General features: G+C 53.6%; 3 protein-coding genes across 4 annotated transcripts; 2 read left to right on the top strand and 1 right to left on the bottom strand.

Annotated features, from left to right (window-relative positions):
- The first annotated feature begins 39,874 nt into the window (after positions 1 to 39,874).
- IL1RN (interleukin 1 receptor antagonist) lies at positions 39,875 to 46,031 on the top strand. Of its 2 annotated transcripts, XM_062208740.1 has the most exons (5): positions 39,877 to 40,096; positions 40,238 to 40,289; positions 42,355 to 42,443; positions 43,508 to 43,620; positions 44,778 to 46,031. In XM_062208740.1, the coding sequence occupies exons 2-5, from the start codon at positions 40,276 to 40,278 to the stop codon at positions 44,991 to 44,993; spliced, it is 432 nt and encodes a 143-aa protein (XP_062064724.1). In that variant the 5' UTR covers positions 39,877 to 40,096; positions 40,238 to 40,275; the 3' UTR covers positions 44,994 to 46,031. The 2 variants fall into 2 exon arrangements, with proteins under 2 accessions (XP_062064723.1, XP_062064724.1); XM_062208739.1 differs by having other exon boundaries at positions 39,875 to 40,289.
- Positions 46,032 to 61,192: 15,161 nt separating this feature from the next.
- PSD4 (pleckstrin and Sec7 domain containing 4) lies at positions 61,193 to 96,274 on the top strand. Its single transcript, XM_062209831.1, has 17 exons — positions 61,193 to 61,261; positions 80,189 to 81,216; positions 82,245 to 82,370; positions 82,631 to 82,706; positions 83,039 to 83,417; positions 86,310 to 86,486; positions 86,952 to 87,032; positions 87,143 to 87,255; positions 87,482 to 87,540; positions 87,750 to 87,839; positions 88,921 to 88,964; positions 89,295 to 89,455; positions 90,550 to 90,620; positions 90,692 to 90,855; positions 91,266 to 91,410; positions 91,716 to 91,859; positions 93,798 to 96,274. The coding sequence occupies exons 2-17, from the start codon at positions 80,302 to 80,304 to the stop codon at positions 94,053 to 94,055; spliced, it is 3,003 nt and encodes a 1,000-aa protein (XP_062065815.1). The 5' UTR covers positions 61,193 to 61,261; positions 80,189 to 80,301; the 3' UTR covers positions 94,056 to 96,274.
- Positions 96,275 to 108,184: 11,910 nt separating this feature from the next.
- PAX8 (paired box 8) lies at positions 108,185 to 135,722 on the bottom strand. The gene is made up of 11 exons (XM_062208869.1): positions 135,713 to 135,722; positions 133,733 to 133,898; positions 131,142 to 131,339; positions 129,563 to 129,651; positions 129,107 to 129,232; positions 128,671 to 128,846; positions 124,384 to 124,504; positions 123,761 to 123,967; positions 116,978 to 117,079; positions 110,722 to 110,808; positions 108,185 to 109,319 (listed from the first exon to the last, which is right to left on the bottom strand). The coding sequence occupies exons 1-11, from the start codon at positions 135,720 to 135,722 to the stop codon at positions 109,243 to 109,245; spliced, it is 1,359 nt and encodes a 452-aa protein (XP_062064853.1). The 3' UTR covers positions 108,185 to 109,242.
- Between the last annotated feature and the right edge of the window lie 4,039 nt (positions 135,723 to 139,761).

Raw genomic sequence — 139,761 nt, 5'->3', positions numbered from 1 at the left:
GCCTTGGATTAGAGCCAGGCTGCTGCTGGGGCTGTGAAGACATGCTGTGGTCTTCCTGTCAGGTTGCAACCGTGGCTCAGAATCAAAGTCATTGATGAAGCCCTCCCTGTGTGTCCAACAGTGAGTTCAGGGCTGGGGCGAGCAGGATGGGCCGAGGGGCTGTGTTTGAACTTGAGAAGCCAGGGAAATCAAACCTTCGTCACCAGCCTGAAGATGTGCTTGTCACATAGTTTAAAACTTGAGCTACCTGTTACTAATCATGAGTTGGCCCTCAGCAGTTCAATCCCAACCAGGGTACATGACACTTGGTATGTGTGTGTGTGCCCATGACAGAAAAAGGAATACCTCAAACAGGAAGTTGAAAATCAAAACGTAACTCTCCCATATAGAACCATCGCCACATGTGACCCGACATGTCACTCTCCACTCACAGTCATTAGTCACAGATCATGGAAAATCATTCTCACAGTGAGAGGCTGCCACTTCCTTGCATCCCCTGGGGGAAAGGCAAAGTGGTGATCAGGTACGGAAAGCCAGGGAAGCCTGGTTCTGAGAATTCACATCTCCTCCCAACACAAGAATCTGGAGGACCAAGGGTCCAGGCTCCACCAAGGCAGGAGGTGTTTTCTAGGGCTGGCTAGAGTGGACCAGGAGCATGGTGAGAGCTTAGGGTCCATGCTGCCTTCCTCCATGCTTGGGAGATTGGGTCTCTCTCCTTACTCTCTAGTTCCTTGCTACAGTTTTGTTGTGCCTTACAGATGGCACCTTCTAGATCTGGCCATTCACTTGACCAAAGTAACGAGAGCTCTCATTCTGAAGAGATCCTGATAGCAGAATACGGGAGCAGCAGAGCGCAGTCCACTCACCCCACACACTGGCAGTAAGTGGTTCCTTATCCCCTTGTCGACATTCTGATTGTGCAAGCATGGCCCCAGACTGTGGGCTCCTAAGGGTCTACTTCTACATACTCATAAATGTACATGAAGCCATTGGGCCACTTTGTATGGCTCTGTCTCTTTGTATAATTGAAGGGGCACTTGCTCACCTTCCGATATTATAGACTTGAATATTTATCACGACACTGTCACCACAGTTGACTACTAAAAAAAGAGCCAATATTTCTCTTGACTTTCTTGCTGATAGAAATGAAACCACTCCAAGGAGCCACAGGTAATTAGAGCAAAGAGTACCATCAGATCTTGGAATTCATTAAGGCTTGCCAAACCTGGTCTTGATCAGGAGAGCAATGAGTGGGGTCCTCGTAGGTGTCGTCCGTCAGGGGAATGAGATGACCAGATTTGCCTCCTAAAACGGCTGCTTCTGGCTGTTGGCTGGGGAAGCGGTTACTGGCACAGCTTCTCACATGGTCATCTCCAATCCGCTTGAGAGTTGATGTGTACCTGACACCCACTTCAGGGGATTTGAGAGAGGGGAAGGGACTTAAGGCATACCCAGAAGTAGACTTGAACCACTCGGGCAACTTGTACATGGAGTGAGGGAGTCGTTCGCAGGGTTTCCAGCTCTGGTGTCGGTTGACAGGTGCTTCTCCTGGTGAGTGGGGCTTCTGCTGGTGGCTGGGCTTCTACGCACTGAAATAAGGATGACAAAGGGCAAAGTAGCCTTGACTCCAGCTTCCTGCTCACGCAGACCCTGGGAGGTAGCCAGGACGCCTCAAGTGACTGGGTTCCGCCTCCCACATGGGAAGCCTGAATTGAGTTCCTGGCTCCCAGCCTCACCTATTGCAGGCATTTGGAGCATGAACCAGAAGATGGTTTTCTGTCTCCCAAATCAATCAATCAATCAATGCCACCACCACAACAATACATTGCTAATGGAGACAACAAATTAAAATGACACGTTCCTTTTTCCAGATTATTTCTGTAAGATATAACAATAAGTTCTGAAACCTTATACGTCTTACAACACCCATGTTAAAATACTCACAAGGGTATATTTTAGCTAAAACAAGAAAAGTTGGAAATAATAATGAGCATTTTGTATGGGTCTTTATAGGAAAAAGGGATATTCTTGTGGTTGGTCTCAACTGAAAGCCACTCAAATGGACTCTTTCAACACATTTATGTTGCAGAAGCAAATCTCCCCTGCCGAAGCTGGGAGACAGGAGACACTTCCTGTATTGCCAAGGCTTTTTCTTCCCCCCAGAAGCCTTTTATTTAAGGAACACAAACTTCATGCATTTCATAATTATAACTTTAAGAACATAGTGATTCTCCCTACCGTAAGCGCCCTCACACCCACTCTCCCACCCCTCTTCCTCTTCCCTCTCCTAGTCTCATTCTTATTTTTTTTATTTGACAGGCAGAGTTAGACAGTGAGAGAGAGAGAGAGAGACAGAGAGAAAGGTCTTCCTTCCGTTGGTTCATCCCCCAAATGGCTGCTACGGCTGGAGCTATGCCAATCTGAAGCCAGGAGCCAGGTGCTTCCTCCTGGTTTCTCATGCGAGTGCAGGGGCCCAATGACTTGGGCCATCCTCCACTGCTATCCCAGACCACAGCAGAGAGCTGGACTGGAAGAGGAGCAGCCGGGACTAGAACCTGGAGCCAATATGAGATGCTGGCGCCGCAGGCGGAGGATTAATCAAGTAAGCCACGGTGCCGGCCCCACATTCTTATTTTTTACTAAGATCTATTTTCAATTACCTTTATACACATAAGATTAACTCTATACTAAGAAATGAGTCCAACAAATAGTATGGAAAAAAAAAAAAACGTTCTTCAACAGTTGAGACAAGAGCTATTCAAAGTCATTGAATCTCAAAGCATCAATTTCACTTTTAGAGATTGCCTTTTAGGTACTCTCTTAGTTATCACAGGTCAGGGAGAATATATAGTATTTCTCCCTTTGGGACTGGCTTATTTCACTAAGTATGATATTTTCCAGTTTCATCCATTTTGTTGCACATGACAGGATTTCATTTTTTAATGCTGTGTACTATTCCATGGTGTAGATATCCCACAATTTCTTTAGCCAGTCTTTAGTTGATGGACATTTGGGTTGATTCCATACCTTAGCTATTGTGAACTGAGCTGCAATAAATAAATAAATAAATAAATAAATAAATCTGCTGTTTCCCTCCCCAAATGGCTGCAATGGTCAGAGCTGAGCTGATCTGAAGCCAGAAGCCAAGAGCTTCTTCCAGGTCTCCCACATGGATACAGGCATTCAAGCACCTGGGCCATCCTTCACTGCCTTCCCAGGCATGTTAGCAGGGAGCTGGATTGGAAGTGGAGGAGATGTGACTCGAACTGGTGCCCATATGAGATACCGGTGCTGCGGTCCAGGGCTTTAACCCACTGTGCCACTGCACCAGCCCCTAAAATATATATTTTTAAAAATTATGAAAACTAACACCAAAATATTATTTGGTTTTTTAATATAAAACCATTTATTGACCACTGTTCACCAGTATTTACAATAAAGTAAACCATATACAGTTGGATACTATCCTGATTACAACAAAATTATTATTTTTCCTGGCATCTGCTGAACCAGTAACCCAAATACTGCCAAGATTGAACCTTCATGGCCAGGAATGAGACGGGACAAAGAAAAAACTTGCAGATCAATAATTTAGATTACAGTAGCTTGTTCACCAACCTGTGCCAGGAGGTCCTAAACTGCTAACATCTCTGCCCGCCTGATCAGGTTTTCACCAGCCCAGTGGTGGACGTCCAGTGAATCATGACATTTTGGTCAATACAGCAGAGGGATTTTGAGTCTGGAAAGTAATGGCTCACTAGAAGGAATCTGCAGATGTCCATTTATCTTGCTCAGCTGATAACAGCACACCAGGATGTCTGTTTTTCCCTTCTGGGTGGGGAGCTTGTTAGTAACAATTAAGTTTTTACAAGCCGTTACAGTCATCACTATAGATTTAGATACAGATTCTGATATGGCTTCTTTTTAGGTTATCTAACTGAAGTTGTCCAAGTGACTTACAATCATTGTTGAATTTAAAAGGTTATGACTTCAGGAAAATTTTCAGTTTAACTTGAAGAGGCTTATTTCTTAGGGTGCTTAGAACCATGACACCTCAGAAACATGAATTTTCCCACAGTTTTTATTTCGGTGAATGTTTAAAAAAAAAAAAAAGAAAGAAAATCACTTATATGTATATGTTATGTACACACACACACACACAAAACAAACAAACAAAAAAAAACCCAGACTGGTCCTTAGGCACATTAGTTAAAAAAATCAAGTTCTGATAGGATGATAGCTATGGGAAATTTCAGAAAAGCTGGTCTGTACCACAGCTCGTGTTCTGCACTGGCAAATGACGCAGCTATGGACAGCTTCACCTGTAAGAAGCAACCAGGAGCTATTGGTGCAGGAAAGAAACGTACAGCCGCCTATAGGACTTTCAAAACCCATGTATCAAATTTGATTTTCATTAGAATGTGATTCTTTCTTTGCACCAGTAAATCAAAAACCAACACTCACATTTTCTACATATATAAAACATTGCAAACAGCTGCTGAGCTTCATCCGTCTCTCTTCATAAAAAGCACTTACAGTCTGAGGACCTTTCGTATTTGCCTTTTTTGCCAGCACCAAGTCCGTCTCGTCTGAGTGTTTCCGTGAGAAACCTCAGTTCTCTGTCCAGGACCAAGACCTCCGACGAAGCCTCTTGGCTGGTAAGCGGCTTCTCTTCTCTTCTCTTTGACTCGCTATCATCACACTCACTGCCACATGCAGATTCTCCTTCTGTACCATCTCTGTTCCTTAACAGCTTTTTGAGAACTCAGAAATGTTTCCATTAACTCCGGCCAATCTACGTTTTCTTCAGTTCCGCAGTATTGCGGGCAGCTGTGAACCCTGCACTGGAGGCCCCGCCTTCCCGTCCCAACACTTTGTCCACTGCAAAGTCTTCAGGCTCGGCTTCTTCCAGCTTTTTACCCTTTCCAGTCTCTTTCTGTCCCATTTGTTGCAATGTAGTGTTTTATTGGAGAGCATTTTTTTTTTTTACTATGTGTTATTATTCACCACTCCAAGCTATTGTCTACAGCATCTCCTGCCCTGTGCGCCCAACAATATTATTTGTATAAGCAAAAAGGCAAGACTTTGAGCTTATTTTTTTCCAGAAGGAAAGCAATAAGGACTAAATGGAACTTTATTTACTAATAGAGAGATAACGACATAGAGCAATTTTCTTCCATGTTGTAAAACCTTGAGCAAGTAAATTGGGTGTGTGTAATAGTGACTACCATGCATTGGGTTTTGGGGGGAAGGTTGAATAAACACACGCACGTCAAGCCCTTAGCATGGAGCCAGGCACATGCAGAGATTCTTGAGGAGGCTGAATGGGATGCAAAGCAACAGTGAAGGGGGGAGTGGGGGTGGGGTGGGGGCGGTGCTGTGGCGCAGTAGGTTAAGCCTCTGCTTGTGGCTCCAGCATCCCATATGGGCACCGGTTCGAGTTCTGGCGGCTCCTCTTCCGATCCAGCTCTCTGCTATGGCCTAGGATAGCAGTAGAAGATGGCCCAAGTCCTTGGGCCCCTGCACCTGCATGGGAGACCTGGAAGAAGCTCCTGGCTCCTGGACTTCGGATTGGCACAGCTTCGGCCATTGTGGCCTTTTGGGGAGTGAACCAGCGGATGGAAGACCTTTCTCTCTGTCTCTCCCTCTCACTGTCTGTAACTCTACCTCTCAAATAAATAAATAAATAAAATCTTTAAGCAAGCAAGCAAGAAAAGCACAGGGACCAGCCTTGGTAAGAATGGGTTCCTGCTCCTAATGGCTGAGTGAGAAGAAGGAGAGAGAGAGAGAGAGAGAGAGAGAGAGGAAGAGGAAGAGGAGAGGAGAGGAGAGGAGAGGAGAGGAGAGGAGAAGATGTCAAAACACCAAACACTTGGGCCATCTTCCACTGCTTTTCCAGGCCATTAGCAGAGAGCTAGATCAGAAGTGAAGCAGCCGGGACCTGAACCAGTGCCCAAATGGGATACCGGCATCACAAGCGGCGGTTTTATCAGCTATACCACAGCACTGGCCCCCATACTTGAACTTTCTACAGTTAAAGAGGTTGGGAGTGATGCTAAAGCACAGAACGTGATCCTGGGGGCAGATAAAAAGAGGAGAGAAGTGCAGTTCCCTGGAGGTGAGAAAGTCAAGGGGCTTTCTGTTCAAGATATTGCTCATCTGAATGGACACCAAGGTCACTCAGGGTCAGAACGAAGAAGAATCGCTACCAGGCGACAAATATTTAATAGAGAGGGGAAACCAGGAGGTCAGCAGCTGGGAGCTACAAAGTCAGGTATAGGATGGTATATATTTAAAAAAAAAAAAACAGCGCTTTCGTTTGGTTAGGTTGGTTTTGCCTTTTACAGTGGTTGGAGAAGTCGCAATCTGGAAATGTTAGTAGAGAGATGATCCCATGCTGTCCCCAGGCCTTTGGTCCTCAGCTATCTGGGTGGTAGGGAGCGTGGACTCTCTCCTCCTTGAGAAAAGCTATAAGGGGATGCATGGTCACACAGTTCAGCCAGATTTTGACGAAGGCAAGAATTGGTGAAATAGTTAGAAAAGGAAGATGGAAACAGTCACTCATTTAAAAAAATAGTTGTATAGGCTGCTGCTTAAGAGGCATCTGTGAAAAAGACATAGTAAAGATTCTACATCCAGAGAGAGGAGATAGATACTGGGCAAATGCAGTATGGAGAAAAAATACTGGCCTGAGAAATGCAGACCGGAGAATGTGCGGAGGAAGTGGAATTTGTCGCCAATCGTGTCCTCCAAGAGGAGCGCAGGGTGCTGTGAGAGCTGTGTGGACGCTAAGCCTCCACAGATCTTACTGGATTAAGGCTCCAAGCCCGTGGTGCTTGGCGGAACAGCAGATGGAGGAAAGCACCTCAGGTGCACAAATTGCCGCTGTGGGGTGTGGGGTTCTGCAGAATCACTGTCAGGGTTCTCACAGCAGCTCCTTCCCATCCTGGGGGAAGTTGTGCTCAGTGCAAGCTCGTTCTACCTGCGGGACCCAAAGATCAACGACAAACAGTTGCCTCCCTGCCCACAAAGCTCCATAGGTCACAGAACCACCGGGAAGCAGAGCGGTCGCTAGCTGAGCAGGGGCTGGAGGCAGCCGCCACGCTTCTCTCAGGCAGCCTGGCTGCCGCTGGGGAGCACCGGCGTTCATGGAGCTAAGCAAAGGGAAGTGGCTAGACTTCAGACATGACTCTCATCCAGTCTCCAACGAGACGTTTTTAGGACAAAGAAAGGGAAGTTCGACTTCACCAGGGTTAGTAAACATAGGAAATTTACTTTCCTAGTTGATCGCTAAATAAAGTTAAAGGATGATCAGCAGCAATACCTGGGGATAGAATGAAACTGGTGATAAGAACTGGGCCGTTGGGAGGATGCCCTCCTCCAGGTGATCCCACGAGCAGCAGCCTTAGGCCCCCGGGGCCCTCTCTGGTGCCCCGATTGGATGCTGGAAATGCCACTCAGGCTCATGTCATTGTCCCCCTCGTCTGGTTTTCCTTTACCATGAATCCTACATCCTATGCCGAGTCTCTTCTAACCTGTGCCTCTTCTTGGGATCACAAGGAAAATATGTTTTTCTAGCTGCAGCTAAAGCCCTTCCTTTAAATATGACCGGGTAGCTTTGTTAGTAGTTCATTTCCTCCCACTTTTTTTTAAAAATTTTTTGACAGGCAGAGTGGACAGTGAGAGAGAGAGAGACAGAGAGAAAGGTCTTCCTTTTGACAGTGGCCGCTGCGGCTGGCGCGCTGTGGCTGGCGCACCACGCTGATCCGATGGCAGGAGCCAGGTGCCTATCCTGGTCTCCCATGGGGTGCAGGGCCCAAGCACTTGAGCCATCCTCCACTGCACTCCCTGGCCACAGCAGAGAGCTGGCCTGGAAGAGGGGCAACTGGGACAGAATCCGGCGCCCCGACCGGGACTAGAACCCGGTCTGCCGGTGCCGCAAGGTGGAGGATTAGCCTAGTGAGCCGCGGCGCCGGCCCATTTCTTCCCACTTTTTGAGCTCTTACTCTACTCTTACTGCAGAAAACTGGGACTTAGAGATAAAAGTGCTGCGAGTCATTATCCGGCAAGAACAGACACTTTTTTTCTGAATGACAGTACACACAAGGGCAGGTGCTGGTTTACCTTTCAGACCTCCACAAGGCTCACCCAGCATCTGTGGATCTTCACCTTCAGAGTCTTCTCTTCCAGCTTGCAGGCGGACAAGCCCAGCTGCTGACTCTGCTGCCTCCACTTGGTCTCCTCGTCTTCATCTCAAACTCAGCACAGCTCAGAATGAATGAACCAGCTCCCCTGGTGACCCTCGGAAACAGTCTGTTCTTTCCCGTCTCGTATCTTCTTTCTCAGTGAACAATACTACTGCTCCATGCCCAGATCTCTAAGCTAAAATAAATAATAATAAAAAATAAAAATAATAAATGTCAGGTTCCTACTCTCCCTCCATATCCAACAGTCACCTCCCGCATTCAGTAGTCACCAAATCCCATGAAATCTGCCTCCTACACATTTCTAGGGCCTTCTTTCTATCCTGATGGCCGGCACCACTGTCTACTCCTCTGTGAGTTACTGGATCAGTCACCCAATAAGTCTTGCTGCTGTCCAGCCTTGCCTTATTCTACACCTTGGTCCACACTTCTGTATCTGGCTGATCTCGGGTCTTGTCTTTGGTTGTCGCCCCTGTGGTTTTAGCACAGACAATGTCTCTCGTGCTCTGTGCCCTACCAATGCTCAGGTCATCTCTCAGCTGCCCTCACAGTTCCCTGCACATGCAGCATATTTAATAACGGTCACTACGAACCACTCCCCGCTCCCCCCGCACCTGATGGTGTCTCATGAGTTCCATTTTTGCACATGCTACACTTTCTGTTTCTAAAATAGCTCTACTTCCATTTTGTGGCTGATTTTTCTCATACCGCAGCGCTCAGCTGAGGACTCAATCCTTCTGGAAGCCATGTGTAACTCTGCAGCTGGATTAAATGTCTCTTCTCCATGCAGCTGTGAGACTCTCCCTCACCTGCACAGAGCACTTGCCCAGCAACCTGTCATTTGGGAGCCTCTTTCATTCATCTATAAGGAATATAAGGGCAGGGGCTGTGCCCTATGCGTGTAGCTCAGTGACTGTCTCAAGGTGGACAATCAGTAAGTATGTGATCAATAAATAAACAGCAAAAGGAAGAAAGAGTGGAAGGAAGGATGGGTGGGAAGGAGAGAGAGGGGAGAGAGAGAGAGAGAGAGAGAGAGATGTAAGGTGCATGAGATGAGGAGGAACAACTAACTCATACTGAAAATAGATAATAAATAGTTCAAGGCAGAGGTGATATTCGAGCCAAGTGTTGAGGTAAAAGGAGTCATGCAGGGCGACAGGATTTTTAGACAGAAGCGAGCACACATGCCTATGCACAGAAGTAAGGGAAACAGTGAAATGTTGGTGTGTTTGTCAGGATTCAGTATCAGCGTTTTAAGAGGTAGGGACCTAGTTATGCTAATTAGGTCATGGGGTCTCCACCTGCATGGACGGATTAATACTCTCTCTCAGGAGTGCACTAGGTCTCTTGGGCCTGCATCTGTTCCAGCAAGAAGGGGTTGTTAGGAGTAGTACGGCGCCTCCCCTGCATCTCTGTTCCGCATGTATTGTTTGCTACTCTGTGCTCAGGTTCCCACCATCATGATGCATTCACCATGATACCCTCACCAGAGCCAAGCAGATGCTGGCACCATGCTCTAGAACCTCCAGGACTCTGGGCTAAATAAACCTCTCTTCTTTATATTTTATAATAGCAACAGAAAATATACTAAGACAGTGGCCTTCAGCTTTTCAGACCTGGAGGTACAAACTGGAAGGATACCGTCTACACCAGCTCGCCCAATATCTGTTGACTTTCAGTAACCAGAGAAGGCCTGGGTATGGCAATAGGGATAACCCGAAGCTTTGTGCAGTGTTGTTCCTCTTCCCCATTCCTCGCCACCTGTGGAACTATGTGGAACATGCTGGGTTTTATGCTTGTGGTAGAAAATTGAGCCAACATCTTTGCATTCCCTTCTAGTAAAGACCAGGACTCTTTTTCTGCATTTGCACCTTGCATTTTAGAGCCCAACTTAGCATCAGCACATCTGGGGACAGTGCTCATGTGGCAGCTGACTCACAGTGACAAATCGGATGTTCTCCGTAGGAGGAAGTGTGCTGGGTAGAGCACTGGGCTGGGAGGAGGTCTTCTCTCGCTATGAACCCTACTCCTCCATAGCTGTGTGACCCGGGACAAACTAGTTCCACGTTATGGACCTCATTTAGCTCTTTCCATTGTTGTAATGCTCACCCATAAGACGAGGGATTATTAGGATCATGGCTTCCACCCCACTGCCACAGATAACTTTGTCCTTTGTGTTTTTTGCGTCACTTCCTCAAATGCAGAGTCTCAGTAGGAGCCTCCACGTGGCCTATCTTTGCCCCTGTGTCCCAGGTATATTTGAATCTTTTCCTCCAGGTATATTTGAATCTTTGGTAATAGCATGGAAGGCAGAGCCCCACTTCCTACCAAGACATCACCAGTGAGGGATTTAACCACAAGTGGGAAGCACACTAGTTAATGGACAGAAATTAAAAAGCCACTACACTACGAACACTTGCATAATTCTATATGTTTTTAAATGGGAATTACCCACTTTTGCTTCATCCTCAGCACGGATTTTCATGAAATCCTATATTTAGTGTGCTGACTATATTTGTTTCTATTACCTCTTAAAGCAAACACACAATTCAGCTATTGAAGTATAAAAATATATTCTGAGATCTGAAATTGTCTCATGTGTCGCCAGTGACAGCCATTCCACCCTTAGGGAACACAAATGTGGAAAGGGCTGTGTGCTGTGTTGGCAATATTACTGTGACAGGTCAACCACTGTGAGCAGATCCATGGGTACCCATCAGTTAAGATTCTGCAGGATAGGAAATGGAGATTTAAGACTAACTGAACTTAAAATGTGTTGAAAACATTGGGAAAAATTTACTAGAAATTATCAGGCAATTCCCAGAATCATTGGGAAGGGGAGAACAGGTTCAGAAAATGGACAGGAACAAGGGCGGTTTCTTTGTAGAAGGTGAGAGAGAGGCCAAGGAAGACTGGCGAGAGAGAGGCTGTCCAAGAGGGGAGGCAGCACTCAGCTGTAGCTTTCTGTTCTTGCTTAAGCTGGAGGAACACTGGAGATTACTTTGAGATCTGATACATACACGGTCACACCAACAGGTACTAGTTGAGGCCTGCGCTAGTCACAGGAGAAGCAGCTGATCACTGAGGGAGACACGGAAGGAGGAGCCACCATCCTCACGTCTCTGACGCCAGCCTAGTGCTTACCCTTGGGAGTGCTGTGCTGGGGGCAGTGCCTGTGGGAGCCTCAGATAAGAGGCGCTTACCATTACCTCGTCATGCAGATGGAGAGATTAGGCTCAGAGAGGTTAAGCAATTTTTCTCAGTTAGAAAGTGGTGTGCACAAGATTTACTTTTAAAAATGTATTTACTTAATTTATTTGAAAGAAGGTGGGGACGGGGGACAAAGAGACGGATCTCATTTGTAATTCACTCCCCAAATGCCCTCAACAGCCAAGGGTGGGCCACACCAAAGCCAGGAGCCCAGAACTCCATCCAGGTCTCCCACATAAGAGGCAAGGACCCAACTACTTGAGCCATCACCTGCTGCCTTCCAGGGCATACATGTGCAGGAAGTCACGTTGGAGCTAGGTCTTGAACCCAGACACTCTGATGTGGGACGCAGGCGTCCCAAGAGGTGTTCTAGCTGCTGCACCAAATGCTTGCCCCTACAGACATGATTTAAATTGAGGCCTTTTTAACACAGAGCCAGGTTGCAATCACAACGCACTGTCATTGCTTCTTGGGAGAGGATGGGTACCAAGCTCAAATAAGTCAAGATGTAGACATCACAGAGAAGATCCAAGCAACCTAGGATGACGAAGAGATTTCAAATGGCTGAGGGATACAGAAGTCTTCACCAATTCTTAGTTAGAACAGACCCTTGTAGTAAAACACAGATGAGTAGGAGAAAAACAGACAGGTTTGCTAACGGGGCTATGTCATATGTACCTGGGACACACTCGGGAATGAGTCATTCTCAAAGAGGTGGTTTCGAACTCCAGTTTGTGTAGCATCTTCAACAAAGAATTGTGACTGTTGTGTGATGTGCTGCGACCAAAGAAAAGAGCTCCCAGGCTCTAAGGACTGCCGCTTGTGGGAAGGTGAATAACTGGCAGACACAGGCTGCCCAGTGATGCGTGGGGATGGAGATCCCTCTGGGAGCAGCTCTAGGCCTGGGAGGGTCTAATGCAGTCTCCAGTGGAGGACCTTTGTTCTCGCTGGTGGAGGTGGGGGCCGGATATCTTTTGTTTGTGTCTGGCTGTTAGGAAAACAGAGAGCCTTCCTGCATTGGCTTTTTAAGTGCCTTCAACTCAGCAATTCCTATGCAAAAGAGGCAAATTCTGGGGTGGCATAGGCTGGCTCCTTCCAGCGTTGTGAAGGGGGCAGGGTTGCATGTGGCTTTTGAGGGTTCCCCAGGATATCCACAGACAAACATGTGCACGAAAGAGGGTGTGGTGCCGGAGGGAACCAAGCAAGCTGAAGGAACAGGGAGGGGAGGGGGAAGTTTGGAAGTGGTGAACGGTCTGTGTGACAGACACACAGGGTGGCACAGCCCAGCAGTGGTGAGCCTGTGGGGAAGGACCCGGATTGGCTAAGGAGCAAGGGGTTCCCTTCTGCCCATGGAGGGAGGCATTCACATTTTCAGTTGGGGGCAGGAGGTCTGGTAGGATCAGAGTTATGATTTTAGAAACCTGTTTGCAGACATTTTAACGTCTCATGCAATCTCTATTAACATGCAGGTAAGTAACTTTTATTTTGACAAGCACATTAATAAAAAATAACAAGTGTCACCTGCTCTCAGCAGTATTTCATACAAGACAGGTAGTTTTTCCACCTCGCCTCCTCTTGAGACATGAGCTCAGAGGAAAGAAAGGAGTGTTGCCAACAGCACTCAATCTATTGCAATAGCAAGCACAGGGCTTTCGGTTTTTTCAGTGTGCTTGGCCCATTATTAAACTGGCACTGATCTAGGGATGAACACATAGAGGCCACCGCTCTGGAGGATCTGCAACAGGACGAAGGCAGTGAGGAGCTGGGGATGGCTCCTGGCGGAGCAGATGCATCAGGCTTTAGGAGCATCTTGCCACGGGCAGGTTGGCTTTCACAGCAGAAATATATTTTCTCACAGTTTCAGGAATCCCAGGTCCAGGTCCAGCAAGGGCCGGCTCTTGGTCAAGGACTCACTTCCTGGCTGGCGTCACCTTCTCACTGTGGCCTTTGCTTGGTGCAAGCTCTGCAGTGTCTCTCCTTCTATCACCACAAATCCTACCTGATCCCGGAAGGCCCCGCCCATATGACCTCATTTAACCCTCCTCATAGACATCTCTCTGAGTATAGGTACGCTGGGGTTAGAACTTCAACACACGAGGGGCAGGCATTTGGCCTGGCAAGCAAGATGCTGCTTGGAATGGTTACAAACATATAGGGGTGCCTGGGTTCAAATCCCTGCTCTTCTTCCCAGTCCAGCTTCCTGCTGATGTAAATGATGCACCAGGTGAGGACTCAAGTAGTTGAGCCCCTGCCACCCACGTAGGAAACTTGGATTGAGTTCCCAGTTTCTGGCTCCAGCCTCAGCCCAGCCCTGATCATTGAGGGCATTTGGGGAGTGAATCAGTCGGCAGAAGAGCTCTCTCTCTCTGTCTCTTTCTTCCTGTCTTTAAAAAATAAATAAACAAATAAATAAATAAAATGCTAAAATGTAAGGAAAGAACTTTAGCACATGAATCTTGGAGGGATGCAATTTAACCAACCACAGCACTACTGCAAAGTTTGAACCAAGAGTTTTAGCTGTGGGTAAAGGAGAAGGAGGAGGCCTGTGGGCACAGGAAGGAAAGAGCAGATGCAGTAGGAGCTGAGCTGGACATACATCATGTTCATGCTGTTTTCTAGCATCCCATGACCATGTCAGGCATGACTAATCCATCAGAGCACTCTCTGTTGAAATCCAAGATGCAATCTCACCACTATTTTCTGCACTATACTCCAGGGAGGTTGCACCAGCAGATCAGAGTAGACATGTGACTTGAACTCTCTTTGCTATCACTAAACCCCTGTAGGAATAAAAGTGCAGGAGTCACACACCATTCTGATGGTTCAGATCTGGGAGTCTGGGAGAGATGTGGGGGGCAGAATCATGGTTCCCCAAAGCCATCCGTGTCCTAATGCCTGCAACCTGTCCACATGTTACCTTACACGGAAAAAGGGATTTTGTAGATAGGATTAAGCTAAGGATTTCAAGAAGAGGAGATTATTCTGGATTGTCTTGGTGGGACCAGTGTAATCACAAGGATACCCATAATACGGAGGTAGGAGAGTGAGCCCAAGAAAGAGAGACAATAGGAGAGGTCCGGGTGTGCAGCCCTGAGCTCGGAAGAATGGGTGGCCTCTGGAAGCCTGTGCAGGTGTAGAAAGAGGCTTATTCCCTTTCCTGCCCAGCAGCTCCACACCAAAGCACAAGTTGACAAGAGAAAAGCAAAACGAATATATTTGGTCATAGTTTCACACGGCATGGAAGTCTTTCATATTGAAAATCCAAAAACCCAGGATGACCTAGTCATTTTTCATTCTTTGAGTCAAAGAAGCATGCACAGCCTGGGAGACATAAGACTGGACAGAAAGGGTGTGATCTGCTGCTAACAGGCTGAGGGCTGGAGCCCAGCAGAGTCCCTTCAGAATCTTCTTCCGTGCTGCATCCTCCCCTCCCGGGTACGGGGCAGGACGCCGAGGATGGGAGTCTTGGGATCTACTTACAGAACAATTCCACATCACAGAACTTCTTTGTGGCCACTTGCAAGGCAGAAAGTAGGGGGAGATTAATTTTATTTTTTTTAAGCCTTATGGCTTGTTTTGGGGAAATGGAGTTCAAGTTTCTATGACCCTCCTCCAGGAAGAGAAATTGTAGTTTCTATGGCTTATCTTGGGGTGTGGGCAGAGACAATTAGGAAACAGGAAGATAGGAGGCTGGAGAGAAGCTGCTTCTGAGGCCTTCACTTTGGGGTACCCTTTTCTGAACCCCAACACTAGAAAGGCAAGGGAATTAATTCTCTCGTAGAATTCATGGGGCTGGCATTGTGCCGCAGGGGGGTAAACTGCTTCCTGCCATGCTGGCAGCCCATATAAGCACTGGTTGTGGTCATTTGGGGAGTGAATCAACAGATGGAAGACCTCTGTGTGTGTCTTTCCCACTCTCTTTTCTTTATTTCTTTCTTTCTAAGATTTATTTATTTATTTAGAAAACCAGCGTGAGAGAGAGAGAGAGAGAGAAAGAGTCATCTTCCATCTGCTGGTTCACTCCCCAGATGGCTTCAATGGCCAGCACTGGGCAGGGCTGAAGTCAGGAACCAGGAGTCTCATCTGGGTCTTCCATGTGGGTGACAGGTGCCCAAATACTTGGACCATCATCTGCTGCCTATCCCAAACCATTAGCAGGGCACTGGACTGGAGGTGGAGCAGCTGGGACACTGAGACACAAAATAGCTGGCATATGGGAAGCTGGTAACACAGGCAGCAGCTTTACCTGCTGCTCCACAATGTCACCATCCCTCTCCCCCTTCTGCAACTCTTTCAAGTAAGCAAGTAAATCAATCTCAAAAAAAAAAAAAAAAAGGAATTCAGAAGCAACACCATGTTGTTGACTTCCTGATTGATCCTAGTGCCACCTGTGTCACACATCTAACTACCGTGCACAATTAGAAGGTGATTCATTTGGGTTCTAAAACACTAAGTTACTGTAATCTGTCACAGTAACAATAAGAAATTCATACAAGAAGGATTATGCCGTGGACAGAATCGGAGCCATCAGTTGTCTGGGGAGATCGGTGGGTGGCAGGGGCTGCTGGTGGATTCTGTCCTGGACATTCTGGAATCATCTATGTGTTATTGGGAAAATGTCCATCCCACGGCTGGAACTTCCAAGATGTAAAGAAAGGAGCAATAACATTTTTGAAAGAAAGAGAAGGAGGCAACACTACTTGCTGAATGTCTGCAAGATTTTTGGCACTTTTTCTTTCATAGGTGCTTTGTTTCATTTAGTCCTCAAGATATCCAGGAGTGGGCTTTTGCTTTGTTATTTTCTTTTTAAGATTTATTTATTTATTTTAAAGGCAGAGTTACAGAGAGGCAGAGGCAGAGCAAAAGAGAAAGAGAGAGAGGGAGGTCTTCCATCTGCTGGTTCAATCCCTAAATGGCCACAACGGCCAGAGCCGAAGCCAGGAGCCAGGAGCTTCTTCCGGGTCTCCCACATGGGTGCTGGGGCCCAAGCACTTGGGCCATAAGCAGAGAGCTAGATTGGAAGAGGAGCATCCAGGACTTGAACCAACGCCCATACGGGCTGCTAGCACTGCAGGTGGCAGCTTTACCGGATAGGAGGTGGGTTTTTAAAAACAGATTTCCGGCCGGCACCGTGGCTTAACAGGCTAATCCTCCGCCTTGCGGCGCCGGCACACCAGGTTCTAGTCCCGGTTGGGGTGCCGGATTCTATCCCGGTTGCCCCTCTTCCAGGCCAGCTCTCTGCTATGGCCCGGGAGTGCAGTGGAGGATGGCCCAAATCCCTGGGCCCTGCACCTGCATGGGAGACCGGGAGAAGCGCCTGGCTCCTGGCTTTGGATCAGCGAGATGCGCCGGCCGCAGCAGCCATTGGAGGGTGAACCAACGGCAAAAAGGAAGACCTTTCTCTCTGTCTCTCTCCCTCACTATCCACTCTGCCTGTCAAAAAAACAAACAAACAAACAAACAAAAACAACAGATTTCCCCAGGTAGGTGGTCATGGGCTAAGTGATGTTGCCAAGATTACTCCACTGGAGACAGAGAGAATCTGACTCTGGACTGAGTGAGTGTGCTCTGACATGGTGCTCCATCCTCCTGCAGCGCCGAGAAAGGAAGCTCAGGGGGTTCCCGACAGATGCCCTAAAGCTCAGCGACACAGAAGGTGAGCTGCCAAGGCAACGCCAGGGTTAAGGGGTCATTCTGAGGGCTTAGAAGCAAAGCTCAGAGGAGTGGTAGTGGGAGAGGAGATGAATCTTTGTCAAACTTCTCAGAAGGAAAATTTCTTCACACCATGAGGTCACCAGCTCCCAAACCAGCGGGCGTGATGGGTGGTGTTAGCAGTGACTCACTGTCTGTTGGCCCAGTGGAGGGAGGAAAGGGAGACTGGGCAGAAGTTAGGGGGTCTGACTCCCACACTCCCACAGTGCCCTTACGGGGCCTCCCCACTGTGGGGGCAGGAGGTGTGGAAAGGGATTTCCCCAACTGCTGGTTTCCAGACATAGAGTGGGGATCCTGGCCTAGGAAGCTGGGCTGTTCTGGGTTTCTCTCTCTCTCTCTCTCTTTTTTTTAATAAAAATTTTATTTATTTATTTGAGAGGCAGAGTTACACACACAGAGAGAGAGAGATAGAGAGAAATATCTTCCATCCGCTGGTTCACTCCCCAGATGGATGCAATGGCCAGAGCTGAGCCGATCTGAAGCCAGGAGCAAGGAGCATCTTCCGGGTCTCCCACATGGGTGCAGGGGCCCAAGCACTTGGGCCATCTTCCACTGCTTTCCCAGGCCACAGCAGAGAGCTGGATGGGAAGTGGAGCAGCTGGAACTCAAACCAGTGCCCATATGGGATGCTGGTGCTGCAGGCGGAGGCTTAGCTCACTGCATACCATAAACAAGAACACACAGCACCGGCCTCTCTGGATTGTTCTTGCCTCCTCTCTGGCCTATACATTGTGGCACTGAGCTGGGAGCCAAAAGACTCTTGCCTTAGTCTGTTCCAGTGGTTAGGAGGCCTGGTGCAGAGGTGAGATTTGTTGGGCACTTACTGTGTGCCAGTGGTTTGGGGAAGCAGATTCTCCTCGACCCCCATTATACAGCTAGAGAGGCAGAAGTTCAGAAAAGCTCAGTACCATGGTTAGCATATGGTGGGGCAGAACTTGAAAACCAGGCGTAGCCAACTCTAATCCCATACTCAATCCATTTGCTCATGAATCATTCATGCTTCTGACATCAAGAACCCCCTAGTCCCAGCAGGGAAACAGAATCACAAGCTATGATAATGCAGTGTAGCATGCATGGGGACCCTGGGAGGGAAGTGCCGGTGCTGCTGTAGGAATAGATGAAGGAGGCTTCTTGGAGGAGGTGGCATTAGAGATGGGCTCAGGGGTGATGAGCTTCTGGGCAGAAGGCTGTTTTGGGTAGCAGGAGGACTTATTATGCAAAGACATGGAAGTGGTGGGTGTGTTGGGAAGAGTGAGTAGACAGACGACCACGACAATGAGTCAAGAGTTTATGACATCAGGGGCTGCTATTAGCACAGATGATGACCAAAAATCCTGGAAAAGAAAACCCTGACACTCCCAGCCGAGCCCAGAGCCATGCTGCTGGCACGTTGTGTCTGGTGAGAACCACAAACACTGCTGCTTACCTATCCCCCTCGCCATACTGCTCTTGCCTATGTAGCAGGGTAACTCTCACCATGAGGATTGTTTAATCAGAAACACAAGCAGTGTACGGCAGTCACAGCCTGCAGGGTCCGCACGCAGGTTTACTGTCGTCGGCTCAGGAGGCACAGCCGTCTGCTTGAAGCTTTTTTAGAAAGGGGGAGGTTTGCAGCCCTCTTCCATCTCCCCTGAGAAGCGTGCACCTCATTATTGTCTTTCCCTTCCTGGCTCCTCGCGTGGATGAGACGGCACCAACAGCATGCTGGGAGTATTTTTCATGTTGCCTACCCGGTCTTCAAAACTAAATCTTTCCAATAGCTGCACATCTTCCACAGTGCAGCATCACTGACTTTCCTTGGTGCGCATTGAGGTTCCTTCTACTCTTCAGATATTTTCATCTCTGATGAAATAATGATGTGATAGTTATCCTTCGGATTATCTTCTATTGAGACATGTTGGGAAATGGGATTGATGGATCAAAGATAAGTAATATGACTTAGGATACGTGTCACATAATCACTTTCCGAAAGAGTTGGAACAATAACTGTCGCAGCGTCGCTTCTGACTGCGACCTCATCCGTGCCGGGAAGCGTACTTTTCCTTGTTCATGCTTAGTCCCTGACGCGCCGCCTTCTTGTAACCATGCTTCCCTTGTGCATGGCGGCAGTTAGGACGTCTCTATGTCCCTGCTTCCTATCCGGATTCTACTTTTTGCACATTTTCCTTTGCTCACTGGCATTTCAATGTCTTTTCTTTCCAATTTGTGGCTCCAAGGTCCCATGTGAGTGAATAAGCAAAGGGACCTTCTTTGCAGCTACATAAATGAGGGGATGGACTCGAACCAAGAATGGCAAAGAGACAGTGAAGAGAGGTGCAGAATAAAAAGTTGGAGTTTATTTTCAGTTTTGAAGCTCCTCCAGGGTAGCTCATGAATATGGTTAAAGGAAACTAATACAGTGGATGAAGCAAAAGAATGATACAGAGTTGAGAAAAATGAATTAAGGCAATTCAATATAAGACAGACATGTTCAGACTCTATCAGTACAGTGAAAAGGACTAACACACATCTAATTGTAGCCTTGCTGGGTGAAAATTGAAAGCAAGAAGAAAAAAAATGATATTGAAAAGTTCATGTCTGAGAGCATTCCAGAACTGAAAAATAAATCCACAGATTCTAGAAACATAGCTTACACAAAAGAGACCGCAATTCACACACAGATCTCTGCATTGAATCTGCAAACTCCAATGGGAAAGAGATTATTTAACCAGTAGATGGACTGCTGAATTCAAAACAATGATGGCGGCCAGCGCCGTGGCTCACTTGGCTAATCCTCCTCCTGTGGCAGCGGCACCCCAGGTTCTAGTCCCGGTCGGGGTGCCAGATTCTGTCCCGGTTGCTCCTCTTCCAGTCCAGCTCTCTGCTGTGGCCCGGGAAGGCAGTGGAGGATGGCCCAAGTGCTTGGGCCCTGCACCCACATGGGAGACCAGGAGGAAGCACCTGGCTCCTGGCTTCGGATTGGTGCAGCACGCGGGCCATAGTGGCCATTTGGTGGGTGAACCAACGGAAGGAAGATCTTTGTCTCTCTCTCTCTCACCGTCTAACTCTGCCTGTCAAAAAACAGACAAACAAACAAACAAACAAAACAATGGTGGCAGCAAGGAGACAGCTGAATGACATCTTCAAAATGCCGAGAGAAAAATGAACCATTAATAAGAATTTCATGTCCATCCAAAGTATCTTTGAAGAAATAGATAATAAAGACATTTCCGGATAACCATGAGCAACTTTATCTCCTAAAAAGAAAATTTCTAAGTGAAGGAAAATGATACCAAAAAAGACAAAGAGAGGAATCCTAGAGCATTTCCTCTTGCTCTAACAGAACACTTGAGGCTGGTTAATTTATGAAAGAAAGACGTTAATGGAGCTCACGGTGCCGAAGGCTGGCAGTTCAAGATTGGGAGGCCTCCTCTAGCAGGGGTCTCGGGGTGGGGAAGCAGAGGGCAAGCAGGTGTGCGCAGGAGAGAACAGACGGCTGTAGAAAAGCTTACTCTGGTGGTAACTAATTTGATCTCAGTGACGTCTGAAAGGCCCACCGCCTCTCCGTGCCATTGCATGGGGAGTGCAGGTTCCAATACAGGAGCTTCTGGGGGAGACGTTCAAATCCTAACAGCAGGTGTGTTAGCTTCCCGTTAGCTGCCATAACACATGACCATAGACCAGGTGACTACAAGCCACACGACGTTGTTATCTCCTAGTTCTGTGGCAGAAATCTGATACACGACCTGCTGGGCTAGAGTCCAGGTGTCAGCAGAGTCGCTGGAGGGCTTTCTAGATCACCTGTCTCCCTGCTTTTTCTACCTGCTGGAGGCCACCTGCGTCCCAGGGCTCACGCCCCCTTCCTCTGTCTCCAAAGCCAACGGCGGTGGTTGAGTCCTCGCATCTCATCACCCTGACTGCTCCTGCCTCCCGCTTTCCCAGGGAAGGAGTCTTGTGATTAGAGTGGGCCCACCAGCATAAAACAGGGAAACCCCCCTATGTTAAAGTCAGCCTATTAACAACCTTAATTCCACCTGTAACCTCAATCTCTCCTTTGCTTTGTGACACACACAGGCCTCAGGGAGGAGGATGTGGACATTTTTAGGAGAGGGGACATTATTCTGCTTACCACACAAGATCTGGGAAGTGAGAATGGTGAGCCAGAAAATCCACAAGCATATAGAAAAACCTCCACAACCGTGTCTTGTCTGTAAAACAGAAAAACTCTGAATGTGAGGTTGGCAGAAGGATGGAGCTATAATGTCAGGGGAGGTCTGACGCTGCCGTCTCTTAGACCATATAAAGAGGGCCGGCACCATGGCTCACTTGGTTAATCCTCTGCCTGCGGTGCCAGTATCCCATATGGGTGCCGGGTTCTAGTCCCGGCTGCCCCTCTTCCAGTCTAGCTCTCTGCTGTGGCCTGGGAGTGCAGTGGAGGATGGCCCAAGTGCTTGGGCCCCTGTACCCATGTGGAAGACCAGGAGGAAGCAGCTGGCTCCTGGCTTCGGATCGGCATAGCTCTGGCCATAGTGGCCATTTGGGGTGTGAACCAACAGACGGAAGACCTTTCTCTCTGTCCCTCTCTCTCACTGTCTATAACTCTACCTGTCAAATTAAAAAAAAAAAAAAAGTATTCTGTCCTAAAACTGTAGGAGGCTTAGCAAGCCACAAAGCACATCCACATATCCAGGCCTGTTTCTGATTGACCTTGGCTGTGATCCTATAAGAGAAATAGAAGGTAGGTCAAGCACTAGGACATCCCTTTCAGAGCTAGAAAAAACTGAATGTCAGAGGTGGAAAGAGCCATCTGGCAGACAGTGTGCGGGTGAATGAGAAGTTAAGGTTTTCCTTAGGAAGGAGTCAGGGGATCCAGGGCCTGAGTGGCTCAGAGTCAGACAGCCCGTGCCTCAGTTTCCCCATCTGTAAATCGAGGGTCATAATAAGAGGTGGTGAGGACAGTTGTAGAAATGCGATGGTAGCCCGTGTGATGGCCTGACCGCATCGTTGTCACTGCGGTGTGTGTGCTGCCCACACTCCCACCAGGCGGAGTGCCCGCACCCGAGGAGGCCACCTCCTCCCGCTAAGGGAAGCCGCCTGCACCCAGATCTCACTGCTGCGGGCCTGTGAAGACCACTTCAGCTCCAGAGCTCTGAAGAGTGGATGGGGCCGAGCCGCGACGGCAGCTCGGCCCTCCTTCCTTCAAGGTCACAGGCGTGGGTCCTGCCATTGCTTTCCAGTAAACGTGCGGCATGCTAATCACCATTGCACAAGGCTCTCCACACACCCACAGATCAGCCTCTCAGGCAGGCCTGGAAGCAACCACACAAAGCCCCCTTTCCAGAGAGGCCAGTCTGGGCTACGTGTGCAACAGAACGAGATAGATGGGCCCTCCTGAGGTTTACTCCGTGACCTTGGCCTCCAACCCCGAGACCCAGTCTGAGGCAACTCCAGACCTTAGGTTGTTCTGTTCCTGAGAACAGCCTCCTTCCCCCAGTGATGCAATCTTTTATAACACCCCAGATTGATTGCATGTTCCTGTTATTGTAGCTTGGTCTCTCCAGGAATTCGGATGCACCACAAGATGCTATGGTCTGAATGCTACTTTCTTTGTAAAAGCCCCTGACTTCAGAAAAGGAAGCTGGCTCAGATAAGCAGCATTTGGAGCAGGGCTTCCAAGGGTTCGGTCACGGTGTGACAGGAGCCGGCCAACAGGGACACCCTTTGACTCAAGTGGTCTCTTGGGGGTAGGACTGTACAGTTGCCCTCAGCTCCCCAACACTCCTCCTCCCAAAGGGGGAAATGCAAACGGAAAAGCTGCTAACCGCTCTTCCACTTCTAACCTGATTGCCACCCAAGTCTCTTGTGTTGGAAGCTCCGAGCTCCTGTCCCTGTTCTACACCCTGAGGTCCTTGATAAGGCAAAAGATATGGACCTAAGGTCCAAGAGTCCCTCTCACCCCATAGGCTCCTCTTATAGCTCTTTCCCTTGAATGTTTCACCTCAGTTCTGATGATTTACTTTTTTTAAAGATTTATTTACTTATTTGAAAGTCACAGTTACACAGAGAGAAGGAGAGGCAGAGAGAGAGAGAGAGAGAGAGAGAGGTCTTCCATCCACTGGTTCACTCCCCAATTGGCCGCAATGGCCAGAGCTGTGGCTGTGCTGATCTGAAGCCAGGAACCAGGAGCTTCCTCTGGTCTCCAGCATGGGTGCAGGGGCCCAAGCACTTGGGCCATCTTCTACTGCCTTCCCAGTCCTCAGCAGAGAGCTGGATCGAAAGTGGAGCAGCCGGGACTTGAACTGGCGCCCATATGGGATTCCGACACTGCAGGCTGCAGCTTTACCCACTATGCCACAGTGCCAGCCCCTGATGATTTACTTATAGTTGCTTTCCTGTACCTATGGGCCTCTCTTCCTTCCTTCTTCCCTATCTTCCTCCCTCGACCTCACCTCCAAGACTGAGTGGGAGACCCTCCTCTACACTTGCACAAAACTGTGCTTCCTGCATCGCCTTGTACATTACCTGTGATGTAGCTTCCTGGGGGTGCAGAAAGGATGAGTCCCAAAAGGACAAGGACATGTCCACCTTGTTCCCTTCTGTCTCTCCAGGATCTACCGCTGCACCTGGCACAGCATGGGAGGGGAGTCAGTTTTAATGAAACAAATGCATGTCCTTTTTCATAGTCATTGGCTGCCTTGCGAATGACACAATGCCACCTTGAACCAACTGACAGCTCTACCATCTCAAGCTTTGCTACTTTGTCACTTAGCAGAAAAGAGGAACCGCTCCCTTTCTTTCTGTTTCAGCTCGAACAATATCAGCAGGATTTGAACCTGTCTCACCAGGTCATATGCCCGATGTACTGTGGCTCAAAGTGAGATGGTTGGAGTTTTCGTAGCATTGTTCATAATAGCTAAGGTATGAAAGCGACCTCCATGTTCATCAAAGGACAATGGAAGGAACTGTGGTATGTACCCACAGTGGAATAGTACTTAAAAAATGAGGATACTGCCATTTGAAACAACACGGAAGAACCCGGAGGATGTTGTGCTAAGTGACATAAAACAGACACAGAAACATACACACTGTGCGATCTCACTTGTATGCGGGGTCTACAATAGTCAGACTCAGGGTGGGCACTGGAGTGCAGCAGGTTGAGTCACCACTTGGGATGCCCGTATCCCATACTGTGGTGACTGCCGTTGAGTCCTGCCTCTACTTCCCATCCAGCTTCCTGCGAATGCACCCGGGAAGCAGCAGACGGTGGTCCAAGTCCTTGAGTGTCTGCCACCTGTAAGACCCAGATGGAGTTCCTGGCTCCTGGTTTCAGCCTGCACCAGCCCTGGCTCTTAAGAGCATTTAGGGAGTGAACCAGAATATGGAGGCATGCTTTCTCTCTCCCTCCTTCCCTTCCTCTCTGGCTCTCCCTCTCTCTTTGTTACTCTGCCTTTCAAATAAATAAGCCCTAAAGAAGAGGGAGGAAGAGGAAGAAGATGAAGAGCAGCAGCAGTTGTGGCAGTGGCGGCAGAGGTGGGGGGTGGGGAAGGAGGAGGGTAGCTGTCAGGTGCTGGAGGGAGGAGGAATGGAGAGGAGATGCCTGAGGGCACAGCTCTTCAGTTATGCAAGAGGAGTACGTTGTGGGGACCTGTTGCATGGCACAGTGCCTGCTAGGTTTAGATACGTTTGAGTGTGTCCCACAAAGGGCCTTGTGCTGGAAACTTGAGCCCCGGGGCGGGGGCAGGGTTGGAGTGGGGTGGGGTCTTTAAGAGCGGAAAGTGGCTGGCTCCTGGGGGCACTGCTCTTCGAAGGGGCTAACACTGGTCTCACAGAGTGAGTGAGTGCTTGCGAGAGCAAGGCTTGGTCTCTTCTTCGCTTTGCCAGCCCTCTTTCTGCCTCTCCACCAAAACAGCTAGAATTGTGAGCTAAAGGAATCTTTTCTTTATAAAGTAGCCAGTGTCAGCTATTTTGTTATAGCAACAGGTTATGGATTGATACAGTGCCTATAGCCATCAATACTGTACTGTACAACTACAATCGCTAAGACGGTAGGTCTTATATTGTGTTCTTGCAAAAGGATAGATAATAAAATAGCTAAATGATAATAGATAAAAATAAACAGGAGAAGGAAATGTTGGGAGGTCCTGCATATGCTTATAGCTCCAATGGTGGTGATGTTTTAATGGGTGTATTCTTGTCCTCAAACTCATTGAGATGAATACATTAAATATATAGAGCTTTTATATTTTAATTATACCTCAATAAAGTATTTTTTTTAAAAAAACATGGTTGGAAGAAGAAAAGGAGGAGCAGCTCACCAAAAAAGGCAGGGTTCTGGGCAGACTAAATCTCACACATGCGCTACTGAAGCGAGGAGCCTTGTCGGTGAGCTTGCTGAACCGGAACGTGCTAGGCCAGAGTAGCAAGCGGCCCTTCCCAGCTGTCAATCTCTGCCTCGCTGAGTTTTCATTTTCCCTGACTCCTCTGTTGCTTGCTGGCTTCTGCAGGACTCTCTAAGTTAGGCCTTGATTGCAGGACACGAACACGCTTGAGCTAGCTGCAGCTGAAATGAGGCGTGGCTGGAGGTGTAGCCAGGCCTCATGGGAGATGCTAACTGGGAACAGGAAGCTCGTGAGAAATTAAGGCAGCCACAGTGGTCTCTTGGTCCAAGGCCGCAGCCTTCCCCTTCCTGCATCCGTCTGCCTGCTTCATTCTCTCTTGTAGAATGGCTTTCTCTGTATCTCCACGCACCTGCAGAAGAGGGCCACCCTACAGTTATGGATTTAGGAAGCCTCAGTCTGAGAGCAGGGACACACTGGCCTCTCTGAGTTCCAGTTCCTTATTCTGAGAAGTGGGTTAGTTTCAAGCATCTGTCTATCACAGGCCCAGTCAGCTATAATCTGGGGACAAGGTCATGTCCATCTATACCTGACAGCTCCTGTGAATTACAATGGCAGCCATGGGGTCTTCCTAGAAGAGTGATGGTGAGTTCAGCAGAGTCTGCACTGTCTTACCCCAGTTGCTTTGCACCAACGTGGTTCAGCATGTGGCCACTTGTGAATGCTACACTCAGAGCTCTCATTCATCCACACGGATGAATGGGAGTGTGTGTGAGTGTGAAGAGTGCTTATGTCTGGTGGTTTCCACTCATTCCTTCCCTCCTCTCACTATGGGCCAGGCCCCATGTTCTGAGCTGGGAATACAATGGTGAGCAAAACAGACATGGTCCTTCCTACCACTTGCCCAGGAGGCAGATGCTATGAGGGTCACACAAGGCAGTGTCCGAGCTGTGGTCTTCAGCTGAGGCTAGCTGACTAGTCAGTAGAACCAGGCAGGCAGAGCACCAGCCTATGTCAAAGTCTCTAGGTAGGCGGAAGAGGCAGATTATTAAAGAAAAATTTATTTCGTTTATTTGGAAGGCAGAGTGACAGAGAGAGGGAGAGACAGAGAAAGAGATCTTCCGTCTGACACTTCATTCCCCAAATGCCTGCATAGCCAGTGCTGTGTCAAGCCAAAACCAGGAGCCTGGAAACCCCATCAGGGTCCCCCACATGGATGCAGGGGTCCAAGCCCTTGGGCCATCTTCCGCTGCTTTCCCAGGTGCATTAGCCGGGAGCTGAATCAGAAGTGGAGCAGCTGGGACTCGAACCCTCACAAAGCGTGGCTTAACCCGCGGTGCCACCACTCCGGGCCCAGGAAGAGGAGCATTTGTGGAGGCAAGCAGAGGCTTGTGGGTGGCTTGAGCCAGAGAACAAAGGGAGCAGTTTCCGGGGAGCTGGGCTGGCTGACGCTCACAGACCTGTGAGGGCTTTGGGCTTCCTCCTGAGCACGGGAACAATTCAGAGCGTACAGTCCTCAGAGCTGTAAAACCGATCCCATTTCTTCTCAGCCCTCGGATTCTTTGCCCTGGCTCCATGGGCCTGACTCAGAGCAAGCAGCCGGCCCTTTGCACCTCTCTCCACAGGCTGCATTCAGCCAAGCTCTTCACAACACCTGCCCACAGCAGGCTCATCCCAGGCCCACAGATAGCAGCTCATGAGGTCAGGGGTTGAACCTCCTGGCGCCAGAGCCTGCCTCCCTGTGCCACCTGCCCCCTCCCTGCCCTGCCGTTGTCCTAACAGATGTGGACACTGTGGGGGCAAGGCAGCTCCCCTGGCAGTGGTCCAGGCTGCCCCGAGCTCAGGTTGACAAAGTTTCCAGGTTTACAAAATGAGTTCCCGGTTCTCTACTAAATAGGCATTTCTCTACATGATCTGCTACAAAAATCCCCAGGCAGGGCTCCGAGACCTTGGCACCTGGCTGGGCACGCCAAGGCTGCACAGAGCAGGAAGTAAGGGCCCCAGGGGAAGTCCCAGCCGTCAGAGCTCCTGGGCGGGGAGCCTGTCCCAGCTCTGGCTCCCTGCTCCTCCCAGTCCTGTTTCATTTGTTTCAAAGATTTTATTTATTCATTTTTATTTTTGTGTTTATTTATTTGAAAGGCAGAGAGAAAGAGAGAGAGAGAGAGAGAGAGAGAGAGAGAGAGAAAATCTTCTATTTGCTTGTTCATTCCCTGAATAGAACAGCAGCCAAGGCTGGGCCAGGCTGAAGCCAGGAGCAAAGGAGCTCCCATGTGGGTGCAGGAAAGCAAGTACTTGGGCCATCTTCCGCTACCTCCCAGGATGCAATGGTAGGAAGCTGGATCAGAAGTGGAGTCGATGGGACTTGAACTAGGCACTCTGCTATGGGATGCAGGTGTCCCAAGCTGTGGCTTAATCTGCTGCCTCATAATACCCACCCCCTCCCACCCCCATCTCAGGGCTGGTGCACTAAATGAAGAGACTCTGGGAATGAGCCCAGGCCTACAGGACTCGGGGGATGGGGAAAGCGCCCATCAGATCCCTGTTAGGAACTAGGAAGTATAGGAATTACGAACTCCTCTGCAAGAGGAGGTGGACTGTGCTTCCCCAAGAGGAGGGACAGGTAGCAGGACCAGAGGCAGCCAGCAGGCTGGTCCAGCCCTTACCCTCTTCTTCACCTGAGTATTATCAAAGCATTGCCTGGAGCACAGCTTTGTTCAAAGGCACAATTTTTTTTTTTTTTTTTTTTGACAGGCAGAGTGGACAGTGAGAGAGACAGAGAGAGAGAAAGATCTTCCTTTACCATTGGTTCACCCTCCAATGGCTGCTGCGGCCAGTGCGCTGCGGCCGGCGCACCGCGCTGATCCAAAGCCAGGAGCCAGGTGCTTCTCCTGGTCTCCCATGCGGGTGCAGGGCCCAAGCACTTGGGCCATCCTCCACTGCACTCCCTGGCCACAGCAGAGAGCTGGCCTGGAAGAGGGGTAACCGGGACAGAATCCGGCGCCCCAACCGGGACTAGAACCTGGTGTGCCGGCGCCACAGGCAGAGAATTAACCTATTGAGCCGTGATGCCGGCCACAATTTTTTTTTTTTTTTTTAAGTCAGAGTTACACAGAGGGAGAATGGGAGAGAGAGGGAGAGGGAGAGATCTTCCATCCACTGGTTCACTTGCCAAATGACTGCAACAGCCAAGGCTGGGCCAGATAGAGGCCAGGAGTCAAGAGCTTCTTCTGGATCTCCCGTGTGGGTATAGGGGCCCCTGCACTTGGGCCATCTTCTACTGCTTTCCTAGGCGCATTAGCAGGGAGCTGGATCAGAAGTGGAGCAGCCGGGACTCGAGCCAGTGCCCATATGGGATGCCAGCATCACAGGTGGCAGCTTTACCCGCTACGCCACAGCGCTGTCCCCAGCACTCAATTTTTAAAGCATGTTACCATCTGTGTGTCACTCATCCTTCTGGGCAGGGAGTGGCAGGCCCATGTCGCAGTTATCAAAGGGAAGCCTGGAGCACAGAAGATCCATTCCAGATGCACACAGCTGTTCAGCCACGGCACTGTGTTTGGTGTTTGTGAGTCACCTGTTCCCAGATGCTCGGCGCAGAGTAGGAGCTAGAGCAAGTTGGTTCTGAGTGGCCAGGGAGAGGAAAGGTGTCCAGAATATTCCCCAGAGAAAGTGGGGAGAGTATCTGTCCTCCTGGACAATGCTGTGGTAGTGGCTGGGGTGTGGCCCAAAGGGTGACTCAGTTGCTCCCAAGCCATGGTCCCACCCCACCGACCTCCGCATAGTAGGCAGATCAGCCTCAAAGATTCCCACCCAGGGGCTTTGCCCTGGCTGCTTCCTCCACATGGAATATTCTTCCCCTTCCTTCACGTCACTCAAGTCTTGGCTCAAATGTCACCTCCTTAGAGAGGCCTACGCTAGCCACTTTTCCTAAATGATACACCCATTGCTAGCTCTCTCAAAAGCATATCCCTGGGGCCTGCACAGTGGCATAGCAAGTAAAGCCTCTGTCTGCAGTGCCAGATGGGCCTATATGGGCCTGGGTTCGAGTCCTGACTGCTCCACTTCCAATCCAGCTCTCTGGTATGGCCAGGGAAAGTGGTAGAAGATGGCCCAAGTGCTTGGACCCCTGCACCTGTGTGAGAGACCCAGAAGAAGCTCCTGGCTCCTGGCTTTGGATCATTGCAGCGCCAGCCATTGTGGCCATCTGGGGAGTGAATGAGTGGATGGAAGACCTCTCTCTCTGCCTCTGCTTAACTCTGCCTTTCAAATAAATAAATCCATCTTTTAAAAAAGCAGCATATCCCCAATAGAACACACTGCCACATGAACTCATTGTCTTGTCTGTTTTCCATCAACAAGTTTGGGGCCTTATCCCTTACCTTGGCTTGTCCCCATGGCCTGGAAGAGTGCCCAGCACACAAGATTAAGCCAATGGCTGGGTTTTGGATGAATGTGTGTGTGCATGCATGAACTAGTGGTGGCCAGGATTTGGGGAGCCCAGCCCCATACACCGAGCTCCGTTCCCCACACATGACCTTACGCAGATAAGAACCAGTTTTGCTTCTGCTAATCTGAGTCACCCTTCTGGCAGCTGGGCCTGGCCTGGCATCAGTCACCACGTTCTCATCCCTGGGGCTGACCAGCCATGTGTGGGCATGTGGGAGGGGAAGCCAGACTCCGCCTCTTCCCCTCCTCAGGTGGTCAGGGAGAAAGATCAGCTCCACCCTGGGCGGTGCTGGGGCACAGGTGCTGTCTGGATGCTCCCTTTAAATGCAGCAGCTCAGTCTGCAGCCAGAGGCCGGAAGAGCTCAGGACTCCACACAGCCCACAAGGCCCTCCCTATGGCTTCAGGTAAGCCCCTGCCACACTCACGCTTCCAACGGAAAGAGAACGGGAGGGAAAAAGATCTACCTCAAATGCTTCCAGACTGATGAGGAAGTTTCCAGGGAAATGCCAAGAGCATGGAACTGGAGGTCTAACTGGGCGCTTGGAGATCTGGAAGCCCAGTGCAGGTGCTCAGAGGCAGGGGCAGGGAACAGGTGAGCAGGGGGCCGTGTCTGCCGAGAAGAAAGCCGTGGAACCCTTGGAGTCTTTTGGGGCTTCTCCACTGCTCAGAGAAATGGGGAACTTGGAGCCATACCTCTGTCAAAGGAGGGAGAGAACAGAGTGAACTCGAGGAGAACAGCTCGTAGAACCTGGCCCTCAGCCACCACTCTGAGGGTGCCAGAAGTGGGAGCTGTCACTTCCAGCAGACGGTTGTCTCAGTGTCCAGAACTTCTATTTTTGCAACAAGATCTAGATATTCTGATTTTGTTATGTGTGGTATTCTGATGAAATAACACAATAAAGCAAGTAATCCCAGATATTCAATCTATGCACCACCAGTTTGCAAACTCTGATAAGGAGATGTGTGGGGCAAAGAAAAACAACTCTGGGAATGGTTGGCCTGGAGACCTAGCTTTTCTTTCGAAGTCGGCCCCTGGGGGAGCAGGCAGTCTGTCCTTTCTGTGTCTCTTTCCTGGTATCTGGCAAATCTTGGGGATTCTCGGGCGCATTAATAGATAACACTTCCGGAGTGCTTACGACAAGCTAGGTGTGTCCAGCTCTCTAAGCAGCTTATCGCCTTTAATCCTCACAATAGCCCTACAAGGAATGACTCCTATGGCTCACATGTTCAGAAGAGGAAATGTAGCTGGAGAGATGAAGTCACTTACGTGAGGCCAGGCAGACCGAGGGGATGACCTGGGGTTGACGAAGACAGTCCACCTCCATACCACCCAGCTATGCTGCGGAGACACAGAGACTCGATGGGATCGGGTCATGGTGATGGGCAGAGGGAAACTGCTTTGTAAACCACAAGCAGTTATTCCAGGGCCAGCAGACCCTTCCTCTCCCCTTGTGGGTGTCGCAGTCTCTAGTGGGATGTGTTCAGTTGTTAGCCTTCTCACCACGTGAGCCACCCTTCCCAAGGTCTTACACATTTTCCTTTTCTTAGGCTTATTCATTTATTTTGAAAGTCAGAGTTACAGAGAGGCAGGGAGAGACAGAGAAGATCTTCCATCCACTGTTTGACTCGCTAGATGGCCACAACAGCCAGTGAGGGATCAGGCTGAAGCCAGGAGCCAGGAGCCTCATCTGGTTCTCCCACGTGGGTGGCAGGAGCCCAAGCACTTGGACCATCTTCAGCTGCTTTTCCCAGGCCATTAGCAAGGAGCTGGATCAGAAGTGGAGCAGCTGGGACACAAACCTTTGACTATACAGGATGCCGGGGTCCCAGGGCGGTGACTTTACCCCGTGTGCCACAGTGCTGGCCCCCTACATACCCTACATATTTTTCAAACATGAAAAGTGGGATGCCAGAACCACTCCCAGAACCAGACAGTGATATATTATAAAGAAATGACTGTGCTTAAAAACGGACGGCTCATTACAAAATATTTTGAACTGCTACACAGTAGGTGCTAAATGACTGTGTGTGGACTTGAATTCAGGAAACAAGTGCAAGTAAGTGCAAGTGCCTGCTGAGAAACCATGCTCCCTGGTGGGAGGGCCCACATTCTCCATCTAAGGCCTGGTGCATGGGAGTGCCAGCTATTGCAAAACAATACTTGAGAACAGGGCTCTGGGGAGAGAGAACTTAGAGAGATGTGGTTTGACCAAAGACCCTAGAGAGTGAGGATAGAACAGCAAGGCAGGAGATGAATGACTGCACACACTCTGCACTGGCTTGGAGACTCTGCCTCCTCTCTCCACAGTGGGGCCCACCACTTCCCTTACAGCACACAAGGAGGGAGAAAGAGGGGGAGGAGGAGGAGAAAGGAGAGACAATGATGACGGAAAGAGTAGATCCTTTTTAGAACACCCTTCGAAGGTAATTTTAAGCTACTAGATGTTGACCATCTCTCAATTATGAAGTCAGAGGAAATTAAATATGAGTGAATTGAGTAAGAATAAATTTGAGGGGCTGGCGCTGTGGCATAGCGGGTAAAGCCGCCACCTGCAGTGCTGGCATCCCATATGGGCGCCGGTTTGAGTCCCGGCTGCTCCACTTCCGATCCAGCTCTTGGCTATGGCCTGGGAAAGCAGTGGAAGATGGTCCAAGTCTTTGGGCCCCTGCACCCGCATGGGAGACCCAGAAGAAGCTCCTGGCTTCAGATTGGCGCAGCTCCAGCCATTGCAGCCATCTGGGGAGTGAACCAGTGGATGGAAGACCTCTCTCTCTCTCTCTCTCTTTCTCTCTGCCTCTCCTCTCTGTGTAACTCTGCCTTTCAAATAAATCTTTTTAAAAATGAATTTGATTAGAATGAGAGTGCTTAATTTCTACTGTATCTGGTATAAGGGAATCTTCAAAAAGTTCATGGAAAATGCATATTATGAAGAAACTATGCATGGATTTCAAAATATTTTAACAAAATAAATTTATTTTTAAATTCTGTTTTCTATGAGCTTTTTGAAGTATGGTTTCCTTCTGAGTGAAAGACTCACAAAAGTTTTTAATACTCTTGTGTTTATCTATCATCTATCTCATAAAATGGATCTCATCACTGCCAATAAAAACAGGCTAAAGAGGCAACGTATGGTGACAGTCAGTTGTGCCTGTAATTTATGACACCAACCTCTAGAGCTACTAGTGCCTTTTAAGGATGCGTAATTTAAGTTTTTTACTTTTCAATTTTATTTATTTGACAGGCAGAGAGACAGACAGAGCAAGCTCTCCTATATTCATTCACTACCCAAATGGGTGTAGTAACCAGTACCGGGTCCAGAACTCAATCCAGGTCTCCCATGTGAGTGGCAGAGCCCCAACCATGATGTGCATTAGCGGAGAGCAGGAATTAGGAGTGGAGCCAGGACTCGAACCCAGGCACTCTGATAGGGGATGTGGAAGTCTCAACCAGTGGCTTAACCACTAAGCAGATGCCTGCCCCAAGTATGCACAATTTAGAGTGACCAATTGTCCCAGGTTGGGGGACTAAGGGGATTACCTAGATATGGAATTTGCAACCATAGAACCTAACACGTACCAAGCAAACTGGGGCAATCGTTCTCCAAGTCCACAGTTAGATAAAGTGCTTTGCTGTAGCATTTGTAAGGTCTTGGAATGATTCTTTCCTTACTACCATAATTCCTCCCTGAAGTTTCAAGCAACTGTGAACCAAATAGTTGTTCTATGAGATGCGAGTCCAAACTAAAAGGAGGACCACAGGGAAGAATACAATTCTTCCGTTAGCCATACCAGGAAGCAGAAGGAAGCCAGACAGTAGTGTGGGAAGGAATAACAAATCTGGGTTCAAATCCTGCCTTGGCCAGTCTGGGACAGGGGAGTTCATCCCTCAGAGCCTGGAGTTCTTCTCCTACAAAGTGACCATCCGTGCAAACCTGGGGGGTTTGAATAGGATATGACTCCTGAACACATTCAGATGGTGACATCCCAAAGTCTAAAGTGGATGGCATCTTAGAGGGTGACAAATGAAGTCAAAGATGATGTCCAGGAGGTGGGCCTAGTAGCAGGTGCTTAGGTCATCGTGGGTGTACCCTCAGAAGGTCATTCTTACAGCAAGGTTGGTTACAGAAGCCTGGCTGCTCTCCCTGCTTCCTGGCTTGTCGTGGGAACCTACCTTCACACACATAGCTCCACCATTGACGTCTCTGGCCCTACCAAGTACCCCAACTAATGGTGCCTGCTTGATCTTGCACTGTGAACCTCCAAAACCACGAGACAAAGTAAACCTCTTTCCTTTCTAAGTAGCCTCTCTCAGGGGTTTGTGATAGTGATAGAAAGCTGACGAATGCAATGCTCACCCTGCAAGTGGGTGGCCACGAGTCCGCTTTGCACTGCAGGGTTGAGGACCAGAGAGTGCGACACAGAGCCTCTGTCACAGCTGGCAGCAACACAGCTGCTCCTGCTCCCCAAGCTCCTGCTCCTTTCCTCCTCCTGCCTGCAAAGACTCTGCTTTACCAAGCTCATGGTCAAAGCCAAGAGGGCAAGAGCAAGCACGGACCTCTGAAAACACAAGAAAACTAGACACATGGTGACTTTCTGTGCAGTTTTGTACCAAGCCCATGAGCTGCTGGTGCTATCTCAGGAGATTCTGACCTCGGAAAGGATTCACAGGGAGGTTGCCATTTTGGTGTGGGGAGAGAGGAGGGTGAGCTCCTTGAGATGCCGTGATGGGTGACAGTTGCCTTCTGCATGATCCCCTGTCTGTCCTTCACAGGTTGAGAGGGTGAATGTGGTCTCCTTGATGGCAGTAAGCCAAGGGCCACAGCCTGGTGGGCAGGGAGACCCAGGAGACTGGTTGCTGACTCCAAGCCTCCCCCGCTACCATACAGAGTTTCCAATAAGCTTCTGGATTTTGTCAAAATTAACTTGGGTACTTAGCAGGGCAAGTTAGGTGGGGACTGACAAAAAGAGAACATTAGATTATACTCAGGAGCTGGCATTGTGACACAGTGGGTTAAGTTGCCACACGTGAGACCGGCATCCCACATGAGTGCTGGTTTGAGTCCCAGCTGCTCTGCTTTCCATCCAGCTCCCAGCTAATGCACCTGGAAAAGCAGCAAAGGATGGTGTTGGGTCCCAGACACCTGCGTGGGAGACCCAGATGGAGTTCCTGGTGCCTGGCTTCAGCCTGGCCCAGCCCCAGCCATTGTGGCTATCAAAGGAGTGAACCAGCAGATTAACACCTCCCCCCCCCTTTCTGTAACTCTGCCTCTCAAATAAATTGCTTAAAAAGTATAAATACGAGATAAAGCCATTACAACTTGGGTGCACTCCTATCTCATCAAAGTGGGATGCTGAGTCTGAAGCATGGGGTGTGCAAACACTGGTGCAGGAGGCGCAGCTGCAAATGTTTGCACTAAGATTCGCTGAGGCTCCCTGCTCAGCTGGGTTTATCAATCACGATGGTTTTCTGCAAGGGGGACGGGACCTGCGGGGTGCGCCATTTGGGTTGAGGAGGAGGGAAGTTGGAGTTGAAAAACGTATAGATGATTTCTCTCTCTGCAAAGACTCAAGAACAGTCAGATCCCCCCCGGCCCCCGAAATCAGGAGCCAGAAAGGTCAGACAGCGCTCGTCTCTCCAGCTCCCCGCTGAGTGACGTCCCGTCGGTGGCTTGCAATCGTCAGTGTTGTGTGGGAGTATTTACACCACAGACCTCGTCAAGCGCTGCAAATCGAAACTGACTCTGCAGTTCCAGTTTAAACACTGACCACTGCCCTTGCCCCCAGCCTCCGTCACTCCTATCCAAGTCTGATGCATCAGTCCATGGTCCCTGGCATGATTCGGATCAATTAAGTCTAACAACATCACTCTGTGGCTCTAGTTCTTTCAGAAAAATCCCCAGCTCCTTAGGGTGGCATGGAAGGCAGTTGCTCCTCTGGCTCTTGCCCAACTTCTCATTTTATCTTCTGCCCCCTAAAGGCCATTGAAGCTCCAGCCATCCTGAATAGCAAGACTTGAATGACATAATAGTTGTACATATTTAAGGGGTGCAGAATGATAATCGAAGACATATGTACAGTGTGTAGCAATCACATCAGAGCAGTTAGCATTTCCATCTCCTTAAACATGTATCTTCACTTTGTGCTGGAAATCTCCAAACTTTTCTAGTCCCTTATAAAATGTTTAATATATTGTCGGAAACCGCAGTCACCCTTGGGTACTGGAGTCCTGGACCCCTGAAGGCATTTGCTGGCTTCAAAAGGCAGCAACTGAGCTTTTGAGGCCTCTAGGTGGGAGGTGGCATCACATCTGCACCCAACGTGCTTCTTAGGAGGAGGGGCCCTAATACGTCCCTCCTAGTCTGGGTTGGGACCCCAGAGGGTTAGAAGGGAGGAGGGACCCTAATACGTCCCTCCTAGTCTGGGTTGGGACCCCAGAGGGCTAGAAGGGAGCCAGAAGTGGAGCAGTCCTCAGAGACACTGAAGCCAACCCCTGAGTCATCTCCTGTCCCATCTGGGTCAAGGTTACCTGCAGCCACAGTGTCGGCCCAACTGACTGGCAACAACAGAGTGAATTGCCTTAGGAGAAAGCCATCACCACCCAGAGCCTTGATCCCTAGTTTTAGTCTAGAGTCCAGCAGCAGTAAAAAGTCAGGTAACTGTAAGACAACCTGTGCACTAGGGAAGACCAGACTGTAACAGGGGGAGACCCAGTTGGGATGCGGGTGACGGGGTTTTCAGATTCAGCCTGTAAAAGACCTGTGGATAATATGCTTCAAGATTTAAACAATAAGATGGAAAATTTTCATAGAGAACCAAAAAAAGGAAACGCATGACAATCTTAGAACCGAAAGATGCAATTAACTGACATTGAGTAATAGTTAGCGTTTATTGAACACTTCCTATGTGGCCGGGGCTGCGCTTAACACGTCACAGTCCTCAACCCAAGACACGCGTGAGGGCGGCTGCCCCCTCCAGGCCCACAGTCTGTGCGTGGAAGGGCTTTTCTTTCTAGCCCGCCCCTTTGAGGGAGTCCCTGGCCCTTCTGCTGTCACCCATGTCTGGTAGGAGGGGCTCAGTGTGCAGGGGGCAGCGGTGGTGACGTGGGAAGACTGAGCGCACTGTGCGCTCTGCTCCTACAGCCCTGCCTGGGAAGCCGGTGCAGCACTGAGCGGCCACAGCCAGGAATGAGCTGACTCAGAGAGGCCCTGTGGGCAGAAATCACAGGGATACCAACTCTTGGTGAGCTTTAACGGAACCAAGAGTGGAATTGTGGCCAGAAGCGTGAGGAGGAGAGAGCTTCCCCTTTCTCATTCTTCCTCCTCCCAACCCAGAATGAGCGGGGCTCCCTTCCTTTGGAGTCACTACAGGGTTGGGACTGGAGGGGGAAAGGGATGTGGGTCAGTACACAGGGAGAGGAGCCTGGCTCAGTACACATGGAAAGGAGTGTGGATCAGTATGTTAGAGGAGGAATGTGGGTCAGTATACAGGGAGAGGAGCCTGGCTTAGTACATAGGGAAAGGAATGTGGGTCAGTATACAAGGAGGAGGAATGTGGAAACAGGGAAAGGAGAGTGGGCTGGTATGCAGAGCAGGGAACCCAGGAGTGCATTAGGGTTGAAGGGGTTGGAGCAGTGTGACTGTTCTATCCCACCTTACCAGGGGTAAGGAGGCATATGCCATCGCTACTGTTTGAATATTTCTCACGTGCCAGGATCAGGGCTCAGTGGTCACATGCCGTCTCTCTTTAATACTTGTTGCAACTCATGGCACGACTTCTGCAATTAGCCCCATCGCACAGACAACGAAACCGCCACCAAGACAGGCTCCACACATTGTCTGAGGTAGTCCAGCTCCTAATGGGAGGGTTCAGACCCAGGTGGGCCTGAGTTCACAGGCCACGCCCCCGGGACCCCTTCCCCACATACCCCACAAACCTCCCCATGCTGGGCCACTTCTTGGGGACACAGAGGGAAAAGGGCACAGACCCAGCACAGTCTGAGAGCCTGGAACTTCTGCTCTGGAGAAATCTTTCCTTTGGAATGTGGGCCAGAGAGGAGCCTCGATACAAGGTGTGACCTTTGGCGGGACCCCATCTGCAGACGAGGGCCAGGAACAGCCCTTCCATCCCGGCCTGGCAAACCACTCCTCCTCATTTTGGGAGCAGGGCTGGTTTTAAAACTCCAGCTGGTTTCAGAAGAAGCTTAAGCACAAGGGGGAGAAGACCCGGCACAGCTGCGTGCTAGCTGCCTGTCCTCTCAGCAGGTGCGATGCCAGCATGATGTGCCTGATGATTCATGACAGTTCCAGAAACGTCAAACCCTAAGTCAACAAATTCTGGAAGTGGCAAATAACTCGGTGGGTTCCCACGCATTGCCTCCTGCAGCCAGCCCTCACACAAACAAACAGAAGCGGCTAAATGGACAAACACAACTCCCCCAAGGCCTTCTAGGAGAGATACTGCTTCCCAAATGCGTTTCAAAGCAGGCGACTCACTCAGCTTGTGAGCGCAGCGTAAGCGTGCGTACCTGCCTTTGTGCCTGTCACAACAGTCACCCAGGGAACTGACACAACTTTGCAGGAATGCCCCATCGGCCTCGAAAGAGGAGCTCCTTAAAGATTTAGGAAATGTCTGTGTAGCCTTCCTCTTTTGAGACATTTCACTCTTATTTGCATACAGCCTATGGTTTTTAAAGATTTTTATTAATATAAAAAAGAGAACAGATTTCATGTATTTCATAGGTATCGTTCTAAGAAAATAACCATACTTTCTTCCCTCCCTCAACCCCCTCCTTCCTTCCCTTCTTTTTTGTTTTTCTTTAATTTTTGCAGAAACATGATTTCAATCTACTTTATAATCACAGGCGTAATAGACCACTAATCATAACATTCAGCAAGTAAAAAGTAGGAAGACCACTGTCCCAGAGAAGTACAGACAAGGGCTAAAAGCAGTAATCCAGCCGTAAGGTGTCCGTGTGCTTCGTATGCGTGTGTTTGCATTCTGTGTTAACTGCTGCACACCCGAGCAGCTTCTGGCTCATTAGCTGAAAATGGAGTTAGACGCTGAGATCAGCTGCCACGCTGGGAGGACACACGCCTGGGCATGCCTTGGCCGATAGCCGGCCGGGTGACCTTGAGTGGGTCTTGTCCCCTTCCTGAGTCTCTCTGGGTCCTCTTTAAAGCAATGCCGGGTAGGCAATGGTGACCGCTCAGCTGCCATCAGCTCCCAGACAATGCAATCAGCACCACGTCACACAGCGATCAAGGCTTTTCTATCCATAACAGAGGAACCCGCTTGCCTTGCTCATGTCCAGAACATGACGAGGCCGGAAGTTGTTGTTTACGGAGTGCCCGCTCTGGGCCGGGAGTGCCTCCTCTCTCCCTCCTTCCCTTCCTTCCTTCCACCTGTTGGGGCGACACGACCACCGCCATTCAGAGAAGCAGCTTGTTCAGGGTCACATGGTGGCAATCAAGTGACCAAGGTGGACTCATGTCTGTCCCAGGGGTGAGTTCACACTGTGTTCCCAAGTTCGTGACTTTATGAACACGTGCCTTAGTGGGAAGGGAGTCGTTTTCAAAGCACTACCCAGGAAGGACACTCTTGAGAGCAGGGACAGATTTCAGGCCAAGTCCGGTTGCCTTCCTGTTTTTGTAAATAAAGTTGTATTGGCACAAACACAGGCTGGCTCCGTCGGTTTACAGACCGTCCCTAGCTACTTTCGTGCAATGACAACTGCATTGGGTAATCATGACCGAGACCCCGTAGCTCATAAAGCCCAACATATTTACTATCTGGTCTGTAACAGAATGTTTGCCAGTGCTTGGCACACAGTCCAGCAGGCTGTCCCCTGTTCGAAGTACACAGAGTGACCTGACACTGTCCTATGTGCTGGGAGCCCTATCACCGGGCCCTATTACGACAGGGGGACCTGTCTGCTCAGACCGGGTGCACACAGTCCCCCGGCACCTGCCAGGCAGATGAGGGAGTTGGGTTTCCATGGTGCTCTTCTTCCCAGGGACTCGAGGAAGGAGAAACAGAAATCTTGATTTTGGGGAAATTGCACAGAGGAAAAAGGGGAGGAGACCGATTACGACACTCCGTTGCGACACTCAGTGGGGTTGAAGGTGACACCAGCCAGGGTTTCTCTTTTTGGAAATGTGAGGGTATTTCCGTTTGACAGGCTGGGACAGGACGGCAGCAGCTTGGTTTGGGTGAGTGCTCACCTTCTTTATAAGCGGCGACTCTGGGTCCACAATGGCAATGCCCACTGCCTTGCCGTGGCCACAGGATGAGACTCTCCAGGAGCACCCGCAGGCACCTAATCTCCCTCCTCCTCTTCCTGTTCCATTCAGAGGCAGCCTGCCGCCCTTCTGGGAAAAGACCTTGCAGGATGCAAGCCTTCAGGTAAGGCTGGGCCGGGCCGTGGCGGACGGTGGCTGAGCCGGTCAAGGGGGAGCATCCCGCTGCAGCATCTCAGAACTGGATTTGATTCATGGAGGGATGTGCGTGATTCAGGAAGGGGCTGCCACACCCATGGCCCTTAAGGCTTGTTTTTTTTTTGTTTGTTTGTTTGTTTGTTTTGTTTTTGACAGGCAGAGTGGACAAGTGAGAGAGACAGAGAGAAAGGTCTTCCTTTTTGCCGTTGGTTCACCCTCCAATGGCCGCTGTGGCCAGCACATCACGCTGATCTGAAGGCAGGAGCCAGGTGCTTCTCCTGGTCTCCCATGAGGTGCAGGGCCCAAGCACTTGGGCCATCCTCCACTGCCTTCCCGGGCCACAGCAGAGAGCTGGCCTGGAAGAGGGGCAACCGGGACAGAATCCGGCGCCCCAACCGGGACTAGAACCCGGTGTGCCGGCACCGCAAGGTGGAGGATTAGCCTGTTGAGCCACGTTGCCAGCCAATGGCTTGTTTTTCCAAATACCCCAGACATGGCGAGCTGGGTAGCAGGCCTGGCTCACTGTCCCAGAGGCTCTGGAAGCTCCAGAAGCGATGGGCACATGCCAGGGAGTGGTGCTGGCAGAGTGGGCTGGACAGAGAAGGAGAGAGGGCAGAGCCCACAAGCCCAGACTGAGTGCATTGTCACGTCAGAGGAGCTCACGCTCCTGGCCCCAGTTTCCCCTCTGGTTCAGGAGCACTCACGGCCGGCCTGCCCTGGTTGATGGAAAACTACACAGAGAATAACATGGCAGGTGTCTGTAAGCCGTGAAGTGCCTGAAACGACCGTGATCTTAAAATCAGGTCAGCGGTCCCAGGAGCTGCCCCCATCCCTCTTGTTAACTGACAGGCGGTGATGCTGAGTGCTGTGTGCGCATGCCCTCTGCCTGTGCATCCCAGCATTGCAGTCACCTGGGGCTACTGCAGGTTTTTGGTCTGAGGCTCCAGGTCGGGACTTCATGAGCCTATGAGTGTGTGTGTGTGTGTGTGCATTCTAAGACAAGGTCCCTCTCTCCCCAGACGTAGAGCTGTCTGCTTCACACGGTTTGCCCCTTGGCTGCTGGGGACTCCTGGATATGCCCTGAAGGCCTCTGGCAGGGACCCTGAATCCCTTCAGACTGAGGCTCATCCGGGGACTAAGGATACTTAAAAAGGCCCAATGCTCATTCATGCACAGCACTTTCCTGTCTGCCCAAAAGCCCCTGTGGAGCCCCTGCACTGCTCAGAGCCGCCTGATGGGGCCAACGCTCTCAGCCACACCTCGTGGGCGAAGAGGGGGAGGCCCAGGTCAGGATCATACTGGAAAGGGCTCTGTTGGCTATGGCCCACAGCTGCCAGCCCCACTGGCAATCAGGCCTTCCCCAAAGAAGAAAGGATTGGGAGCCACAAGCAGGTTAGCGGGTGAGCCAAGAGGAAGTTGACTTGTTCCCAGGCTTGGCTGCCCTTGTTGGACCCAACAGGGCCCAGGCTGATGGAGGAAAGGCCCTCCCCTTAATCCAAGGCTTAGAGAGTCAGCTGCCATGTGCTATGTCCGTTGAATTTGTTAAGGCTGTGCCATGGTGGCCACTAGTCTCAGGTGCCGCGTTATATTTAATTTAAATGAATGTAAATAGAAGAAAAGTGAACTTCCAGATGCTTGGTCTCACTACTTACATTTCAAGAGCTCAGGAGCCGCACGTGCCCCTTGGCTACCACATCAGATAGGAGAGATGGGGGGGTGTTTCTGTGGCTCAGGAACTCCTATGGGATTTTGTGCTCCAGGGCATGCTTTGTTGAAACAGAATGCCCACCCTGGGAATCTGAGGTGAGGACCAAGGTAAAGAGAGGGGTAGAGATGGGACTGCCCACCACCAGCTGTGGGGGTTAAGCCTGTGTCTTAGGCAGCACCGGCCACAGTCTTCTCATCCATGCTATGGGCGTGCTAACGTGCATGCAAATTTCGGAAGCTCTGGGGGACACTGAAAGAAAGGTGCTGGGCCCAGGGCTTGGCAGGCAGCAGGCTGTCCACTACCGCCGGGTCCTCTTGCCTTTCAGAATCTGGGATGTTAACCAGAAGACCTTCTACTTGAGAAACAACCAACTAGTCGCTGGTTACTTGCAAGGCCCAAATGCCAAATTAGAAGGTGAGTGGTTGCCAGGAGAGCCTATGTCATGTGGGCACTGAGCTCCTCCACCCCCGGGGTGTGCAGCATTGTGGCTTCTCCCCCAAACCTTACCTGCAACGGCCTTATCCCTATGGAGAGTCTGAGCCTGAGTCTGAGGCTGGGAAGACCTGGGAAGACCTCTACCTGGAGGGCAGAGCCCAGGGCAGCCTCAAGAGGGCAGCAGTGAGGGGAGGTAGAGTCCAGTTCAAGAGCCACCACCCATAGGCACCGAGATCCTGGGGCCCATTCTGGGAGTGGCAGGAACAAAAAGTCGAGATGGACCCTGCCCCTCCTCCTGTGATGTTCAAACCCTAGCCCCACCCCAGATTAATACACAAGGCTGGACTGTGTCCCTTCCTGTGGCCATCACACTCGGCCATGTTCTGGTCCACGCTCTAAGCAAGCTGGATGAAGCTGGACGAGCTTCAACTGCTCCGTTGCCCAGTTTTCCCTATGGTCAGACAAGGGCAGTTGGATGGTGGATGTGAGGTTCTTTCAGCACCGGTACTATCCATGTCTTCCGCTCTCCGGTGCTGGGGAGTGGCGTCATCTCCATCTCCCTCCCTGCCCCATCCTGTTGTTTGCCCCTCACCTCACTCTGAAAGAGCCCCAGGCCTACCTTGCCTGTCTCCCTGGTAATCCTAGTGAACACACTGGGGCACAGAGGTTGAGGTTTTTATTGCTACGTGAGGGCACAGAGACCGCCAAGGGGGAGAGATGAGAGCGGAAGCCCCACGCTTCTGTAGAGTGCACTCCTGACTTTGTGAGCTGGGTTCCCTGTGCTGACCTGGACCACGGGCATCCTGGGGGGCAGTGAGGCAAGGGCAGAGACCACACAGAGCAGACTCTAGGCAGCTCGAATTGGGTGGTGTGCTCTGCTTGATCCTCTGTCTGGATGCAGACACAGGAAGACGGCACTACACTGTGCTTCTGGCGCTGGGCTTTTAGTGGAGATGGGGAGACGGAAGAATACCCAGGGTTTCTCCACAGTCTCTGCCTACCTTCTCTGCAGTAACCTGACCCTCCCCTCTGCTCTTCCCCAGAAAGGATAGATGTGGTGCCCCTGGAGCCTCAGCTCCTGTTCCTGGGCATCCAGAGGGGGAAGTTGTGCCTGTCTTGTGTGAAGTCTGGGGATAAGATCAAGCTCGATTTGGAGGTAAGGACCTGATGTAGATATCAAACCACCCCCGAACCCAGTGGCCTATAGCAGCATCATTCATTCTTTCTCTTGCTTCTGTGGGCTGGTGAGGATTAGCCGGGCAGTTCTGCTATGCCTGCTGGAACATGCTGGGCTCACATCTGCAGTTGCCTTCAGCAAGGGGTGTGGCTCTCCCTGGGTGTCCAACATGGTTCCTCGACCTCCAGGCTGTCTGTCCCCATCATCTGCCAGCATTCAGTGGTCAGCTTGAGCTTCCTCACAGCATGACTGCTGGCTCCCAAGAAAGACTCCCAAGAAGCCAAACTTCAATGTGCAGGTGCTTATTAAACTTCTGCTTGCCTCATCCTATTGGCAGAAGCCAGCCACGTGGCCGTCTGGTCTCAGTGTGGGAGGAGACTACATAGGGATGCGAACACTAGGAGGCACAATTCACTCGAGCCTGCCCACAGGGTCCTAGTATGCCACTCTCTTGTTCACAGGGTCCCCACCCCACTTATACCTTCCTTCTTTGAGCAAAGCCACCCATTGGGAACTTTCTCTTGCAATCCTGATCTACCCACCCTGATTAGTTGGCATCCCAACCAGACTCTTGCATTCCTGGGCCCTGTGCAATAGTAACAGGGGTACCCAGCCCTAGAAAAGATGGCTTTGTATCAGGCACTTGATAGACAAGATTTATCCCAGCTGTGTGTGGCCATAGTTGTGGTAGCACCACTTCCCTCTACATTCTTGGAGGGCAACTGCCTATTGTATGTGGAGTAGGGCTGGTTGGTGTACCCCGTGTAGCACATAGGAGCAGCCAGGACTTTCTCTGCCCCGTTCTCCATTGCCCTCTCTCCTGAGTGACCCCAATCCTGCCTGAGCACCAGCCCCCACAGACCTTGGTGTCTGCTCATGGCGCCATGCATTTACCAAAGTTACTGGCCCATGACCAGAAGGGCCAGATTCCCCAAGTCCAAGTGCGACAATAGGCTACACTCTCTCCGTGCTGTCCTCTATCAGCGTAGTCCCACGGCCACCAGTCTCCAAGCCAGTGTTTCTGCAGCACTTGCTTTGGGCAGGCTAGAGTGCTATGGCATAGTGGGAGGGGAGAAGATGGCAGCCTGGGTCTTCCCAGGCTGTCCGCTCTCACCTGCCCATCTCTTGACTTGCAGGCCGTTAACATCACTGACCTGGGCAAGAACAAGGAGCAGGACAAGCGCTTTACCTTCATCCGCTCCGACAGCGGCCCTACCACCACCTTCGAGTCTGCCTCCTGCCCGGGCTGGTTCCTCTGCACGGCCCTGGAGGCTGACCAGCCCGTCAGCCTCACCAACACGCCTGACGACTCCATCGTGGTCACCAAGTTCTACTTCCAGGAGGACCAGTAGGGCCGCCCAGACCTGCTCTCTCCACTCCCAGCTCGTCAACGACTCCAGGGGCTACCTCTCCACTCCTGCCAGAGGCAGCCTTTGCAGGGCAGACCTGTGGCTGGAGGCCCAAGAGCCCTGCAAACAGGACTCTGCCTCTCGCCCCCTCAGCCAGCCCTGCCTCCAGGCTGTCCGCAGAATTGTCTTTCTAAAGTGCAAGTTGAATTGTGATGATGCCTTCCGGATAAAACGCAGACCACCTGCCGAGCCTGACACCTCTGCTGTCCTCCTGCACCCCTGCCCCAGCTGTCCGTGCCTCAGATCCCCCAGGCCACTCACCGTCTTCCCACCGAGCGGCTCCCACACCCTGTGTTAAAGCAGATGCTGGCTCATGGGGAGGTTAAGGGTCCGTGAAAAAATGGACTTCTTGGATTTGTGTTGTGTTCGCCAACTGTATTCAGTGTGAAGGAGAGTCAGTTAGGTCCCTTCTGGGAGGGGCTGGGGGACTGCCGAGCCCCTGCATTGTGAAATAATTTGCACCCCAAGTGCAAAACAGAAAGGAACCTCCTATTCCCCTTTTTTCTCCTCTTAGTAACGTTCAAGACGGTAACGATGAACAGAAGCCTACTACGTTGGCTCCCTCACTTGCTGCCCCTTTTTGAACATCCCTGAGCCCCCCCACCCAGGCCCTGACACCATGTGCACTCCAGATCATCACAGCTGCAGGCAGCACTTCCCCTCCAGATGCCCTCACTGAGCAAGTCTGGCCCCTGGGAGCCCTTTCCTGCCCGGCTGAGGCAGGGGTCCCCGAATTGCCCCTTGACCGCCTTAGCGATGCCGACACCCTGAGGCTTGCAGGAGAGATGGCCCTGCCTCTGTCTGGTGAGCCCCGGGGGAGCATGCCGTAGGACCTGAGTGTGTCTCAGGTACCTGCAGGGCCGAGCACCCGGCCTGGCCCTAAGCAAGTACTCTGTGGATATGCGTTGTGTGGTTTGGGTGAAACGTTCTCTGCTCCTGTGACTTCAGCTCTATTTTACCATAAAATCTTCCACATACCTGCTCTCTTGGCTGTGTCCTTGGCCTTGCCAAGTGTGGCTCACGGAGTGTAGGGGAAATGGGGAGGCCAAGGAGTCTCTCGAACTCCGGGGGTCAGGGTCTGATTGCCTCCTCTGAGAATCCTTTCCTTTCGGGCCTGGATAAGAGCAGAGAAAACCACCCTGCTGGGAAGGTGTGGAGAAGCTTTGTCCACAACAGCCTCCAACAGGAAACAACACAACCATTCCATGTGTGGAATTTGCACACGATACACACAACACCCCACACGACAGCCAAGAAACTGAACGTAGCGGCACACAGCACAATCGGATGAATCTGGCCGATGTGATGTGGGGGCACAAGAATCACACGGCATGCAGAGTGGGTGATCTCATTTAGAGAAAGTTTGAATTGTCCAGCATTGAACTATAGTGTGGTGGACGCCCGGACAGATGGGCCCCAGAGGTAGACGCAGGGACATGCCTGCCGTGAATGCTGTGAATCGGCCGGCCGCCAGGAGGCAGGGGGGCAGGTGTGAGTATTTGGCTGGTCAGTAAATTGATCACTGAGACAGCCATAGGGATTAATGTATTAGATTGGATAGGAAATTTGAGAGGACTTGAGAGTTTTGAAGGAGGACCAGAGGAAGGGGAAGACCAGGAGAGGAAGGGCTTCGAGGGATTTGTGAGCCGATCACCAAGTGGTAGTAGTGCAGGAAGCTACGTTGAGTGACACCTTGACAATTTGAATTAGAGGGAGGTAGTCAGAAGTCACTGGGGGAGGTGGGGTCCAACTCAGAAGAGGAGGAGGGCAAGGGGGGGGCGCTCTCAGGGGACAGGGGATTGCAATGGGGGCCGAGGTGTCTGGGAGATATCACCCAGTTGCACAGCAGGGATCTCTGGGTCAGAGAGCTCCAGGGGGCAGTAGGCTTGGGGTTTTATGACCTGGGTTAATCCAAGGCTAGCAGGTACTGAGTACAGATTCATGGGCTTTGCAAAGCAGAAAGGATCTAAATGGCTTCAAGCCTGCTCATTTGGGCAATGTTTAAAACAATCGGATTTATAAGCGGTTGAGCTTGGCGCTGAGTGGAGTTTCGAGCTACCGGTCTGGCCTAGGGCTGCAGTAAAGAAATTAGCCACCTGGGGGCAGTGCACAGAGGCCATCTCCAGTCAGTTGTGCAACACAAGGCAGGGACGTGGCCTGGGAAAGATGGGCTTGGGCACCACGGCTCAGTGAGGCTTTAGTACAGTTAAGGGGCATGCGAGGGTGACTGGGAGGCAGGAGGGGCTCCAGGGAGAGCAGGTGCACAAGCACACGTGGGGACCGTCACGTGTATGCCTGACCAGCCAGAACACCACCCAATCACAGAACAACTCACTGAAAATTTAAAACAATTCAAGGCTTTAAGGTCTTCACAGTCTAGTCAGGTTCCCAGCCAAGTAACTAGGTGACCATTGTCAAGAACCTTCCCACACTGCCCCTCGATGTTCTCACCGCAGCAGGATGGGACTGGACGAGATCAGACAAGATCTGTGTTCTCAACAGGCTCACCTATGGGAGCTCCCAAACTAAATGATGCAGTGCCACCCTCCCCTGCTCACAGAGGCATGGATTCACTTGTCTGGGAGCTGCCTGGAGGTGGAACAAGGACCTCTGCGTGCCGGGGCCAAGTCTCTCTGCACCCCACTGCTGACTCAGGGAGGCTGAGCTCAAGTTCTCCCAGCAGCTTCTTTTTGAAAAATAAAATGTATTTATTTGGAGTCAGAGTTACAGAGAGAGAAGGAGAGACACAGAGAGAGAAATTTTCTATCTGCTGGTTCACTCTCCAAATGGCCACAATGACAGGGCTGGCCCAGGCCGAAGCAAGGAGCCAAGAGCTTCTGCCAGCTCCCCATGTGAGTTCGGAGCCCAAGGCCTGGGCCATCTTCTGCTGCTTTCGCAGGCGCATTAGCAGGGAGCTGGATTGGAAGTGGAGCAGCCGGGACTTGAACTGGTGGCCATATGGGATGCTGGTGCTGCAAGCAGTGGCTTGATCTGCTGTGCCATAACGCTGGCCCTTCTCCCAGCAGCTTCTACTTGGAGCACCTCTCAGTGTAAAGGTGGCAGATGCTGCCTCGCTTTGGAGAAAGACCCCTCACACAGCCTGAGCACGTGGTAAATTGGCTTGCAGGTAGGAGGTTCCTACTTTCTCAGTCATAGTCTGCTTAAGACAGCCTGTGAGCCTCACTACTTTTTTTTTTTTAAGATTTATTTATTTATTTGAAAGAGTTACACAGAGAGAGAAGGAGAGGCAGAGAGTGAGAGAGAGGTCTTCTATCCACTGGTTCACTCCCCAATTGGCCGCAACGGCTGGAGCTGCGCCGATCCGAAGCCAGGAGCCAGGAGCTTCTTCCGGGTCTCCCACACCGGTGCAGGGGCCCAAGGACTTGGGCCATCTTCTGCTGCTTTCCCAGGCCACAGCAGAGAGCTGGATGGGAAGAGGAGCAGCCAGGACTCGAACTGGCACCCATTTGGATGCTGGCACTGCAGGCGGCAGTTTTACCCGCTATGCCATAGCCTTACTCCTTTAAAAAAAATTGTATAAATTGTGCTGTAATAGGTGTTACATTGGGATTTTGTTTGCAAATTTGGGGGAAACAAGTAACTTTTATTTTCTCTTTATGTAATTGTGAGATCCTAAGCCACAGCAGCAGCTCTCAGCTTGCTTGATATTAAATCCACCTCCCTCAGAAAAGCTTAGGGAGATAGTGATGTACATGTTGGGGTTCTTAGCCTCAAGCCCTAGAAGTCTTAAAGAGAGGGAGAATGGCCTTTCCTGGCGTGCTGTTTCAAGCACCTGGGCAGGGGATGAGGGAATAAAAGTAACCCAAGAAAATGTGGAGCAGGGGGCAGAATTTCAGATTCCTCACTGCTGTGTTCTGGAAAGAACCTTCAGGCAAGTGCAGTAACTGGTTCAGTCCAGGCTCTCACGCTGGGAAAGGTCTAGTCTCTTCAAGATGCTCTTTGGAAAACAGGATTTTCACTCTAAGGAAAGTTCATTGTCAACCACCTAGCCATCAGGCTGCGGTCTGTTCCACTTCCGGGGTGTTTACTTCAACACGTGGGATCTGACCTCTGACGAGTACCCAGTGACTGCTGTCTATTAGCAACGTCTAGTCTCCAGAGAGGGAGGCCCAAGACGCTGTAAGGGTCTTCTGTGCTTCCATTAAAGCCCACCTCCTGGGGTCCTGTTTCCGGCGGAGGCCCTTTTACCTGGGTGTTGATTGACGTGTGGAATTAACCCACCTCCCTCCTCCCAGGGAACGCTCACCCACCATGTATGAACTCTGCACAGGAACCCAGCAGCATGCCTGCAAGGGAAGTGTATACTGGCTCGAGCTGTTAAGTGGTGGACAGAGCTCACAAAAGACAGGCTGATGGCCCTCACTCATGCCTCTCAACAAGCTTCCACCATTATCCTCTTCTTGTCCAAGGGCGGCCCCTCCAGAGAAGCCCAGCGCCTCCGATTCTCCAGTGGGTTCTGAGACGGGGAATGAGCACCACTTCCAGGCTCTTGTACCACCAGGTGGCACTCGTGTCCCCACATAGCACCCAGAATTGCCCTTCGTGTCCCTGGGTGGGGCGCTTGGCCTGTCACCATTTGTTTCAATAAAACCTACATTCCCAAGAAGCAGCAACATTTGCAGACACAATGAGCCTGATACCAGTTGAGCAAGGAAACCCAAGGCAGCCGTGTGCAGCCAAGCGGCCCCCCGGCGCCTGCTCACAACGGATGCCAAACATTTTTAGTGCCGTGTTTTTGGAGAACGGTTTTTGCTTTGTAGATGCATCATTGAACGGCCTCAGTCTTTATCTAGAACCAACTATCCACCTGACCTAAATGTGTTCCCGGAGCGTTCATCTTTCTTAAGATAAAATTGCTGGCTCTGTCGAAATAACCATTTTCCAGTTCAATCATCCACACGACGGTTTGAAAGCTATTAAGACCAAGGGTTGGCCGGCGCCGCGGCTCACTAGGCTAATCCTCTGCCTTGCGGCGCCGGCACACCGGGTTCTAGTCCCGGTCGGGGCACCGATCCTGTCCCGGTTGCCCCTCTTCCAGGCCAGCTCTCTGCTGTGGCCAGGGAGTGCAGTGGAAGATGGCTCAAGTGCTTGGGCCCTGCACCCCATGGGAGACCAAGAGAAGCACCTGGCTCCTGCCATCGGATCAGCGCAGTGCGCCGGCCGCAGCGCGCCTACCGCGGCGGCCACTGGAGGGTGAACCAACGGCAAAAGGAAGACCTTTCTCTCTGTCTCTCTCTCACTGTCCACTCTGCCTGTCAAAAAAAAAAAAAAAAGAGAGAGAGAGAGAGACCAAGGGTTGGTCCAAGATCTGACTCCTACCTCCCGCCCAGAGCCCGCTCCCAGTCTCTTGAGGAAGCACGTTTCCCGAGAACTTAGCAAAGCAAGTCCAAGGGGTAGTTTCACCTGCCAACCACATCCCCGTACATTTTTCAACCCTGTTCCCTAGCTAATCAGGAGGAATAGAATAAAACGATATCTGTGACTGCCCTTATTATCACTGTGTTAGAAAGAAACGGTGAGGTTAAAATCAGGAGGGTTTCCTTTTTTCCCATCTCTAAAGATGAATTCACTCAGTGGTCACGATCAAGCGCAGTTCTAGCACAGATCACGTAGGGCCTCATGAGGTAGGGGAGGTAGTTTAGGCTGTGAGCAATCCTGAACAATGAAAGGGTTTTAAGCTAAAGTTAAAGGAGCTGATTTGTACTGTTTAGCAAAGTATGAGGGTATTTCAAAAAGTTCATACGTAATGGAATTAAAAGACAAGTTTATTGTGGTACCAAAAATGTTGAAATCTGAGCCTATTTTCATAATACACATTATCCATGGACTTTTTTGTGAAGAAACCTGGTATGCATGCATTTCTATTTTTTTTTTTACCAAAATTAACTTATCTTTCAATCCCATTTACTACAACTTGTTGAAGTCTCTACTAGATACAATATTATATACAGATTTTTAAAAATATATTTATTTGTTTGAAAATGAAGTTACAGAGAGAGAGAGAAAAAGAGAAGGGATCTTTCATCTGTTGCTTCACTTCCCAGATGACTGCAATGGCCCAAGCTAGCCGAGGCTGAAGCCAAGAGCCACGAGTTTCATCCAGGTCTCCAACATGGGTACAAGGATGCAAACACTTAGGCCATTTTTTTTGCTGCCGTTAGCAGAGAGTTGGATTGGAAATGGAGCAAATGGGACATGAACCAGCACCCATAAGGGATGCAGGATTTGCAGGTTGAGGCTTTACCTGCTATGCCACAATGCCAGTCCCTACGTACAGATTGTTAAATGAGTAGTTCTGTGAGCTTTGGCAAATGTATCAATTCATTTAACCATCACCCCCATAAAAAGGCAGGGCATTTTATAAGTCCTGAAAATTCTTTATGTCTGTTTCTAATCAAGTCACCCACCCCATCCCACCCAAGGGATGTCCTGATTTCTAGCCCCAGATATTCAGGGTGCCTCGTTATTGGCGTGGCATCAGTAGAATCTCACAGTACCCTCTCTTTTTATTTGGCTTGCCCCTCTCTGCATAATGTCTGAGATTCAGCCGCATCGTGGGAAATCAGCAGAATGTTTCCTTCTATTGCTGAGTAGTACTCCAACTGATGACGTAGCCCCAGCACTTTGTCTGGGGACTTGCGGCTTGTTTCTAGTTTTTGTCTGCGGCAGATAAAGCAGCTATTCTTCCACACAGCGCTTTTTGTGGACACTTGTTTTCAGTGCGCTTGAATAAATGCCAAAGAGGAGAATGTCTGGGTCAGAAAGTAGATGCACGTGTCATTTTACAAGAAACTGCCAAGTTGTTTTCCAAAGAAGCCGCATCGCTTCACATTCCCATCCGCCAAGTATGAGGCTCCGCGTGTCCCCTGTCCTTGTCAGGCTTCCGGATGATCCGAGTTTGCAGTTTTGGTTGCTCTTGTGGGGATGGTTCAAACAGCAAATTATAACAAATTAGGCTTGCAGATCTTAATTGGATGGCTTTGCCATCCTGGAAGTGAGCAGAAGTCTAGACCAGAAATAATTCAGAAAGCGCCCCTTTACCACATGGGCAGGCTATATTAATAACCAGGGAAAAGGAAGTGCCCTACAGAGACAGCCTGGTTGCTTATTACTCTGTTACATCTTAGTTGAATATGGCTTGACCAGTTGTGATTGGCTGCTACTCAGCGGCTTGTTATGAGTGTAGGTTACAGTCTGTTTACGCATCAAGTTAGGTTGCAGTTCACTATGCCTGGAGAAACTTTTAGATCAAGCTTAAAATTTTTTATGTACAAAGGCAACTTTAGGCCAAACCAGAGGAAGAAGCAGTATTTCATTGAATTTGCAATAACAATATATTGAGCCTATTTTGGGTGTTTATTGATCATTGTTCATCTTTTATTGAAAACTATCTGTTAAGTATATTTTGGCCACTAAAGATTTACTTATTTATTTAGAAGACAGTGTGACAGAGAGAGAAGGAGAGACAGAGACAGAGAAGGGGAGAGGAAGAGAGGAGACAGCTTCCATCCACCGGTTCACTCCCCAAGTGCCCACAGCCAGGTCTAGGCCAAGCGGAATCCAGGAGCCAGGAACTCCATACTGGTCTCCCACCTTGGTGGTAGGGGCCCAAGCACTTGGGTGGTTTGCCACTGCTTTCCCAGGTGCATTAGCAGGGAGCTGCATAGGAAGTGGAGTAGCTGGGTGTGAACCAGCACTCTGCTGTGGGATGCCAGCATCGAAAGCAGTGGCTTCACCCTCTGCATCACAATGCCAGCGCCTTGGCTATTTTAATCAAGTGGTTTGTCTTTTCTTTTTTGATTTATGGCAATTGGATATACTCCAGATTCTTTTGTCATGTGTGTTTTTTACTATATCCCAATCTGTGATTCAAATATTTATTTCTTAATAGGTAATTTTGATGAGAAGAATTCTAAAAATTTTAATGAAATCCAATTCATCAATCCCTGTTTTTCTTCTGAGAAATCTGTGTCTTCTACACAGTTTTTTATTTTTTTCCATGTTCTTGTCTAGATGTTATTTATAGTTCTAGTTTTTATATTTAGGTCTGTTGATTTTCAAAAAATATATATTCTATTTATTATTTTTTTAAAGGGAGAGTGACAGAGAAAGAAAGAGAGAAAGAGTCTTTTGTCTGCTGATGTACCCCCAAATGAGAAAAATGGTTGGAGCTGAGCCAGGCTAAAGCCAGGAGCCTGGAACTCCATTTGGGTCTCCCATGTCATGACAGGAACCCAAACACTTGGGCCCTCTTCTGCTGCTTTCCCAAGCAGGGAAGTGGATGGGAAGTGGAGCAGCTGGGACTCGAACCAGTGTTCATATGGGATGCTGGCATTTCAGGTAGCAGTTTAACCCACTGTGCCACAATGCCAGCCCCCATTTTTAGTTGATCTTTATATATTGATGAGGAAAGGGTCAAGGTTCATTTGTTGGGTAACAGATCTACTAACATATAATCCCCATGCCATACAATTTACCCACTTGATGCATATACTATGATTTTGTTTTTACTATATTTACAGAGCCATGCAACAATAACCATAATCAATTTTATAACATTGGAGGGCCGGCACTGTGGCATAGCGGGTAAAGCCGCTGCCTGCAGTGCCGGCAACCCATATGGGTGCTAGTTCGTGTCCTGGCTGCTCCACTTCCAATCCAGCTCTCTGCTATGGCCTGGGAAAGAAGTGGAAGATGGCCCAAGTCCTTGGGCCCCTGCATCCATGTGGGAGACCCAGAGGAAGCTCCTGGCTCCTGGCTTTGGATTGGTGCATCTCCAGCCGTTGCGGCCTTCTGGGGGAGTGAACCAACGGATGAAAGACCTCTCTCTTTCTCTCTCTCTCTCTCTCTGCCTCTCCTTCTCTCTCTGTGTAACTCTGACTTTCAAGTAAATAAATGAATCATTAAAAAAAAATTCCCAGAAACAGTACCGGCCCCTCTGGGAATTATGAATAATAAGATGGACACCTGCATATACGCATGTGTAAGTTTTTGTGGGGCCACCTGTTTTCATTTCTGTTGAGTATAATCCCAGGAGTGGAATTGCTGGCTCATATAGAAACTCTATGTTTTATTTTAAAGGGCATTTTATTTAGTTTTATTTTGTAAATGTACTCGAAAGGCAGAGACAGAGAGCGATCTTCCAACTTCTGGTTCACTTCCCAAAGGCCCACAGCAGCCGGGGCTGGGCCGGGCGGAAGCCAGGAGCCCAGAGCTTCCCAAATGGGCATTAAAAGAAGCTGGATTCTTGGAAGCAGAGCCAGGTTCAAACTGCAGCACTCTGATGTGGGATGTGGGCGTTCCAAGCAGGGTCTGAACACTGCTCCAAACGCCCACCCCAGAAACTCTCTTTAATATTTGAGGAACTGCCAGACTGCTTTCCCAAGCGGCAGCCTCACCGCCTTCCGGTTCCAGGGTGGTGAATCAGAGTTCCAGCTTCCCACATCCTTACCCATCCTGGCCAGTCAGGCAGCCTGTCACTGTGGGTTTGATTTGCATTGCCCTGATGGCCTTGATGCTGAACAACTTCATATGTTTATTACCCATTTGTGTGTCTTCCTAAGAGAAATGTTTGTTCAGACCCTTTGCTGTTTTCTTTTTTAAAAATTTATTTGAAAGGCAGAATTACAGAGAGGCAGAGGCGGAGGGAGGGGGAGAGAGAGAGAAAGAGAGAGAGAGAGAGAGAGAGAGAGTCTTCCATCCACTGGTTCACTCCCCAGACGGCTGCATTGTCTGGAGCTGGGCCGATCTGAAGCCAGCAGCCAGGAGCTTCTTCTGAGTCTCCCACATGGGTGCAGAGGCCAAGGACTTGAGCCATCTTCCAGTGCTTTCCTAGGCCATAGCAGAGAGCTGGATTGGAAGTGGAGCAGCCGGTTCTCAAATCGGCGCCCATATGGGACGTCGGCACTGCAGGCAGCGGCTTTACCCGCTACGCCACAGGTCAGCCCCTTTGCTGTTTTCAAAAGTGGATTACCCTTTTTATTACTGGGCTATATAAGATGTGTATTTATATATTAGATACAAGTAGATATTTATACGTTAGATACAAGTCTCAGGGTTCATTTTTTTTAACCATACAGATATCTCGGTGTTCCAACTCCATTTGTTGAAAGGGCTTTTATTCTACCTTGAACACTTCGTCAGAAGATAAGTGAACCTATTTGAATACTACGTCTGTTAAACTGATCTGTTTTTCTAATTTATAATATCTAATCTTGAAGCGTTACTTCAGACTTCCTGAGATTTCTCCTTTGACCCATGGGCTTTTTAGAAGTGTATTTCTTGGGGTTGGCACTTGGTGTAGCAGGTAAAGCCTCTGCCTGCAGTGCCGGCATCCCACATGAGCACCGGTTTGAGTCCTGGCTGCTTCACTTACGAGCCAGCTCTCTGCTATGACCTGGAAAAGCAGTGGGCGATGGCCAAAGTCCTAGGGCCCTTGCACCTGCATGGGAGACCCAGAAGAAGCTCCTGGCTCCTAGCTTCAGATTGGCCCAGCTCCGGCCGTTGCAGTCATTTGAGGAGTGAATCGGCGGATGGAAGACCTCTCCCTTCCTCTCTCTGCCTCTACCTCTCTATAACTCTGCCTTTCAAATACATAAATAAATCTAAAAAAAGAAAAAGAAGTATATTTCTTGATTTCAAGATATTTGACTATTTTTCTAGATAGGATATTATTATTGATTACTCTTTTAATTCCACTGTGGCCTGAAAACATGATCTGATGCTTTCATCATTGAAATTTAGAGATTTTTTTTACAACCCAGTGAATGGTCCATCTTGGTGAATGCTCCATGTGCACTTGAAAATAATACTGAATGGGGGTGGGAGTTGGGTGAAGTGGCTAAGTCATGATTTGGAAAACTCATATCCCATAGCCAAGAAGGCCTGATTGGAGTCAAGTCTCCTGGCTTCTATCTGGCCCAGCCCTGGATGCTGGGGGCATTTGAGGAATGATCCAGCAGGTGGAAGATCTCTCTTTGTGTGTCTGCCTTTCTGTCTCTCTGTTTCTCTTTCAAACAAAATGAAAATAAATTTTAAAAACTCTAAGAAATAAAAGAATACTGTGTGTATTTTGCTGTTGGTGGTGTAGTACTCTGTAATGTCAGGCTGGCCAAGTTGGATGATCATGTTGTCCCAATCTTCTGTATCCTTACTGATGTTTTGTGTTCTTGTCTCATTGGCTACTGAGAAAGAGATTTTAAGGTTTACAATTATGTGGATTTTCTGTTTCCCTCTTGGTTCTCTCAAGTTTGGCTTGACGTATTTGGAACACCTGCTGTTTGGCTCACACATTTTTAGAATTATGTCTTCTGGATAAACTGATCCTATTATCATTTTAAAGTGACCCCTTTATTTCTGGTAATACTTCTGTAAAAATTATTTGTTTAAAATTAATATTAGTCTATGTTCTCATCCTTTTATTTTGAACTGTTGGCCTTCATCTTTATATTTAAAGTGTGTTTCTTGCAAACATAATATTGTTGGGCCTGGTTTTCTTAGCCTGTCTGACAGCTCTCCTTTTTATATGGAATATTTACTGTAATTGCTGATAAACTTTGTGTCTTACTATATTTTTATGTTTCTCCTCTGCCCTCTAATTTTTTTTTTTTGCCTTTCCAGGATTAGTTTTTTTAGTGATTATTTTTATATCCTCTGGATTGTACTCTTAGTATTATAAAACTTCACATATAACATAACAATCTTGCAACAAATATACTTCCATTTATATTCCCCATATGTGATTTGTGCTTTGCTTGTGACATCGGGGTATTTCAAAACTTCTTGAGAATGAAATTTAAAAATAATGAGCATTGTCTATGAATGTTTTTATAGATCTCTCCTGTATTTTGCTTCTACCTATGTTATAAATCTCCCAATATTTTACTATTTTTGCTTTATATAATCAATCAACTTTTAAATAATTTAATACAAACAAGAAACAGTGTTTTACATTTATACATATTTATTATGCCTAGCTCTCTTCATTTTTGCACTGTTAATTCTCATTTTTATTTGGTATTATTCCCTTCGTTTTGAAGAATTTACTTACATTTCTTCTAAGACTCTCAGATTTTGTTTATTTAAAAATGACTTGCTTCCTATTTTTAAAAAATTAGTGGATCCAGAACTCTAAGTTGAAAGCTTATTTTTTGTCTTTCAGCACTTTAAAAAAGATTTATTTTACATATTTAAAAGGCAGACTGACAGAGATAGAGGGAGAGACAAAGAGAGAGAGAGATCTTCCATCCATTGGTTTACTTCCCAAATGGCTGGCCTAAGTCAGGAGCCAGGAACTCCATCCGGGTCTCCTACATGGGTGGCAGGAGCCCAAGTACGTGGGCCACCTTCCACTGCTTTCCCAGGTGCATCAGCAGTGTCCGATCTGAAACAGAACAGCAGGGGCTCCAACCAGCACTCTGCTCCTGTAAGGGATGCCAGCCTTGCACCAAGAGGCAGCTTAACCTCCTGCTGTGCGTGCAGGGCAGGGTGGCGGGACAGCTGTCCTTAGGCAATTTGAGGATGGTATTCCATTGTCTTAAGGAGTTAGCCGTTATCCCATGTCTGCTTGCATAGTTTTTCTCTGGTTGCTTTTAAAAGTTTTCCTTGCATTTCTATTAAGTCAGTAACTGTGAAAGTGTAAACCAGTTAGCCTGTCACAGTGGTCAAGGTTTGGCAGGATATCCGGAAGACAGTTTATTACAGCAGCAGCAGACAAATATTGAGCCCCAATTTCCATGGGGGTATGTATGTTATAAAGAGATCTTGTCTTGGCAAACCAGCCAAGAATGTAGGATTTAGGGAGAGTGGGGGTCACAGGAACAGGGGCAGAGAATCTGACAGTGTATTCGGAGCTTGCTTTTCAGAGGATGTCCCAGGAAAGCTCACCTTGCAATGCTGTCCTCAGAGAGGGCCAGACCACCACAAGCACGGAGAGCTGCTGGGGCAGGCCTCTTGGCACAGCGAGTTCATCGACTGTCTGGGACGCCTGTGTCCCAGATCAGAGCGCCGGTTCAAGTCCGGGGCACTCTGCTTCCAATCCAGCTCCCTGCTAACGTGCCTGGGAAGCAGCTCAAGTGCTGGAGTTCCTGCCACCCACTTGGGAGACTCAATCCTGACTCCTGGCTTTAGCATGGCCCAGCCCTGGTGGTGAAACCATCTGGGGAATAGAACAGTAGTTGAAAGACCTTTCTCTCTTTCTCTCTCTGTCATCCTGCCTTTGAAATAAAAAATCTTAAAAAAAAAAAAAAAAAAAGGAAACCTGCAAGAAATGAGTCAGAGTCTTGAACATCGAGTACATAAAGGTGTGAGACACAAGCAGGAAGGGCTCTCCCCTTCGTCCTCATCTATATCCTGGGCACGCCCCTAATCCTTGCTATAAAAGCCCTAGCAAATTGCTTTATAGGGAGGCACTTTCGTTTTGGGAGCTCTATCTTCCCACTATTTCCTTATTTGTCACCAATAAAGCTTTCCTCTGAGCAACTCTCACTTGAGGCTGATTTCTTGGTGACACCCCAAGCAATCGGAGCTCTTGTGTTCTGCTAAAACAGCCTGCCTGGGCTTCACACTGGACAGCCACGATTGAGGTATTCCTTCACTCCATGGTAATAAACATAGAGCTGTCACTCCCACTGGAACAGGTTCATTATATTTCACTTGGTGCCTTAGTAAGATGATTATATTTCTGCTGAAATTCCTGATCTCTTAATTCATTGTGCCCCCTTTCCCCTATAGGTTCTTTAAAAAAAAAAAAAAAGATTTATTTATTTATTTGAAAGTCAGAGTTACACAGGGAGAGGAGAGGCAGAGAGAGAGAGAGGTCTTCCATCCAATGGCTCACTTCCCAGATGGCCACAACGGCCGGAGCTGTGCCAATCCGAAGCAAGGAGCCAGGCGCTTCTTCCAGGTCTCCCACATGGGTGCAGGGGCCCAAGGACTTGGGCCATCTTCTACTGCTTTCCCAGGCCACAGCAGAGAGCTGGATTGGAAGTGGAGCAGCTGGGTCTCAAACTGGAGCTCATATGGGATGCCGGTGCTTCAGGCTAGGGCGTTAACCTGCTGAGCCACAGCACTGGGGGGGTGGGGGGGGCTCCTTCCCATAGGTTCTTTATCATATTTATCATAGTTTTTGTTTATTATTCCATAGCCTTTAATTCCAACATCTTGGTTACCTGTGCTCCAACTCACTGATTTTCTTCCTCTAGACTATGATTTACATTATTCTCTGTCTTTGAATCTCTAATTTTTTGTTGTCTGGTGGACACTGCGAATGATTCATTGTCAATGATTCACTGCTCTGAATCCTGTTATCTTCCTCTGGAGAGTGTCAAGTGTTGTTCCAACAGGAAGTTGAATTATTGGAAGCCCACGTTGGTTTTGCGGAGACTTGGTTTTGCACTTTGGATGGATTTCTTTCAGTTTTGTCTCTGATTCTAGGGTCCATCCCTTAATCATGGGTTGCCATTTTCCTCCTTAGGTGCAGCCATTCTGGGATTTCAGTAGAAAGACCAAGGTCTTTGCCAAGCTCCTGTAAGATGGGCAGGAGTTGAACTCCAAGCCCCGGCAGCAGGCAACGAACTGCTCAGCTCTCTTCTCACTACCGTTTCCCTTTGCGGTCTCTGAAGTGTGGCGCACGCGTGCTCATCCAGGAGCCGGTTCACAGGATTTCAAGGGAGGTTGGATGCAGTTGTTGGGCCCTGCTCATCTTCGGCTCCTTCCTTTTCAGGATTTTGCTACTTCCGTGTCTCCTCTGCCCTAGCACGAATTTGTATCACACACTACTACTCGCTCCCCTGCGAGGCTGCATGCTTTTGGGCTGTTTGGTTCATTTTTCTCTCTTCTAACCCGTGGCCTGGCATACAAACAGTGGACACATAATAAATATTTATAGAGTGAATTAATAAATTATAGGAGTACCGACCTAGTAACAGGGCTCCATGGTAAAAAAGGCAAAGCAGGGGCCAGCGTTGTGGTGCAGTGGGTTAAGCTGCCACTCATGACGCCAGCGTCCCCTATGAGAGCTGGAATCCCAGCTGCTCCATTTCCAATCCAGCTCCCTGTTTGTGTGCCTGGGAAAGCAGCGGAAGATGGCCCAAGTACTTGGGACCCTGCCACCTGGCTCCTGGCTTTGGCCTGGCCCAGCCCCGGCTGCTGTGGACAGTTGGGGAGAGAACCGGTGGATGGAAGATCTCTCTCTCTCTCAAACTCTGCCTTTCAAATAAATAAATATTTTTTAAAAAAAATGACAAATCCTACTAAAAGACAAACCAGCAATGTTGCACCGTGATTTATTTAAGCAAAGGCCTTTGGATGCTGGCTGGCCGTGGAACGCTGGGCAGGTTACATAAATCCTCTGAACTTAATTTTCCTTATAGGAAAGTCTTCCTGCCTCGCAGGGTCGTTCTTATGGGGAGTAATGCGTTGAGGCTGATGGCTACGGAGCTCACACTCAAGGGAAAGTCATTATGCTGATGGCGGCTGACGTTCTTAGGAGAGAACCGGCTCAGCTCCGATCCGAGGCAGCATCAGATCCAGAGGTGGCTTCTCCAGGTTGTGAGTGCCCAGGGGGGCTAAAAGACCACTGGGTATCCCAGAAACGCGCACGTATCTGCATACAAACCGCATAGCGCCAGCGAGTGGGAAACGGACAACCTGCCAATGGCAGCCTCTGTCGGAGGACACTTTTGCAAAGTTCAAGTTCTAAGGCACAGCTATTTGCCACCAATGCGCACGGCAGCCGCCAAAACTGTGAACGCCGACGATGCAACTTTTTCTCTCGTGCTCAACTAAGTAAGTAGTGAACAAATAATGGACTTGCAGGGACTCCAAATTACCGCCCTGCTCCAGACATGCACGTTTCTGGGTCTGGCCTCAGTTTCCGGTTTACGTGCTAGAAAAACAAACCAGAGGGCTCCGGAGCTGCGGAGCGCGCAGGTCGGGCCGCGCCGTGCGGGACGCCAGGCCCTGCCCCGCGGCCCGCCCGGCGCCGCCGCCGTCAGACCAGTCGGACGGCTTCGCCCCCCGCCCCTCCCCGCCCGGAAACCGAGTCCCTCCTGGGAGCGCCCGAGCTGGACCGGCCCGGCCCCGCGCAGTCGCCGCCCCGCAGCCTCGCTGCCCCCGGCCGGCGCCCGGGCGCGGGGCCATGGGGCGCCCGGGCCGGCGAGAGGCCCGAGCAGGAGCCCGGCGGGAAGTGGGTAAGGGCACGTGGGGCGGGCCGGGCCGGGGAGCACCTGCGGGGCGGCTGTCGCCTGCGACGGTGGAGGCAATGGGCCTGGAGCCCAGGAGAGGCTGCAGGAGGGGTCGACAGCGAGCGGGGGACCCTAAGAACCCAGCCTACCCGGGGAGGGGGGGGGGAGCGGGTGACGGGGGGCGGGGAGCAGCCGGGGCCGCTGGGCTGCGCCTCCCTGGGAGGGTCTCCGCGGGCTCCTTCTGCGGGGCTGCTGGATCTGGGCTCCTCGCCCCGCTGGAGAACAGGGCGCCCTTACAGCCCTCCAGCGGCGCAGCCAGGCGACCCTGACAGCTTTGCTCCCGAGCTCCTGCTGCCCTGTGCCTCAGTGGCCCCTGGTGCCCGGGACCGGCCCGGCTCTTCTCCTTGTCTGTCTGCCCCCAGGAATGCGCTGGCACGGATGGGAGCCCACCTGTTCCCTGCCACTTTGGCCCCTGGCTGCTCTCGGCCTGCGTGGTGGAGGGAAATAGACTCCCAGCTGACAAACTCTCCTCCCCTCCAGGGCTCCCGGCTTATCTTTCCAGTAGGAAGAGCCAGCCTGGGATGTGAGTGCCTTGCTGGTTTTTTTTTTTTTTTTTTTTCCAGCCTGCCTGCGGGGTTGTGCTCCCTTCCGTCCGTGGGCCCACCGGTTCCCCTAACCCTGCAGGCCTGGGTTAGGGGAACAGCATCCAAGTGCAGGCCTGAGCAGGGAGGGCCTCCCCCTGCGGTGCACCCCATTAGCCTAGCCGCTCTCCAGGCCCGGAGCTGATTGGATGTAATTAACAACTAATTGGATGTGAAACTCAGCAAGGTCAAGTTTAGATGGCAGGTGGTGCTGAGTGATTCATTCAGCCCAGGTGGTATTTTGTCTCCGTGGAGGGTATGAAGAAGAGTGGTTCCTTCACTCTGAGAATATTTCCTGAGAGCCAACTACGGACCAGGCGTCATCAGGACACGGTCACGTGCCTGCAGGTTGTAGGAGAGAGAACATGCTTGGCCCCAGAGGAAGTGCCTTATTTCAGAGAGGGATCGATGCTGAGGAAGCAAAAGGCAGAAAATCGCAGATGGGGGTGGCGAGAAGCATGGTGGAGAAACTGTGAGAAAAACTAGCCCTGGCGGGGAAGGGTAGCAAGGGGACTTTGTCACTGCATTTTCACGCCCTGACAGTCCGGGGCTCCGGATGGGGTGGCCTCTGCTCCTGTGAGCAGGAAGTCGTAAGCAATGGTCAGTGCGTGATGGACAAGTGTGGATTAGCTCCACCCTGAGGTCCAGCGAGTGCATTTCTTCCTGGAGGCTTAAAACTGCCTTAGACTTAAGCTTCCCCAGAACGTATCGTATGCTCTGTTGGATCGCTCACTCTCTCAGTGGTTCGTTTGTTCAGCAAATATGAAGAGACTTCACAGAGATCATAGAAGATGGCATTAAAACTTAAGGTTAGGGGCCGGTGCTGTGGCGTAGTAAGCTAAGCCTCTGCCTGCTGTGCTGGCGCTCATATGGGTGCCGGTTTGTGTCCTTGCTGCTCCACTTGCAACCCAACTTCCTGCTATGGCCTGGGAAAGCAGGGGAAGATGGCCCGAGTGCTTGGACCCCTGGACCCAGGTGGGAGACCTAGAAGAAGCTCCTGTCCTGGCTTCAGCTCCAGCTGTTGTGGCCATTTGGGGAGTGAACCAGCAGATGGAAGACCTCTTGCTCTGTTTCTCCCTCTCTCTATCTGTAACTCTGCCTCTCAAATAAATAAATAAAACTTAAAAAAAAAGTTTATTTCACTGCAAAAATTTTGAACCCATTACACAGATCTTCTAGAAGTTCATAGAAAATGCATATTATAGAAAAAACTATGCATGGCTTTCAAAACTTTTTTGCACCAAAACATCCTTTAAAAAAAGATCTATTTATTTATTTATTTGAAAGCCAGAGCAACAGAGAAAGAAGGGAAGATAAAGAGATCTTCCATCTGCTGCTTCACTCCCCAAGAGGTCTCAATACCTAAGGCCGGGCCAGACCAAAGCCAGGAGCCAGGAACTCCATCCTGGGCTCCCATGTGGATGGCAGGGGCCCAAGCACTTGGGCTGTCATCATTTGCCATGCCAGGTGTATTGGCAGGAAGCCAGATCAGAAGCAGAGTAGCTGGGACTGAAACCTGTGCTCTGATTTGGGATGTCCCTGTCACCACAGCATGGGCCCCAACAGACATCTCTTAACTCTGCTTTCTCCACGAACATTTTGCAGTACACTTGCTTTTATCGAGAGCCTGTATGAGCTAGGGATGGGCCAGGTTTTAAGGATGTGTCAGAGAATGGACAGTCCTTCCTCTCACAGAGCTTGTTTTCTGGTGGAGAGAACAGACAATGTATTTGACATTAATGGTGTATTGGATCAATGCTGTGGAGAAAAAGCGGTTAAAAGGGTACAGGGCTGCAGTGTTCAATGGAGTGCTCAGGACAGGCCATGCTGCAGACAGGTGACCATCTGGGGAAAGAACATTCTAGCCAAAGGGAACAGTGAGTGCTAGGGTCCTGAGGCATGAGCGTGCGGAACATTCTGGAGGAACTGGAAGGAATCTAGTGTGGTTCTGGGAGGTAAACAGGTATCTCAGAGACCCTCTGTAAAGGAGGCGGGAGATGGGAGATGGGGAGGGCTCAGCGTGGTGACCAGAGGCATCCAGGAAAGCATGTGGTGCCACAGGTGCTGTGCAGGAAGATTTCCACGCTCCCAGAGGAACCTGGGGTCAGCCCCATGGTTTACGTGAAGCAGGGCAAGAGGTGACCTCCAGAGGTGAAGAGCTTGTCTCCTGCTAAGAGACATATCACCTGCTTTTCTTTAAAAAAAGTATTCTTAAAATTTTTATTTTATTTTTTTAAAGATTTATTTATTTGCAAGGCAGAGTTACAGAGAGGCAGAAGCAGAGAGAGAGAGAGAGAGAGAGAGAGAGAGGTCTTCCATCCTCTGTTTTCTTGTTTACTCCCCAAATGGCCGTAAAGGCTGGAGCTGGGCCAGTCGGAAGCCAGGAGCTAGGAGCTTCTTCCAGGTCTCCCACGCAGGTGCAGGGGCCCAAGGACTTGGGGCATCTTCTACTGCTTTCCCAGGCCACAGCTGAGAGCTGGATCGGAAGTAGAGCAGCTGGGACTCAAACCGGCAGCCATATAGGATGTTGGCACTGCAGGTGGCGACCTTACCCGCTATGCCACAGCGCCGGCCCTTCTCAGTGTTTTCATGTAAGTGAAGACCTTGGAGCTGGACATAGGGAGAGAAACTGCTACCTTCTGGGAAAAATTCCAATATTCAACTCTTTCATCCTTAAACTCATTAGATGGGCTCATTGGCAGGTGTCTTGAAAATGCTGGCATGGGTGTTTGGCACAGCAGTTAAGCTACTGCACGGGATGCCTGCATCCCATATCACAGTGCTTGAGTTCGAGTCTCTGTTCCACTCTCGATTCCAGCTCCCTGTTAACGTGCACCCTAGGAGGCAGCAGATGATGGCTGAAGTACTTGAGCCCTTGCCACCCATGTAGGAGACCTGGATGGAGTTGTGGGCTCCTGGCTTCAGCCTGTGCCAGCTTTGGCTATTGAAGGTTTTGGGGGAGTGAACCAGCAGATGGAAGATATCCTACTGTCTGTCTATCTGCCTTTCAAAATAAATAAGTAAATAATAAAATGCCAACAGGAGAGCATATAATAATTGGTACTTATTGAATGTGCCATGCCCTCTTTTGTGTAATAATAGTTATATAAATAGTCTTCATAGCAATTCTGTGAGATATATACTTTTACTATTCCATTTCCCAGATGAAAAAACTGAAAGTTGCCCAAGCTTACAAGTAAGTGAAGAATTAGAACTTGCTATCGGATGGTGCAATTTTTGAGCCAATATTCTTAACTGCTATACCATAGTAATGGTCCAACCTTGGGCCCACACTGCTAAGGCCTTCTGTCTACCAAGATGGAGTTCTGTGTGCTGCCCCAGCTTTGGGGAAGCACAGAGTTGGCAAATGAAGTTGGCCCCTTTATAAAATGGCTGTGGCCCTGTGGCAGGTGCTGGTCCCGGGCCAAGGTGAGGACACGGGTACAGAGTGAAGACCGTGTCGGGTGCTGTGGGTCAGGCTCCAGTCCGTTCACCTCCGGTGCTAGGGCCCAGCTTCACAGCCAGGGCCTGGCAGCCCTGCAGGTATTGCAGCCCCTCAGCTGTCCCCTGGGCCTGCTTAGATGTCAGCTGTGTTCCTGCCCCTCTCCCTCTCCCAGTCCAAGCTGGATGCCTGCATCATGGAGGCCATTGAGGTTTGGCCAATGGTGGGGTCTGGAGGAAGTTGGTGTCTTGGTCCATTTCCTGTTGTTGTAGCAAACTAGCTGAGACTGGGCCGTTGGTAAAGCAGGGAGGTTTACTGAGCTCACAGCTCTGGAGGCTGAACTGAAGTTGAGGCTGAAGTGCAAGACTGGTGCTGGCATGTGGTGAGGGCCGTCTTGCTGCTTCAGAGCGTGGGGGCGGGGGTGGCACGTGGTGACACAGAGCAAGCTAGCCAGAGAGCTGCTTCCATACATAGCAAGGCCACTCTGCTTTGGCTCCTTAATGCAGTAATCCATTCATTCAGAAATGAATGACTCCATTCACAAGGACAGATTCCACCCCCTCTCCCCCATCACCTCTCCAGTGCCACCAACATGTGGCTGAGGCTTAAGTCTCCAGCACAGGAAGCTTGGGGGACACATTCAGACCGTGATAATTGGCATTCCATTTGGTTCCCCTGACCAAAGACTGTAGTGATGGGGAAGGTACCCAGGCATAAGCTTAGAGTGCTGTCAGAAGGGGCAAAAGCAAGAGGTGTCTGCTTGATGTGGGGTCACAGGAGGCGTGTTTGTTGAGTTGGCTGAAGGGATGTTTGTTCTCAAGGCTCTGTAGTACATGGAAGCAGGGGGCGGTTAGAGGCCAGCATTGCTGTACAACGAGTTAAGCTGTTACTTACGTCCCCAACATCCCACATCAGAGAGCCAATTCGAGTCCCTGCTGCTCCGCTTCTGATCCAGCTCCCTGCTAATGCTCCTGGGGAGGCAACAGAAGATGGTCCAGGTGCTTGGACTGCTGTCATCCGTGTGGGAGATCCAGCCAAGACCTGGCTGTTGTGGCCATTCAGGGAGTGAACCAGCACATGGAAGATCTCTCTCTCTCTCTCTCGCCTTTCAAACAAATAAATAAATCTTCTTAAAGAAAGAGAGAAGAGAGTGGGATTGTGAGCAGATGCCACTTCTCTCCAGTATTTGCACAGGTTAAAAATTCTTTAAAGAAATATTTTGAAAGGTAATCTTGCACATGTTAAAAATATCTTTTCTTTTCTTTGAATGGCAGAGAGAAAGAGCTCCTGTTTGCTGGCGTGCTCTGCAAATTCCCACAGCGGCTGGAACTGGGCCAGACGACAGTGGGAAGCTGGGAACTCAGTCCAGGTCTTTCACACGGGTGGCAGGGACCCAAGGACTTGAGCCCTCACCTGCTGCCTCCCAGGGTCTGCACTGGGGAGAAGCTGGTTGGGAGCCAGAGCCAGGAGTGGAACACAGGCATTCTGACCTGGCTGTGGGCTTCTTAGCCACTAGGCAGAATGACCACCCCTGAAAGTCTCTTTTTTTTTAACTTTTTTTTTTTTTTTTTTTTAATTTGAGAGGCAGAGAGAGACTTCCCATCCTCTGGTTCACTCCTCAAATACCTGGGAGCTGGAAATTCAGTTCAGGTCTCCCATGTGGGTGTCAGGGATCCAACAACTTGAGCCATCAGCAGGTGCCTCCCAGGGTTAATTGGGACCCCAACACCTCCCTGGAGACTGTGTGGCCTTGTGGGTAGCCAGGAAATGGCCTGAGTCTTGTTTGCCTGCTCGGCCTGGTCAGAGCACACCCATTCCCTGTTCTGTGACACCCACCGAGGCCATCGCATACACCCAGATTCCTAAGCAGTGATTCCAGGCCAAGTGGGGCTCATGAGCAATCTAAAGAAGACTTGCGGCTTCCTCCCAAGGGATAAGGCTCAAAGGTCGGCTCCACGGCACACCTTGCCTGCTCATTTATATAACCCTGTCGTGACCTCTGACAGCGCTTCCACTCAGAATTTAATATTTTCTGTGAATACACACATGACAAACAACGACGACGCAGGTCTGCTGTATCATGTTCCTGAGCAGTAACATCTGTGAAGTCACAGGTATACTGAACCTGTCGCTTTTTCCTAATGGCTATTCAAATAAATGCCCAGCGACTTAAAATATCTACTATTTTCAAACCAGTACCCACCTAGGTAAACAGGGCCCTGGATTTGGGGATTCCTGGTGCTGACTCCCAACCCTTTGCAAAGAAGGAGATAAAAGCCTTTCCCTTCACCTTCTTTTGTTCAGTGGCTGGGACCTGCAAATTAAGCTGACAAAGGATAGATTAACAAGAGAAAAAGATGCATAGCAGTGCACAGGGGAATCAAAGAGTGGCTGCCTTGTTAGATGCTGAAGTCAATGGCTCCGATGCCTAACTCAGTAGGGGAAAGGGAGGGGGCGGGGCAGCAAAGGCTCCTAGGGGAAGAACAAACAGGTTTCTTTAGGGAAGGCAGATAGATGGGTTTGCTGGAGAACACGGGAGAGATAAAGCGGGTGATAATGTTTGCTTCTATGGCTTTGAGAGGCTTTTCTGTCTCCTAGGGGCCATGCAAGTGCTGCTGGGAAAGGGATTTGGGGCAGGTTTTACTCTTTGCTCCTTTCTCTAGTTGGAATTTATGGTAGCCTCATTTCCCAGAAGTCCCTGCTTTGTGTCACAGAAGGCAGGCTCCTCATCTGTCTGCACTTTCAAACAGCCCTTATGCCAGCTCTGAGTTGGGTGTGGGTGCTTGTGCCTACATCCAGGAGGCCACACAGGCAGCCACTTGGGAGGTGGTGACGGCACAGAGTCCAGGACGGTGAACACCTGTGCAGACTGCCCCATGGCCATGGTCAGCCTGCACTGGCAGTGGGGACAGAGACTGTCCAAGGCTCTCCTAGTCTTCAAAGTGAGCACAGACATTCAATCATTATTTAGTCCATTGAGTTCAATTTGCTGATACTTTTATTGTGTTTGCTGATAATAGCTATAATATCAATTTTTAAAATTAAGTACATACCAAACAAGCATAAAGAAATTAAAATCACATATATTATGGGTACCATGCACAAATAGGTTTTTTTTTTAAGATTTATTTATTTGAGAGAGTTACAGAGAGAGGAAGAGACAGAGAGAAAGGTCTTCTATCTGCTGGTTCACCCCCCAAATGGCCACAACAGCCAGGGTTGGGCTAGGCAGAAGCCAGGTGCCAGGAGCTTCTTCCGGGTCTCACGTGGGTTCAAGGGCCCAAGCGCTTGGGCCATCTTCCGCTGCTTTCCTAGGCCATCATCAGGGAGCTGGATGGAAGAGGCCTCACAGATAGCTTTCAGTGTTTTGATGTTTTATTGCTGAAATACACAAAACAAGGTTTTTTCTTTTCTTTTTTTTTTTTAAGTATTTATTTGAAAAGCTGAGTTAGAGAAAGAAAGAGAGATGGAGAGAGACCTTCCAACCACTTATTCACTTCCAAAGTGGCCGCAATGGCCAGGTCAGGGCCGGGCCAAAGCCAGGAGCTTGAAACTCCATCCAGGTCTTCCATGTGGGTGACAGGAGCTCAAGTGCTTGGGCCATCTGCTGCTGCTTTCCTAGGCTCCTTAGCAGGGAGCTGAATCTGAAGTGGAGCAGCCAGGTCTCAAACCAGCACTCTGATAGGGATGCAGGCATCACAGGCCTTGGCCTGACCCCCTGTGCCACAATTCCTGGCCCCACAAAACAAGATTTTTTTAAAAAAAATGAGTATTTAAGGTTTTCTAATTTAACAGTATGCTTTCAGCATCCTTCCCCTTCATTAAATATTCTTTAAAAACAAGATAGCTGCAGGCTGCCTGGGTCCACCAGGTGACCACATGGCTGCACTGTCATCTGTTTATCCAGTTGCTATGTGGGCATGGAGGTGATGAGCATTTTTGCTGTCATAGTAATAGGGTGTACATGTGTTCCAGCAGATGTGCAGCAGGTACCTTCTGGGGCAAGGAGGCCAGTGGACAGGATGAATGACTATGAGCCCAGCTCACTGCTCGCGAGAGGGACAGACCCCTGGCACGAGGCCGCAGCGAAAGTGCTCATTTGGAGAGGGCCAAAGAGGGGAGCCCTGGCAGACAATACCTGGGGTGAATATCCATGCTGTGGCCTGGGTGCTCCGTTCCTGGACATCTAACCGCAGACACGAGATGTTGCATTTGGCTGGCCACAGGTGGGGTGGGGACAGACTTTTACTGGACAGCCTGGTGCAGAGATAGAAGTTGTTGCTTGTGGAATCACAAGTGAAAGTTCACATGCTGGAGGTTGGTGGCGACCTCAGGGACCTGTTCACGACCCCTAGTCTTGCCTCCAAGAGCCTTCTCTGTCCGGTTCTAGGACCACAGGCCTTGAGGAGGGACTAGGTCAGGGGATGCCCCCTCAAGCCCCCCGCAGCTGGGGCATAATGTATGGAGAGACTCTGGTGTCAGCACACAAGAGTCCCTGAGTAACTCAGATGCCCGTGCCCCTGCCTCCTCCCTCCCAGAGGACCCTGCGCTCTGCTCCCTGCCCCGTGTGCAGTGTGTGAAGCCACCCCACCACCTGTGCTGAGCAGCTTCCTCTGGGACAAACAGGAAGTAGCTCACCCTGAGGAAGCTAGCAGGGGCTGTTCTGCGGGGCTGGGTGCCACCTTCCTGAAGTGAGGGCAGCAGGCTGGGTGTTCTCTGAGCCTTGGGGCAGGAACCCCAAGAGTGGAGGAGAGGACGCAGTGGATGAAGCTGACTGCTGGCCAGCGGGGGCTCTGGGTACCCTCCTTGCCTGTACCAGGGGAGTCTTCCACCCAGAGTTTTGCTTCTTGTAGTCTTGGGAGGAGGAAAGTGCTAGGAGCCAGGGCAGAGCTGGCTGCTCCAGTGGTCTGGGAGGTTCTTCTTTAATTTTGGGGCAAGCAGGAACCATCCCCTAGCAATACCCCATGTACCTCTCCACACACATATCCCATGCATGTACCCAGCTTCTACTTGGAAGGAAAGGGAGATGCGGACTCTGTCGCCTGTAGCGTCACCTTGAAGTGACTCGGAAAGAGAGTGAGCAGCCGCCACTCCAATTGCCTTCATCCAGAGGCCCAGTTAGCTATGAAGCAGGTGGCCCTGTCCTTAACCGTGAGAAATGCAGAAGGGCCGCGGTGCAGGCCTGCGAATGAGCTGAGGGGGCGGATCCCTGGGGCCTCCTTCCAGCTGGAGGAGCGGGGGCCCTCACTCACACCTGGCTCTGCCTCCTTCCTCTGTACCCTCTACGTGACCACTGTCAGTGATCGGCCACTTCTGCTCTCTCGTCTTCTGCGACTTCCCGGTAGACTTCTGCAAAGCCCACCACATCCTCCGCCCTTGTCTTCTCTGACCACACCCTCCCCCCTGTGTCTCTCACCTTCTCAGCAGCCCCTCTGAAGTCCCCTGGCTGACTGCTCTCCTCGCATCCTCCTGGGCGCCCCCCATGGCCGGCTCTGACCTCCCCCCTGTTGGTCACCCACGCGCATAACTCCAGGCCCGAACTTCGGTTGCCTACTTGAGTGTCTCACAGGTAGCTCAAGCCCGGGGTTTAAACAGTCAAGTGCTTGCTCTTCTCCACTAAGCCTTACCTCCCCAGTTCTCTCCTCTTTCAGCCAAAGCCTGTATTAGAGCCCATCCAGTTGCTCAAGCCAGAAATCTGGAAGTTTCACTTGCCCTCTCCCTCATCTTTGCCTCCCATTGGGAGAAGCTTCAGGGTCTACCAGCCCACCTGAATGTATCCCATGATGTATGCCTCCCCATCTCTGCTGTTGCCACCTCCCCACCCCAACTGTCATGCCCCTGCCCCTGAACTTCATAGAGCCTCCTGATCTCTCTCTCTCTCTCTCTCTCTCTCTCTCTCTCTCTAGTTTATTTGAAAGGCAGAGTTAGAAAGAGAGACAGAGAGAAAGATCTTCCATCTGCTGGTTCACTCCCCAAATGACTGCCCTGGCTGAAGCCAGGAGCTTCCTCTGGGTCTCCCATGTGGTTGCAGGACCCAAGCACTTGGGCCATCTGCTGCTGCTTTCCCAGGTGCGTTAGCATGGAGCTGGATCGGAAGGGAGCAGCTGAGACTTGAACAGGCACCCGTATGAAATGCCAATGTCGCAAGCGGCAGCAGCGGTGCACCAAATACCCCTTGCTCTTAGGTGGCCCTCAGCCATCCTTCTCAGTTCGGTGGGCAGGTGATCTTCAACGTAAATGCGTCAGCACTCCCTGACCTGCATGTCCCCCACTTAAAATGCACAGTAGCTTACGACTGTGGGCCCTGTGGATTCTGGCCTTGTCCCTCCCGGTCCCTCCTTCCACAATCTCCAGGGCCCCTTGGCTGGGTGCCCCACCTCAGTGTGTGCTCTCTGCTGCCTGACCGTGTGGAGGCCTTTCTCAGGCCAGGCCTAAAGTGCTGTACTGCCCCTTCCCCATGTACTCACCTCTGCCGCGCTCTCACTTCTCTCCACTCCCAGCGGCCCAGGTCAGAGCACACCCAGTCTCCCTGTTTCTTCTCTGTCTGTGCCACTAGATGGGATGCTCCCTGAGAGCAGGGGCCATGTGTTCTGGTCCTGATGACAGATCAGCACCGTATGGAGCCCATGCTGGCCAAGCTGTGGCCACGTTCCTGAGGCTCCCGAGAGGCTGGGGCAGGGTTTGCACCCAAGGCTCCGTGTCTTCCCTGGCTGGGAAGAGAGTTGTGAAAGCCCACGCCTAGGAGGAACTGCAGCTTGGAGGAGAGGAGGAGCCAGATTTGCATGACCCTGAGCATAGAGGGCTTGGAGAGGAGCCTGCCCCAAGCACCCCAGCCCCAGGAAGTAGAGGCCCATCTCATAGGTTGGAATATGCAGACGTTGTAACCAAAGCTGACACGTTGTGTCATCTCCTACCTCCGGCCTCAACTGTGGCCCGGCCAGTGGCAGGCCAGGTTTGCAACAGGGGTCTCGCCCTCCTCTGACTGTGGCTGTGCAGCAGCACAGCTGACCCCTGGCCTTTGGCTCCTGCTGTGGCCCCACCTCTGTTCCTGTTTCCCAGCCTGGCTCAGTATCCCAGGTGCATGAGAGTGGGTGACCAGCAGGTCCATGCAGCCCCTGCCATCAGCGCTGCCTCCACCTTCAGTCTAGGGCAGCAAGGCAGTGCTACACCGAGGAGGCAGCCATGCGGGTCCAGGAGCAAAGAAGTGCAGGAAACCAGGCGCCCCGAGTGTGGTGGAGAAAGGTGGTGCTTGGCTCCTTGTGCTTCGTTCGGGGGGCATGTGGCTGCAGGGGGTGACTGGCTGGGGTGGTCTGGTCTGAAGGTGCACCTGTCACCACCATGCACATGGAAGAAGGGAGCAGTTGGATTTCAGGACGAGCACTCAGGCTAGGGCGGGGTCTCAACAGAGTGGTTGTGGTAGTTGAAGCTGGAGAGTAGGCGGTGCCCAGGGAGAAGCCTCAGGCTGGTGCTCCTGGACCCTGTGACCTGTGTGCTGGGAATTCTGCGGTGGGGAATGGACGACGGTCGCCTCATGTTCTCTGGGGTCCTGGGTTCTAATCCCAGCCTTGTGGCCTCCCAGCTGTGCTACCCGAGGGGGGGGGCAGTGCCCCCCTGAGCCTGTCCCCAGCCCTGCATCATGTGTTATGGTCACGGGTCAGGAGCTCAATGGGAGGAGTGGTGCGCCGCCCTGGGAGCCTGATGCATAACCACAAGCAGCTGTTACTGGTGACAGGAGACAGGCCACATAAAAATTGAAATATCAAAAACAGAAAGTTGCCCGGCCTGAGGCCCTCCTGTCTCCCACAGGTGAGCTGCGGGGAGTGGTGGTGGCTAGGACAGAACCCCAGGGAGGAGGGCGCTGGGGCCAGCTCACCAGCCAGGCCACCACCTTCCCCTTTCTGCGTTCCTGGCCCCAGGCAGCTTCTCCACGGGCTCCGGGAGCTGGGCCTGGCAGCAGAGGCCCTGTGAGCAGGAAGTGTGGGGTGCTGGGGAGGCGGCGGGGAGCAGGAGGGGTGTGGGTCGCCGTGGTTTGGGTTAGCGGAAGTAGGAGGCTCCAGCCGCCACATTGTCAGCGCCGACCGGCTGTGCAGCAGGAAGTGCTCCCGGGGGGCCCGGGCCCAACGCATCCCTTGTGGGCCCTTTGGAGGTGAGCGAGGTGGACCAGCGTGGAGCGGGGCTCGGGGTGGGGCCCTGGGCCAAGCATGGAGTTTGTAGGGTCGGGAGCGGGCCCTGCGGCAGAAGCTGCGCCAGGTGGGCCGCACGGAGGCCGGGGCCAGGCGTGCCCTGGGCGCCTACTGCGCATGCACCTGCTGTGGACCGGTCTCGCCTTCCCCTTGCGTCCGTCTGTGCCCTGCTTCCCTCAGCCTGGCCTCTCCCCATCTGGCCCTGGTCTGCTTTCCTTCCCTGTCCCCTTCTCCCACTGTCCAAGCCCCGCATGTGTGCAGAAGCAAAGGGGGGAGGCCTGCGGAGGAGGCGCTTGCTAAACCTTGTGGGCGTGTTGGAGACCGGTGACCGCCTGCGCTGGGCCCCCGGTGGGGGTGGTGGTGTGGGGCTTGAGGCCCCACGTGATTGCCCTGAGACCCTGAAGGGAGGGGGAGAGTCCCGAGGGTCCGTTAGGTGGGGGTCGTGCGCACTCGGCCACTAGGGGGCCCCACCTTCCCCTTCGGGAGAAGCTCTGGTTAGGGGTTGGGGACCTGCCCACGTAACTCTGGTTCAGCCCTGTGGTCCTGGAACAGAACTCCAGAAGTGTCTCTTTGGGACGCTTACCAGGCCCACTAGGTATAGTGTCGGCCGCAGCGGGAAGCCCCCAGCCTCCGCCCCGGTATTTTAGGACCTGGAATCCCACAGATGGGAGTCAGGGCTGCCGGAAGGCGGGGAAGGGTGCCCCATGGTCAGCTGATGTGAATGCTCCGCGGTTGTGCGGGATCTCGGCTGGGATTGTCAAGTGGGCCCAGGTGGGCCTGGGGAGCAGCTAGGGCACCGGCACAGGGAGGGGACCCGGCTGCCGAGCTTCGTGGGGGAGGGGAGAGGTGGGGCAGAGGACAGAGGGTGGCAAGGCCCAGTCCGGCCTGGGCTTTGAAGCAGCTGCTCTCTGGGGTCCCTTTGTCACCCCCGATCCTCCCACCCTGCCTGCCCACCGCAGCCCTCGTCCCCTCTGCCGCCCCAGCTGGCCCCACCACAGGGCCCTCAGCCTCTTTCTCTTTCTGCTCTTTTGCCTGCCGCCTCCTCCTTGTGGGCAGGATGTGGGGCTGCGATCGATCGCCAGCTCCCTCACTGTGCGCCGGCTCCCGTTAAGGCAGGGGCGCCTGGCCTCGGGGACCTGACTCAGCAGCCGAGCAGGCTGTGCGGGAACAGGACAGGTCATCCCGCAAAGTCCCAGCCAGGCCAGGAGCCTTTGGGCGATTTTCCCCAAGAGAGAAACTGTTTCCAGGGAGAAGGGAAGGACCCTTGGCTTGCTGAGTCTGGAAACTTGAAGGGGGAAGACAGACCAGGGAAACACATGCCCTCGGCCTGGGAGGCTGGGGCTGACTCCCCCAGCAGCCGGAGCTGGAGCTGAGGGGTGGGGCGTCCTGACAAGGATAGCTATTGGTTTTTGTTCATTTTCACTTCTCTGGGTGGGCCTGCAAAGCAGCCCCGTTAAACATGTGTCTGGAGCTCCTCCCCGGGGCTCAGACCTCTGCCCGTTTTGTAACAAAGCCACAGAGGAGCTTCACCCACCTGACCTACTGGGGGACCAGGTGAGGTTGTCCATGCAGGGTCAGTAGTTAGGATGTGTAGGATGTGTGTCTCTGTGGGCCTGCATGTTTCACCATGAACCTGCAGTGGCAAAGGACGGTGGTCGGTGCAGGTGCCCAGGGCTATCACTCTTCTGCCCCTGGCAGGCTTGTCCTCTCGCCTCTGTGTGTGTGTCCACCCCGCCCCCTCCAGCCAGAGACCAGGGCCTTATCCCCAGGCCGAGGGTTAGAAACAAACCCACGGTTAAAAAAGTTCCATCTGGGTGGCAGCTGGGCTCCCTCTTGTCTCCTAACATCAGAAATTACTTGTCTTGAAGCCCGAGGGTTGAGCTGTCTGGGGTGATCCTTGGGCCCTCCCCAGCCATCACTTCTTTACTCCCCAACCAGCTGGACACGAAGCCTTTGTTCCCAGAGACATGTGATTTCAAAGGAGATATTACTGAACACCAAGGGTGGGGGAAAGAAAGAGATCGAGACAATTCAGGATGCGTTAGAGCTGGGCTCTGCTCCCCAAGTGCTGCCCACCTCTTCTTGATGGGTGTCTCCCTGCTTCCGGGGAACAAGGCTGTGTCCACCCGTGGCCCTTCCTGGGTAATACTGCCCTCAGCCAGGGGTCTGGTGGGACTGCCGTGATGGGTGAGAGCAGTGACCCCACCTTCAGGTCATCCCACTCCTTTGTCCAGGAAGGAGCAATAAAGAAGGGAGAGTGAACGGACGGAAGGAAGGGTGGACAGACGTACACATGCAATTACAGGGGTCCCTAAGTGACCACTGGGGCTGGGGGGCACCTTTTCCCCAGAGCGCTGGGCATCCTGGGAGGAGGAGGTGATTGGCTCACAGGCAGACCGGCCCCCAGGGAGAATGCTAATGTTACAGCACTGTGATTGTTCTTCTCCAAGCCTCAGTCTCTCTCCCTGGTCCTCCGGCCAGTTAAGCAGGAAGCATTTTGAAGGTCGTCTCCTCTCGCCGTTTGCTCCCCCCACTTCCCTCTTCTTTTCACAGAGCTCTCTGGGGTGCTGCCTCTGACAGAGCTGCACAGGCCTGCTCTGGACAGTGCCTGTGTTTCTCCAGGGAATGACAAATGCCCCAGAGAAGTGATCTGTGCGTGGGAGGGGCGTGATGCCTAAGAGCGCCCTCGCCCTGGGTTTAGACCCCAGCTCCCCACTTATGAACGAGCTTGCACGTTCCTGAACTTCTCTGAGCTCTGGTCTCTTCATAATAAGCAGGGGATGCTGCCCCTTGTGTCGTGTGTGGCGTGGCTGGTGGGACGGGGGAGCGCTGTGAAGCCGGATTACTGGCACAGTGCAGGCACCCCATGGCCCCATGGGCTGGCTTGCTGAGGAACGTACAGGAGCCCCAGTTAAACTTGAGTTTTGGGTAAACAGAGACTAAACTGCGAGTCTAAGTGTGCCCTAGGTATCCAGCCTTCTGTATGATTATTTGCTAAATTTGGCAACAGCCTTCTTGGAACTAGGACCACCTCCCACCGGGCTTCAGAACCCCAGGTGTCTCAGGGGTGGACCTGAACTGCTCAATGCTGACCTCTAACTTCCTAATGCACTTGAACTGACGGATGACCGTGAATGCCCCACTCCCAGAACTTCGTCAGTGGGATAAAAATACCCGTCACCAAATCGTGCCATCATTTAGCTCCTGAGACCCGCCCACAGACAGGAAGCACGTGGGACCTGCCCACTTGGCACTCACATTCAGGCGAGCTAGAACCCTGGGCGTAAACACAGCAGAAATTACATGGGGCTCAATGCTGCGAAGTCAAAGAGCCCTCGAGGGACGGAGGACGGGCTGAGTTGAACGGGTTAACAGAATTATGGCACGGGCTGCACCCCTAGTGCAAAACCCAGCACAGCCTTGCATTGCTTAACCATGGGGCTGCCTTCCGAGAAATGCAGCCCTCTCACTGTGGGGCGAACATCCTGGAGTATGCTCAGGCCTCACCGTCACCTCCTGCACCCTCAGCTGCATAGCGTGGCCACCATTGTGTGCGTGGTCTGTCGCTGTTGGAAATACCACTTTGCAGCCCCTACCTGCCCTTAGCACCCATCTCCTCCCATCGCCTGCGGTTCCCAAGATCTGCTCTCTTCTCTCTGTGCTCTGAGAAGTCTTGTGTGTCTAGCCTAGTCAGTAACGTGGGCCTCGATGGCTGCTTTATGCACGTAAATACATATTGGTTCCTAAAATGTAAGTGTGCAAAGAGAGACCCGTGGGAACTCCTTGTCATCACGGAAAACAATGCAGGACACCCTTGCTGCTGGCCCTGCCCCCGTTCCTATTATTAGCATGTGAACTTTGCCCATCAGGTGGCTTTACTCTGAGTGGATGTCATCCTGGCAAAGCGCTCTGATGCCCACAGGGACCAGAGGCTGGTACATATTCAGTTACCATGTGTGGGGGTTGTGGGAACGAAGACAGGAGGAGCACTCATGACCAGGAAGGGAGCCAGCTGTGGGTGAAGAACAGAGCTTAGTAGAGAACGGGGTAGCAAGGGCGGGCAGCCTTGGGACTGGGAGGAGACGGTTGGTGGAGCTGCAGGTGCACCAGGAGCATCTCCCCACCTCCCCCTTCTGTCTCCTGAATGGAGACATCTTCCCAGTCATGTGCGGCACCCTGTGGTCCTCTCCACCAGGCAGGCCTGAGGACAGAGGCTTGGGATCCAGGGGAGCTGCCGGAGCATGGACAGTGGGTCTTGAGTACCCCGTCCCCTCCTCACTGGAGGCAGGGCTGTTGTGGGCCTCTTCCCCAAGAGCACTGAGGGTATGAAATGGGGAGCAAGGTGGCATCTCTGGACCTGCAGACTTAGGGTGCAGACCATGGGAATCCTCAGCCAGGGCCCTGGGGTGGGGTGGAGAGGTGGCTCCCAGGACGCATGTGAAGATGGAGCTAAAATGGTTGGAGACAGCTAGGAGGAGACTGGAAGGAGGACCAGTTCAAGTCCAGCGGACGAGAGCATCGGGTGTAAGACCAACCGTGCAACTGCCCTGCCTTGTAGGAAGGCAACCCTTCTGGGGAAGCTGAGTTGTCACGAGTGACAGAAGAGCCCTGAGGCTGGCCAGGGGCTCTTCCCAGGGACCTGAAACTTCAGAACCATGAAGTTGTCATCCTGCAGGTTCAAGTTCTTGTTAGGCTAAACGTGAGAAAGGCGAGATTGGGACAGACGAGGGTGCAAACCCAGGCAGGGATTTTATGAGGATTCCGTGACCATGCGTAGGGTACTGACTGTGTTAGTCCTAGCTCGTTTCTCTCCAGGGCCGTGTTTTCCAGGTGAAGAGGTGGGTCCTGCCTGACTTTGGTTTGAAAGCTCCGGGGGTTACCTCTTACTGAGTATCTCCTGGTAACCATGCTGGTCTGGAGGCTGGACACGAATCGCCACCATTAGCCCCCCGGCTCAGCACCTCGCTGATTCATTTGGCTGTAAGTGGCAGAGTGGACTTTGAGCCCAGGGTCCTGTGGTCCTGCCTTGAACCCAAGCTCTCTACTGCCAGGAGTTGTCCCCCGCAGGTCTGTGGTGCGTGCTGGCCAGGGCCCTGCACACCAGGCCAGGCCCCATCTCCGTTGCCTGCCTGTGGAGGTTGAGGTGAGGAGGCCTCCACGAGGACCAGGCGTGGCACTGGGGAAGGCTGCCCAGGCAGCACCCGCTCTGTGTCAGAGGAGGAGGTGCCCACTGTCGGGAGAGAGTCACACACAGGAAGCTGAGTGGTCTGCGCACTGAGTAGGGCCTCCCTTCCCAGTGGTGGATCCGTCGGCCAGTTCCTCATCTGTGAGTCAGGGGCACAGCGCACCTGCTCGCCCGCAGGCCAGGAGGTTGGGTGAGCAGAGGGTGAGGATGGCTGTGCTAACCGTGCGTGTCGTTCTGGGCATGCGGGAGTTACGTATGATATGCCTTGAGAGCATGGGCATGTGTGTGTTTATTAACACTCTTATTCGCCCAGATGTCTCAGTACAGCTACCAAGCATACCCTGTCTTCAAGATAGACACGAGTATGTGACAAGAGCCGGGCAAAGGCAACATAAGGGAAGAGGTGATGCAGCCAGGGGCACGCCGAACAATGGGAACACGTGCCATGGGCCAGCCTGTGTTAAACTTGTTTTAGTTATTGGAGTGGCAGAGCAACAGAGAGGGAAAGACAGAGAGCTCTTGCATCCACTGGTTCTCTCCCTAAATGTCTGCAATGGGCAGGACTGGGCCTGGCTGGAATCCAGGAGCCAGGAACTCCATCCAGGTCTTCCTCCTGGGAGGCTGAACCCAAGCACTTGAGCCATCTTCCTCTGCCTTCCTAGGTGCGTTAGCAGGGAGCTAGATCAAGCCGGTTTTCCTGAGGAGGCAGGGTGGCTCTGCGAGGCGTGTATGCTGCGGTCCGTGTGTGGGGGATGGGGACTTGTGCTGTGCAGTAAAACACCCGGGGAGGGCCGACCCACGGTGCTCATGTGGCTGCTGTGCAGGGCAGCTCTGAGCAGATGTGGGGCAGCCCCAGGCAGACAGCGCCACCACAGCCCCAGCGGGTGGGCAGCAGGGCGGAAGCATCCTCCCTCCTTGAGGCCTGGCCTGAGCGTAGTGGACAGTCCCTTCCTGCTTCCACCTGGGCCAACCTGCACTGCTGTCAGCAGCTTGCAAAGAACCAAGATCCAGCCCTGTGAGCTGGCCTCGTGGACGGGGCAGGCCCAGGCACGGGACCCTGGGCTGGTGGGGACAAGGCAGGCCGGGGCCTTTCTCACCCGGGTGCCCACTTCTCCCAGGAGTCTGCGCCACTCTCTGGCCTCTGATGTGAGCACATGTGCAGTTAGGTGCGAGCATTTCTGGCCGTCCCCAAGGCTCCGAGGGGGTCTCTGCTGCCGACAGTGGGGGATCTGGTTTGAGCTGCTCATCCTTCTTAGTTAAGCTGCAGGGACACCTTCAGCTGACAGAAGGCGTCTTGGGGGCCGGCGCTGCCTGGTGCAGGCAGGGTCGAGACGGCTCACGTGGCATCCACAGTGTCTTGAGTCCCTGCAGGGCCGGGGAGGATGGTGTCTCTTGAGCAGTGGACTCTGCAGAGCCGTCCACCACTCCAGACGAGAGCGTGGATGCTGTTCCCTCACCCGCATTTGCTTTGGGCATTTCCAGGGTAGATGTGGATTCCCAGTTCCCGCCCCGGCCGGCGCTCGCACTAGTCCGCACGATGGGATTGTGAGAACAGACCCTCCTGGGGGCTCCGGTGCAGCTTCACTCCGTGGACCATGGGTGACCACAGACTCCCGGACCACGCCCAACCCGTGGAACTTCTCGACATCTATTTGGGAGGTGACCTGCAGCCCCCTCCAGGAGACTGCCCTCTGGGCCCTCCCAAACTGCCCGAGGACCAGACCTGGGCTGTGGACCCCGCCGGAGCCACCCGGCAAGATGCTCCTCCCTGGAGCTCCGATGTGGAGCCCTCACACCTGGGGAGCTGCTCCTCCCAGGGGGAGCCCAGGCAGAGCGCCGCAGCATCCCCGGGGCCGTCTGGGGACAGCCGTGGTCTGGGGAGCCCTCAGCAGAACCGGAGCTCGTCCACCCAAGTGGTGTTCTGGGCGGGCATCCTGCAGGCCCAGATGTGTGTCCTGGACCTGGAGGAGGAGCTGGAGAAGACGGAAGGGCTCCGGGCCGGGCTGAAGTGCTGCCTGCCCCCTGCCCCTGCAGAGCTGCCCGGCCACATGGACTTGCACCCCAGCCCCCCTGTGGGGGAGGACTCTGGGGAAGACAGCAGTGGGCCGGAGGAGGAGAAGCAGGCATGGCCGAGGGAGGGGACCCCAGGCCTTTCGCCCGAGTGGGGTGCAGAGGAGGAGAGCGTGTTCTTCGACAACCCCCTGTTCCTGGAAAGCCCTGGCTCTGAAGCCAGTGCTTCAGGAGAGCGCTTCTCCTGGGGGTTCCCAGACCCCACCGCGGATGTGAACTTGGGGCCCGACGGCCCACAGGCCCTTGAGCCGCCACTGCTAGGGGGCACCGTGGCTTGGGAGCTGGGGAGTGAGCCAGAGTGGGGGGATCACGGTGCTGAACACGGTGGGCGCAACACCCCTCCGTTCCCGGTGCCCACCTACAAGCTGCACCCCTGCTGCACCTTCGAGGCCACCACCGAGGGGGCCGTCGCAGCGCCTTCTGGCCAGGAGGAGAGCCAGGTAAGCGCAGTAGTCCTGGGAACCAGCCCAGGGCTCCATGGGGATGAGGAAGGGACATGGCCTTCCTCAGGAGTTCCCAGGCCCCAGCCATGCTCTTCTGTGGATAGGGCCTTTTGGAGTGGAGGGGTGGGTGGTGATGGAGGAGAAGATCAGGACCAGGGTCGACTTCAGGACGACCGGACGTCATCTGCAGGTGGTGGCGTCGGCCAAACCTGCTGGCAACTAGGGCCAGAAATTCCGCTCCTCCCGGGCGCCGAGAGGCTGCGTCTCCACGTCTCTGGAGAACAGGCAGCTCTTCCCACCACGGGGCATTCTGGCCGACCCCTGGCTGTCCTCCCACCTCCGAGACCTTGCAGCGGCCGAGGGCAGGGTCAGCGTGCAGGGGTGACCTCTGGCCCTCACGCAGGGAGGGCTGTCCGGGAGTGCCGTCCTGTCCTCTCTCTCTCTCAAGAGATGTGAGGACTTTGTTACTTCTAGCTCACCCCTTGTTCTCCCCTGGCCAGCCTCAACAGATTGTACCCATATGACAGCGGGGAGGGGGCCGGGTCACGGAGACCATCGGGAGCACAGGCTGCCTGGGGAGATAAGGGGACTGAAGATGGCAGGGCGAGGCGTAACTTTCTAATCTCTCAGTTCCCACAGAACAGTGGACAAGGGCTCTTAAGCAGGGAAGCTCCCAGTACTGGAGGGGGACCCCGGACGGGGTGGTCGGGGCTCTGTCCTGGGCAGGTGCATTCTCCCTGGACCTTGCTCTAGTGCACCAGGCGCTCAGAGGGAAGCCTGGGAGCTCCACCCCAGAAGCTGGGAGCTGGCTGCATTCTGGAGCAGCAGAGCCAACCCAGCCCAGGACCCAGGGCCCACTGCCGTCCCTGTGACAACACAGCCCCTCCTTAAGCTGACCCATTGGAAACAGGGCCATCTGGGCAGACTGCGAGGGAGTACGTCTCGGGGTGTGGGAAAGGGCCTGGGAGCAGTTTCCCTCTGGCCAATCCCCCTCTTCTCTTTCTGTCCATCTCTGTGTGTCTCAGACTTCCCTGGACGACGGGCTGGGCCCTGCCTCCCCCACAGCACCCAAAGTAGACGAGATGGTGACCTGGGAACCAGGATGCCTCAGCTCCAACCTCGTCCCTGCCTCACATCCTGTGCGACCTTGGGCAAGTCACTTCCCTCCTCTGGGCTTCACCCTCTCCACCTGGGAAGGAGGACTGTGAAGCCACTGATTTCTAGGGCTGAGCCCCTGCACACTGGGTTGCGGGTCCTCTACCCGGGATTGGTCTCATGGACAGAAGGCCCAGGCTGCAACCCACATTGTCGGGCCAGGGGGAGGAGAGGGCGATTCCCTGTGTACTCCCAGCATCTCCCTTCTTCTCAGCGTCTCCAAGGCTCATGGAAATGCCCGTGTCTCTCTCAACAGGCCCCACCCAGCCCCGAGGGCTGTCGGATGGAAGAGGGTCCCTCCTGGCAGCAGGTGCCTGTCTCCCAGGAGAGAGGTGAGACTCAGTAAGAGCATCTGGGAATCTGGGAGGCTTTGGGATTTGGAGTAGGATTTGGTGCCTGTTCTGGGCTGTGCAGTCAGTGAAGCAGTGTGTAGAAGCCGGGGAAGTTTTGGTGCCTGGGTCCGACTGCTCTCAGCAGAAGTCCCGAGCCCGCGGGCTCCAGTCCTGGGAGTCCCTGCCTCTGTGTGGGAGAGGTCACTGGCTGAGCGAGGGGCAGGACGTGCTGCCCAGCTCCAGGGGAGGAGCCCCAGGGAGGTAGCCTCTGGAGGTGGCAGCCCAGGCCCTCCTCCTGCCCTGTGCCCGCCTCACTCTCTGCTCTTCTTCAGGTGAGAGGGAGGTTGGGCGGCCCCAGCCTCCTGCTCCCTGCACCGTGTTCCCCGGCGCCTGGGAGAGCCCAGCCTGTTTGCCAGAGCCCAGCTGCCCCGAGTCTGAGAGCACAGGCCCCGGGCCCATGCCCAGCCTGGCGGCCTCCCAGGAGGCTGGCCCACAGCTCCAGTGCCAGGGCTCAGGCGCTTTGCCCAACTGCACACCGGATGCCTCAGACTCTTTGCTCTTGGACACGGACGTGACAGAGCCGAGCTCCCTGAGGGAAGTGGAGGCAGGGGAGGCCGCTGACCCGGAGGAGGCATCGAGGAGCAAAGACACGGTTAGCACTGCAGAGGCTGGAGGCGGCCCGCCCAGTGTGCCCTTGACTTCTGCCGAAAGGTGAGTCTCCCACCACCTGGCTCTCTGGCTCCTAATTGCGGCTGTGGTTAAGAATCCCCTGGTCTGGATGGAGCATGAGAAGTGCCCACTGGGGTTTAACACACTGACACTTGACTAAGTGTAGGCTCCAGGACCGGAGGGTTTAAAGACACAGGGACTCAAGAGCAGACAGAGCCGAGAGAACCGCGCCCCAGGGAATCTGACCTTGGCCCTGTGCCCAGAACAATGGGATCGGAGCTAAGCAGGCTGACGGGGGCAAGAGCGGAGCTGGTGGCGTGGGGATTATAGACTGCTCTAAATTTGAAGAGGTATCTGGGAGAGACCACAAGAGTGTGGACCCAGGATGTTGGCTCAGATCTCCCCAAGGGGAGGTTTGGTTGGGACCGAGGGACTGGATCATGGGACCCATAGGAGGATGGTGTGATCTTGGTTTTTGGCCCCAGGTAGGAGTAGGCCAGCTGGTCTACCTGCGCCTGCCAGCCCTATAATCTGCATGTGGTAAGGGGTTTGGTTTCTGGTTGGTTGAATAGGGGTCATATGGAAGAGGCTTGGAGGATCCAGCACTTCCCCAGGTCATGGACCTAATGTGTAGTAACTGGACTGGTGACCCCACTCCCACCCTAATCCTTGGTTCACGGTGACAGAGAAACTCAGTGCCAGAAACCAAAGAACCGTCTTTCTGTGGTTTAGAGGCCTGGTAGCCAGAGGAGTCTCAGTATCCACAGAGGGAGGGTTCGGGTTAACAGAAGTTAGTTTATCCGACCCAAAACAGAAGTGCAGAAGTCCAGCTGAGGTGAGAACCATACTATCGTAGTAAAAAAGATTTAACTGTGGCTTTGTCTTGGTAAGTGACACTACATATTATGTAAGTAGGTTTACTTTCTCTGATATTTAACACAGTGGGGGAAGTTTAATTTTCCCAGTGTGAGTTTGCTGGTCTGATGAGACTTCATTCATGCCTGCCTGATTTTCTGTGAGATCATAAAGATCGTTTAAATGGCCTATATATATATATATATATATATATATATATATAGCCATGTTGAGGTTTAATTAGCATACCACGCAATTCACATGTTTAAAACATACAATCCCATGACAATTTGTATTTGCATAGTGCTTTTTTTCTTCTAAAGTGTTCCCTTATCTAGATATTATTTTAGTAACAATTTCAATCACTTGAGTTTTCTTTTTATCATTTCATTTTTCTTTTTTGAGAGATAAAGAGAGGTAAATAAAGAGAGACAGAGCTACAGTGGCTGGGGCTGGGCTGAGGCCAGAGCTGGGAGTTGGGAACACAATCCAGGCCTCCTACATGGGTAGCAGAACCCAACTGCTTGAGCCATCGCTGCTGCCTCCTGGGCTTGCACTAGCAGGAAGCTGGAGTGCAGAGCTGGAGGCAGGCATTGGACCCAGGCGCCCTGACTCGGAGTCCTGACTGGTAGGCCAGATGTCTATGCCAGTTACTTCATCGTTTTTTAGGGTGCATTTTAGGACTTTACCAGTTGATTTTCCAAATGATACTCTTCACATTTCATTTATTTATTTTATGTGAAAGGCAGAGACAGAGACCTCCCATCTGCTGGTTTATTCCCCCAAGTGCCCATATAACCAGGGCTGGGCCAGGCTGAAGCTAGGAGCCAGGATCTCAGCCTGAGTCTCCCATGCGGCTGGCAGCGACCCAAGTCCTTGAGCCATTTCCCAGGGGGCACGTTAGCAGGAGGTCGGAGTGGGAGCGGAGCTGGGCCTCCGGCCCAGGCACTGCAGCATGGGACGCAGATGTCCCAGGTGGCGGCTGAACTGCCACGCCAAACGCCTGTCCCTTTCCACGTGACAGTTGTGTCCTTTTTCTTCCTTCCTCTTCCATCGTGCACTGAACCCTCACCATTCCTTCCTCGCCAGGGGCTTTCTGTGTGATTGCTAGAGTCTTCCAGCAGCCCCTTGCGGCTCCTCCATGAAATCCTGCTCCCCGGCAGATTCGCAGTTGCACTTCTCAGTCAGTGTCTGTGGGGTTTCTCCCCAATGAGCCTCGAGAGCAGTGAGCAGTCAGCCATTCGCGTTGAGTGAAGAGGGTGCTGCTGTCTTCCTATGAAGGCGACTTTTGCTTACCTGTACAGCTCCCCAGCTGTGCTGGCACTGACCACGAAGATTCATGATAGGTAGCCAGGTAACACTGCGCCTGCTTGTAGTGTTGCAGCGTGGACAGAGTCAGGTAGAGAATGATCGAGAGTCCTGACATCCGACCCCGAGTGATCTCTGATTCTGTTGGGGGTGCCTGGGGCCTGTTCCCGTTCCTCATAGGTCACCACGCAGGCTCCCTGTGGTAAGGGCTGCTGGGCAGGGAAGGGAGAGGTTGGAAGCCACCTCTTGGACTTCCAGCTCTCATCGGTCCTGGAATCAACCAAGCTTCCTGGTTTTGGCCCCTTCCTTGCACTGTCCCTGGCTTCATGGTTATCAGTAGAGGCTGGAGCTGGGGGGTTGGGGGGAGGGGCGGATGGAGGCCTGTGAAGATAGCCTCAGGGAAGGGAGACAATCTCACCTTGCCTTGGGTTGGACAGAATACCCCCAGGTCCTCAAAGGGCTGGACCTGCCACCTGAAGCAAACCTAGTGTGGAGTGTGCCTGTGCTTTATCCGAGGAACCTCAGTGCACCCAGCTCAGCTCCAGCCCTCCTGGCCTTGAACGTGAACCTCCTGCCAGGGTCTGGTTCCATCTCAGCCTTTCCCTGGGGGAGACCAGGGTTCAGCTCTTTGCGTGGCTAGGCCATCATTCAAGGCGCTAAGGCTTTGAGCTCTGGTCCCCGCCTTCCGCGACAGGCCTGCAAGGACACTTGACCAGAGCCCTTGCTGGCCCATCCCGAGTGGGAGGCTGAGGACCCCAATGACTCTTCCAGGCTTCCCGAGAGCCCTATGCCCCAAGCAGAGACCCCAGAGGAAGGCCAGAGGCCACTGGCTGGAGACAAACTGGCTAATGGTGTCAGGACGGACAAAGTGGCCTGGAACTTGGCCTCTCGCCTCTACCGCCTGGAGGGCTTCCGGAAGTCTGACGTGGCTGCCTACCTGCAGAAGAAGTAAGGGGCTTCGAGCCTGGGCAAGGCTTGAGGCTGAGGCAGGATGGGGAGGAGCTGCCAGTGGGGTTCTTCTACCCGTGGCCTCTCCCTCTCCTCGGCTGGTGTCCCGCCCCTATCCAGCCCCATCGCCACCTCACGTCCCATCAGCCTTGCCCTGGGCCCCCACCATCCTTCCACCTGTCCTGCCTCCACCTATCCACGCCTTGATCCCCACTTAGAGCCCTGCACCCAGCTGCCTTGCCCACCCCCGCCTTCCTGGGTCCCTGCCACTCAGCACGGATGGGGTGGGTTCCAGGGGCAACATCCCAGACCTGGCTTCCCCTGACCCTCTTAGGGCCCGGGGTCCAGGCTGGCTGTACCCTTGCCTTGCTCAGCCCCCATTCCACCTGATTCTGTGATGTGTGCAGGCCCTGGGGACCCCAGCCCGACCTCGGGGGCGGGCTTCATCCCCATTTCCCCTCCCAGCAATGACTTCAGCAAGGCCGTGGCTGAGGCGTACTTGACCTTCTTCCAGTTTGGAGGCCAGAGCCTGGACCATGCCCTCCGGTAAAGCCTTTGGGCCCTCTCTGGGGGGGGGGGTGCTGCAGGGCAGTGACAGCTGCCTAGGTCCTGGGGTCCCAGCCTGGCTCTCCCTTTGATCCTGGCCCTCCCGGCAGGGGCTTCCTCCAGGCCCTGGTGCTCAGCGGGGAGACTCAGGAGCGGGAGCGAGTCCTCTACCAGTTCTCCAGACGTTTCCATCACTGCAATCCTGGGCTCTTCCCCTCCGCAGGTAGGGAGGCGTCGGCCCGAGGGCAGGGCAGGGGGCACTTGGGGGGACCCGAGAACAGGATGGCACGGAACTGCCCTGTGTCCACGCGGGAGCTCCCTGGGCGGCGGCTGTTGGGGGTGTGGTGGGGGCTGCAGAGAAATGGGGGCGGTCACCCACCTGTCGTGGACAGGAGAAAAGGAAGTCTGGGTTCCAGCACAGTGTTTGCACTCGTGTCTCTCTCGGGCAGATTCCGTTCACACCTTGACCTGTGCAGTCATGCTCCTTAACACGGACCTGCACGGACAGGTGAGGATGGGGGAGAGTGCCGGGGGGGGGGGGGACCCCGGGTGGGGCTGGGTCAGGGGCTGCAGCGGGGGAAGAGAAGACCAGAGCCTGGGATGGGTCTGGCAGGGCCCTGGGGGATGTGGAGAAGGTTCTGGAGCAGCCAGCTGGGGCTGCTGTGTCGGGGAAGGGAGTGCCAACTACCCCACTTCTCCCTACCACCCCGGCCACAGAACATTGGGAAGAGCATGAGCTGCCAGGAGTTCATAAGCAACCTGCGTGGCCTGCAGGACGGCGGGAATTTCTCCAAGGAGCTGCTGAAGGTGTGGTACCAGTGGGCCTGCCCGACGGGCTCGGGACCCCGGGGCTCCCTGTCTCAGACCCAGAGCCTTGGCTCCTTGACCCAAGGGGAATATGGAGCTGGGGCCTGGCTCTGCAGAAAGCACCCCTGGGAGGGTGAGGTTTCTTTGTCAAGGGCTGCTGGCCCCTGGCTGGCAGTGCCAACGGCATCTTGGAATTTGCCAGCCGTGCAAATGTATAGGCCCCCTGCGCTGGACCTACTGAACCAATCTGTGTGGCTCCGGTAGTGTTTTAATGGGTTTCTAGATGATTCTCAGGCTGGCAAAATCCAAGAGGCTCTGGTGCATTGGTTCCCTGAGTAGATGGAGAACCGAGATTCATGTAGCGGAAGTCTGGGGCTCAGCCTCAGGAGCTGGTGTTGCCGAGTTGGATTTCTAGCCAAGGCCAGTTCCTCCAGGAGGTCACAGTCACCTTATCCTGTCCTTATGTGGGTGATACACAGTGCGTCAAGTGCTTCGCACAGTGTCAGGTGCACGGTGTGCGCTTAATGAGCATGTAGGTCGTTTGCTCTCCCATCTATTTAGTGAACATTTATTGAACACTTACTATGCGCCAAACACTTTGTTAGGCACTGCAGGGCCTATAGAAGCAGTCAAGATACATCAATGTCAATACTATTTGTTATATTTTTTGTAAGTGCATTCGTTTGCTTATTATGCATTTGCTGTGGGAGTCGGTCTCTCCAGGCAGGATGGCACACGGGTGACTCATGCACCGTTCACTAGCTCAGCCCTAACTAAACTCCAGTGGACACAGAGGGACTCCACTGCCTTGATCATCATGTCTTCTCACCCAGCGCAGGGCCTGGCACATGAGAAATGCTCCATAGGTAGTTTTTTGAGTAGGTGGCTGGCTGGATGATGGATAAATGTCTGGATGCCTGGATGGATGGATAAGGATGCATGATGGATGGATGATGGGTGGAGGGGCAGCTGTGCTGGGGGGGACACACATGCTGCCTATCCTACCTCTGCTAGACAGTTTAGGGTCCCCCCCCAAACCAGGCCTGGGTCTCCCCTGCTCACCTGTGTGCTTCTGTTTCAGGCCCTCTACTGGTCTATCCGAAGTGAGAAGCTTGAGTGGGCTGTGTGAGTGAGAACCCCTTCCCCTCTCCTAGCACCCCTATCCCTGTCTCTGGGCCTGACCTCACCATTGCCCACTGACCAAGTGCAGGACCCTGGATGGTGCTTCCCTTTGCATGGGGCAGAGGCAGGAGCGGTGTGGGGCCAGGAGTAGCAAGGGTGTGGCTAAGCAGCATGTCCAGGAATTGGTAGGTTGTCTTTAAGAGGGTCTCCTTCTAATGGGCCCTGGGATGTGGCTCCCCAGCAGGAGAGAGGGTGCTGAGGCTTTGGGGCGGTGGATCCCTCCCAGTGATCTTTGTTCGATCGGCACCTCCAGCTTGATTCTCTGACATCCAGGGATGAAGAAGACACAGCCAGGCCCGAGAAGGCCCAGCCGTCTCCCCCGGCTGGCAAGATGAGCAACCCCTTGCTCCAGCTGACCCAGGACCCCGCAGCGCCCACCTACAAGCAGGGCATCCTGGCTCGCAAGATGCATCAGGACGCCGACGGCAAGAAGAGTGAGTGTCCGTGCTGCCCGAGAACAGGGCGGTGCCTGGAGAGCAGAGCTGCTCGGGGGCGTGTGCGGTGTGCAGTGTGCGGTGCGCGGACACCACCTATGTTCCTTCCTCAGTGTGAGGGAATGGTGTGGGGTGCTGCACCAGGTGCCTGGGGCAGGATGGGCACAGTAGCCAGACCCGGGGTGGCGGGGTGGCGCAGGGATTAGCATATCAGGGTCTGGGGCCCAAGGGGGAAGGAGCTGAGTGAGGGGAGGCTGGATTGAGTGTGGGGGTGTGGGACATGGGGGAAGGGTTTGTACTTTTGTGGTAAGGGCGAGAGGGGGACAGGGACAGGTCACTTCTGGGGAATGATGGTGTCTGACCTGAACTAAGGGGATGAGGCTCTGCATTCTTGAACTTGGGCAGAGCGTGTCCCCCACAGAGAAGAGCAAGCAGAGTGTGCTGAGCTCATGGGGAACGTGAAAGGGAGTGGTGGGAGCGCATTTGGGCCTCATTCCCCAGGTGGCTGATTGCTCTTTAGCAGGGCAGGGGCGTGGCCAGAGCAGTGACCTTAGCGACCCATCTGGAGTCACAGATGGACCAGGAAGGGAGCTAGCACGGGCTAGGAGAAGCCACAGGGGCTTGGGCAGGGCCCCTGCATGTGACCACAGGGAATCAGGCCTTCTTCTTCCTCAGGAGCTTAGAGCAGGTGTGACCACATGAGACCAGGGTGCTCAGGGACCTGAGCCCTTGGGCCCCTCTAGATGGGTACCATGAGGTCATCTTGCAGGGAGCAGAAAGGTACCTGAGTGGGACTGTGTGTGCGGAGGGGGATGTTTGCACGTGGGGTCATGGTCACGTATTAGGGGAGGGAACGGTCTGTAGGAACATCCATGTTTGCTCATAGATGGTTCTGGTTTGCCCCTGAGGCCATGTTTGGAGAGTCTGTTTTCTGGTGTTGGCGTGCTGCGTGTGCACACCCTGGGGACTGTGTGTCCATGTGTGTGTATATGTGTGCATACCCTGGGGAGCAGTAGGAGCTGTGCGCATGGTTGTGTGGGTTTGGACGTGGGTTCGGGTGCCACTGTTCACCTTGTGCTTTGCTCCCGGAGCAGCGCCGTGGGGCAAGCGTGGCTGGAAGATGTTCCACACGTTACTGCGAGGGATGGTTCTCTACTTCCTGAAGGTAGGAGGGTGGCCCAGGAGGGTCCTGGAACTGATGAAGACCCCTGCCCTGAGCCCCTGTGTCTTGTGCAGGGAGACAGCCACGGCCTGGAGGGGCAGAGCCTGCTGGGGCAGATGGTGGATGAGCCCGTGGGGGTGCACCACTCGCTGGCCACCCCGGCCACCCACTACACCAAGAGGCCACACGTCTTCCAGCTGCGGACAGCAGACTGGCGTCTCTACCTCTTCCAGGCCCCGTGAGTCCCTGGGGCGGGAGATAAGCCACTGGGCGGCCACCCCTCAGGTGTCCTCTCCCCTGGCCCCCTGGCCCCTCTGAGCACTGCTGGCCCCCCGGGACAGGGACACTGGATGCCGGGGTGCCACCAGAACTGCCTGCTCCTCCTCTTGGCCCGCGCGTCAGTCTCCACCAAGCAGTCACTTATGGCACTGATGTAAAGTCCATTGCCCACCCCCCTACCCTGGATTTTACTATTTGACAGACAAGAAAACCACACTCAGGGGTCAACCATGCTGCTGGTGGCCGGGCTCCTGGTCCCTGGAGGCCGAGTCCTGGGCAGCGTGATGGCTGTACAAGCCACAGGGTGGTGGAAGGGCGACAGCACCGACCCCCGTGTCCCTGGGGACCGCTGACCTCCTCTGCCCGCAGGACAGCCAAGGAGATGAGCTCCTGGATCGCGCGCATCAACCTGGCCGCCGCCACGCACTCGGCGCCCCCCTTCCCCGCCGCCGTGGGCTCCCAGCGCCGCTTCGTGCGGCCCATCCTGCCCATGGGCCCAGCCCAGAGCTCCTTGGTAAGGCCTCCCAGAGGGTCAGTGGGAGGGGACGGGCAGGCACCAGACCGGGGAAAGAATGGGGGGTGGGGTGGAGGGAAAGAATGGGGGGGTGGGGTGGAGGAGTGGGGTGGAGGGAAAGAATGGGGGGTGGGGTGGAGGGCCGTGCACCTGGACCCGAGCGGGGGTCGGGGGTTGTGGGGCGGGGCTGCAGCCTGCGTTGGAGGGCTGCGAGGTGGCGCCTTGCGCCTGGGCCCTGGAAGGGGCCCGCAGAGCTGGGAACCCGGGGGCCTGGGACAGCTTCCCTTACTGCCGGCCGCACCCAGGAGGAGCAGCATCGATCCCACGAGAATTGCCTAGACGCTGCCTCCGACGACCTGCTGGACCTGCAGCGGAAGCTGCCCGAGCGGCGAGGCCGCGGCCGCGAGCTGGAGGAGCACCGCTTGCGAAAGGAGTACCTGGAGTACGAGGTGAGGCCTGCCGCGCTCGCCGCCCCTCTGCCGCCCCCTCGTGGCCGCCCCTGTGCCTGCAGCGGCGTCCGGGCGGAGCGCGAGTCCCACCCGCGTGGGAACAGCGTGGGAGCGGTCAGCCCGCGGGCGCAGTGCGCGTGGCCCTGCCGCTCTTGTCCTGGGGAACACGTGGTAGCCGCTTGTCTGCTAACCCCCAGAGGGGACAGTATTTCTATAGTTTTTTCCTTTCTATTTGGCTTTCCCTAAAAAGAAGGAAAAGCTGTATTTTAACTGAGTGATTCCCTCCCGTGCGGACCCGGTGACAGGTGGGGCGCCTGGGGCTGGTGGGACTGGCGTGGACCGTCTCGTTTAGTGGTCTGACACCTCTGGGGCGAGCACTGTTGTGCCCCTTGTACAGACCAGGACACAGAGATGCCAGACCTCCCATCCGAGTTGACCTGCAGCTCCCGTCTTGTCCCTGTGCCCTTCAGGGCCCGAATTGAGGTCCAGGCCCGCCCCTACCCCCGTCCCACCCAGCCGCACCCCCAGGTCTGCGCTGGCCCTGCAGCGGTGCACTTCCGGGCGCCTGGCTGCCCTGTGGGGTGGGGGACTGCCCGGCAGGAGGGGTAGCTGAGGTGTGGCATGAGGGTGGAGGAGGGGGCCTCCCCCGCCCCCGTCTGGCCCATCCCTTTGGCCTGGGCTCCCCGCTCCTGCTTTATCACAGATCAGCACCTGCACTGCTGGGCGGAGGCTGGGTGGGTGGAGGGTGTTGCCCGGAGCCAGCCTCAGGGGACCCTCTCCCTTGCCTGGGGTTTTAATTTCCCAGCTCGGTGTGAGAGTGTGACTGCCCTTTGAAGAGAGAGCACGTTAGCAGGCTGTCATGCTGGGGTATGGTTGTCATCATCCCCTTAGTTGCTAACCTTTGACTGTGTCCTGACTTCGAAACTCGGCTTTAGCACGCACGTTAGGATGGTACTTCAAAAAAATGATGGAAAGTGGAGTTACAAGGAATTATGTTTTTTTTTTCTACAAAAATATTTAAGTCCTTGTATAGTTTTTTCATAATATACATTTTCTGATAATCCCTCACATGCATGGATTTCAATTTTTTTTGTACCAAAATGAATTTTTTTTAAAAAAAAGATTTATTCATTTGAAAGGCAGAATTACAGAGACAGAGAGAGAGGTCTTCCATCTGCTGGTTCACTCCCCAGATGGCCTTAACGGCTGGAGCTGAGCTGATCCAAAGCCAGGAGCCAGGAGCTTCTTCCGGGTCTCCCACATGGGTACAGGAGCCCAAGGACTCAGGCCATCTTCTACTGCTATCCTGGGCCATAGCAGAGAGCTGGATTGGAAGTGGAGCAGCCGGGACTTGAACTGGTGCCCATATGGGATGCCGGTGCTGCAGGCAGCAGCTTAACATGCTATACTACAACAGCTGCCCAATAAACTCGTGTTTTAAATCCATTTTCCCATGCCATATTTGAAGTACCCTCATACTCATGGGCAAAACAAGGCATGTATAGGATGTGGTACTCCCCATGGTTTCAGGAGCCGACTGGAGTCAGGGGTCTTGGAACTTAGCCTGGTAGGTGGTAGGCAGGGAGGGGGGAGGCCAGTGTAGGCGGCAGGTAAGGGTGGTCGGCACCACCCTGTACAGAGCCGGGTCATCACTCAGGGCACACAGATGGCAGGTGGAGCGGGCGATGGGTGGCCTAGAGCTGTCAGTCACAGCACTCCCGGGGATGTGTGCGACTGTAAGGGGCCTGAGTGGTGTGCTGTGGTGTGGGCGGTGGCCTGGGCACTCATCAGGCTCTCACCGGCAGCCCAGCTGCTTCTGCACGGGGCCTTGTCCCCATGGCTTCATACATCTGTGGGTTGCACCACACCATTGCAGCCTCCCGTGGCCCTGGAGCCTGCGTGGTGCTGAGGGGGCCCGGCCCTGTCCGTGTGTTGCAGAAAACTCGCTACGAGACCTACGTGCAGCTGCTGGTGGCCCGGCTGCACTGCCCCGAGGGTGACCTGGCCCTGTGGGAGGAGCAGCTGGGGAGAGAAGCTGCAGGCGCACGGGAACCCAAGCCCAGCCTGAAGAAGTCCCACTCCAGCCCGTCCCTGCACCAGGAGGAGGCCCCCACCACGGCCAAGGTGAAGCGCAACATCTCAGAGCGCAGAACCTACCGGAAGATCATCCCCAAGCGGAACCGCAACCAGCTGTGAAGCCGAGCGAGAGCTGTGGAGGAACCTGGAGGTTCACTCGCCCCCCAGCCCCAGCTCTGTGGACCCTCAGCTGCCCCAGCCCCTGGCCACTCCCAGGGGAAGAGGGAAGTGGAAGACTTGGCTCTGCTCCCAGAGCCTGTCCCCTGTCGCCCTCCCTCCCCCAGAATCCAGAGCGGCCTCATTTCTGGGGCCTGTGCGTGGGCTCTAGGCCTGCAAGAGAGAGCTTGGGGCAGCAGCCAGGGGAGCCCCAGCCTGAGGTCAGCCTGGCAGTGGGAATTAGGGGACCTGCTAGGGGAGGCCATGGGAGAGAGTGGAGCAAGGGCCTCTAGGGAGCGCCCAGACAGCCTCTTGGGATACAGGGAACAAGAGGTGGCTCAGGCCCTGCCCACCGAGGGGCAGCCTGCAGGCAGGGACCCTCAGGGGCTCCGTCTTGCTGCACAGACAAGGAGCAGCTGCCGCAGGCAGAGCCCAGGGGCTGGGGCCTGGGAGCTCGGGAACAGGAGGTCTTTGTCTCCTGGAGACACGAGGGGCTTCCCCAGGTTCAGACCACTTTGTGGGCAGAATCCCCCAGCCGTGGAGAGGCGAGCAGGGTGGAGTCAGGCTGGAGACCAGACGAGACCTAGCCGGGCGCGGGAAACTCTGCCGGGCACCCCTCCCTCCACGGCCCTCATAGCTGCATTCCTCCCGGGGGCCAGGACCTCTTCCCTGCCCCAGCCCTGCTCCCTGCTCAGGCTCCAAGGGGCTTTGCAGCCCTCCCCCTGGGAAATCCCCTGGTCCTGCCCTCTGGCTGCCTCCCAGAGCGGCCAGATCTCTAGGGGAGGTTCCCGGCTGGAGGGAGCAGCCTCCTTTGTCTCTGTTCAGCCAAGTGTGCCGGAGGAGGAGGCTGGCTGGCCGCTGCCTGACGCACTGCCTCCGTGGGCCCAGGGGGAGGTGTGTGTGAGGCATGCCGGCCGGGCCACCTGCAGAGTGGCAGGCTCTGTGCCCCGTGTGCCCCTGTGCCTGTGTGTGTGAGCGCGAGGCACAGGGCGGTGGGCTCACGAAGCTGGGTGGAAGCAGATCTCTTACCCCTCCACCGGTTTATTTCGTGCCTGTGACAAAGCCTTATTGAGGGACCGGAGAGTTAAATGTGCGGTGACAGCCGCGCCTGTGGGTTCCCCACTGTCGGCGTAAGACCAGCACGGGCCTTTGCTGGGGAACACGCTAAAAAGCACGTCTCTCCCCGCCCCTACACCCCGCCGCAGCCTCAGGCTCCCATCCAGCAGCCTGTAGGGAGTGGCCAGGTGTGTTAACAGCTCCCTGGGGAACTGATGTGTAGCAGCCACTATAGCGTTCCATGGCCTCACTTTGAGGGGTGAATTCTAGCGTGAGGTGGATAGGACCAGATGTCTACAGGGTCAAGTGCCTTTCACTGGGTTAACTGAACCTCGCTGGACTTGTGTGACTCTTCCTTTTTAACTTTTATTTATTTATTTGAGAGGCAAAAAGATATCTCCCATCTGCCAGTTCCCTCCCAACATGCTCACAACGGCCAGGGCTGGGCCAGACCGAAGCCGGGAGCTGGAGCTCAATGCGGGTCTCCACTGAGCCATCACCTGCTGCCTCTCAGGGTGCACATTCACAGAAAGCCGGAATCAGGAGTTGAACCCGGGCACATAGATGTGGAAGGTGGATGTCCTTAACCAGTGTCTGCAGTGCCCGTCATTCCTAAAACCAGATTAAAAGGTGGAGGTTCGTTCTGATTGTGTGTGTGACGCTCCCGTGCGCCTTTGCTCGTGCAGGACAGTGCCTCCCCTCCACCTGGGCATGTGAAGCCTTCAGAGCCAGGGTACCCCAGGTGCCTAAGCTCACCAGTCAGTGCTGCCCAGGCACCTGCCTGGAGGGGCCCCAGGGAGGTGGAGACTCCGTCGTTGAGGCTGCAGTTAGGACGCATGGCCACTGGAGGGCGGGCTTGCATCTTCCTAGTTCCCCCTGCTCAGGTGTGTGGCTGCAAAGCGCCTGTTCATAGAAAGGAGGTGGGTCTGTGTGCCCCTGTGCCGTCCGGGACCAGTGCCTTCCACTTCCCCAAGTCTATGGTGGCTCAAGGCCAGGACTCGCACTGTGTGGGGGAAACCCCTGCCAAGCAAAGGTTGGGCCTCTGACATCCCTGGCCTCCTTCCCCTCCTTGTCCATAACAGAAGGTGACAGCCAGGGGTTCTTGGTGCCGAGCTGGAGCTTCAGGAGCTGGGCCTGCTATGACCGGGGCGGGGGTGTGGGTGGGGGTCCCAGGATGGCCGCTCAGCTGGCTTCTGCTGTGGACAGGGAAGATGGAAAGATCACTAGGGCCTGAGGCTGGGGTCCTTTCCCCTGGGGGCTCAGAGTCTTCCGGAGTTGGAGGCAAGGGGGTGTGGGGCTGAGTGGTGCCAGGTGGAGGCCAGACCCGCGAGGACCTCCGAGGCAGCCCCGGTGCATGGCTCTTTGTGAGCGTGAGGCGGGGGGGTGGGGGGACAGCCTGGGAGTTCTGCTTTAAGATTTGAAGTGAGTAATCAAGACTAGGGGGTAGGGCCAGACCACAGCCTGGAAAGGTCCTGTGCCATTTGCACAACTCTCGTGGAAATCTAAACAAATTATTTCAAAATAAAGATGAGAAAAATGGGGGGAGTGGCAATGGCCTGGAACCTTGGGACGGCGTGGCCACACGTTCTCCATCCCTGCCCTCCTGCCCCACCCCCAGGTGCATGCTCAGAGCTGTGCAGTGTTTTCCCGCAAGGCCACTGTGTCTCCCTGGCCCTGCCCTCTGCCAGCACCTTCCCCCGCAGTGCCTCAGCGTGCCTGTGTCCCGGTCACCTGCTCACCCCTTTGCGCCGTTCTTCTTCCCGTCTGCAGAGTAACAGGTGCCCATTCTGCAGGCTGGCGATGGATGGCCCTTACCTCCCTGCGCCTGCGGGCCACCTCCTCCTCTGCCCTGGGCCTCCCTCCCACAGGGGTTCCGGGGCCTTGTCTCTGCCCCTTGGGTCATCGTGCTTTGCAGGCATTTGCAAGTATTGCTGCTAGGAAGAAAAAAACCAGAAGTCTGTTTGCTTCCTGTGGCCTTCCGCAAAGAGCCCACAGGATATATATATGTCTTCGCCAGCTCTCTCATTCACACCTTACATGGGGGCTTCTGCCCTTCCCTGACACACCACCCCCAGAGCTACTGACGTCATCAAACGCAGGGTCTTCGCCTTCAGAGCGATGCCTCCCTCTCAGCCACCTTTGGCCCTGCCAGCCATGCGACCTGCCTGGACATGCGTCAAGGACGTGCGCCGAGGTCCACGGTGGCCCGGACTCGGCACTGCGGTGCCTGGGCTGGAGTCCCAGCTGCACCTGACTCACCGTGGGCCAGTCAGCCTCTTGTGCTTCGGTTTGCCTCTCTATAAAATGAGGATCATAGCACTACTTGCCTCACAGGAGCTGCGTGAGGATGAAGTGAAATCTCACAGGTAAACACCCGAGAACAGTGCCTGGCACAGGAGGAGAGCCTGGGGAGGTCAGCTATTAGGATCTAGCCCCGGCGGGCTCGCTTGGGCCCCCTCCGCGCCTTGCCCTGTGCTCCAGCTGCATCCTGCGCTGAGAAGCATCTTCCTGTTTGGAAGGCGGCTGTGTTAACCACCCTACAGCCAATGCGCGTCTTCCTGTTTGGAAGCTGCAGCTCTGCCTGGAGGCCTGAGCACAGCTGGGCTTGTGCACTTTCCCCTCCACTGAAGGTGCATGTGTCGGGGCCAGGTGAGGCTGAGCCCAGGGCTGCACGCTTCTCGCCTCTCCGAGGCGCCACCTGCCAGACCTAGGCGGTTCCCAGGGGACCCCAGCAGCCCCCAGGGTCCTGCTTCTTGGTGCAAATCTCGAGCACAGAGACTGGCTGCTTCCTGCAGATTGCAGATGCCAGCCCAGGAACAGCGTCTCGGAGCAGCCTCCCGGGGCCGCGTGCCCACCTCTGGCCTGGTCACGGGGGCGAGGGCTGAAGATCAGAGTGAAGCCGCAGCCACCCGAAGGCCGGGGCCTGGGGCTAGCTGCCATGGACTCAGAGCACCGCAGAGGCAGCAGGGAGGAATGGATGACCTAGAGAAAGCCAACCGCCATCCACACGCCACCTCCTCCACGAGGCCTTCCTGCAGCCTGCCTCCGGCGGCTCCTCTCGGTCACAGCAAATTCGGGCTTGGTGCTCCCCTCTCTCTGTTTCCCTTTTGTCTCTGTGCTCCCAGAAGACCACACACTCCCCAAGGGCAGGGCCTGGGGCTGCTGGAGTCCACGGCATCCCCAGGGGCTCCTGCCAGGGCCCCATACCTGGAATCCAAACGATGCACGTCTCGAAAGCTCGTCCCACCTGGTCCTCCAGCAGCAGCGTTCTCCCGGTTCTCCTGCTCGCTTGCTTTTTTTTTTTTTTAAAAAAGGTTTATTTATTTAAAAGGCAGAGTTACAGAGAGAGAAAGGGACAGGGAGAGAGAGATCTTCCATCCACTGGTTCACTCCCCCAAATGGCTGCAACAGCCAGGGCTGGGCCCAAGCCAGGAGCCAGGAGCGTCTTCCGGGTCTCCCACCTGTGTGCAGGGGCCCAGGCACCTGGGTCATCCTCTGCCACTTTCCCAGGCCACTGGCGGAGAGCTGGATCAGAAGCAGAGCAGCCTGGACACAAAGCGGGGCCCATATGGGATGCCAGCGCTGCAGGCGGCAGCTTAACCGGCTGAACCACAGCACCGGCCCCTCTTCTGCTTCGTTGGATGTTCTCTTTCCTTTGCCTTTCCTGCTGTCCCCTCTTGGTCCTCCCACCCCAATCTCAGTCCATCCACAAGCTGCAGCCTCAGAGATTATTTACCTGCTGATCAGGGCTGCCTGGGAGACAGCTCTGAGCTTTCAACCTCTATTTCAGCCCTGGAGTCTGTGTGTAAGACGCGGCTCCCGGAGGCTCTTCCTGGAGACGCTGTCTCTGCACAGGTGTCATGTGTTACCTGTAAGGCTGACCTTCGTGCTGGCTCCTCCCCCAGGCTGGTCTTCTCCTTAGCCCCCTGTTTCTGTGAATGACCCTGGGACGCCCCATCCACGCCTTTAAAGGACACGCACCACGATTCTCCAGGAGACTGGACCCAGAGAGGCCTCTGCCTCCGCTTTGGTATCAACATGCAAACTCCTGGTTTTCTGATCTCAGGAGGTGGCACTCAGTCAGAAAAAAGAGAACCGTTGCCCCTGGTTCCCAGAGTCCTCCCTGCAGCGTGTACTCCTCCAGCGCTTAGGCCCTGGGATGGGTGGACCCAGCTTGGAATCTCAACTCCAGCGACAAGTATTTTCTCAGAGACTCTCTGTAGAAAGCAAGGCCAGGGCTGCAGGAAGGGCTAAGGGACCCAGGATGACTCTGGGCAGAGGGTATTCTGAGCTGGGGCTGGGAGGGGAGGCGCTGGCTCCCCACTCTGGCTATGGTGCGAGGCAACCCAGGAGAAGCTGGGTGCAAAGTGGATGTGGTGTTGTCCACACCAAGCTTCCTTCATTGGAGCCAAGGTGGGAATTTTCCATTACAACCAAGTACTAGGCAGAGGGCTACTTCCCCTGAGAGCTGGCCGTGGCCTTGATAAGCCTTCTGCTTGGCCACCAAGAGACTCAAGGCCAACATCCCAGCTCCAAGTGGCAGCACTATAGGACCCAGCAGGCTGCCGTGGTACCTTTCCTGTCGCTCTGATGTTGTATTTTTTTTAATGTGTGTCTTGCTAATGTATTGCATGCATTTCCTATGAGCTGTCTCAAATCCTCCTGGAACAAGGTGAGGAATACATTAATATTTAAAACAAAATAAACAGAATGTCAGCGTGTGTGTGTGTGTGTGTCTTAGGCTGGAAATTCCTTAAGGGCAGGGACCATGTCTGTTTATATAGCACCTGGCACAGTGTCAAGTGGAGGCTTAACAAATGAATTTTGATGAAGAGGAGAAAGAAGCTGCCGAGACCAGGCCTCAGACCCCAGCTGGCAGTGCTCCGAGCGCTTTTCTGGCCAGGGTCCCCTTCCTTGTGCCTGACACAAGCCCCTGCCCCAGCCCTGACCTTCTAGGCTGGTTCCCCATCCCCACCGCACCCGCAGGCCCCCATAACCCGCCTCGGCCCTCATGCTCCCCTTCCTTTCCCCCAGGGATGTCGCCACACCCATGCCTGGCTCATGGCTCCCCTACCCCCTACCCCACACATCGAACCACTGCCCTGGCCCGGGAGCTCACCCGAGGCTGGGCAGCCACGCGTGGTGGAGGAAATGCCACCGGCAGCGGTGTTTGAGGTGCTGTCCCCACGCGTGCCTTGGCCCCGCGGGAGCCTGCAGCCAGGCGGGGACCTGGCAGAGGGAGGATGAGGATAAGCGGCTTCGAAACTCCAGATGCAGCAGTTAAAAAGAGGACAGAGGCAATGATCCTTCAAATTGCCACATCTGTATAATCTGCCTTTTATTTTCTGCTTCATGAAGTTTTATTTCCTATTATTTATTCACCTCCCGCCCTCCCCTCCCCCGCCTCTGCGCCTCCTTAGCGGCGACATGCTCAGATGGGCCCTGAGCCTGGGCCCGGGTCTGCACCCCCTGCCCAACACCCCTTCCCCAGGCTGGCTTCCTGGAGAAGGCACCTGCTCCCCCCACCCCTTCCCTTCTTCCCCCTCCCTCCCTTGGGACACACTGTCCTCCCCCTGACACCCCCCACACACAGAGACATCACTGCATTTCTGCCCCTCAAGACCCCTCCTTCCGTCCTCCTAGTGGTGCTTAGAGGGCATGATGGTGGTGAGACCTGTCCCCAAGGCCGCCGCTGTCACCAGCACTAAGAGCCGTAGAGCTCACGGGCCGGGGTAACCCTGCTGCAGGCACCGCTCTGCCCACTGCTCCCATGCCTGCCTTCCTCACTCTCCATCCAGCACCCTTCTCCCGTCAGTCACTCCCATCCGCTGGGCCCAGTGCAAGGAGTGTCAGGGTGCGGCGGCGGGGACCAGCCGACCGACCGGGGCACCCACCTCCCTTCCCCGCCCAGGTGAAGGAACAAAGAAGCAGTTGAGAGAGAGGTACGGGCCTTTGGCTGCCAGCTGCTGCCCAGGGAGCGGTGAGTGGGAGGCCGGAGCCGGGGCCGGGGCCGGGGCAAGGCCAGAGACAGTGGTCGGGAATGGCGAGTGGGTGCTGGGAAAGGAGGCTGGCGTGTTGGTTCTTCCGTGCCTGGTGCCCTCCTTACCGCTCCCTGCGACACAGAGGCACTGGAGAGCGGGGGATAGCCCTTTTCCAAGAGGAGAGAGTAGATTTCAGGCCTGAGGTTTAGGGTTTGCTGCCGCCCCACGGGCAAACCTGGGATGCCGGAGCCAGGCCCAGGTGGGCACGAGGGATTGGGCCAATGCCGCCTGAAACCCAGCAGGTGCTTTATCACGTTCCCACCTTGCTCTGCAGTTTCGTGTGAGTCTCCTTCCTACACTCGAGGTTTTCTGTTCCAGGGAAGAGGAGGAGTTCCTAGCAGGTTCATCTTATTTTCTCCTAGGTGCCCGCCAAGGGGAGTGGTCCATAGCGGGTGGTTCAAGAAAGACCTCCATGAATGAAAGAGTCGAGTGGAGGCCAGGACGACTCCTCCCCGCCCTCTGTGTGCACTGGAGCCGCTCTGCCTTCAGCCCCACGCTGGGCTCCCTCAGCAGCCTGGCTGGGTGGGGCCAGAAGCCACTCCACCCTCACCCCAGAGACCAGATTCCAAGTATGGAAATACGGCGTGGGCTTGATGGAAAATTACCTGGGGAGCTTGGGAGAAGGAGGGCTTCGTGCCTGAGCTGGTCAGAGGAGGCCCTTCGTGCTTTCCACTGACCCAGGGAACTGTTGTGTCAGAGGCTTGGAGCTGGGCATGGGGCAGGCCTCGCCTTTCACAGTTGAGGAAACGGAGGGGTCCCTAAGGCTGGCCGGCAGGGAGGGGCAGACGCCCAGCCATAGTCCTGCACCCCAGGCCATACCTCTTGGGCTCCCCCACCCCTCCATCCATGGCAGAGGCAACCAGGGGCTGGGCTTTGACATCCATCGCGGGCTCTAATAATAATAACACCCGCAGTCAGCCCCTGGCATAACAGACCGGGCAGGCCCTGTCCCTCACTGGCATAGAGGGTGGCCCCAGGGGAGAGGAAGTGGCCCCACGTTTGGAGGTGAAAACCTTCACAGCCTCTGTAACTTAACCCAGGGCCGGGGGCCACCAGGCCTGGCCCCTGGCGCCCTTCGCTCCCTTCCTCTGGGGAAATGAGTTTCCATCCCGACCAAGCCCATCTGTGTTACAGACAATTTCCTTCCTGCTGCAGTACAGTCTCCTGGGCCCTCTCGTCTCCCAGGGGACACTGGCTATGGGGTGGGGAGGGGTGATATTGCACACAGCTCAGAGCCTCCACTCTGGGGGCTCCAGGGAGCAGAGGCGTGGGCTGAGGTTGCCTGGCATGCGAGTTCTTAGTCCATGCTCCCGGCAAGGCCGGGAGCTGTCAGGGAAGCTTGCCGCTGATGGCCCCACCTCCTCCCGAAGAAGCAGATAAGCCGCCAACAAACCACCAAGCTGCCTCTGTGGATAAACGTGTCTCATTCAAGGCTGGCTGCTGGAGCTGGGGCAGCAGGCGTGTGTGTGTGCATGGTGGTGTGCACGTGGGTGTGTGCGTGCATGGTGGTGTGTATGTGGGTATGCGTGTGCATGGTGGTGTGCGTGTGGTCGTGTGCGTGCATGGTGGTGTGCACATCTGTGTGGGCTCGGGCGCCTGGGGCTGGGGGAGAAGGTACCACGGACGGAGGGTGGGCAGGAGGCAGTCTGACTGGGAGAGACCGCAGAGGAGGAGAAGGAGGAGGAAGTGGGGGGGTCTGGGGCGCGCAGGGGGAGGGTGTTGGCTTCACGCTGTTCCTACTTTGATTTATCCCTAATGAGTTCTCAGCACTTGGCTGCTCCCGGCTCACTCCAGGGGCCAGCACGGCCTCCCGCGGGCCCCAGCCCGCCCAACTCTGCCGCGACAGCCGCCGCTCGCTCAGAAAAGAGCCAATTTCCACACTGCACAGTCCGCTTCACTCAAGGGGAAGTCACATTTCCCTGGGCGAGCCACAGGCAGCGCTCCACTCCGCAGCCTGGCCCGCTGCCACGCGGCACAGATGCACAGCCCAGCCCCAGCCCCCCAGCCCGGCCCGAGCCCCTGGGCCCAGCTCTCCACCTCATGGTGTTGGCGGTGCCGGGTGCGGACCGGAAAGCCAGCGAGAGCCCTGTCCTTCTCCCAGGAAGAGGCAGGTGGCCCAGGCCCGTGTGGAGGTGGAGTGATGCGGAGACAGGGGTGTGATGTGGGGTGTCTGTGTGAGCAGGGAGCCTGGGGAACGGGGTCTGGGGTCAGCCGGCCGTGTCCCAGAGGCACCCCCGAAGAGCCAAAGGAAGAGGAGACAGCAAGGAGGAGAGCGAGAGGCCCAAGAAGGAGGCAGGGACAGGGAGCCCAAAGGCCTCCTGGCGCTTCCTGACCACGGGTCAGGGTCTCAGCGCTTCCCAGACTTTCCCTTGCACGTGACCATGACCTGGAGATGATAAGGTCTCTCCCAGGGTGGGGAAGGCAAAGCGGTTTCAAACCCAGCAGAAGGAAGAGTGGCATTAGACATGGAAAGAGGTGAGATCAGGAAGGAGGAAGGGGTGAGAGAATGAGAATTTATGGGATGGCTGGGTCCTCTCACAGAACCACAGCCCTGCTCAGCTGGGTCACTCGTGTCGGGAGGTGCCCCGGGCCGGGCAGGAGCAGGTGAGCACCCTGCAGATGGGCACTGTGATCTGGAGAGACAGGGCCGAGGTTGGAGGGGAGTTGGGATCAACTTGGCGTGGCTCAGCCCTGGCTGAAGCACTGCTTCGGCTGCTGGCCGCGGCCTTTTGTCCAGGCTTTGGGCCAAGCCGGGAGTGTGTGCCAGTGCCCTAAATGGCCATGTAACTTCTGCCCTCCCCATGAAGCCAAGGGTGCCCGAGGCTCCGCAGAAGCCTGGCCAGGTCCAGTGACCTGAGGCCGTAGCTTCAGATACAGAGGAGTTGGGCTGTGGTTCCAGCTCCTCTGCTGAGTAGCCGAACCTTGAGATTGTCGTCTCTTGGTCTCAGTTTCCCAGAGTGTACACCAGGGCCAATGTTCAGAGTCAGAGGTGCGCAGTGGAGTGAAGGAGCCTTGCACACAGAAAGAAACCACTCCCACAATAAGGATCATTAGAATCTGACCTGAGGGCCCCTGTGGTGGTGCGGCCATTGCTTGTGATGCCGGTGTCCTGTGTCAGAGCACGGGTTAGAATCCCTGATGCTCTGCTTCTAATCCAGCTCCCTGTTAAAGTTCCTGGGTAGGCAGGGGAAGATGGCCCACCCCTGCCATTCATGTGGGAGACTTGGAAGAAGCTCCTGGCTCCTGGCTTCAGCCCCGCAGCCCCAGCCATCGTGGGCATTTAGGAGTGAACCAGCAGATGAAAGATATCACTCTCTCTGTCTCTTCCTCTTTTGTGTCACCCTGCCTTTCAAATAAGTTTCTTAAAAAGGGGGTGGAAGTGTTGGGTGGCACTGTGGCACAGCGGGTTAAGCCATGGCCTGCAGCACCTGCATCCCATATGGGCACTGATACAAGTCCTAGCTCCTCCACTTCGATCCAGATCCCTGCTAATGTGCCTGGAAAAGCAGTGGAAGATGGCCCGGGTTGCTGGGCTCCTACACCCACACACAAGAGCCAGAAGAAGCTCCTGGCTCCTGCCTCTGGCCTAGCTTAGCTATGGTCATTGTGGCCATTTGAGGAGTGAATCTGCAGATGGAAGATCTCTCTCTATCTCTCCTTCTCTCTCGTAACTCTTTCAAATAAATAAATCTTTGAAAGAAAATCAAAACAAGGACAAGTGTTGAGGTGCAGTGGGTTAAACTGGTGCTTGCAACACCAACATTTCATATTGGAGCACCAGTTCAAGTCCCAGCTCCTCTGCTTCCTATCTAGTTGTTTGCTAATGCACCTGGGAAAGCCTAGGTGCTTGGAGCCCTGCCACTCACATGGGAGACCTGGATGGAGTCCTAGGCTGCTGGTTTTGGCCTGGCCCAGCCCTGGCTGTTGTCATTTGGGGAGTGAACCAGTGGATGGAATCTCTACCCACCCCCCACCTCCGCTTTTCAAACAAATAAATACATGTTTTTTAAAGATTTATTTTATTTATTTGAAATACAGAGTTACAGAGAGAGGTAGAGACAGACAGACAGACAGACAGAGAGAGAGATTTCATCCATTGGTTCACTCCCCAAATGGCTGCTATGGCTGGAGCTGGCCTGATCCAAAGCCAGGAGCCAGGAGCTTCTTCCGGGTCTCCCACATAAGTGCATGGGTCCCAGGAGTTGGGCCATATTCTATTGCTTTCCCAGGTGCACTAGCAGGGAGCTGGATGGGAAGCAGAGCAGCCAGGACCTGAACAGGTGCCCATATGCGATGCTGGCGCTGCAGGCAGCGGCTTTAACCTGCTTCGCCACAGTGCCAGCAACAAGTAAGTACATCTTAAAAAAAAAATGTAGAAAACCCAACTTGAGCTGAGAGGGCTGTTGTGTAGATGGTGATGCAGGGATGTGGAAGGGGGCCACACTGCCCACTGGCCTCCCTCTGCCACTGAGGCTGAAGCACTGACGGACTGACAATGGCCCTGAGGTTTCTGGTCCCTCCCTCCCATGGTGCCTACCCACAAAGAACAAGGATATTGTGAATTGTCTTAAAAAGGACTGATGTTGACAAGGATGCAAACAGCAGTGTGTACTTTAGGAGACAGAGGCTGCAGGGTGACGGGACCAGGGGGGAGTGGAGAATCCTTAGCGAATTCCACCTCTAGGGCCTCTCTCGTTGCCCAGTCCAGAGAGTGCGACCACCAACTCCTCTTACAAGAGTGGAGCATGGAGCCGGCGCACAGTAGGCAGAAAGCACGTTTCTAATAGCCCCTGGCAGCAATGCTGGAGAAGTGAGGCGAGGCAAGAAGAGGAGGGGGGAGGGATAGAGACCTGCCTGGGGGTCTCAGCTCCCCTCATTCCTACCCCAGCAGCTGTGGGGTAGGAGGGGCCAGGGGGTCACAGCCGTTCTTGCCGCTGGCAGGTCCCAAGCAGGGTTTCCATGCTCTGTCGTCCAGTGAGAAAGCTGCAGCTTGCCCTGCAGGGCCTGCTTGGTCCACACAGCTTCCCACGCCCTGGATGACCTGGCGGGCATGCCGAAGCTGAGGGGTAAAGGGAGCTGTCACAGGTGCAATGGGGTGGAGGGGGAGGGGGCTGCCGTCTCAGGCCCGTGCCTTATCCTAGGTTCTTGTCCCAACACACACATCTCTCACAGGTCCTACAGCAGTCAGGGCCCCCGACTCTCCCGCCAGTAAAGCAACCCCCTTTCTCAGGCAGCCGCCACAGATGCTCTCCTCACCCCCACTGTGCCAGTGGCCGAGTTCAGCCCAGCAGCCTCCTATGTGTCCCCAACCCCAACCTCTCTGCTTGTTGACTGGGCCCCATTATGGGCCACCCCCATGTCTCCTAACACCACCCCCAGTGCTGGGGCACCGTGCATGGTCATTCTCACCCGACACGTCAGTGACTGCATTTCCCGAGCCCCGGAGGGCACCCATGGTTTGACTGTGGATGCCATACTTGGACAGGTGTTGGCCAGGACCCGCGCCGCGTGGGCTACACCACACCCCTGCTCTGGGCAGACAGTCCCAGGATGCCAGCTCCTCTCAGAGAGAGGAAGGTGAGCATGAACCAAGGTCACCGCAGCAGAAACATATCCCTTTGTCACTGGGAGAGCTTTTCCAGGGGACCCAGGGTTTCCAGAGGGCTTCTGGCTGCCAGGCAAAGGCTGGCTGTGCAGCTCTGGGGACACCCTGCCTCCCAGAGGGCCTCTGACATGGAGGGTTTGGAAGCAGGCCGGGTGGTCTTGGGGCCAGGAAGAGCCACAAGTGTCACGGGACTCTGAATTCATAGCCAGGGGTATGTCCCGTTATTGAAAATCCAGTTGCACCGTGGGTCTCCTCAGGGGAGATAGGGACAGGCTTTTCTCATGGGAGGTCCCCCTAGGGCTCAGCTCTTGCCACCCCCACAGGCACACCCGGCCTCTCCTTTGGGAGCCCTCTCTCAGCCTCTCCTCCTGGCCTCGTTGTTGTCCTTGGGTGGGTGGGAAATCCCGCCTTGCATCTCACTCAGCCCTTGCTGGCGTCCAGCTGTCTGCCTTCACCTGGGAACCCAGCTGCGGAGCCCTGGCCCTCGCTCCTCCTGGGGCCCGACACACAGAGGGTCCATTCGGACACCAGCCGGCTCCTGGTGGGCCAGGCACCCCGTGGAGGGCAGGACCCCTGCTGACACATGGCGTCTCCCTGCTGGTTGTCCTGAATCCCCCACCTCCCCAGCCACCCCTTCTGCCCCCCACTACCCCGTACCTCTCCACTGCTCGGTGAGGTCAAATCTCCAGAACTAAGATGAGAGAAATCAGTGCCCCAGTGGCAACCCCGCCCCCTCCTTGAGTCCAGGACCCTCTGCCATCCCTGATGTCTTGTAGTGCCCTCTAGTGTTGGGTGGAAGTACTGGGCTTAGGGTCATCCAAAACTTCCCTTTTTTGGTGAGTCTTTCCTCCCTCCCTCCCTCCCTCCCTTTTCTCTTCCTTGCTTGCTTTTGCTTGCTGCTGTAATCTACTTTAAATTTTTTTTATTTTTCATTTTTTTTCTAATCCTCAGATTCCTCCCATGTAAAATGTGGCAAATCCCACTTTAACCCACATGAAGGCCTCCCCACCTTGCCTGGCACCCAGGAGAGCCCAGGCCTCTCCTTGTCTGCTCTTGGGTCTTGAGGGTTGCAAGAGCTCTCTCACCGGCTTCCCACCCAGTCCACTGAGCCTGATACCAGCAGCACCCACCTGAGACTGAGCTTGGCCTAGCACCACGCCATGGGCCTGCTTTATCCCCACGCTCACTCACTGAAAGCTTGGCGTAAGGGGTTTACCCAGTGTTAAGCATCTGTCTGGGGCAGAGAGAAGGGCAAGGTGGCTGTGGGGTGTCAGGGGGGCCTTTCCAGCCCTCAGCTAGAAGGTGAGCTTCTCAGCCACTGGCTCAGAGGTTTGCAGGGGGAAGCCCAGCCCGGAGACACCTCTCTCCCCAGCCAACCCCAAAGCCTGAGACAAGAGCAATGATTTATTGAGTCATGTTGCAATGGTGGGTTGTCTTTAAAAAAGAAAGAAGCGTCAAGGAGAGAAGCCCAACACGTAGGGGGACAATTCAGTCGGAGGCCAAGGCGTGGGGGTGGAAGAAGGGGAGCTTGACCCGAACAGAGCTTCATGTACAGTATTTACACTCAGGCCTGGGGGGCAGGCGCTGGGGGTGGGGCAGCTGGCTTCGGGGGTTGCCTCGTGGGTCTCTTCTTGCTGGCTGTGGTGGACGGGCTTGCGCAGTAGGAAACACACTTGGCGCGCAGGAGCTGCTGGGAAGGTGGAAGCAGATCCCCACCACTCTGCCTTGTTCTGCCCCAGGGACTGGGGAAGGGGTGTAAGAGGCCCCCCCGGGGTCCTTTGGCGGGTCTGTCTCAGGCTGCTTTGTGCTGGTCTGGGGAGCGGGGCTGCTATTTGTATGGTCACAACAGCAGGCAAAAGGAGGGGCAGCTGAGGACCCCTGGGGGTGTCCGAGAGACTCTACCCGGCCCGCAGCCTTGTGTCTGAGTCGACAGTGGTGGAGGAAGTGTGGGCAAGCTGGGAAGAGACGGTGGGCAGCCTGCGGCCCGGTCCAGGGCAGGCGGGAGGCCGATGGAGGTGACTCTCGGAGTGGCTCAGAGGGAGGTCTTGTAGGCCTGAAGAAAGTGCTGACGGTTCACGATGGCTACAGTGGTGTTGATGGCAGAGCCATGGCTTGTGCGTCTCCCATCCGCCATCCCCTGGAGCTCCTTGCGGCTCCTTCTCCTCTTTGGTGGGTACCAGCCACGGGCGCCTTCTTCCTCCAACTGCGCCTCTTTGGGCCTGGGATGTGCCTGTTTTCCCAGGGACTCCTGCCCCTCATGAAAGGGTCTTGGAGGACACTTCGCCCTTCTCCAAGGTCATCGCATCTTCCATGGTTCGTTAAATTAACCAATGCTGGACGTGTGGCTATTTTTCATGTAATAAATAAAGATTCCTTTGTATGACTCTCTGGGGCCTGTCCCAGGCCCAGTCCTCCCGTTGCTCAGTCGCTCCCACCGTCCCCATGGCAACTACAGGTGGTCAAAGGCCGTGGCGGTGGTGGGTGGTGCGCTCGGCCTTGATGTGGAACTGTAATAATATGGGGAACCTGGACATGTTAAAAAAAATAATAATAACAACATCGCTGGTCAGAAGGGAAAATTGCACCCTGGCTGTCCCCTGCATCTGCTGACCTTTCAGACAGCACAAGTTAATCATTCATCCCTCCGGCCTATCTGATCATCAAAGATTAACTCCTCTCCTGGCCCCATTTCCTCCTTCTCTGGCCTCACCTTTGAGTTTCTGGCCAGAATGAGAACGGTGGCTTCTTGCCCCTCCCCCCATGACAGCTCTGACCTTCAGCAGCCTCCACACAGGGAGAGGGCAATGGAGAGAAGAGGCTCGCAGAGTCCCCAAGACCCAAGCACACCAGGGGCCATCGGGCTTCTCATCAGCCTTGCCCCCACAGTGCCAACTTGGAGAATCTTGCTGTTAAGATGCAGGGCACTGAGACTCCTGACTGGCCCAGGGAGGTCTAAGCTTGAAGGTGCCCATGGCAAGGCAGAGCCCCCCGTGCCTAGAATGGCAGCCCTGGGGAGCTTCAGTGGGAAAGTGCCCTGACCCTGGCAGGTCTTGCTGCCCACATCCTTTCTGGCTAAACTGAACGGAGAGGTGGCTTGAGTGGAACTCATCCGGCAAAGAGGCCAGTCATGTCCCAAACACAGTGGGTTCCAGTGGGAAGGGGTGTCTTGGGGAGTGCATGGACCCGGCAGCCTGCAGTGGGGCTTGCTGGGGTCAGCTCTGGTTTGCCGCCAGGTGGGGAGGCTCTCGTGAGATCCCTCAAGTTCATGCTTTGCTAGAAACCTCTGTGCAGCCCAGGGCCCCAGGGCAAGAGAGGGGGTGAAGGGTGGTCTGGACGCTCCCCCAGGCTCACTCCCTGGCCCTTGACCCCAACTGCTGTCCACTTCTTAAGCCAAACGTAGATCACATGGTGGAACAAAGGATTTCCGCATCAGGGTTTTGGTGCTGAACCATGAGTTTGTGAACCATGAGTTTGTGAGCCACTTGGATGGTTAATGGGGGCAGTAGGCTGGTGTCCGGTCATCAGCTGCCAGGCAAGAGGGCAATGCCCGTGGCAGGGAACCCCAGGCTAATCCTGCTGCTGTTGGCGTGTAAGCTCCCAGAGATGGGAGGTCATCTCTTGGGCTACTCCGGAATCTACCCTCATTTTCTTCTCAAGGCCTGAGCTATGGCATCATATTTGGTAGACATGACCTCAGGGATCAGGAGCAAGGACGAGCCAGGAAGTCTCTGGTCTTCTGCACCCCCCACCCCTTTTCCAAACACACAGGTATCCTGCCCTACCTAAACTACCTGTTACCAACAACACTCAGCTCCCCAGGGCTAACCTGGGGTCTCTCAACTTTTGGCCTTGCCTTGCCCCACTCCCCACACATCCATCTCACCCCACCTGGCCCTGCAGAGGGCCTGGGTGGCCCCCAAGAACTTACTCAGCAAGCTGGAGTTGGGGAAGCGCCAGGCCTCGCCGTAGGAGGAGTAGGGGGTGTGGCCGTAGGCATTGCCGGAGTATTCGCTTCCTGTTGGAGGCACAAGGGGAGAGCCCTGTGAGGTGGGGGAGTTCTGGGCAGGGGGTGGGTAGCAGGTGGAGCTCAGAAGGCTCCTCTAGTCCCTCAGTGTGCATCATCTAGGACAATGCCCCTTTCTCCAGGTTCAAGAGGAAGTTCCCCGACACACTGCAGCCCTCCAGGGGCCCAAGGAGGGAGAGGCTACCATTGCCACCCCTGCTTTCCAGATGGGACCTGCAGAAGCTCACAGCACAGCCAAGGGGTTGGGTGGAGTGTGTGTGGAAGCTGTCCTGTGACTCCAAGGCCCAGGGCCCAGCCCCATTCTGCCTGCTGCCTGGACTTTCTGCAGAGGGGCCTTTCCCAGGGGCTCTCAGCAGGGGGGAGGGGATGCATGATCAAAGGGAAAATGGGCAAATAGGAGCTTTTTTGGCTTCCCGGGGGAAGGAGTCTGCTGGGGGAGTGGGGTAGGAGGCTGTGTCCTGAGACTCACTCTGAGAAATCTATTGCCCCATCCTGAGTTGGCCAATTAAACAAACTTGGCATCTGACTTTGCACAAAGTAAGTTAGATCACTTCCTGTAAGTGGATTCTTGGCTTTCCCAGAGGGATTATTTACCAAGAAATTATTTAAGAATCCCCTTACGTAACAACAATGCAGTGAAGCCGACCAGCGCCACTGGCCACGGTGTGGAGCTCACTCGCAAAGCCCCGCTACACTTTACGACCCTCCTTCTCACAGCTGTCCCAGGAAGTACTCATCCATCCTGCCAATTTGTAGAGGAAGACATTGGAGGGTGGCAAGAGGAAGTCGTTTGCCTCAGCTCTCTCTGTTGGTAAGCGGCGGGGAAGAACTTGGCTCGCAATTCCAGATAGTTCTTCCGTACACTCACAAGATGCTACCATCTACATATCCAGGCTCCTGACGACCCTGAGATCCAATGAGTGTCCACACCGCCGTGCAGAACCTCATCTGTGATTGCGAGCTAAGTGCTTTTTGTGGCTCTTTGTCTCCCACCAGACTCTGGAGGGGAAGCTGGAAACGCTGGCTCGGGAGCAGGTCCGCCCAGAGCCACATCCCTGTTCCCTGCCTCCTGGCTTGGACCTTGGACCTTGGACCTTGGACCTTGGGCAGGTCTCTCAACCTCTCCGAACCTTGTTGGCCTCATCTGTGAAATGGTGCAGAGGGTTTTGAAAGGATCAAATGAGATAATGCATAGTAAATGCTTAGCACCATGCTCAGGATATAATAAGTACTCAGTACGTATTAGCTTTTATTGTTTTCCCATTAAATAAGTGCTAAAATAAAGCTCAGTGGAGGCTCGAACCAGTCGCCCAGCCGGAGAAGCAGGTGTTTGCACAGGAGGAATGGAGGTGAGGAGGAGGTTGCCTGAGTCTGAGGAAGGCTTCCGAAGCCTCTCCGTGCCTAGAGTCAGCGACAGGAAGCAAGCTCACAGCAGGAGCATAAAACGGTCCCTTAGGGGCAGGGACTGAGCCTCGCACAGATCAGGCAAAAAAATTCATGTAAAAGAAAGAAGAGAATGAAGAAGGAAGGGGAAAAAAAGCAAACAAAAAGAAAACTAAGGAACAATCAAATCGAAAGGTATTTTCTCGAGGCTACAAGTTCAGTTCTAGCCTTAACTGGAAGCCTGCTCTGTGCCCCCACTCTAGCGCTGTCTCTGTGCCCCACCGTGCGCACTGCTGGTCTACCTCACCTCTCTCTGGTGTCAGCATTCACTTGCACGAAGCCAAGTGCACACCGGCTACACAGCAAGGGCCCCTGTGCCTTGGTCCCACCTGACCCAGTCCCAAACACCGCAGGCCCTTTAGGACAAGGAAGAGAGGTGGGAAAAACAAGGTGTTTGCCCTCTCATTTTGTTGGTCATTCATGCGTCGACTCACGTATTCATTCATTTTACTCACACTTACCAACCCCCTGTCTGCCCCTGTCACAGAGCAGTGGGGTAGGGATGGGGCCCAGGAGGCCGTATGGCACCTTCCCCCCATCGGATCTGTCGGCCTGCCAGCAGCCAACCTAGTCACCTGCCCACGTGGCCCCTACAGCGATCCCTTCTTTTCTGCTTCAACAATCTCTCCCTTTGAAACTCATTGCCCCCTTCTACATATAAACATGCTCAGCTACCTTCTTTCAAAAATCCTCTTCCTGGCCGGTGCCGCAGCTCACTCGGCTAATCCTCCGACTGAGGCACCAGCACCCCGGGTTCTAGTCCCGGTTGGGGCGCCAGATTCTGTCCCGGTTGCTCCTCTTCCAGTCCAGTTCTCTGCTGTGGCCCAGGAAGGCAGTGGTGGATGGCCAAAGTGCTTGGGCCCTGCACCCTCATGGGAGACCAGGAGGAAGCACCTGGCTCCTGGCTTTGGATCGGCGCAGCCATTTGGGGGATGAACCAACAGAAGGAAGACCTTTCTCTCTGTCTCTCTCACTGTCTAACTCTGCCTGTCAAAAAAAAAAAAAAAAAACTTCATCCTACCAACACCCCCGCCCTCTGGGCTCATCACATCCTCGATGCCTTTGGGTTTTGTGATGCCCGGTCTCTTGGTCTGCTCAGTAACTCACTCTTCTTTCCAACTCACTTCCCCTGCTCATTCCTTCTTTCTTAGAGCTCTGAGCTATGTTGAAGAACCCCAAGCTTGACTTGTGAGCCCTCTGTGAATTCTCACCCACATTCTCCCTCTGGTGAACTTTTCTAATCCCTTGATATTACATAACAGCTCTGTACAACGCCTGACTTCAGACATATGCCATGGGCCCAGTGACTCTGTAAACCGGAAATGTAGTAGGCATCTCAATGCTAAAATGGCCCAGCTCTGGCTCGCCACCTGCTACTCACCATGCGTCTTCCTCTCCTGATCTCTCACACACATAACTTGTCACTGTCATCCCTGGAGCTTCCCAAGCCCCAAACCTACAAGTGATCCTGGTTTCCTCTATTTCCTCATCCCTACACCAATTTGTCAACAAGTATCCCCAGCGTCTCTTTTCTTTGCCTTTACTGCTTCTTCCCTAGGTGAAGCCTCTGCCATGTCTTGCAAGACGCTCCCTAACTGGCCTCTGTGCTTTCTCTCTTTACAGTCAGCAGTCCACCTTCCCAGAAATCTGCACAGTCTTTTAGAACTTGAGCCAGCCATCACTAACATCTTCTCATCTTGTAGCGTCAATCACTATTATTTAATATAATCACCTTTCTTCCATGTGCTATCATGCTAAACTAGTTCCTGCCTTAGGGCCTTTGCACTTGCTGTTCTTGTGGGCTGAGGATGGTCTGCTCCAGTTTATCACTTGGCTGGCCGCTTTGAACAGCTTCTCCAAGAGGTCTCCCCTGATCGAGCAATCTGGAGTAGTTATCTCCTTCCCCTGCGGCTCTTTATTACATAAGCCCATTTTATTGTCTTCACGATGCTTATCATCATCGATTTACTTATTTACTGTTCACTGCTCTCCCCGATTAGGTTGTAAGTTCCACGAAGAAAGGGGCTTGTCCACTGCTCCATCCCCAGCAAGGCATGCAACAGAGCCTCAACAAGTATTTAAGTGAAAAGTGGTTACGTGGATGGGAGAATGCAAGAGTGGATGGAAGGAGGACTGAGGGAAGGGTTGATAATGAAATAATGGATGGATGGGAAGATCCGGTGGTGGAACATAGGAGAGAGTAAAGGATTTCTATATGGAAAGATGGATAGATAGATGGGTGGGTGGAAAGATGGACAAATGAAAGGAGGGCTATTTGAAAAGATGATGGATCGATGGATACATAGACGATGGCTGCATGGATCTATCCAACTGAAGCTGTTGATTTCACTATGGAATTGGTGTGAGGGTAGTGAACTGTTAGTGGGGCTGGAACAGAAAAAGAGGGAAGGCCAAACAAAAGGTGAATGGACAAGAGAAGTCTGTGTCCAGGCCACTAGCACGAGCTGCTTTTTCTACAGCTTGTCTGTTAATTTCTGCTGTGATGGCAGGCAGTGGGGTATTGAGGGAAGAGTCCTAGGTTTGAAATCAGAAGGCTGTGTTTGAACAACTCAGTCACTTAGTATGGGAAGACCTTTACAACATTTTACTTTTCTATGCCTCAGTTCCTTCCTTCCTTCCTTCCTTCCTTCCTTCCTTCCTTCCTTCCTTCCTTCCTTCCTTCCTCCCTCTCTCCCTCCCTCCCTCCCTCCCTCCCTCCCTCCCTCCCTCCCTCCCTTCCTCAATAAAACTGGAATGATATAAGCCTCTCAGTTATAAGGTTGAAGATTAAATGAAAAATAAAATTCAATGTATGAGTGCCTGGGAAGAGAAGCACAGGATACATGATCCCTCCCTTCCTTCCACAGCGATCGAGGGATGTTCTTGGCACGCCTTACTTAGAGCATTTAGTGAAGACCCGACGACGCGCCTGCAGTAAGTGCTCAATAAAATGTACTGCCTTCAATGGAAGGAATCCCCACTCCCCTTCAGTCAACTGGGAGATACAGGCAGAGGTAAGAGATGGACACAGAGTTTTCTTACCGAAAATGCCTTAGGAATTCATTTGCACACTGGCAATCCTAGGAACCAGGTGATGCATTTACATAGTACTGCCTTTGCTGAAGCTCATTTGCATGCAACTTACTGGGAGCCCATCCAGGCCCCTCCCTTTTCCAATTCACTGGCCGGCAATGTGGTGACCCTGCTATTTTTTTTTTTTTTTCCAATAGCACCCACTGCAGATAAGGTCTTTCTGGAAACAACCTGGAGGCTTTGATGAGAAGTCCAAACCCTGCAGCTACCTCACGGGTCACACTCTGGGCCCCAGGAACCCCCTGCCCTGGGCCTGCCCCCAGAGGCTGAGCCATAATTAAGAGGAAAGCCTAGTGCTGCTTGTTTCTTCCTCCTCCTCTAAGCAGGCGGCAGGGGAAGGTGGAGGGGCTGCAAGGGGGATGGGGGAGCCGACTGGAGCCTGGGATTTTGATTGAGAGGCCCCATTATCCACACTCTTAAAAAAATAACCGAATCTTTTCCTTTTTTATCTTGACCAATCTCATTTCACGCTCCAGAAGAGGAAGGGAGGGAGGGAGGGAGTCCGGGGCCAGGAGGGAGAGAGGAGTCAGTATTCTGTATTTTCAACGCTGCATTAAGCACATCGCCACGGTAACCAGGCAGCAACAAGTGCCAGCTCAGCAGGTTCCCAGGGAGCACAGGGCCTCCTTCCCTCCTTCTCTTTCTCCCTCCCTTCCCTCTGCCCAGAAGAGCCCAGCCCACCTGCCTCTGCATAGGGTGCCCAGAGTGGGTGGCTGGCAAAGATTAACCCCTGCCAGAGAGGGAGGGAAGCAGGCCAGGAAGGCTGGCCCAAGGCTGGTAGGAGGGTCACAGACACCCTGAGTTCACAGACCCTTCCAGAAGTTCTAGGACCCCCATGGGCAGTGCAAATAGCTCGGTTCTACCTCTTCCATCCCGGAGTTTTTCCTATATGGCTCCTAAAAGAGGGAGACTTGCCCAGAGAAATTCCCATTGTCCCCATCTGTCCAGAGCTTGACAACCTAGATGACCACTGGATGCCAACTGGCAGACAAAGAAACCCAAACGACCGACAGACAGCATTCCCGGGAGGTCCAAATGAAGACAGAAAAACTCTCCCAGCTCATCTCCCACTCCACATACTTGCAGAATACCTTGAACTTGGGACCTATCCCCACCAAGTGGAGTGAGTGTTGGGTATGAGGGATGCTGTATCTCAGTCACTTCATGAGCCCCATCACCATCACCAGTGGCAGCATTGGCACTCACACTTTACAAAAAGGATAAACTCACCAGAGCTAAAGTCCTCCACTGGGAGGCCCTGGCCTGCCTAGGGGCTGTACGCCTGCATAGCTCACAGCATTTCTCTGGCCCCTTGTGCGCTCCATGGGGACAAGTGGAGGAGCTTGGATCTGAACACTGGGCTGTCTTAGCCCCACCCTCTCCATCATGGTGGGTGATGTCAGAAATCGGGGAAGAAGGTTGAGCTGGGGCGTGCTCAAGGGCCAGGGCAGACCTGGGCATTTTCTTGAGGCTTTTATAAGACGGTGCCCCCTTCAGTCACCCTTCAATGCCCCTCACAGAGTCCATGGATGAGACACCTGGGCAGCTCTGTCCCTCTTGCCCCACCTATCTCTAACACTGCTCCTTTGCGATGCCCTCCATCCGACCGGGACCCTCTCCTTACCTGCCACCATGCCTGCGATGGCAGAAGAGGCATAGCTGCCCTGTCCACTGGTGGGGATGTGGGGTGGGTATCCGGGCAGCGTGGGCCCCACCATCTCTCGCCCTGGGAAAACACAGCAAAGAATTATCAGTCGACCACGGAGGCTCCTGGGCTTGTCTCACCCTCTGAAGGCTCAGCAAGTCTTCCTTGGTGCCATTCCTGCTGTCTCTGGAGGCACTTCCTCCCTTATCGCTCCTCCACCATGCCCAAGGTCTGGTCTTCTCTGGTGTTCTAAAGGAGAGAGGCTCCACTGCACACGGAGCACCTGCTACTGCTGCCCCCTGTGGTCCTCTGTCATTCTGTGGGTTCAGTTACCTGAGCATTCTTTTGTTCAACCACAAAAATGTCATGGTATTGGAGGTCAGGGCCTACGCTCTCTGGGTCTTTATTATCTCCCACAGCTCCCAGCACAGCAGTGGGCACAGCTGGCCTAAGTCAACACATTAGAGGCCGCCTACTTCAGACTTCATCCCTTCTGGCCCTGGCTCCGAGGAGGACCAAGGACAAGCCCTGGAAGTGAGGGCAGAGGTGTGGCCCACTGGCCCATCACAATCCATTTTTGGACCTGTGGCAGACATTGCTAATCAATTACCGCCCTCTATCACTTAGCCAGAGAGCAGGTTCCTACTCCATAGCCTGGCCTTGCAGGTGGATGCAATCTATGAAATTACAAGAAACCTGATACCTATTGGCTAGCTATTGCTGACCTAGAAAGGAGGTGTTGCTGAGATATTTAGCTCATACTTATGACCATGAGCCACACACCTGTGCACTTCATTTCTGAAAAGAATCATTTTCAGCAAAACATACTCCTGCCTTGATGACACCAGGGCAGCTCTGTGGAGACCCCATTTCCCAGCTCTACCCCTCCTCTACACCAAGAAGTCAATCTCTCCCCTTCTGGAGACTCCACCTGACAGGTGAGCTTCCTCCCATCTGCCCTATGTGCCAACAACCAGGATCCCTGGCCTGCAACCTTTTTCCATCATCCCCACATCCTGTTGGCCCAGACCAGACTCTCCCATGGTTCTTGGCAAGGAGACAATGCCTCCTGGTCTTCCCAGATCTGCCCAGGTGATGACCATGGTCCAAGCGGATTTACGAAGAGGCCCACTTCACTGTCACATGCTTCAGTGTGAACGGTGAATGATCACTCAGTGATGAGACACTGGGTAGCTGTAGTTGTTGGTGATGCTTGAAGAGGTTCTCCATGTTAGCAGTACTGACCCTCTAGGCTGGATAACTCTTTGTTGTGGGAGTGTTCTGTGCCTTGCAGGATGTTTAGCACCATCCCTGGTGTCTATCCACTAAGACACTGGTAGCTGTTCTGACCCAGTGTGACAACCAAAGATGTCTCCAGACAGTGCTGCGTGTCCCCAGCGGTGAGGCAGCAAGGGAAAGTCACCCTTGGCGGAGAACTACTGTGCTAGTTGTGACCGTCTGATCTAAATGCCACCTAAGTGCCCCTGTCCACCAACTATGGCACCGCTTGCCCAACTTTCCTCCCATGAGTGCCCCCAAGGTCTCTGTTAACTCAGCCCTTTCAAGAGGTGCTAGTGGTGGTGGAAAGAGCGGTACCGTGAAGCCTAAGAGCTGCCCACGCCACAGCGACTGCCTCCTTACCTCTCTTTCTGGAGATACCTTGAAGACAGCACATTCAGTGTTTGTTGAGTACATACTTAATGAAGACATACTATGTACTAGGCACTTTGCTATGCACTTGGGGATACAGCAGGAGCCAAGAATGCTAAATCAGCAAGGCCAGGCACTAAATCAAGATAGAGCATTTGGACCCAAACCTATGGGGTCAATGAACAAGAGAAGGCGTGTTCAGCTTCTGCCCATCCTTTGGAGGGAGAGGGCTAAAAATCAGAGGACCTGGGGTCCTTATCCTGCTTCTATGGCCAATTTACTAAGTGCCCTTAGGCCAGCCACTTGCGTGCCCCAAGCCTCAGCTTCTTCACATGCAACATGGGAAAACCTAAGAGTAACCTTATGTACCTTCCTTATTACTACTACTCCTTAATTCAGAGCCAGGGTTTCATGCTACAGGTGGACACTGGTAAGCACAATGACGCATTCCATAAGTAGATGCATGTCTATGGAACTCTTATAGAATGAATTCTCTTTGAAATGAGTACCCCATGTCCGTTATTTAAAACTCTGTGAAGGTTTTGGAAACTTAGATGCTACCTTCTAATTTGTTTAACTTTTACTGTCCCCCCCCAACCCTTGTGATTGGTGTTGGATCAAACAGGGGGAAGACACAGGAATTCTACAGGTGGGCGCAGTTCACCTGCAGTGCACGGCTTATCAAAGGAACAGATGAAGGGTTGGGAACACAGGCAGAGAAGAGACTTGTAGTGCATCTAGAGGTAGGGGGAGAAAGATGCAGATGACTGATGGAGGTAAAAGTCTGAGCTGTCTGTGAAGAAGACTGTGATACACTTGGCCGCAGACTCAGCCTTCTTGGACCTTGGATGGAGCACCTGGCCGGGCACTGGAGCTCGTGAGAGGGAGGCGTGATGTGCAGTCGGGGAGAGCAGGAGGAGCACAGGGGGTGAACAGGTGGAGTGGAGCACGTGATGGAAGAGGTGGTGGCTGACGCAGGCCCGGTGCCTCACTCTCTGCTCTTCCCTTCCTGCTTTCTTCTCCCTGGGAGACCTCTAGATCCAGGCCAGACTGTGGATGAGAGACTTATCACTTAATTTCTCCAAACCCCGTCTTCCCATCTGCCACGGGAGGAGCTAGCTGAGCGCAGAGCTTGTAAACTGGGGTCACCTTACTGCTTAATGATTGTTGGGGCTTCCTCTCTCCATGTCCCCTGATCCTGCTAGTTCTTGAATTAAACACCATAGCAGACCCCTTAAGGATTCCTGCCATGAAACTTGGCCCTATTGGAAAGATCGGGCTTGGTCAGTCTCACACAGACCATGAAGCCATAACTCTACCAAGAGTCCTGCTAAACTCTTTGTGCCAATTCCTTAAAGACAAGGAGACTTCAAAGAGTTCGCGGAAGGGGCCAGCGCTGTGGCATAGCAGATAAAGCCGCTGCCTGCAGCACCGGCATCCCATACGGGCGCTGGTTCCAGTCCTGGCTGCTCCACTTCCAATCCAGCTCTCTGCAATGGCCTGGAAGAGCAGCAGAAGATGGCCCAGGTCTTTGGGCCCCTGCACCCGTGTGGGAGATCCCAGAAGAAGCTCCTGGCTTCATATCAACACAGCTCCAGCTGCTACGGCCAACTGGGGAGTGAACCAACGGATGGAAGATCTCTCTCTCTCTCTCTCTGCCTCTCCTTCTCTCTCTATGTAGCTCTTTCAAGTAAATAAATAAATCCTTTAAAAAACAAAGAATTCACAGAAAAATGAAATTAAAAGCTAATGGGCATTTTCCCATCAACGCTTTGGAAGACCCTTCATGCATGGTCTCTTCCAAAAAGCCAAGAACCCTGCAGCCTTCTTAGAAACAAAACCACAGAAGCCGTGAGCCACTTTCCCCTGTGGCCTAACCATGCCCTCCCCTCTGCTTCTCTGATTTTGAGGCTCTCCATCCTAAATTTGTCCTTGCTGTGTGATTCCATCTCTTCTGCAATCAAGTGTACTTGCAACATGACCCCACTTTTAAGAACTCAACTTAGGCACAGACTCATGCTGACAGATTGTGAGCTGGGCTTGTCCAAGAAACCTGAAGCGCTCCAGAAATATTGCTAACTGTTCTAAATATTGGTACACAGCAGCATCGAAAGCCAATACTTGGAGGCGTTCAGAGAGTAGAGATGATTTCAGACTTTTCAGACTCTTCTTTGCCCTCTTTGATGTGTGCCTTCTCTGTAACCCCCTTTCAGTTCCTTATCTTGTGCTGATAGCAAGTAGAATTGGTGGCAGCCCAGAAATCTCTTTGGCAGGACTAAATATAATTTTGTACGAAACGATGGAGGAGGGTAATGGACTCTTTGATGATAAACCCTAACTCAGAGCTTTCTGATCAGCAGAGCTGGAGTCAGCCTTGGAGTAGCCAGGACAAGGACAGCTTCCATGTCACTGTGGCGGCCAGCGAGTGGGGAATCCACAGGGAGGTGGCTGAAGGGAGCTGGTGGGAATGCTAGGAGACAATCTCACTGTTCCCCAAACCCCGTGGCCGAGTGGGGAGAGGCTGGGACTCAGAAGGACAGCCAGTGTCGGAGTCGCCAGGCCCAGGGAAGCGACTCGGGAGACAGGCCGTGGAGCAGTGAGGGAGCCCCAGGACACGGCAGGGGCTCGCCCAGAGCGGGTGAGCTGGGTGTGGTGCTGCAGGCTGGAGCCGAGCTGACTGCAGGATGAGGGCTCACGGGTACGCCTTTCTCCCCCGTGTCTGCAGCATTCCCTGGGAGCAATGTCCTCTGCTTCCTCCGCTCTCTCTCAAATTCACCTCCTCTCCCTTTGGATAGGTTTGAAGCCTCCACAGCCTGGAGCTTGTTCCTTCCTAGCCTTCCTCCACCTGTCACGTCTTCCCAGCCCTTTCACCGTGGCTCACCCGCATTGTGAGCTAGGTAGGTCCAGTCTGGACTGGAGGCCACCTGAGTTGGTCAAGCTGTGGGGAGCTTCAGGCCAGCACTTCAAACTCATCACCTTTGGGCCAGATCAGCAAGGCTGGGCTCAGTGCTGGGAGCTGCAGACTTGAATTGTCTCCTGCTGGGCCCCAGTCTTCCCACTTTCCTCTTGCTCGTCTTGGGGCCCTTGTTTCTGTGCTGAATCTTCAACCCTTGGACTGGGCCCTGTGGCCAGGCATCAGCTTTCCTGGGTGCCTACACACTACATATCAGACATGCTAGTGCTGCTTGGCTGGCTGCCTGCTGCTTGAGTGGCCATGTGGTGCTTGCTGCCAACTGCTTTGTTCCATGGGTTGGCTGACCTCCCGGTCCAGCTGCTGACCTGGTGACTGTGCATGTCCTCTAAGAGCTAACACAAGTTGGCTGCATATGGAGAGGGGATATCTGAAGCCCTAAAAGGGTGGCAGGGAGGGGACAAAGTGTGGGCAGGGAGTTTTCCCTGAGCCGTTCCAACCATGAGGGGTCACCAGAAAGTTCATGGGAAATGCATATTAGGAAAGAAATTGCATGGATTTCAAATTGCACCCAAATAAGCTCATCTTTTAATCCCATTTTCCCACCAATTTTTGAGTCCCACTCGTACAAGTATGCACTCCGATGTCTCTGCCAGCCTCCAACTGCCCTTGGCCCCTCCATCTCCTCTGAGCTGGTCCTGCTGGGCCCCTCTGCAGGCTCACATGGTAAAGCCAGAACTGCTCCCCAACACTGGGTGCCTTGCTGCAGCCCCCAGTCCTAGCCCGACACTGCCATGAGACGATGCCAGGCCCGTCCCTTGGTCAGGATGACCCACCCCACAGCTGACGTGAGCCTCTTCCACTTGCCCACTCCTCCCCTCCCTGATCCATCTTCTCTGGCCGACTTTGATCAAAACAAATGACTCATCTCTGCCGGCTTCACTCTCTAGAACTTTCTAAGTCTCAGCCAACATGTTTGTTCTTCCTTCAGATCCTTAAGCTCAGCCTCTCTGCCCTCACACTGGGCATCTACCTCTTTCAAAACGAAGGCCCTCATTCAAGGCCAGGATGCAAGGGAAAACAAAGCCAAAGTTTCAGATGGAGGAGGTCTGAGAGGTCCACAGGCTGGCATCAGGCAACCGTGGCAGTCCAGGCTGGCAGAGGCCGTGCCCTTTTGAAGTCCTTGCTTCTCACAGAGCAGGTCTTTGTGGCTCTGCTTGGGAACCTGGCTTTAGCAAAGACTTTCAAGGGAGCACGGTGAGGCCCAGTGGCACTGGGAAACCACTGGTGCAAACGGAATGCTGGACTCTGGGCTGTCTGTGCACCAGACATTCCCCTGCCCTTCTCACTGGCGCCTGCTCTAGCCTCGCCAGGTGTTGGGGTAGAGAGGCATTCACTCCGTCTCCAGATACACCTACCTCCGGCACACAGCTCTAACATCAAGGACGTTCTTCCGGTACAGAACTGAAGGCTACCTGGCTTCCGCCCTTGGCCCTGCCACCCTGCGGGCTCACATCTCAAACAGTCTCATCCCTGGGGGTCCTTGGGATCCTGAAGATGATGAAGGGTTTCTGCCTGTGCTCTCCCTACACTCTTGCCTCCTGCAGCCACTGCTCAGGGCCCGGTGGGCTGGACTGATGTCCTGCCAGGGAGCCCCGGCTCCACCCGAGGCCTCAGCCTGCTGGACACCATGCTGCTACCCAGAGGCCTTGGCCAGGCCGGCTCCCTCCCCGGGCCTGTTTCCTGCTCAGCATGGGGAGAGACTTCCCCAGGACACCCCCTGTATACCTCCAGCTCCAAGTCCTTTAAGGCAGGTGATGGTGTTATGAATTTCACCCAGAAACTGACTCTAAAAACCATTGCCTTTTCCCTCTGAAGTTTTGTTTCTTTTTCCTTAAAAAAAAAAAAAAATTCGTGTGTGTGTGTGTGTGTGTGTACTAAGACCAAGTGTTTCCTCTTTACAGTGCTAGCTCCTGGCTGAAGGGTCCCTCTTTTTTCCATGAGGTTTTGGGGTCCCAACTTCCTGGCACCTCTCACACTGCCTGCCTTTTCAAAGCCACGCCTTAAACCCCAGTGGTGGTGGACAAGACTGGGGACTGGGGAGGGAGGCTAGACCCAAACCAGCGTTCTGGGGGCTGGCCGTGAGGACCCCCCTCCCGCCCCCCACGATACCTGCACAGCCCGGGGCCTCCCTGTCGTACCTGAGAGGAGGGCCTGGCCCGTGAACTGCCCGTACACGGAGGCAGCATGGGGAAAGGCATTGAAGGGCGGGACCGAGGCACCTGCTGGGACCCCGGAGCCGACTTGCTGCAGATCCAAAAAGGCGGAGCTAGATAAAGAGGAAGGGGTGGAGCTAGAACTGGACACCTCGGGGGTTTCCTGCTTTATGGCGAAGGGTGAATGAGGATCTGCCGGAGGGAGGGAGACAACAAGGAGAGAGGGGTGTGAGATGAGGGGGCGGGAACATGCATAAACCAAGCCATGAGATGCGGGAGGGCGGGGCGGGGGCGGGCGCGATCGGGCAGACGGGCTGCTCTTGGGGGTCTGGGGCCGCAGCGGGGTGCACCCTGCACCTGGGGTGGATGGAGAAGGGGCAAGCGAGGCTCTACCTCCCTGCTGTGCCTTTTGCCAGTGTAGACGTGCCAAAGTGTGTGTGCCCGCCTATCCCAGGAGGGGCCTAGGGTCGGAGGCACCACCCTCTGAGCCCACCTCGCCTGTCAGGCCCCGGGGCCCCAAACATGTTCCTCCTGCCAGCCAACCAGCCAGCTTTGCTCTCCCCTGCCCTCCAGCTGGGCCTCACGGCTGGGGCCACACAGCGTCATACCTGCCACCACGGGGTAGGTCTGGTGAGTGGGGAGGTTGCGGCCCAGGGGCGTGTTGGAGGGGGTCAGGGTGGCCTTCCCATCGTCCAGGGCACTGTTGAGCAGGGGCAGCGGATAGAGGCCCTGGGGAGACAAAGAGAGGTCAGCTCAGAAAGGGTCCCCAGGCAAGCAAGCCTCGCTCCTCCCTACAGCCCTGAAGCCTTGTCTTCCCACATGACCCCGATACCCCCAGGCAAAGCTCCCTCTCTACTCCACCCAGCATCCTTAGCTGGCTCCTCCTGACTCAGAGCCCTGCTGTTCTCCCAGCGCCAGGCCCTGGGGTTTCCCTTCCCACCTCCCCAGAATTCAAGGTCAGCAGGTGGCTTGGGTGGCCAGGCATGGGATGAGCACTCCATTCAGAGGACCGTGCCCTGGCTGGACAACTGGGCTCCTGCTTTGTCTCTTCACACGGTTTGGATCCACAGAGTACAGGACAGCGCCAAGGGCAGAGGCAGCCAGCCCACAGGAACTGTTCAGAGTGCGTCTGCCTACTAACGAAGCCATTTCCTTCCAGCTTCCATTAGGAAACTCATCACGCTCCGCGTGGGGTGGAGCCAAGATTCAGACCCCCCAGTGGTCTGCTGTCAAGCTCTGGCCTGACCCAGATGACGCAGGGCCAACCTCTTGCATTCTGCAGGAGCTGACGTCAGAGCTTCGCCTCTGTTCTCCTGACCAAGTGCTCGCGGCAGCCGTGAGACACGGGCGAGTAGTGTTGGTCCCGTTTTGTATGTGGAGAGCCTGGAACCCAGGGTGGGTTAAGCTCCCAGTTCTGTGCACTGAAATCAGGACTAAACTCGGGACTTTGGCTGCTAACCCTATTTCTTCTTTCTCTCCCTGTCCGAGCAAATAGAAACTTGCAGGGCCAGCTTAAGAATGATACTTGGGGTTAATTTGGTGTGAAAACCTATCAAGTACTTGGGAGTTTTCTTCAATAAAACTTTAGACTCCTACCAGCATCCCTTGCCATGAGCACAGCTGTCTCCTATGGTGCCTCTTCCGAAAAGCACTTGTTCACCCGAAGGCACGAGTACCCCAGACTCCCCATGGCTCCCTCCCCCATGGAGGGACAGCACACACCTGTTCCTCACATACAGGTCACACACATTACAAATGTGATGGGTGAAAGGTTGCACAAAGCTGTAATCGGGGAGTATTCTGGCTCACACAACAGCCCCGCTAAAGTCAGCCATTGAATCAGGCTCTCCAAGGAGGCCCAGCGCTTTCTGGTTGCACGCCGGGCACTTCTGGAAGCTGCTGTCCATTCGGGAGGCCACCAGGGCACCGTAAGTGTGCAGTGGCCATGACTGACTAAATGGTGCTCAGGCTCCTCGCCTTCCCGGGGTGGGGTGGGGGCCCACTTAGAGACAGGGCGGAGTTGCTTTGAGCCTGGTTTAATGACATTGAACAAAATATCTAATTTCTAGAGAGTGTAAGAAAAGTTTAAAATACCATAATACGTATTGATTCAATACCAAAATATCTACTCAAAACCCTGTGCCTGAAATCCAGGCAATTCAGTGAAAAAGGAAAAAAAAAATCACCCACAGAGCCAGACATTTTAGGGTTGTTGCACTGAGTGGCTTAAACATCTCAGTAATGATTGGATTTTTTTGCTGGGCTTGAACTTGAGTTGGGGGCAGAGCGGCACAATGCTTTGGAAATTGGGCAAGTTTGAGCCCTGGTTTTTATCATAACCTGCTGAGAGGCTTCGTCTCCTTGACCTCCTGAGCCTGCTTTTCTCACCTGTAGTTAACGGGGATTGTAGAATCTGCCTCTAAGACTAATGCCAAGAGTAAATGCATGTATGGTGCTTACGTAAAGTTCCTAGCCTGCTTAGATGCCTCCTCAGTAGCTGTCGGCATTTTTATTCCAGAATTATGTGAGGGCCAGAAGCTGCCAAGTTCATGGCCTCTGTCCTGGTAATATTCACATTCTGTTGACCTGCTCCCTGGTGGGCTTGCACAATAAAGAGCCGAATGGACTCCTAGCTATGCCGGGTATGACACAGCGGCCAGGAATGAGGCCACAGAACATTTCTCTTCAACACTTCCTCCCTTGTTGATTTTCCAGAAGGGACGCCTACGTCTTTGCCTCTGCTGAGGTCGGGGGGCGAGTATCTCAGCGAGCTGGAGGGCCGACCTGTGCCCAGGTGAGCAAACACAGAGCGTTGCCGTGGCAGCACAATCACCAAAGGTGGCCTCTCTCTGCCCTCTCACCACCGAGCCAGGTGAATGAATGAGTGAGTAAATGATTGATGGAGTGGGAGAAGGAACAAGGGATGGACAACTCTCTGGGCCTCAGTTTCCACTTCTGCAGGGTGGGGAACTGGAGAGGCTGAACTGTTTTCAAGTGCCTTTTTCCCAGTCTTCTAGTAAGAACTTACGGAAGCAGCATATCTAGAACAGGTGACGGTGGACGCATCTGCGTGGAACCAGGGCCGGCAGACCCAGCTGCACAGCCATCTGCTACCCCTGCCTTCCCTACACTCACCCACCCTGGGTGATCACCACGCACACAAGAACACTGGGTTTGGTGCTCACCACGGTCCCATGTAGCTCTAAGGCCTCTCTTACTCCACAATTCCCCTTGTCCCAGGGGGCTTCAAAAATTTCATGGAACATGGAATTAAAACATAAGCTTATTTTGGGTGCAATGCATTTTTGAAATTCCTGCCTAGTTTTTTGGTAATACACATTTTCCATGATATTTTTTTGAAGATCCTTCAGATGCAAGGATCTCAATTTTTTTTTTTGCACCAAGATAAACTCGTCTGTTAATTCCATTTCCACAAACTTTTGAAGCACCCTCATGTGGGCACCAGTAGGGTGTGGGGTCTCTGCAGTCCGGCAGGGGCCTTTGGGCGATTGAGAGATGCAGCCAGGAAATGGCTCTGGGACCCAGGGGGCACCCAGGGTCTCCGCAGCGGGAGGGGGGCTGGTGCTTGCACACTGGGTTTTGCAGGCTCGTGCTCCTGGGCTGGGCTGCGCTGCCTGCAGGCCCCCCGCTGTGGCCCCATCTCCCCCCTGGAGCTGCGTGCTGACTGCCAGAGAAGCACCCGGCCCTCCCACTATGCCTGCTGACGGCCAGCTCTCTCTGCACCCCTCGTAGTTGTCACAGCCAAGGCCGATAAAATCGCTGACGCAGACTGCCTGCCCAGCTGTGGGTGCTGGCACGGGCCCAGCAACCCAGACGGCCACTGGCAATGGTTCAGCTGATTATTGGCATTGTCACCATCATCCTACGCAGATCTTAAAGGCGTATGGGGCTTGTCTTACTCCTGGATCAAACGACAGCGTGAGGCAGACACCCCCTACAGACGCTCTGCAGTGGGTTGACTCGGTGGGGTAGGGAGAGGAAGACACTGTGGACAGCTGCTAATGTAAGCGGGAGCACAGTGATTCTGAGCTGTAGAGACTTCGTGGGCCCCGGGGTGGGGCCGTTCACGTCTCAGCCTTTCCCAGAAGCCAACCTGTCATCACCCATTGCACCTGTCGGAAGTGCTGGGAAGACAAATCCCCTGCAGCTTGTAAAGATTTACTGCTCGGGATTTCTCAACTCACCCACTTGCTCACTCATTCGGGCCACCTTTGTGGATTATCTGTGATAGAGGGGCAGCGTGGTCGATGCAGGGGATAAGCCCTGCCTGTCCTTAAGAAGCCCCTCGTGTCTTCACCCACTGTCCCCTGGATGCTCCACAGAGCCTGGGACAGGGGAGGAGCGGCCTGTGAGAGGTGCCGCCGCACAGAGCCAGGGGAGACGGGTTACGTCTGAGGGGCAGGGAAGGATTCACGCAGCAGGCAGCGTTGGCGCTGAGTCATAATGGCCCAGCGGTATTTTTCCAGAAGTGGGAGGAAAGGCATCTTGGGAGGAGGGCAGAAAGGTGTGAACGAGGGTGACATGTTCATGGGTATGAGTAACGCAGGAGCCTGGGGTGTGCGGCTGGGAGCGCCGGGGGTAGGGCTGCAAGTGGCAGGGAGGTCATGGTGGGAAGACTGGGAGTTGTGGGATCTGACGCTGGCTGGGAGGGGCGAAGGCGCTCCCTGCTCCTGCTGCCCCCCACCCCCGGAAGGGGCAGCCTCACTTGAGTACGGGAATGCAGGAGGGTGGGGGAAGAGGCAGCCGTCAGGGCCCCCTGTGGAAGGAAGCTCACGCTGGCGTTGGGGCTGGGGTCGCCTGAAGCACATACCTTGATCAAGCCCTCTAATGCCCCTGCCCAGCCCTGCTCACCTCCCACGCCCCCTGCTCCTCACCTGCTCGCCTTTGGTGTGGCTCGGGGAGGCGTAGGCCTCCGGGTAGTGCTGCCGCTCGAACGGGCACTCCAGAGGCTCGAGGTGGTGCTGGCTGAAGGCGTCGGTGCGGAGGTGCTTCCGGGGCGCGCTGCTGCTGCTCTGTGAGTCAATGCTCAGCCGGCAGCTGTCCTGGTCACCTGCAGCCCCCCCAACCCCGCAGGGAGAAAGCTGTCAGGGGACCCATGTAACCCACGCTGCAGGCCAGAACAGAGCAGCAGGATGCCAGGCTCCTGGGCCCCTGGGAACCCGGTGGGCATAGAGAGAGCTAGCCACTCTGCAAGCGGGGAGGTGCGGAGTCCTGGGCTACAAGGGGGAGGCCTTGTGTCCTCAGCAAAGCCTGGGCCAGTTGCCCTCCTGTACCCCCATCCCGGCTGCACCCCGGGCCCCCGACACTCACTGTCATCCATTTTCCTCTTGTTGTCGCTGCCAGGCTGAGCAATCCCCAGGAGCCCGTTGATAGAGTAGGTGGAGCCCAGGGAGTCTGACTGGGGAGACTCTGGAGGTGTGACAGCTGAGCTGGGGACTGCAGTGGGGTGGGAGGGAGAGGGTCAGGACACAGGGGTGACAGTCCCCACCGGCCTCGCTGCCACTGTGGGAGAAGACAGCGAGCCACACCTTGCGGTCACTCTTCCAGGGCTGATGGTAGGAGAACCCTTGGAGTCAGTACTGGCCTGCGTCTTTTTCCCTTGCCACATGTCAGGGCCTCTTCCCTGGGAGCCAGGCCAGCGCGGTGCACACACAGTTTAGAGCATTATGACTCTGTGTGTGCCTCTGTGCGTGGGAACATAGATGTCGACTGTGTGTATGTGTGTGTGTGTGTGTGTTCAGGGACACGCCCCCCCTCCGCACTCACTCAGCGTGTGCCCTGGGCTCAGGGACTTGGTGGCCACACAGCTGTCCATGGGGAGGTTGAATGGCTGCTGCACTTTGGTCCGGATGATCCTGGAAGGAAGAGAAGAAAGTTCTTTGGAGAGGAGGAAGCAGCACTCGCGGCCATCTCAAGCCACCTGCCATCAAACCCATGACGTCACTCCTGGGCCCTGGTCCTGCTCCGCGTCACGACTGGACCCCTGGGCCCCGAAGACAGACGTGCAGAGTGGTCTCGGCATGTGCTCCCCGCCCCTGCCTGTCAGAGCCACCATCGAGTGCTGTGAGTCTGACCCTGTAAACCTCTCCAGCACTGCGCCCTCTGTCACCACTAACTGTCCCACCAGGGTCCCTCACTGGCCCTCGCCCATCAACTCTTCACCCTTTCTGATTGATTCTCCTAATGGCAAAGTAGGGTTTTTGACTTGTAAGTCAGCCTCTTGCTTAAAACCTGCCAAGGCCTTCCCATTGCTCATAGGTCAGAGGCAAGAATATGAAACAGTCCAACCTCAGCCCACCTCATGTTCCTCTCCTTTTTATCTATTGCCTTTCTTCCTGCTTCTTGTGTGAGATCCTACTAGCCACAGGGCCTTTGTATGTGCTATCTCACAGTTCCTTTTGTTCCTCCTTTTACCTATTTAATTCTTATTCCTTGTTTTGTACTCAAGGGAAGCCTTTTTTTTTTCAAAGATTATTTATTTGAAAGGCAGAGAGAGAGAGAGAGAGAGAGAGAAAGAACGAGAGAGATCTTCTATCCAATGGTTCACTTCCCAGATGACCACAAAGGCCAGAGCTGCGCCAGTCTGAAGCCAGAAGCAAGGAGCTTCTTCTGGGTCTCCCACATGGGTGCAGAGGCCCAAGTACTTGGGCCATCTCCCACTGCTTTCCCAGACCATACCAGAGAGGTGGATCAGAAGAGGAGCAGCCGGGACTCAAACCTGCACCCATATGGGATGCTGGCACTGCAGGTGGAGGCTTTACCCACTACAGCACAGCGCCGGCCCCAGGGGGAAGCATTTTATAATCTCCCTAAGCCAAGTCACCCCACGCTAGCTCACCTTCATGTTTCTTTCCTTAGCAGGACATAGAGCTCTGTGCTTACACTTGAGGACCTGATGAGTGTCTGGATTCTCGTTCGAGTATAAACTCTCAAGGACAGGAACTGTGTGTCCTAGGGCCTCCCATGTAATGAATGAGTTGTGTGTGAATGAATGAGTGAATAGGTGAATAATTGATGGAGGTCGTGAGTGAATGCTTGAATGAGGGCCAGGTTACGGGTCTTGGGGCTAAGGAAAGATCAATTCAAGAAGATTCTTTTATTGAGTGAAAGGAGATACGGCATTTGATGAAGGCCCCTGTGGACAATGCACTACAGATGCCACAGCAGAGGGCGTGAACCCACAGCACAGGGCAAAGGAAGAGGCAGGGGTGTGTGACACCTGCCCAGCACCTGAGTGCTCTCTGCCTGCTCCACCCAAGCCAGACCCTTTTTTGGATCTTTTTTCATGATTCCCCCAAAGCCCAGGGGGTCCCCCAGGGTGACGCCAGCACCTGCTGTCTCTCACCTGTTGATGGAGCTGACACTGGGGACAGTGTCGTTGTCACAGACTCCCTCAGCCAGGAGCCGGTCTCGGATCTCCCAGGCAAACATGGTTGGGTTCTGCCGCTTGTAGTCCCCGATCTTTTCCACCACTTTGGGGGTTGCCACCTTGGGCTTGGAACCCCCGATCACTCCAGGCCGGATGCTGCCAGTTTCGTAGTACCTACTCCAATAGAGAACCCCAAAGAATTACCCAGTAAGCAGGTGCGGTCCTCGGGCAGGGACCTAGCCGGAGTCCCGCTCCCCTCGGGGGCTTCTGGGGCAGGGTATGGCATTGAAACGTGCCCCTAAGGCAGGCCTTGAACGCCTGCCACTCCCGAACTGTCTGTTTCCTTTGCTTGGGTAGGTTTGTGCTGTGCCAGACCGGAAGCCTCTGCTAAAGATCGCACTGCGACTTCTTTCCCCTTCCCGCGGGCCAGGACCCGATGTCTGCACCCACGGGAGCCATCCTCAGGGTCACAATTTCCTGTCTCAGGTAGGAGATAGGTCGTATGTGCTGTAGGAACTACAGAATTAGCATGGAGCTTTCTCTACCCAGTTTCTGGGGGCTCAAGCATGGCTGACTATTTTCTTTGGCCATCCTGGTTTCACTCATCCCGGGAAGCCAGCTGGGGTCACTGGGCCCTCTGCCCTGTCTGGCTGGTTTACCTTTGTACCCTGTCCAAGCCTCACCAACATCCTTCACCCCCACTCACTGGCTTTCTGTGGGTTCTATGGTTCAAGTTGAGGCTGCTCCTCCCCAGCTCTGGGGTCTTGGCTTTGTCTGGGTCCCTGGCTGGGTCCAGCCCTATAAGCTGAGCTTTCTCTTCCAGGGCCTCCACCTCTCCCCTCTCCCCATCCCTCAACCAGCTGCCTGGGCAGATGGATTGCCCAAGTAAGGACATGATCTTCTCCTTGATGGAGAAACTCTCTGGTGTCTTCTGCCATGAAAAAAAAAAAGAATATGGCTCTTAAAACTGCATTCAGGGGCTGGTGTTGTGCAGCGGGTTGAGCTGTCACTTGCAGCCCAGGCGTCCCATATCAGAGTGTTGGTTTGAGTCGTGGCTGCTCTGCTTTTGATCCACCTTCCTGCTAATGTGCTTAGGAAGGCAGCGGAAGATGGCCCAAATACTTGAGTCCCTGCCACCCCCACAGAAGACCTGGATGGAGTTCCTGACTCCTGGCTTCGGCCTGGCCCAGCCCTGGCTTACTATGGGGAGTGAACCAGCAGATGGGAGATTGATCTCTCTCTCTCTCTTTCTTCATCTCTCCCCCCACCCCCGTCACTCTGCTTTTCAAAAATAAATAAATAAATAAATCTTTTTTAAGAAGAAAAAAAAAAGCCATTTCCATTCATTAGTGACTGCCATCTGGGGCTCATCTCTCTGGACACCACAGGTTATCTCAAGAATTCCCTGTCCTTGACCCCCGGGGAAAGACCACACCTTTCCCCAACAACTTCAGGCAGGGAGCCAGGGCTTTCCACAGCTCATTTACAGACCAGCTCTCTGCCTTCCTGAACCAGAGCTCCTCTTGAATGCACATGTAGGTTGGAAGCAGGTGCATGGAGCTGACCCACAGCCCTGAGTGCCCGGAATTTCATTTCATATGGCGTGGGGCAGGGTGTAGGGGAGGGCAGTGCGTCTGCCAGTAGACTCCCCACATGCCTGCAATAGCTGGGACTGGACCAAACCGAAGCCAGGAGTTCCCCCCAGGTCTCCCACATGGATGGCAGGGACCCGCCTACTTGAACCATCACCTGTTGTTAAACTGGATGAGCAACAGCAGGAAGCTGGAGTTGGGAGTGGAACCTGGACTTGAACTCAAGCTCCCCAGTGTGGGATGATGGTGGCAGGCCAGACACCTGCCCCTCTGTGGATTTCCTTTTCTAAAAAATATCCTTGCATACCAAAACAGGGTTCCGTTCTCCTAAAATTCTGATATAATCGGCTCAGGTTGGAGCCTAGATACTGCTTACTCCCCAGGAAAGGCGAGTGCTGTGAACTGCTACTCTGGGATCTTACAGATGGTGGCTGTCGGTCTTTATTGTTCAGAAGCATTGCCTGGTCATCTAAGCAGAATCACAGTATCCGGGCCTGGCTCCCAAAGAGGCCATGTTAATGATGGCGGAACAGGGGCCTGGGAATCTGCATCTCATCAAACAACCCTTGCGTTTCTGTTGCAGGTGCTCCAGGAGTTGCCCTTCGCAGGGCTGTGACCTGGGGAGCCAGCCCTGACCTTGTGTCCCCTCCCTAGGGGCAGCACTGCCCTCGGCCTCCACAGAGCCAGGGCTCTGGAGAAGATGCTCCTGCCTCGGGAGCAGAGGAGCCTACAGCAAACGAGACCCAGGGCAGAGGGAGAAACCAAGGGGAGAAGACACGGACCCCGAAGGAAGAAAGGGCAGGGGAGACACCAGACGGATGTTGTCTATGGGGAGAAGCTCAGAAGCACCTCCAGACCGTGCTCGGGTCCCGAGGCCACAGCCAGACACTGGGCATGGGTCGCTGGTCCCTGGGCCATGAGCTGGGCTGCAGAGGACCAACCCTGCACAGGCAGTGGGGTGAATTTCGTGCTTACCTGCCAAGGATCTTGCTAACACAGCCATGGCTGACGCGGAGCTGGCGAGAGATGTCGCAGGGCCTCACGCCCTGGTGGGCCAGGTCTACGATGCGTTGGCGGACCACTTCTGGCAGGGGTCTGCCATTCACAAAGGCCCCTCCCAGCTGGTTCAGCCCTCCGTGGCCTAAGGAGACAGGATTTGCAGGTGTCAGAACCGGGCAGGGAGGGTGGGTGACGGTCAGCCATGAGTGTGTGTGACTGGCTGTGACCGTGAACTCCCGTGGCCAGGCCCTTGGGCGCTCCCTCTGCACCCCTCCCCACAACTTCCCAGCTCCCAGGAAGGCAGGCATGGGTGGCACATGATGCTCACAGTCCCCCCCACCATGTGATGCTTCTGAGGGGCATGTAGTGCGCTGTGCCCTTCAGAGTCTCTCCTTCACGCCAAATCCCCTTCTTTCCTTCCCGCTGCCTGCAAAGTATGCAAGGAGTGGAGGAGTCAGGGTCCTCCCACGCCGACGCTGAGCCCCCAGCCCCCCGGGCTGCCCTTCCTTTGCTGGGAAATGTGGGCAGGGGGTAAAATCCGGGCTTGTTGTATTTCTCTTTCTCCTCTTACAAACATGGCTTCTAAACACAACCACAGTGAGAAACATGAGCACAAAGCACAAAAGCAGAGCCTCCCTGGTTCAGTTGGGGCCGAGTGAGCTGAGCCCCACTAGTGCACCCCTGGCCCGAGTGACCCCAAGGCCCTGCTTTCTGTCCCCAACAGGCCAGAGTGCTAAAAACGGCCGGCAGAGGCTGCAGGGCTCCCGTGAGTTCCAGGACCCACGTGGCTGGCTGCCAGAGCTGTGCAGAATGTAGTCACACCATGGATATGTGCACCTGCTTCCTTCGCTGCTTTATTTACTTAGCCCCTGTCCGAGGACTCAGCCTGCTTCCTTCCGAGTCCATTTACCCACACTGCATAGGTGCCGGGTCCTGCAGAGGCCGAGGTGCCCTTGTCTCATGAGGTTTGTTACAGTGTCCCCCAACCCCACCCTGTCCCCAGCAAACAGCAGATCTGGGACCATGCCTGGGAGTATGGGAACCAGTGCAGGGCACTCGCTCCAGGAACCACAGGCTTCTTGGAGAAGTCTCAGCTCTGCTGGAAGACGAAGAGGGGCCAAAGTAGGACAGAGAAGAGAGAAGACTGTTCCAGGCGGTGCCAACAGCACTGCGAAGGCTTAGAGGCAAGAAGGCGCTCATCTGTCCACTTTCCCAGGATGTCCAAGGATTCACAGTGGATTCACAGTGGGCTGATCTCAAGGCTCGCACAGCCCTTTTCCTACTAGGAAAATGGTTTCTATGGCTTGGATGACTCAGCAGATCCAGGGAGGAGCCAGGATCCAGCCAAAGTTTAGGGCTCAGGTCAAGGATGCTTCCTTGGGTGAGCCCTGTTCCACGGCCAGAGCTGGCCTTGGACTCTTGGGAGTGGCTTTGCAGCCTTGCCCTGAAGATGCCATGTGTGGCCCTGGTAGGGAGGGCGGAGCCCTGAGAGTGGGACTCCGAGGGGACAGGCAGGCAAGAAGGGAGCACCAACCCCAGGCCTTCTGTGTGAGCCAGTTAAGACTATTTATGGTCCAGGGCGGGAAGTGCCTTTGTGGGCACACAGTGCCCATTACCACCCACCGACTTAGCACATTCAGAACTGCCTTGCAATGTCTCCTTGGGGGCCCAAGCTGTCTTCAGCAGAACAGTTGATTTCCCTTAAAAAGGGGGCGGGAGAGGCCATAAGCCTCTGTCCTGGGCAGTGAGTCAGGAGGAGAAGCCTGCTGGCCAAACGCCAGCGTGAGGGACAGGACGATCCACCCTCCAGCTGGGGGCATCTGGGCTGGGGCACAGCTTCCACCTGCCCAGTTCCAGGCAAACTGCCCCAGTGAGTGCTTCCCCAGATGCAGCCAGCTGGCTCCTCACTGGCCACCCTGCCATTCCTGGACAAAGGGTGCAGGCATTTGCCCCTACACTCCCTCATGGTTGCCTTCCAGCTCCTTCTGGTTTGGGCCCTGAACACAAGGGGGCGCCAGACAGCCACCCAAACACGGAAAGGCCTTGCACAGCCTCATTTTGTCCCCATTTTCCAGAACTTTCCTTGTGGAGTGCCCCCCCCCACCCCCCAGGGGTGGGTATTGTGCTAGGACCTCCATATCTGGAAGCAAGGTTTCCAACAGGTAGGAGTTTCTCACCTCTAGCAAGGCGGCAGGTTTAAAACAATCGTGACATTTGGGGGTGGTGTGATTTGGTCATTGTGCCTGTTAAAAAATATTGTGCTCTCCATTGTCCTAAATCATCCTGAAGAGCTGAGTCAGGACCCTTAGGAACCCAAACCCTGGGAGAGCTTTCCAGAAAGCACATTTACCGCATCAGCCAGCATCCTCGTGTGGGGAAAGTCGTATTTACATTTCTGGCCCCTTAACTACAAAACCTCTGGGGCTTTATTTTATTTTACTGGCTTCTGAATGACTTTGTGGAGAGAGCCCCAGGCCAGATTCCTGCCTTGACGCTGCCTGCTTTAAGCTTATCATGTGAAAATTTTTTTTTTTTTCTTTTTTAAACCAGAGTATTTCTATCTGTTGAGTGGAGCTTAACAAAACTTATCTTGGGGCTGGCGCCATGGCTCAATAGGCTAATCCTCCACCTGCAGCGCCAGCACACTGGGTTCTAGTCCCAGTCCGGGTGCGGGATTCTGTCCTGGTTGCTCCTCTTCCATCCAGCTCTCTGCTGTGGCCCGGGAGTGCAGTGGAGGATGGCCCAAGTCCTTGGGCCCCGTACCCACATGGGAGACCAGGAGAAGTACCTGGCTCCTGGCTTCGGATCAGTGGCCACAGCGGCCATTGGGGGGGTGAACCAACGGAAAAGGAAGACCTTTCTCTCTGTCTCTCTCTCTCACTGTCCACTCTGCCTGTCAAAAAAAACAAAAAAACCAAACCTTATCTTGGTACCTGTGGCTGACCTCTAACACCTTCTATTCAAAGGAGACAGGGGCTGAGGATGGAGAAGTGTTTGGGTAGCTGAGAGTATTCCTATGAAAGCGGAGTTTTCTTCATTTTCCATGTTCACATGGTTGAATGCTATGGCCCAAGCTTGGCACTAGGATCAAGTGTTTCTCAAACTTGAGCAAGCATCAGAATCGCTGGGGGTGGGGAGGTGGTGGAAACAGCCAGCCGAGCAGAGTGCCCGGGGTGTCTGAATCAGTAGGTCTGGGATGGGACCAGGATGTGTGTTTCCCGGTGGTACTAATCTTGCTCGTCCGGGCCCACACGTGGAGAACCACAGATTTAGGCTGGGCAACGGCCAGTCAAGGGAATGTCAAAGAACAGCTCCTTGCATTCCCCCTCCTCCATCTTCCCCTAAGGATAATAACTGCATCTACACTGTGGTTTTCATTTCTTCAACTCAGCACACAGTAACCAACCTCGGTCAAGACAAGAAGCCTGGCACTGCAGGAGCTTGATCGCGTTTGAGGGTGCAGTCAGATGCACTGGGAATCCCCGTGTGAAGGGAGAAGTCCTCTGAACGAGGTAAGAGCAGGTGCCTGGGAGCCCGTAAGCAGCCAAAAGAAGTTCACTAGGGGGCCGGGTGAAGAAGTTTCTACAGGAATGAAGTCCATGCATAAAGATGGAGAGGAGGCCCTGGAGAGAACAGGCAGGCCACAGGTGGGGACAGGCCTTATGGTCTGATGCTTAAGCTCACCCCCTGCAATGGAAGGACTTTTGTCTTCCCTGTGTCCGGTGTGGGGGAGTGGATTCCTCCGGGTGAGTCACCACCAAGTGCCCAGAGGTGGGTGCAGCCTTCCTTCCTGTCCTGGACAGGGCCAGGTGCCCACTGTGCTGACCACCTGTCCATGCTGCTGCGGATGGGGTGGGCCTGAGGCCGGAAAACAGCAAGGAGCAGGAGCCCCCTGGTTGGGTAGGAGGTGGGGGAAGGTGTGAACCAGGAAGAGGTTTGAAGCTTCCTAGGTAAGGGCCCTTTGCAAGTGTGGAGGGTGGTGGGTGGGACAGGGTGGGCATGGAGGGGGAGGACGAGACCTCCTGGCCGGATGCAAGCAGGTCCTGAGTGTGAAGATACTCAGACGAGAAAACAGAAGCTTGCCCAGGGGTGAGAAAGGACGCATCTCACAGTAGAGACTTGGAGCTCCACAAACCTCTAGCCTGCCGCCCAGAAAGCCATCCTCTGGAGCAGTAACCATTGTGGTTGGTCCCAGGACTTTCCCTGGTAATTTCTTCACCCCTTGGAGAACTCTAGTCATACGCGCCGATCTCCACACCCAGAGATCGCTCCGACGCCCGGTCATCCTTGGCACCAGGGCCCATCAGAGCCCTGACTGCCCTGATCAGCAACTCCATCCATTCTACTTGCTTCAGCAGTCACTCAAGGGTGGACACCTTGCCTTTGTCCACTCAGCACCAGACGCAAAGGTTAATTAGCGCTTCTGTGTATACACCTGATGGAAACATGTTTGACATTGTGCTGGCCATTGCACAAATCCCCAGAATTCCCTGCCAAGGGACCCCCATTCCAGTGCTTTCTAATTTTTCCTTCTATCTGCTCCTTCATAGCTCTGCTCACTCCTAAAGGGGCAATGGTTCGATGTTCCGAAAACATTTCCATGTAACTACCAAGAGATTTCGCTTTCGCTCTACAGAGCGTCAAGTGGGAGTCGGAGCCTATGCAGGCCTTGGGGAAGAGGTGTGGAGGCTGCTATGGGGCACCCTTCCCTGCCTACTCCCCTTCCCTGCAGGGCGGGCTCGCCAATGCGGATCAGTCTCTGATGATCTCAGCCCGACGTTGTTGCCGCTCCCCGAGGCACCTGCTCCCTCTGCAGCCCCTCAGCTGCTACCCTTGGCTTAAAGTAAAGACCAGAACCTTCTGTAATAAAGACCGGAATTTGAATCGAGCTGCTCCTAAAGAAAGTGTCCTAGGTCTGTGAGATCCTAGTGTCCCAAGTTGATACATGGGATCATGAGAGCACCCGTGAGATCATGGGTTACCTGGACACATGAGACTCTGGGAGCAGGAGCAAGGGGGCTGGCATGTGTAAGGCAGCATTCTGCACCTGTTATGCTCCCCATTGCTGTGTGACCCTTGGTGTCTCTGTGCCTTACACTGTCCTCCTACGAGCAACTGGGGAAGTGGGACAGTAGCTGGGTAAAGCCGCTGTTTACATCTCTCACGGATCTTTATCTTTCCACCTGTTTTGGAGCCCTACTCTCTAGATGACCTTCTCATTTCTCTTATATCCTTCACCACTTCTTTTCTAGTAGGTCCTTCCCCTGTAGGCATTCCTCTGTGAAGCCTCCTCAGCCCTTGCCTGGAGGGGCGGGGAGGGGGATAGGGGAGGGAGAGGGAGAGAGGGAGGGAGAAAGGATGGAAGGCAGGAAGAAAGGAAAAAGAAAAAAAGATTCTTCCCTTGATTCTGAGACTCTTCTTTTTGGCCAGCCTTCTCTAAAGCAGTCACACTGATGGGGGGTGGGGTGGGGCGCTGTGTTTTACAGGGTCTGGGGTGGCTCAGAAGCTATTGTAGATTAATTGCATTTGTAGGTCTGCATTTTAAATGTATGGTCCTTTGCATGACTCTATGTATGAATAATGACTATCTTCCCCCAGGAAGGTGAAAGCTTCATGAGGGTGAGACTGTTCCTGTTTTGCTCATTATTAAATTATCTATAATGGGGGTGTGCGTTTGCTGCCACTGGCATGCCCACATCCCGTATCAGTGTGCTTGGGTTCGATTCCCAGCTCTGTTCTCCATTCCAGCTTCCTGCTGATGCTCACACTGGGAGGCAGCTGGTAATGGCTCAAGTAGTTAGGTCCCGGCTACCCACATGGGAGACCTGGATTGAGTTCTTGGCTCCTAGCTTCGGCCAGGCCCGGCCCTGGCTGTTATGGGCGTTTGGGGAGTGAATCAGCGGAAAGTAGATTTCTCTGTGTCTCTGTCTCTGTCTCTGTGTATTTCTGCCTTTTAAATTAAATAAATAAATAAATTATATTTGAGTTTCAATACATATATGTCA

This window comes from Lepus europaeus, chromosome 13 (assembly GCF_033115175.1).
Source record: "Lepus europaeus isolate LE1 chromosome 13, mLepTim1.pri, whole genome shotgun sequence".
Taxonomy (NCBI): Eukaryota; Metazoa; Chordata; class Mammalia; order Lagomorpha; family Leporidae; genus Lepus; species Lepus europaeus.
Note: the sequence above shows the minus strand (reverse complement) of the source record. Positions and strands in the feature narration are given on the sequence as shown.

Excerpts from the sequence above, each read along its gene's own strand:
- IL1RN (XM_062208739.1), top strand. The coding sequence starts at position 40,174 with ATGAGACTCTCCAGGAGCACCCGCAGGCACCTAATCTCCCTCCTCCTC. Across the intron at positions 40,290-42,354 it reads TGCAGGATGCAAGCCTTCAG|AATCTGGGATGTTAACCAGA; the intron begins GTAAGGCTGGGC and ends CTTGCCTTTCAG. Across the intron at positions 43,621-44,777 it reads AGATCAAGCTCGATTTGGAG|GCCGTTAACATCACTGACCT; the intron begins GTAAGGACCTGA and ends CTTGACTTGCAG.
- PSD4 (XM_062209831.1), top strand. The coding sequence starts at position 80,302 with ATGGGTGACCACAGACTCCCGGACCACGCCCAACCCGTGGAACTTCTC. Across the intron at positions 87,840-88,920 it reads TCTCCAAGGAGCTGCTGAAG|GCCCTCTACTGGTCTATCCG; the intron begins GTGTGGTACCAG and ends CTTCTGTTTCAG. Across the intron at positions 90,856-91,265 it reads CTCTACCTCTTCCAGGCCCC|GACAGCCAAGGAGATGAGCT; the intron begins GTGAGTCCCTGG and ends CTCTGCCCGCAG.
- PAX8 (XM_062208869.1), bottom strand. Across the intron at positions 123,968-124,383 it reads GACCTACCCCGTGGTGGCAG|ATCCTCATTCACCCTTCGCC; the intron begins GTATGACGCTGT and ends TCCCTCCGGCAG. Across the intron at positions 110,809-116,977 it reads CATCGCAGGCATGGTGGCAG|GAAGCGAATACTCCGGCAAT; the intron begins GTAAGGAGAGGG and ends TGCCTCCAACAG.